This window comes from Rhinopithecus roxellana, chromosome 17, assembly GCF_007565055.1.
Source record: "Rhinopithecus roxellana isolate Shanxi Qingling chromosome 17, ASM756505v1, whole genome shotgun sequence".
Lineage (NCBI taxonomy): Eukaryota > Metazoa > Chordata > Mammalia > Primates > Cercopithecidae > Rhinopithecus > Rhinopithecus roxellana.
In genome coordinates, this window is record NC_044565.1 from 56,077,048 (window position 1) to 56,221,226 (window position 144,179).

General features: G+C 45.1%; 1 protein-coding gene and 1 long non-coding RNA gene across 9 annotated transcripts; one reads left to right on the forward strand and one right to left on the reverse strand.

Annotated features, from left to right (window-relative positions):
• Positions 1 to 30,744: 30,744 nt before the first annotated feature.
• On the reverse strand, positions 30,745 to 98,440 carry LOC104680240. Of its 7 annotated transcripts, XR_004054369.1 has the most exons (11): positions 98,049 to 98,179; positions 95,307 to 95,414; positions 93,045 to 93,199; positions 84,354 to 84,522; positions 80,703 to 80,825; positions 62,773 to 64,982; positions 59,905 to 60,311; positions 59,334 to 59,687; positions 58,188 to 58,773; positions 37,514 to 37,603; positions 30,745 to 31,950 (listed from the first exon to the last, which is right to left on the reverse strand). It is a non-coding gene; the product is annotated as an uncharacterized LOC104680240 (long non-coding RNA). The 7 variants fall into 7 exon arrangements; XR_004054367.1 differs by lacking the exons at positions 30,745 to 31,950; positions 37,514 to 37,603; positions 58,188 to 58,773; ... (2 more) ...; positions 62,773 to 64,982; positions 98,049 to 98,179 and adding an exon at positions 98,312 to 98,423 and having other exon boundaries at positions 79,102 to 80,825; XR_004054366.1 differs by lacking the exons at positions 30,745 to 31,950; positions 37,514 to 37,603; positions 58,188 to 58,773; ... (1 more) ...; positions 59,905 to 60,311; positions 62,773 to 64,982 and having other exon boundaries at positions 79,102 to 80,825.
• TMEM18 (transmembrane protein 18) lies at positions 98,055 to 106,843 on the forward strand. 2 transcript variants are annotated; one of them, XM_010386092.2, is made up of 5 exons: positions 98,055 to 98,233; positions 99,798 to 99,918; positions 102,536 to 102,590; positions 104,976 to 105,069; positions 105,152 to 106,843. In XM_010386092.2, exons 1-5 carry the CDS (start codon positions 98,177 to 98,179, stop codon positions 105,245 to 105,247), a joined length of 423 nt encoding a protein of 140 aa, XP_010384394.1. In that variant the 5' UTR covers positions 98,055 to 98,176; the 3' UTR covers positions 105,248 to 106,843. The 2 variants fall into 2 exon arrangements, with proteins under 2 accessions (XP_010384394.1, XP_030777114.1); XM_030921254.1 differs by lacking the exon at positions 98,055 to 98,233 and adding an exon at positions 98,596 to 98,903.
• The last annotated feature ends 37,336 nt before the right edge of the window (positions 106,844 to 144,179 follow it).

Consider the following 144,179-nt stretch of genomic DNA (forward strand, 5'->3'; position numbering starts at 1 on the left):
TTTCAGTGGAGCAGAAAATGGTTGCCCAAGAACACCTTTAGACCATGGCAGTGCCACCAGTGGAAGGAAAGGGCCTCGGCCCCTGGAGAGGGATGAACACTGTGCACGTCCCAGGAAAGAAAGGACACTCTCCAGGGCCCAGGATCCCACACTGCTCTGCTTCTAGGTCTCTGACCACTCAGGGAAGCTGGTCACTCCCCTGCCAGGAACCTCAGGCAATAAGCAGTGCTTGTTCCCATGGGGAGGAGGAGCAAGGCACTGACCCCAGGCACCGTGGCCCAAGCGAGGCTGGACTGGACGGCAGAGAAGCAGGCATGTGCCAAGCACCACACAGCACTCCCCCACTGAACCTCAGCCCACTCTGGAGGGTTGCTGAGGCTGCGGTGAGCTTGCAGGTAACCACAGCAACCGGACCACCCAGCCACACTCCCGACAGGTTGACCAAGCCTGCACAGTAACAGCCGGACCAAAGAGGCACATGCCTGTTTCCAGACACCAGTCCAAAGTTCATCTTAGTGGTGCATACACACCTCCTCTTTCCTATTGTGGTAAAAAATGATTCACAGTTACAATCTTAGCTGTTTTAAGTGTGCAGTTCAGTAGTGTTAAATATATTCATATTGTTGTAAAACAGATCTCTAGAATGTAGTTTTTTCTTGCAAAACTGAAACTCTGTACCCTTTAAACAGTAACTCCCCACCTCCTGCTCCCCAGTAACCTCTACTCTGCTTTTGGTCGCTGTGATTGCTTGTTCTAGAGATTTCCTATAAGTGGAACCACACAGCATTCGTCCTGTTGTGACTGGCTTGTTTCACTTAGTAGATGCCCTCCAGGTTCATTCATGTGCAGCGGCCAGAGTCAGAACTCCCTTCCTTTGTGAGGCTAGAAATGATCCACTTGCAGACACAGCACATTTTTGTCCACTCACCAATTCCTAGACACTTGGTGGCTTCCGCTGTTGGCTGCTATGAATCACACTGCTGTGCACGTGTTGTACAAATACCTCGGAGTCGCTGCTTTCGATTCTCTTGGATGCGCCCGCCAAGGTGAATTGCTGGGTCATATGGAAGCCCCACTTCTATATTTTTAGGAAACTCCACATTATTTTCCATCACAAAGTGGGGGTTCTGCCAGGTGCTGAGTATTTCTCTTCCAACTGCGTCTTCGTGAACTGCAGGAGAAAAACAAGCAAGAGATGGACTCAGGGACCTGCTTGACCCACTTTCTGTTCCATATAATTTCTGCTTATCCTGAAGAACTGTCATGTTTATCTTTATTGAAAGAACTGCTGTTAATAAATTCTGTCAGATTTTTGCTTTATAAAATATCTTTATTTTACATTTAATTTTGAGAGATATCGTTACTCTATGGAGAATTCTGGATTGGCAGTACTTTTTTTTTCTTGCAGCAGCTGAAAGATCTCATTCCATTGTCATCCTCTTGCATTGTTTCTCATGAGAAGTCAGCAGTTAATCTTATCTTTTCTTGGCTCTAGAGCTTTTTTTTAGTATTTAGTTTTCAGAAATGTATCCATACATTTATCTGATGCATTGTAGAGTCATTTTATTTGTGCTTATACTGCTAAGGTATTGTTGGACTTACTTTTCAATTTGTCAATTTGTATTTTAATGTTTTTCACCAAATTTGGGGAATTTTGACCATTATTTTTCAAAGTTTATCCTCCTTCAGTTCTACTGTTCTTTATTTTTGGTACTTGGTATTACAGTCACAGCACCTGTGATTGTTTATTTTTCTCTCTTTATTCTCTCTGTGTCCTCATTTTAAAAACCCTTATATTAACTTCCTCTCTGCCTGGTTGAAATATAAAGATCTCCTGGCACTTTGAGATCCCAGAAATCTATATTCACTTTCCATTTCCCAGGAGGGTCTCTGCTAGTGAAGTGGCACCATTGTCTGGGGTAATATCTGAGGTTCCTTGCTCCACGGCCACAGAAAACTAGGATGTGGACACACCAGAGTGAGGTTAAGAGAGGAAGTTTAATATACAAAGAAAGAGAAAAGCTCTCTCTGCTGCAGAGAGAGGGGTCCTGGAGAAATGGGTTTCCAGTTCCAGGTGAAATGCAGGATGTTTTACAGACAAGCTTGAGGAGGCAGGGCCTGATTTACATAGGGCACAAAAGATTGGTTGGACCAGGTGTGCCATTTGCATGGCATGCGAAGAAGCAGGCCACCTGACCCTGATCTTTTATTATGCAGACAAGTTCTCTCCCTGGGTGGTACCATGTTGCCTGCTTTTTAACTGTACACGTGATGACAAAGAAAAGGGAAGAGGGAACCTTCATGTTGAACTTACCTGGCTTCCAGGTAGCCCTTTTCTATTGGCACAGCTGCTAACATTCCCCCATACAGCTTCCAGCTGGTTTATCAATGTCTGCAGCTCAATTTTACAGGCTGTTCTTTGTTAGAAAAGAAATGATTTGGAGGCTGCTTTTTATTAAAAGGGAAGCCTTGCCGAGGACTCCTTTACCCTCATTATCTACCCGAAGAATTTCTTTTTAGCTCCTGTATCACTGGGTTATACAAAGTCTTACCTTTGGCATGTTCAGCTTAGCATTCAGCCAAACATTCAAAAAATCAATTCAGATTCTCACTCCCTCTCCAGAGCCACCTCCTCCAGGGAGCCCCACAAACTCAAGACACCCCAGGATCGTTTGGTTTGTGAGTTTTAAGTTTGTTACAATGGACTAACCCCTGAAGTTTATACTCAAATAGCCAATTTTCTTATCCATATTTCTACTTGAATAGCTACTACATATCCCAATCAAAATACCTTTGATGCAGAAACACTGGGCACACACGGCCAGTTGCTGAGTATGTCTCCTACCATCAGCTCTTCATGACCTGTGGGGAAAGACACACATGAGTGGGGCTCCGGGGCCCCGGGTGAGGCAGACCCGGGCTGCACTCCACCGCCTGACCTCAGCAGGCCCCTGCCCTGCCTGGTGGGCACAGTGGCATTCCAGATTTCCCTCAGTTAGTGCCAGTTCAGGACCAGGGTGCGGGAATTCCTGAGATGTCTAATTATTTCTTTTTCCCAAAGCCCTGTTAAAGGTTATACGCCCATTTGGGGAAGGCTGAGAGGCAGACTAACAATACGAATCCTTAGCAGCACGGGAGAGTCCGTCCTCAAGGAGACTCTGCTCTTAAAATTCTCATTTACAATGTTCCCATCTCAGTTTTCCCATCTAGAGACTGAGAGATTCTAGCAAGATCCAGATCCTCTCTCTTTCTTTGGAACAAAGCTAAACTCTGTATTCTCACCTCCATTTTATCTGGATGGGTCCATGAGTTGATGTCTGGCCTATAAACGTAGGTACAAGCTTCAGGCCGACACATGACCCATCCTGCCCAGTCACGGTACTCTTGGTCTCCCTCCTCAGCCTCACTGAGGAGCTTCACAAACACACTGAGGAGCTTCCTCCCCACACACTACAGGGCTTCCCACACGCACGGAGGAGCTTCCCCCCCACACTGAGGACTGACACACACACACTGAGAAGCTTTCCCTCAAAACTGAGGGGCTTCCCCCCACACTGAGGAGCTTCCCACCCACACTGAGGAGCATCACACACATCGAGAAGCTTCACACACACACTGAGGAACCTCACACACACTGAGGCGATTCACACACACACACTGAGGCGATTCACACACACACACTGAGGCGATTCACACACACACACTGAGGAGCTTCCCGCCCACACTGAGGAGCTGCCGTGCCACACTGAGGAACCTCACACTGAGGCGATTCACACACACACACTGAGGAGCTTTTCCCCCACACTGAGGAGCGTTCCCCCCACAATGAGGAGCTTTACTCACACACTGAGGAGCTTCCTGCCCACACTGAGAAGTTTCAGAGAAACACTGAGGAGCTTCCCACCCACACTGGGGAGCTTCACCCCCACCCTAAGGAGCTTCCCCCCGACACTGAAGAGCGTCACACACACACTGAGGAACTTCCCACACACACTGAGGCGCTTCCCCTCACACTGAGGAGCTTTCCTGCCCACACTGAGGAGTTTCACACACACACAACCCACCGTGCACGATCACTGTGCTCCGCATCCCCCTCGGCCTCACTGAGGACTCTCCACAGTTGTCCGGGATCTGTTTTGTGAAATGATTTCAGATACCTGAGCCACAGTCAGGTGAGACACTTGGCTAGAATCTTTCACGCTTTGCTTTGTGTGAGTTATGGTTACAATTTCCTTATTTTAAGCAACTGGGATTTAGTGGCTTGTGTATTACCATAGCCTTGCGGCTGCATCCTGACTAATAAGCTCATGAATCCCCCTTTCCTGTCACTCAGTCGGAAGTGCCGGCACCACGGTGACACCTCTCTCATGCCTCCACCTCAAGTCTCTCAGTGATTCGAGGTCCTAACCTCATTCCCTATATGGATGCTTGCCCTTCTCCACGTCTGCACGTCCAGCACTCATGTCCCAGCAGGGTCGCTCCGTCTAGGCTGTGCCTGGGCTGCGTCTGAGATACTGCAGGAACCTCCTACGTGGACTTTCTCTTTCCTCCTTGCCCCGTGCCATGTTTTCCCCCAGATTAGTCCTTTGAAAGCATAAGTCAGAACATAAGCCTCCACTTAGTTCCAGCCCTCCAGTGGCTCCTTGTCTTCTCAGGATGGAAGCAGAACACCCCACAGGGTCTGCAGCCCAGCAGTCCTGCCCCCACACTCCCCGCCTGCCCTCTGTCTCTGGCCCCATCTGGGGGTCTCTGTTCCTCATCCCACACCAGCTCCAAGCTTTTGTACATGCCTTGCCTCTGCCTGAAGCACTCTTCTTCCAGGCAGATGAGTGCCCGATTTCCTCGTCTCCTTCAAGACGTCCCCAGGTCACTTGTCACCCTCTCAATGGGACCATCCCTGACACCTCTTCACAGTCTCAGCCCTGAACTGCCCAGGCCTCTGCATTTCCTCTCCTGGCTTTAGGTCTGTGCAGAGCACGTTCTTCTGGTGCCTGGCTCTGTCTCACTCCTCCCACTCAGCGTTTAGGACCCATCAGGACAGAGTTTTGCTCCTTCTGTCTCTGATTCATTTGTGGCACGTAGAGAGTCTGCTTTTCTTAATTTAGTTGTTTTATGTTCCGAAAAAGCATTCTTTTTTTATATGTTTTTAAAAACTTAGTATTTAGAACCAGAAAAAGGCATGCATTCGAATCTTGCTTAAACTTAGTCAATCATTATATTGTATATCATATGCTACTCAATTTCTGTTGAATGAATAATAGTGTATTAACATTACTATATCTTATATACCTTAAAAAGTTTTAAGTATTAAATAGGATAATGTCTATGAAAATGTGTAACACAGGGCCGGGCGCGGTGGCTCAAGCCTGTAATCCCAGCACTTTGGGAGGCCGAGACGGGCGGATCACGAGGTCAGGAGATCGAGACCATCCTGGCTAACACCGTGAAACCCCGTCTCTACTAAAAAATACAAAAACCTAGCCGGGCGAGGTGGCGGGCGCCTGTAGTCCCAGCTACTCGGGAGGCTGAGGCAGGAGAATGGCGTAAACCCAGGAGGCGGAGCTTGCAGTGAGCTGAGATCCGGCCACTGCACTCTAGCCTGGGTGACAGAGCAAGACTCCGTCTCAAAAAAAAAAAAAAAAAAAAAAAAAGAAAATGTGTAACACAAAGTCAACATAAAATAAGTGCTAGTTTCCTCAGTTGTTTTTGTTAGAAATTAATTTTTCATTTATCCACAATCCTTTTCTAGTTCCTGACACAGACCTAAATACTACAGATATTTTCTTTAATAAGGTATATCCAGGTAGATGGTCAATATAGAATAGAAAAAATTTGAGACTGTTAATTTTAACATCTTGTTGAAATTTATATTAGTAAAACAAAATGTTTTCATGATTAGAGCTCATGCAAAATTCTCTGCCACTGTAGTCAAAAGCATACTGTGGACAGCAGAGCCAAAAGTCAACAGCAGAGCCAGCCCACACATTCTTGCCACTTGTGGAGGGAAATGTATACAAAATACGAGTTTAGGGGTTTAAATTTAAACACACACGACTGTGAAAGAAGCAAAATTGAAGGGTTTATTTTTAGATTTTGGCATTAAAAACTTGTCATTTCCAGCTAGATTACAGATCGCATTGTTGACTCAGGTTGGCATAGGTCAGTGATGACCGTGGAAGTTTTAGGGGAAGTCAGCTGTGCATGCAGACATCCTGATGAGAAGCCAGACCCCTGAGAAATCGCCGTGGGGCCTGCGACCAGGTCATGCCTGGAGAGAATCTTGGATTAATGATCTGTCACTTTCTGTAAACACCCATCTCAAACGCCATGAACCCACAAGTACTGCATCAGAATTATGTTAAGCAGGGAATGCATTTAATGTTTGTGGATATGATATCTGAAAATAGTAAGAAGCCAGTTCAAAAAACACCACCACCCCACTCTCCCCCTCAGTGTTCTGACCTCATTGAAAGAATATTTTCCCTATTAGATTCCTGTCACTTCACATAAGACCGGAAAATTCACAGGGATGGAACATAAGCTGAAAACACTGAATTTCCTGGGTCTGTGTAGCCAGGCTCTCCTGCCTGAGGGGCGGCCAGAAGCCTAAGGGGGACTCTTGGGGGCGCTTTTCTGGGTGGGCTAAGCATCTCAGTGCCTCAGTCTTCCTTCTGGGGTCTGAGGGCTCACAGGAGGCCGAGCTCATCTGCTCACTGATACACCATGGCTTCAGAGCATGGATAGTGTGGCACTGGATCCCAGATTCCTCTGGAAAACAGCCAGAATTGGGATGATTTTCTGCAGGGAGACACACAAAGCCATGTACTAAGAGGGAGAGCCAGTCACACTTGGGTGCCCAGGACAGTGCTGAATGGAAGGTGAACGGGGCGACAGCTTTACCATCCCTGCACGTCCTGAGCCTGAGCACATTCTGAGTCTGGGTTCACGAGCACGTTGTGAGCCTGAGCACATTCCAAGCCTGTTCTGAGTCCGGCGAGGGTTCCTGGACATGGAGGGTGAGCAGGCCACATCTCAAGCTGACAGAGGCTGGCACCCCCTAGCCTCCTGTGCTGCCCTCTTGACCCCAGGGTGGGGCTGAGGATCTCCTCTCTGACCCTCACACCTCACCCTGGCCCAGGGAGAGGAACTGAGGAAGAGGAGGCGCTCTCCAGACACAACTGCAGGTGAACTCTCTCCCGGAACAGCCCTGGCCACTGTGTCGGGCACCATGGGGACCACCAGCTTGGCAAATTGATCAGACAGTTTCACAGCAGACAGCACTAAAAATCCACCAAATAGGGGCTTTGAGCCAGTGAGGGCAAGACTTTCACTGAATCCAGCGACGCACAGACCTGCTTCAGGGGCCTTGCGTTCTGTATTTAATAAACAGCCGTGGGAGCTCCCAGCTGCTATCTGCAGAGGTGAAGGCAGACACAGCCTGCAGGCTCCTGCTCTGAGAGGCCAGGGAGATCCCAGCAGTGTCTCCAAGCATGGCAGAGTGGGCACAGGAAAAATCGCCTCCCAGGGCACCACGTCCTGGTCCCATGGACCGGGCCAGTTTCTCTGGAGGGTGAATGACAAACCTGTTATTCACAAAGGCTCAGACTGAGTTTATTAAGGAAAGGAATGGAGAAACCTCACAGAAGACAGAGCCTGTTAAAATCCGGTAAGAATCACTTTTATAACTTTTCAGATTATTTATTTTATTTTATTTTTTTTTTTGAGACCGAGTCTCGCTGTCGCCCGGGCTGGAGTGCAGTGGCCGGATCTCAGCTCACTGCAAGCTCCGCCTCCCGGGTTTACGCCATTCTCCTGCCTCAGCCTCCCGAGTAGCTGGGACTACAGGCGCCGCCACCTCGCCTGGCTAGTTTTTTGTATTTTTTAGTAGAGACGGGGTTTCACGGTGTTAGCCAGGATGGTCTCGAACTCCTGACCTCGTGATCCGCCCACCTCGGCCTCCCAAAGTGCTGGGATTACAGGCTTGAGCCACCGCGCCCGGCCCAACTTTTCAGATTATTATTGAAATAAAGGTATCAAGAAAATATCAAAGCAAAATATGTGGCCCCCTAAGAAAATATGCTTAGTTTCTCAAGTGTCCACAGACCTCATTTGAAAAGTAAGTTTCCACGCTCTGAATGTCTCGCATCACAAAAACCCTCCCAGCTCCAATGACTACACTTGCTCAAAGGAATCTTCCAAAAGCATGTGTGTGCCCAGTGGGCAGGTGGACCCCACACTATGCCAGGCGCAGGCAGGCAGCGGAGGCCAGGGTGTGGTCTCACTTCACAGATGAACCTGGCTCGCGCAGGGTCTGTGAAGCTCTGTGGTGGGGATGCCCCCAGCGTCCTGCCTTCCTTTACGATGTACTGAGCAGAGATCAGCTGGTGACCAAGATTTCAGCTTGTCTTTGAGAGATCTTAATTTCCCTTCATTCTGGAAAGACATTTTTCTTGAGCAGATGTGCAGGTTGGCAGGCTTTGTTTTTTCCTGAGGGTATTTCAAAGATGCTGCTGCACCGTACTTGGCTCCCATAATGCCCAGGGACCCTATAGTTCTTGTTTCTGGGGGTGCAATGTACCCCCTCCAACTGACTGCTGTTATGATTTTCTCTTTATAACTGGACTCAGGCAATTTTATTTATGATGATCTAACTGTGTATACCTTTTTTCCTTGAGCTTGGGTTTCATTAACCCATATGCATTTGTGAGTTTTCTTTTTAATCCTATTTGGAAATCTTTGCTGCTTACTTTTTGCATGTTTTCATCCCTGCCCCTCCACTTCCTCCCTGGGGGACTCATCTCACACCTAGCAGGAGCCTGTGCTTCTCTCAGAGCTCACCAGGGCCCTGTTCACTGCCTTTCATTTTTCGTTTTTTTTTTTCAGTATTTTTCTCTTTCTGTTTTCTTTAGACTGGTTTAGTTTGCCACGTCTTTAAATTTACTAAGCTTTTCTTCTACAGTATCTAATCTTGTATTCATCACATGCAGGAGATTTTTAACCTCAGACATTTCAGTTTTCATGTCTACAAGTTCGATTTGGGTTTCGAAAAATAGACTCTATGTCCCTTCCTAATACATCCGTGCTTTTCCCAACTTCCTGAACAAACGTAACAGTTTTCGCAGCTGCTTTTATTGTCCTGATCTAGTCCTTCTGCCGCGTGTGGCGTTTCTGCACCTGTTGCTGTTCACTGATGTCACTGTCATTTTAAGCTGTGTTTTTCTGTGTCTTTGAAGCATTGCTGAAAACTTTTTATGAGGCGCCGAATTGTAAATTTCACTTTGGTTGTGTCTTGAATTACATTTTAATTCCTATATATTTCGGCTTTTTACTGAGACACAGATACTTGGACACACTTTGCGTTCCTGATGCTGAATTCCGTGTTCTATAAAGAGGGAGCAGAGTAACTTCTTCTGCCCCGTTTTGAAGCAATGCTGCTTTCATGACTTGAGTAAATTCCTGTGAATCACAAAGGCTTTCTCCCCACCCGGCTGGTGACATTAGAGACTGTTTTCCACGCGTGACCTGCAAATACTGTCCCCCTCACCAAATTTGGAGGACACGTTCCCTAACCAGGCACATATATGATGGTTAAACCCCACATTTAGCCTCAGGAGGCCCTCAGCAGCCCCCACTCTCTCCTCCACGCAGTTCCCTCTCGGGGACCCCCAGCAGCGCCTAGGTTGTGTCCTGTGCAGACCTCCTGCCTGGGCTCCATGTCCTGTCACTCTGGGCATCTGCTTTCTGCAGCACCAGCTCCCTTCCTGTTCCTGACCTAGAATCTCCTCCCAGCCCCTGACCCCCGACAGACCTGGGAAATTTGTTATTCACTTGTATCTTCACTTCCCTCCGGCACTTCTCTTCTTCACTTCCTGATATCCAATACTGAAATTCTTTCTTTCTTTCTTTTTCTGTCTGGTGGTTCTATGCTTCCAAGAAGGGTATGTGTTTGATCTCTTGCCCCATCTCATTGTGCAGCAGAAAATACTAATTATTCATGGATGTCTGGAGAGAACAGAAAAGGGACAGAGGCTCCCAGCAGGGAAAATATAACACTGGAAATATGCAGGGTAAGTGGGGCTAGATGGATCAATCCAGATCGAGAACCCTTGGGGACGAAGGGTGGAGTCTCAGGTCAGTGATGTGTGAGTTCCACACACCTAGGACCCACCTCAGCAAAATTCCGGCCGAATCCTTGGGCACTGGGGCCTGTGTGGCCTCCCTGTTGACTGCACGGCAGGCACGTGGTCCCAGGGCTGTTGGCAGGATCAGGCGCAGTCCTGCTGGCCCACTGGAGACGACACAGGAAGCCTGTGCCTGGCCTCTCCTGAACTTTGTGCCCTGCACCCTCCCCTGTGCTGATCTTAATCTGTAGCTTTTCACTGCGATAACCACATCCCTGACTGTGAGAGCTGCTGAGTCCTGGGGCGGGGACCCTAACTCTCTTCATATCCTTGAAATGAGAATGCATTTCATAATAAACATGAGTTCTCCAGGGCATCATCCTGGGGTTGTCCTGGGGACCCTGATATACAGATTGGCATGCAATTCTTTCAGTTACATTATTCGATAAGTCAACATTGCTTAACTGATTGAAATGATTTTTAAAATATATTTTAAATTAATATCAGATTTTTTAAACTGTAAAATACATTTTTACTTAACTAAAGATTTTTAAAATTACCAAAATGAACAAAATGATCTGAAAATACAGAAATAAGAACTGCCTAATACCAAAGCTAGAGTACTATACTACAAAGATAGAGAATAAAACACAACATACACTTAGGGTGTGGGCGCTGCGGTCTTCAGGTCACTGAAGGAGTCGGCCTGAGTTCAGGAAGTTCTGCCCCACGCAGGCCCCCGAGGAAAAGGCACAGTCTCTAAGGGAATGGCAGTGAGTCCACAAATCATTGTAGGAGACACGTGCCTTAGCAGTGTGGCACCATCCATTCATAAACAAGTCACATCCCTGTGCACAGTCAGCATGCTCTCAAGTCTTCAGGGAAGGAGGCTGCCATAGTTTTCATCTGGATTTGTTCTTAGTCACCTGAGGCAAATCACATCTGATCTGTTTCTGTTGTTTGTTGCTAGCGTGAAGATACAGTGATCAAGACTCTAGCAGCAATGCTGTATTCACAGGCTAACTCTCATCCGCTAGAGGAGTTTGTATGGGATTAGCATTATTTCTCCTTTAAATTTCGAATTATTTACCCCTAAATGATTTGGTCTAGGAAACGTGTGTGTGTGTGTGTGTGTGTGTGTGTGTGTGTTACCCTACATTATTTGGTAGATATTGTACTCTACGATTTTTTATTTCTTATTGTTATAGTTTCTATCAGTTGCGTTTTCAGTGAGTTTAACCATTTCATCTAACCTTCCACGTTCACTGTCGTAGAGTGTCCCCGGTATCCTCTTGTTACCTTTTCATCCACATGCAGCCTGTGGTGACGTCTCCCATCTCACAACGGCTTATTTCATTGTGTATGTGTGTGAGTGTGCATTGTGTGTATGTATTTGTGTGAGTGTGAATTGTATGTGTTTGTATGTGTGTGCATTGTGTATATATGTATTTGTATGAGTGAGCATTGTGTGTGCACGTATATATGTGTGTATTGTGTGTATATATTTTTATGAGTGTGCATTGTGTGTGTATGTATTTGTGTGAGTGTGCATTGCGTGTGCATGTATTTGTGTGAGTGTGCATTGTGAATGTATTTTTATGTGTGCATTGTGTGTGCATGTATATATTTGTATGTGTATGCATTGTGTATTTGAGTATGCAATGTGTGCGCATGTATGTATTTATATAACTGTATTGTGTATTTGTATGAGTGTGTATTGTGTGTGAATGTATGTATTTGTATGAGTTTGCATAGTGTGTGCATATATTTGTGCATTCTGTGTGTATTTGTATAAGTGTGCATAGTGTATGTGCATGTTTGTATTTGTATCAGTGTGCATTGTGTGTGCATGTACGTATTGTGTCAGTGTGCATTGTGTGTGTATGTATTTGTATAAGTGTGCATTGTGTGTATGTGTTTGTATGAGTGTTCATTGTGTATTTGTATAAGTGTGCATTGTGTGTATGTATTTGTATGAGTGTGCCTTGTTTGTGTTCATGCATGTATTTGTATGATGTGCATTCTTGTGTATATGTATTTCTATGAGTGTGCATTGTGTGTGTGCATGTATTTGTATGAGTGTACATTGTGTTTGTGTATTTGCATGAGTGTACATTGTGTGTATGTATTTTTATGAGTGTGCATTGTATGTATGTATTTGAGCTTTTATTCTGTGTGTGCATGCATTTGTATGAGTGTGCATTGTGTGTGTTTTTGTATGAGTGTGCATTGTGTATGTATTTGGAGGAGTGTGCATTGTGTGTGCATGTATTTGTATGAGCGTGCATTGTGCATGTATGTATTTGTATGAGTGTGCATTGTGTGTATTTTTGTATGAGAATGCATTGTGTGTGTGTATTTGTATGAGTGTGCATGCATATGTCTGTGTGTGTGTGTAGGTGTATATATGCAGAAGTGTCCATGTGCATGAGTGTGAGTGTGCATGAGTTTCTGTGGATGTGCCTATGCATTAGTGAGTGTGTGTGCACATGTGTTGCATGTGTGCACTGGCCATCACTCTGGAGGGTCTAGTTTCAATACCGCCTGCTTATTTAACACTGGTCAGGATGGAGACTCTTCAATGGAAAATGCAGGTGGTGAAGACAAGTTTGTTCTTTCAGCAAGTTCAGCCCTGAGCTGACCCTGTCCTACTTCTGCATGCTGCACTCCGCTGTTGGTGCCTGGACTGGATAGTGAGCAAAGCAGACCATAAACAGTGGCTTAGGAAACACGGCAAAGCGAGAAGACCGTGAATCCCACGGAAAAGACAGGGTGGGGCAAGGGAGCCAGGGAGCATCCGTGGACGGGTCAGTTGCTATTTCAAACAGGTCTGTCCTAGCAGGACTCAGGGGAAGGTGGGGTTTGAGTGGTTTTGGAAGTGGTGGCACATTCCGCCATGGAGACGCCTGGGAGAAGGGTGTGTCAGAGAGAGACAGCAGCTTGTGTGAAGCCCGCAGACAACGCCTTAGGAATCCGGCCAGAGTTAGGAATAGCCAGGGCAGCAGCATGGCCAGGAGTAGGAAGAAGACAGGGTGACTTCTGGGATCAACGGGACATGGGGCACAAGAGCGTGATGTGATGACAAGGCAGCCATAGACTCTGACGCCAGTTCAAAGGCGGAAACGTGTATCGAGTTTAAGAATGCCCACATAAATAGCAACTCTTCCCATGAAAAATGTTATTTGCAATGGACCTTTGCAGATGGATAGAATTTCCGGTGATTGACTGAGACTTTCAGAAGGTTAGGAAACAGCACGAGGAGATGGCGAACTGGGTAAATTTATATGTTTCTATTTCTAAGGTTCTCTTCTTGATGTTTAAGGTTGAAGAAGAATAAATACAAACGCTAGGTCCGGGACAATTGTGTTCAGATTGTGACCACACAAGTCTCCAGTTGTCTGACCTCCGCAGGTTTTGTTTCTGAGCCAAAGCCACAGACCCAGGCACATTCCCCCAACTGTCCCAGCAGTGGCACTTTTTCTGTGATACTCCAAGATCCATCCTAGGCTCACACATGGCACGTCGCTGACCCGTCTCTTCTGTCTCTGTGGCCCTAGGTCCTCTCTGCCTCACCTTGTTTTTCCTGCCCTCAAGAGTGTCAGACAGAACAGGCCTTTCTTATGCAGGTCTCCTCAGAGCTAGAGCCAGGAGCACCTGCAGTTGGGGAGGCCATGGCAGGAGTGTGTGATGCCCTCTGGGTGCATCTGTAGGATGCCCAGGCCACGGAGAAGCTGGGAAACCCAGTCTGGGTTGGGGCCTGCCAGGGGCCCCCACTTGAAGTCTGTTTCTCCTCTGAACCTGATGGCATTTGTGGGAGGACTCTTCCCCAGGACTCTGCCAATTCCCAGTTTCTCATCCGACCTCCACCTCCAGCCCAGACACACTGAAGACATCTCAGCCTAGGTCCCCCTGTTCTGTGCAGCCTCCAGAAGCTGGGATCATGAACCTCTCTAGAAAAAGACCCTTTGCAGGTAGAATTCAGTGGAGGATTTTGAGATGACTGTGTCCTGGATTATCCGAGTGTGCCCTAAATCCAATGACAAGCGTCACAACATCAGGGTGGTCTGACTCCGAGACACACAGAGAGGAGAAGTCCACACGGAGACAGAGGCAGAGGAGGGAGCGATGCAAGCCCAGGGACACCGGGGCCACAGAAGCTGGAAGAGGCAGGAAAGGTCCTCCCCGTGTCCTCCAGAGGCAGCACGGCCTGAGACACCTTGACCTCTAGGACTACGAGGGACACACTTCTGCTGTTGGGAGCCTCCCAATGTGAGGTCCTTCCTTACGGCAGCCGCAGGTAGCTCCCTCGGCCCCTGCACTCTGTGGCCATTTCTGTCTCCTTCGGAACGCTCCTGACATTCTGTCTGTAATGCACATTCCAGCGCTGTCTTCCTCCTCTCATGCTGGGGACCTGGCATTTGTGTCAAAATTGCCCTGCTCCTTCCATAGAGCTGGAGGTGGTAGCTGAGCTCCAGCACCCCTGGGCTCCCTGTGGCTCAGCTGTGATCGTCTCCAGGCTGAGAGAGAGAGAGAGAAGAGGAAGAGGAAGAGGAATAAGAGGAAGAAGAAGGAGGAGGAGGAGGAGGGAAGGAGGAGGAGGAGGGGGAGGAGGAGAGAAGCGAGGAGAGAGTGTCTATGAACACCTGCACATACACAGACACACACAGAGAAACACATGCATTTTATATACCACCTATGTTATTTATATAAACGGGAGTTCATTCTAACTCCAGTTTCAATCCCAAGCCTTCCTTCTGGCCTTCCCCCGTTCCCTATGTGTGAACTCCACTTCCAATCCGAGAAGCCGGCCCCTGTTATCCTCAGCATATCTGCTACGGGTGCTGGCCTCCTGTGTTTCCAGAACCCCAAATATGCCTGCCACCACCTGGGCCCCCTCGGCCCCTGGCCCAGGACGGCCTGTGCTGGAAGAGGAAGGCGAGGAGGCGTTTCTGCAGGGCAGGGCCTTAGCTGTCAGTCACCGGACCCTGTCCCAAGGTTCCAGGAAGAGGTGACTTCTGAGAGTCACCCCTTTCCCTTCTAGGTGAAAATGTGGTGTTAGAAGCACGGGGTCGGTGCTACCTGAGATTAATTTATGCCACGGAAGTGACAAGCTGCACTAGGCTGTGATTTGAGAAGAGGAATTCAGCAGAAGCCCGACTTCAGAGCTGGGACAAAGAACTGCACTGGGACTGCAGATTCCGGCGACTCATCGGATCCTGGAGATGACTCTGCATTTTCCCAAGACTGTGGGAAGGTGGTTAGAGCCTTCGTCATCCAGCTGACAATGGTGGGTGTTATAACACGGAACTGGCAACAGAGATATTTTGTTCAATGCGGGTAAAACTGTTTTCAAAGATGAAACAGAATGTACTTGAGAAGTGAGGGTTTCTGTTGTTGTGTGTAATTGTGGTGTCCTAGAAGGCCCGCAGGAGCGCCGGGGAGACTGAATTCTCTGGTGCTCACCATGTTGTGATCAGAAAGCTCCTCAGAGGGAGCCCTGTGCGTTTCCCGGGACGGAGACACTTGCACCAGCACCTGGAAAATGGTGTCGTCCCGCGGGCAGACTGGCTGGCTCTGAGAACGTCTGTTTCTCTGGGATATTGGTTCTCTCAGAGAATGCCCAGGGGGAGGCAGGAGCTGGGGCCCTGGACCTAACACACACTGAGGCCACTCACTCCTGGGGCCTCAGGGGCGGCACAGCAGCCCGGCCCGCTCCGGGCGTCCACACCCCTTTGCTGGAATTTCACAGCCGGCCCCCTCTGTCCCCACACCCAAAGCGAACATTTTTCTCTGTGTTGGGCGGATATTCACAGCCTGCGTCCTGACCTCATTCCGAGTACAGTTCATCTTTATTCATATATTTCAAAAATGTGCTCCATAATGAATCATCTAGAGAACGTTAGAAGAGGACACATGGGATCTCATCACATGGACATTTTAGTTGTTAAAGATTTTAGCAAATGCGTTTCAAGTTCTGTTTTTTAGAATGATGTCTAGTCCGGGATTTCCTTACTTTGTTCAGAGCAAAGGTGTGCAATTTTGCAAAGATATGTCCCCCGCTTTAAAGATGCTCAGTTTACTAGGGGGAGGGTGGGGCTCAGGGTTTGAAGGATGCATGTTCTCCTGGCACTCCCATCGTGGTGGGAATTTCCTTCAGACACGGAACACTCACCTCTATGCAGCCCTGTCGCCATTGGCCTCTGTATGGAATGGTGCTTACAGCACCCGGTCTGACATCAGAGGTACCATGTCCTCTGTACAGGCCACGGTGAGAACCTGAGTTCTGTACAGGGGACAGAGGAGAGGCCAGCAGGCCCTGGACACAGCCTGCAGGGAGGGCATCTGAGGTCATCGCACAGAGCACCCCAGGAATCAGACCCTGAACCTTGCCCGTTGAGAATCTCACACTGCCTGGACATCGGAGTGGACATCTGTGTTGGTTCCTCTTTGCTGCAACTTGAGTTCCTTGGCCTGAAGGGGCCGCGTCACACTTAGTCTCGGGTTAGGGACACGGTGCTGTTCTGGGTTTTCATCCATTATTGATGGCACTACTGTACACGTGTGGGCACAGATTTTTCTGTACTTGATTCGCTTCCCTTCTGGGATACAGACCCAGGAGTGGGATCGATGATTCCAGTGGTAACATTTATCATACCACAAACCGGGAGATGTGTGTGATTTCTCTTCTCATTCAAAGTATTCCTTTTTGTACCTAAGCATTCTTAACACTGCAGTGTTTTTCCTAAAGAAAACCCTAGAATTGTCCCAGCTTCGGGTCCCACGGAGCCTAGATTTGCCCCTGGAGAGCTCCAGGTGACCACTTGACTGTAGGGAGAGCACACTCCCTTGCCAGGGCCTCTCTGGCCAGAAGCCAAGACAGAGAGGCAAGTGTGAGCCGCGTCCAGTTGCAAGGGTGCCGGGGCATACAGCCCACTCACAGCCAGTTATACAGGGAAGAGGCCCTGTGCAAATGAAAGAGCCTCTTCTTCAAAACTATTACAGATTTTACAATCATAATAGCATTACAGCAACTGCAATAATTACAACAAGTGTGTATCCTTCTGAGCACAGATGCTGTGTGACTATAGGGATCACACATCCAGGCAGTTGGCCCCAAACCAACCACGAGTTCACAGAAAGGAGATGAAAATCTCACAGGAACAAGTTAGAACTTTTTAAACATCCCATCAACTCATAAGGCAAACCTCACTCAAAAAATAGAACTTTAAATCTTGAAAAACATTGTGAATTGCTTGTCAAAATGAATGCAGCTGTCAGCACGTGTGAGGGTGTGGAGTTGACTCCACTGGGCACAGTTTTGGTGTTGCTGTTGTGAAATGTCTGCTGATGGGGCGAAGAAAATTCAGTGGCTGCTGCTTCACTGTCACCAGAAATTGCTTGACAGCAGTCAGGTGTGGCCTGGAGAGAACTCTCCTCTCTCCCAAGGTTTTCTCCTTGAGAAATTCCTAAAAGGACTGGAAGAGATGAGATCTTCCCTTCAAATCATGACGTGCTCTGTGACCAAAATCTTTAACATGATTGCCATTGAACAGCAGATCCATTAAACAGGAGGAATTATGGAGGAAACGGAGTCGGAGAGCAGCCCCCACCCTCTGCGGTGCCTTCGTGTCATATTCGGGGCAGTGCCTCTGCATTGAAGCACCTACAGTTCTTACTCAATCCAACACAGTCGTGTCTCCAGTTTTCCAACTCATTTCTGGAAGAATGCTTATGCTTATTTTTTCTTTTCTTTTCTTTTTATTTTTGATACAGAATCTTGCTCAGTCACCCAAGCTGGAGTGCAGTGGTGCGATCTTGGCTCATCGTGACCTCTGCCTCCCGGGTTCAAGTGATTCCCCTGCTTTAGCCTCCCGAGTAGCTGGGACTGCAGGTGCATGCCACCATGCCCCGCTAGTTTTCATATTTTATGTAGAGACAGGGTTTTACCATATTGGTCAGGCTGGTCTCAAATTCCTGACCTTAGGTGATCCACCTGTTTCGGCCTCCCAAAGTGCTGGGATTACAGGCATGAGCCATGGTGCCCAGCCGAAAGATGCTTATTTACAAAATCTCCAAGAAGATAATGCCTGTCTTTGGACTGCAATTTTAGTCAGAGGCTTGCAAATCAGCTTCTAACAATGTCAGTCAAACTTCAGAGCTATGCACTAGAGTATTCCGTTAGTTTGTCACAAGGAATAACGAAAGATGTTTTGCAGGGTGAAAATTACAGTGCAGCTTAAAGACATGAGATTTTCATAGCTTTGCCTTATGTAGTCAAATCAAAACTTCCTGTGAAACCTTTTCAGACAGAAATATATGCTGTGTATAAACCAGAACTCGTCAGTAAATGATCAATACACATTGGCTGAATAGATGGAGACTGTCCTGATCACATCTTCATTTGCACACGTGATTTTCAGGTATTTGGGACTAGTACCCACACCACAGGAACATGTGCATATGTGACACATATGTCTACATGTATGTAAATTTATAGGCGTATCACATGCATGTGTGTACACATGGACATTTTACATAATAGTGCATATAAGTATATACATGCATCTATCTATAAGCCTTATAAGTATACATATGCAAACACACACCATCGTATATAATGTGCATGTGTGTGTCGAGTATATATAACAATATATCCACCAATAGATATGCCAATATATAGCCAGATGAAATATACTGAACAAACCTATATTTTACAGAGCTTTTGAGTGCATGTAAAAAAGTGTAAGGAACTGATTCGTGCTCATCCAGAGCCTGATGGCAGCACATGGGTGCCAGCGTTGACGAGGAGGCATTTTTTATTTTTATTTTTATTTATTTGTTTTTTTGAGATGGTGTTTTGCACTGTCGCCCAGGCTGGAGTGCAGTGGCATGATCTCGGCTCACTGCAACCTCCGCCTCCCAGCTTCACACGATTCTCCTGCCTCAACCTCCCGAGTAGCTGCAATTACAGGCGCCCGCCACCACGCCCAGCTAATTTTTTTTATTTTTTAGTAGAGACAGGGTTTCACTATGTTGGCCAGGCTGGTCTCAAACTTCTGATCTCATGATCCACCCACCTCGGCCTCCCAAAGTGCTGAGATGACAGGCTTGAGCCACCGCACCCAGCGGCATTTTTTAGAATGGGCCATCACAGTTATTTTGATTATTTTGAGAGGCCATAGTATTAACTGTTTAAACTATTACCACATTATCTTCTTATTACTGTTAAGAAAGGTCCCTTCACTATTGTATATGTTCTTCTTGATACCTCACCTTGGTGTGCATATGTGTGCAAGTGTGTGTGTGTGTGCCTGCATGTGTGCTGTGAGGTGTATTCATGTGTACATGCATGTGAGTGCAGGTGTGTCTATGTGTGTGTAAGGGGGTGGCTGGGAAGCTGACACCCTAAGGGACGCCTCATTCCAAGGCTGTTATCCTGTAAATGTTCTTACTTCATTTTACATTTTTTGCCATTTTAAGTTGTTTTTCCTGTTTATTATCCAAGAATTGGTCATTATAGGCAAAAGAATGGCCTGAGAGTATAAGTTTGAGGAAGATAGATAGATAGATAGATAGATAGATAGATAGATAGATAGACAGACAGACAGATGATAGATAGATACACAATTTGAAAGTTTTTCAACTTTCTATGCCGTTCAGATTACTAATTAATCCTGTGGGAAATGATCTTTTGCTCAATATTTAAAGAGTTTCTATCAATTCAACCATGTTTTACAACTGCCGCTGCAGTTTTACTTCTTACTTAGGATAGGGAAACAGGTTTTAGATTGCGCTTTTGTGCAGCTTTCTTCTAATCATTTTTCGTTAATTATATGGGGAGAGCTAATGTTTAGATTTGTCATTTGTATACATGGTGGTTTCTTGTACATGTTATTTTTGTTGTTTTTTAGAAATGCCACTGTTTCAGAGTTGAGAGTTTCATCCGCTAACTTTTGCTTTGGGAGAACTCGACCAGAATAAATTGCTCTGCCCTTTTGCTGTCAGCCTGGCAGCTTCACCTGTGATTTGGAAGGAACGCTCCTTACACTTTCATAAAATGGCCAGTTGGGGTGCAGATATCTTTGTAAGTAATTGCTTACAAAGAGAGCTGACACGTTCCATGAGAGCTGACATGTTCTTTCACTATTGCTCTTAATATTCTCCAGAACAAACTCTTTTATTTGGAAAGAAATCTCAACACCTACATTCCTTAAAGAATTACTAATTAATCTGGGACATGAAAGAAGAGAAGAGGAGGAGAGGATGTTTCCAGCATGTGAGATGCGTATTTTCCATGAGCTTTGTTTTCATCTGTGCTGTTAGAAGGTTATAATACAAGTATTGCTACTTGACAGCCAGATGGATTTCATAAGATAAAAGTTATTATATGGCATAACCCTACCCTAAAACATACAATGAATAGAGTTCTTACGATCGTTAATATACTACAAGTCTGCACAATGCACAGGGCTTGACCTACGTATTTTATGTAATTAGTTTAGAAGTACATCTCAAGCCCCAAGTAATTCCTCAAAACAACAGCTTAAACAGAAATCTTCATACACTTTATAAAGTTTCACAAAATGGAGTGAGTGCTAATCCTGGGCTGTGTGTGTGCCTGGGGCCCTGGAAGCACACACACCCTTTCCTCTGCCCACCTCGCTCATGCCAGCGGGGCATGAGGCTGGCCACTCAGTTACCCATCAGGTCAGGGAATGGCCCCGAAAGTCAGTTCACCTTGAGGACGGGTGTTTGTCACAGAGAGGCCTGGAGTGTGTTATCGCATCTTTACCTTCCCTCCCACCAATGGAAGCAGAACGAGATTTTTAACAGTCTTCACTTGAGAGCACGAAGGGGCTCCTGGAAGGAAAACCCAAGGAAGCGTGTCCCCTGCCCAGAGTTTTCAACTCTCAAGCTTGTCCTCAACAAGCCCCAGCAACGTGCCAATTAGCTGCTGTGTCTCCTGTCCAGGGGTCCAGCTGTGACTTCTCATCCCAGCCACTCTGACTGTTTCTCTAGTGAAGGGGATCCTGTGACCTCAATTCTGTGATGATCTAAAACACAGTCCTCAGCTTCCAGCCTTTCAATCTTTCTGTGGTGAGCATGGAAGCAGTGACTTTGAAGCTTTTTATCCACTGGAGATAAAACTGGAAGAGAGTTGCCGGGAAGATATTTCATTTTTAGATTAAGATGAACAAATGTATGAACAACGTAATACAAGTAGAAATGCAACGTAACTCACCCAGAGTCACAGTACTCAGTGCTGGTTGGAGTGACTTGACCTCAGCTCCCCAGCTGCCCTAACTCAACCTGTCTTCCCTAGAGTGCTGCAGCATGCCCCATGGATTCTAGGGAGAAGCAGCCGTCAAAGGGAAAACGCAGTTCCGGCGTCGAAGAGGGTTAGTGATCCTTACGCTTGGGCCCGAGAGGAACCAAGTCGTCTTCCTGGAATCCATCTCACAAAACACAGCATGGGAACGTGGCCATAAAAGATGCCCACACGCTTAGCATGCCGCTTTGCACTCAGCCGGTGATCGTCACCAAGGCCATGTTCAGTGGCCGTGATGCATCCGGGGCGGGGTGGGGGCTTTGTACAGAGTGAGTTTATTCACCTAAGAATGCAAGCCTTGACGCTGTTGTTGAGTACCAAAGGCTGTGCCACAGCCAGGCTTGCTGAACGCCAGGTAGGCTCTGGATGCCTCTCGTGGCCTGGCAGGAAAGAGAAGGAGAAGGTCTTAGGGTGACGTGTTCGCAGAGTCTGGGAGGAGAATGGGGTCTCTCCTGCGGGTAGCCAGGGAAGCTGATAAAAGACACAGAATCTTCATGGCTGTCCACAATCTGTCAGGCCTGCCCAGAGTTTATTGATTCTCACAAAGGCTGTTTTGAAACCCAGGGAGCAAAGAGCATGTGACTATGATCTATACGTAAAAGAAAGGTCACGGGACGTGTCTCAGCTTCCCTGTTTCAGAAGCGATGACATGAAAGGAATCCTAACGAAAGGAGAGGCAGCAGCGTGTGGGCTGGAAACCTGGGGTCATTTTCACAGCAATCCATCTGCGGCACGTGTCCAGTGTGATGTCAGGAGAAAAGCAGTTCCTCATGTCTTTGTGGATGGGTCCTCCATGAGTCAGCCTGTTTCTTCCAGTGACTCGGACTCACTGTGCTCAGCCTGTGCAGCGAGACCTGATCGGCGCCCACAGCTTCCTGCGAGCCACACGCCTCGTCCAGGCTGAGAGCCAGCATTTCCGTCCTCGCCCACACTCAGGAGACCAGGTTGGTTGTCGCACTGCCAAAGTGACATCAGCTAGTGTCTGGGCGGCCGATTCACCTCCCGGTTCTGCTTCTCGTGTCTGTCTCCCTCTCCCTCCTCACCCTCCCTTTATTACAATCCTGTGCCCAGGCAGTTACTTTTGCAGTAGCTGAGTGGTGGATGATGGTAATCACTCAAAGATGACGTATTTTCCATTTCACAAATTTCTGTTTTTGTCTTCGTTATTCACGTTTTTATTCTTTCATGCTGATTTTAAATATGAGGGAGTTGAAGGCCTAGTCCAATCATTTCCAAGCATTTAATCAAATAATGTGCTATAGACATCTGTTATTTACATTAAAATTAAAATTACAAATGCTTTTAGTTTGGCTCCTCAGTCATGCCAGCCAGACGTCAGCCACTCAAAAGCCACATGTGGTGAGTGGCCACCATGTTACTTAATGTAGGATGGATTGTTTCCGTCAGTGTACAGGTGCTACTGGACACTTGTAAACTATACTATTTAAAACCATATTCTTTAAAATTGTGTTGCCTGCATCCAACAAATTTTCATGTGTCCATAGATGTCCACTTCATCATCATATTTTCAAGTATTAGATTGGCAACACATGTTTTGCCAAATGGCAAAAACCTTAATTACTTTTGCATCAACTTAATATTATATATTTTAAGTCATGATTATTTCTTTAACCTATAAGCTGTTTTAAAACAGCTGTAATGGGATATAATTCACCGACATAAAATTCCCTTGATCAGTGTTGTTTTAGTGTATTCAGAGTTGTGCGATTACCACCACAATCTAGTTTTAGAAGATTCTCATCACTCAAAAAAGAAACCCTTAACTCATTAGCTGTCATTTTCCATTTCCACCTGTCTCTGCCCCAGTCCCAGACAACAACTAATCCACCTTCTGTCCCTACGGATTTGTCTATTGCAGACATTTCCCAGGAACAGAACCACACGACATGTGGCTTTTATGACTGACATCTCCCATACGGCACAGCAGCTTCAGGCTTCATTCACACTGCAGCGTGGGCCAGAGTCCATTCCTGTTTACTGTCCCGTGTGGCTCTGCCACGCCTGTCTGTCCTTTCACCAGACACTGGATTTCCACTTTTTGGCTATCGTCAATAATATGCAAGTTTTGCGTGAATAGATGTTCTGGCTCCTCCTGGGTTATAAGCTAGTTGAAGAATCGCTGGACACAGGATAAGCATTTTGAGGAACAGTTGTGCAAAGTGGCTGCACCATTACACCCACCAGCGTGGCCTGAGCCCACGCAAGTCCACATCCCCTCCCAGCAATGCTGACCAGCTTTTAAGTCTTGGCCTTCCTGATTGGTGTCAACTGGCATCCCATCACTTTTATTTTATTTTATTGTTATTATTTTGGTTATGTTTAATGGCCAGATACAGTTGTATATATTTATCTTGTACAAGACATTGTTTGAAATGTTTACATTATGGAATGATTAAATCAAGCTAATTAACATTTAACTTTTTGCAGTCCAATGTATAAACATTTTACTTTACAGTAACAAAGGATTGTATGTCGCATAAAAATAAAACTTTCCCAAACATAGATTTAAAATACACACACCAGTGATTAAGTATTTTCCTTTTTTTTTCCAGTTTTTGAATTTTCTGGAATTGGTTGGTCCTGAGCAGTCAGGTGGAGATCTAGCTGCACACACACACTCATATACACCCTCACACACCCTCACACACACACACATTTAACTGACAGAAACAGCGGCCAAGTGTCCCAGGGTTGTTTTGTGGACAAATCCGTTATTTTCCAACTTACTTGAAATGCCAGCGTCATCATCTAATTAATGTTTATTTGCAGTTTGTTTTACCTCTTGACTCTTTCGCATGTCTCTTCTGGCAGAACAACATCAACATAAAACCATCTCAGCTACTGCACTTTAAACTTGTTATAATTTGTGATGGTCCCACTCCTTTCAGAATTTCTTTGGAACTGTGAGCTTAGGATCATCCTTTCAGCACCGCAGTTTTGCTCAGTACTAGTTTCCAACACTTTATCGTGACACACTTTTCAGGAAACAGCCCGACCTCAGTTCTAAGTGGTAGGGATGGTGGTGGGAAGGAGTGAAAGGTTCTATCAGTGAACATCCCAGCGTTAGCAGTTACCCTATGGCAGGTGCTGAATTATCTCAGAATGGAGTCCTGTATTTGTTCCTTATTTGCCTGGGCCTATTTGTCTTGCTTGAGACTGGTTGAGTAAAGAAATCTAAATCAAAATTAGCCAATTTGAAGAGTATTAAATCAAGTAGTTGTATAATTATAAAGTAACTATGAGTCCAGTCATTCCTTACGGTGTGGTGATTAAAACGTAAAATGGAAATATGGTCATAAAATGTCCAAACCATAATGAAATCAAAGCTGATTTAAAATTAGCCTTTCTGGTTTTTATAAAAGGAATGAAATTTTGACAGTGACTAGGTGTTGCTATGGTGACAATTTTCTAAAGGGAAAGTCTCCAAAATACAGACCTGTATTCTTGGGGGTGGAGGGACAGACGGCCCTTTGGGGTGGGAGCTACAGTTAGAACGTTGGTGGAGGGACAGACGGCCCTTTGGGGTGGGAGCTACAATTAGAATGTTGGTGCATAATGGCTTTAAAGAAACGTGTCATCCATGAACACGGATCAGCTGCATCACCCTCTTCCTGCCTACATGTCCCACATCACATGGGAAGATGCTGGACCCCCCACACCCACCTACATGCCCCACGTTAAATGGGAAGATGCCGGGACCCCCATACTCACCACCTACCTGACCCCCATCACATATAGAAGATGCCATCACCCCCACACTCACCACCTACGTGACCCCATCACATATGGAGGCTGCAGGGCATGTTCCACATCACATGGGAATATGCCTACATGCCCACACCCACTACCTACATGTCCTGTATCACATGGGAAAATGCTGGGCACCCCGACACCCACCACTTGTCCCCCATCACACACAGAAGATGCCGTCACCCCCACACCCATCACCTATGTGTTCCCATCACATACGGAAGATGCCGTCACTCCCATGCCCACCACCCACGTGTCCCCATCACATACGGAAGACGCCGGGACCCCCACACCCACCACCTATGTGACCCCATCACATATGGAAGATGCCGTCACCCCCACACCCATCACCCACGTGTCCCCATCACACACAGATGGTGCCATCACCCCCACACCCATCACCTATGTGTTCCCATCACATACGGAAGATACCAGGACCCCCACACCATCCACCCACGAGTCCTGCATCACATACGGAAGGTGCTGTCACTCCCATGCCCACCACCCACGTGTCCCCATCACATATGGAAGACGCCAGGACCCCCACACCCACCACCTATGTGACCCCATCACATACAGAGGATATGGGGCATGTCCCACACTGTCCACCTACCAGTCCCCCATCACATACAGAAGACGCCATCACTCCCATGCCCACCACCCATGTGTCCCCATCACATATGGAAGATGCCGTCGTCCCCACATCCAGGCACTTGCGTCTGGGCTCCCACTCATCCAAGTGTGACTGCCAATCAAGTGGATGTACAGAAAGTGCAAACCTGATTTAAATAAACTGAGCCCTGCAATATAAATATGTCTTTAAAAGAGTTTGTAAGGAAGCTGTCGGTTAGGAAGATGCGGTGAAGCTCATGAGCACAACAAAACATACTAAAAGAGCAAATTCTCCCAGGTCTTGCTTTTCCGAGTATTTGGCACCTATATTTGCAGATTAAAAACAATGATAAACTCATCAGATCTGACAAGATGTCAGCCAAGAAATTGGCAGTTTTCAAGATGACTAGTCAATTCAAATTCAAAATTGATGCTTATTATTTTAACCACAAAGTTCATCTCACGTGAATATTGTACTTAGCATTCTTTTCTTATGAGATTATGAACCCAATTATTAAGACGTTTAAAAGATTTTTAAAAAGTAATTTTAGAGGGTACAAGTGCCATTTTGTTACATGTCTGTGTTGCTTAGTGGTGAAGTCCAGGCTTTCAGTGTGGCCATCATCCAAATTGTGTACATTGCACCCATTAAGTAATTTCTCATCCCACTCCCCCTACCAGCCTCCCGAGTCTCCAGTGTGGATTATTCCACACTGTATGTCCATGCGTACGTATTATTTAGCTTTCACTTGTATGTGAGAACATGCAGTATTTGACTTTCTGTTTCTTAGTTGTTTTACTTAAAATAATGGCCTCCTGTTCTATCCATGTTGCTGTAAAAGGCATGATTTTATTTTTTTATGGTCTAGTAACATTCCACTGTGTGCACATGCCACATTTTCTTTAACCATTCATCTGCTGATGGACACTTGGGTTGATTCTATATCTTTGCTATTATGAGTAGTGCTGTGATAAACACATGTGTGAGGTATCTTTTTAAGACCTTCTTTGATAATTTATTTTGCCTTAGGGAGGTACCCAGTAGTGGGATTGCTGGATCAAATGGCAGATCTATTTGCAGGTCTTTGAGAAACCTCTATACTGTTTTCCATAGAGGTTATATTAATTTATATTCCCACTAACAGTGCATAAACATTCCCTTTTCTCTACATCCTAACAAACATCTATTATTTTCTGACTTTATTATCATTAAGCCATTCAGACCAGTGAAAGATAGCATCTCATTGTGGTTTTATATTGCGTTTCTTTGATGATTAGTGATGTTGAGCATTTTTTCATATACATATTAATTGCTTGTATGTCTTCTTTTGCAAAATATCTGTTTATGTCTTTTGCCCATTTTTCAATGGGATTATTTAGATTTTGCTGTAGTTGTTGTTAAATTGTTTGAGTTGCTTGTAGATTCTGGGTATTAATCTTTTGTTGAATGCATAGTCTGCAAATATCTTCTCCCATTCTGCAGGCTGTCCTTTCACTCTGTTGTTTATATCTTTTGCTGTGAAAAACTTTTTAGTTTAATTAAATCACATTTGTCTAGGGTTTTTTTGTTGTTGCACTTTTCTTGAGGTCTTAGTCATAAATTCTTTGCCTAGGCCAATGTCCAGAAGAGTTTCCTAGGTTTTCCTCTAGGATATGTGTAATTTCTGGTCTTATGTGTAAGTCTTTAATCAATCTTGACTTAATTTTTCTATACAGTGAGAGCTATGGGTCCAGTTTCATTCTTCTGTATGTGTCTATCCAATTTTCCCAACAATAGTTATTTAGTCCTTTCCACAAAGTATGTTTTTGTCAACTTTGTCAAAGATCAGTGGGCTGTAGGTATATGGCTTTATTTCTTGGTTCTCTATTCTTCTCTATTCATCTATGTGTTTAGTTTTATACTAGTATCATGCTCTTTTGCTCACTGTCACCTTGTAGTATAATTTGAAGTCAGGTAATGTGATGTTTACACCTTTGTTCTCTTGCCCTAAGATTGCTTTGGCTCTTCTGGCTCTTTTTAATTTGAGAGGAGGCATCACTGTCCTTCTCACATTGCCTCTTTCATCCCCACAATTCTGCCATTGCTCCAGTGCTCAGGATGGTGTGAGCTCCAGAGCCCACCCTTCCACTGATGGCTCTCAGCCCCGTTGGGAACACTGGTGATCGTAGGCGCAGGGACTGGCCAGCAGGCACTGTGGTTGTCCTCCCCGACTTAGCAAGTCACGTCCTCCTCCTCCTCTCCAGGCTTCCCTCCAGAGGGGGCTGCCTGAGCAGAAGGCTCCAGGGAGAGCTGTAAAGGCTTAGCCCAGCCCTGGTCTTAGGAGCCACATGGTAGCGACAGCTGCTCTCACATGTGCCATGCTTGACTCTCCATTCCCAGGAACCACTTCTGCTGGGCTTCTCTGAGCTCCGACATGAATCTGGAGCTCAATAGGACCGTGTATTTTTGCTTCTTTCCCGTGATCTTGTTCTGCTATATTTTATAGTTTTATTATTTCATGTTTTTGTTGTTTTTTTCATTCCAGTTACATCATCTTAAAATGTGCTTTTTGCATGGCATTAAAATTATGTCATTGGAAAAGAGATGGCTCCTACACATCAGTATAATAGAGGTGTTTGTACTGAAACTCACAGTTTTATTTTCATGAGTAGAGAACACATCGAGAGTTCTCCCCCACTCTCTGCTAGGGTAAAATTCTGACCTACTTGAAAAAATTAGGAGCTATATAGAAAATTTGAGAGGAAATTGCATCTCTTAGCTCACGGGAGCCAAGAGATTATAAATCTGGAAAGCTCTGGCAGGTTCCTCATCCTCTGACCCCAACTTCTGATATGGTCTTTACTCATCTGGTTATTTCTTGTTGCTCTCAGTAAAATGTTGGGGGCACGAAGGGCAGAATTTGGGTCACTACGTCAAGGATATTGTAATTGCTTTTCAAATGCAAATAGAAAAGACAGTAGAGAACATTTTTTTCTCCACATTTGTTCAGTCATACCATTGAGTGTCTCCCACGCACTATTCCGGGCATTTCAAATAGAACGGAGAGCACAGAAACAAAGTCACGGCCTAAGATCGTGCCTTCCACTTGGAAGAAATAATTCACCTACAAAGAAGCAAAAGGAAAAATCCTAACACCACATTCTGCAGGCACTGGAAGGTAAGTTGAATGTGAATCCTAAATTAATGCTGGCTGTAGGAAGACAAAACCTTCAACTACGTAAGACCCTTTTCAACACTAAGATTAGAAACTTCATGCTTCTTTTCATGCTTGAAGCGTCCTTCCTGCCTCAATGCAAGGTAAGTAATAGTGCTGTTATGCACTCTTCTGTAAAATAAAGATTCCTCTATTATTACACCACTTTGATCACTGGCTGGATAATTAGAGAAAGCCTGGCTTTGTTGGAAACATATTTAATACTTAACAGAATTAAGAACAGTTTAGCCAGCTGACTTCAGGATATTTCCAGGTAAACTCACGTGATTAAGATAACACGGTTAATTGAGATGACAAGAGGTTCGTGACGGGCTCACGCTTGGCTCCATTCTCGGTTAATCCCAACTTGCCCTATTCGGCAAGAATTTAAATTCAAGGGGAGAGATTGATTGGTTTACTTTGCTTGCATGCCCCAGGATAGAGGGGGGCTCTGACTGCATATCTCACCTAAATGGCATGTTTTGAGAGAGATTTTTCCAATGGGAAAATGAGGGTGTATATTACTCAGAGTCTGACAAAAACAATTTGACTTTAATCGTTCAAATACAGGCCAGGCATGGTGGCTTACACCTGTAATCCTAGCACTTTGGGAGGCCGAAGAGGGAAGATTGCTTTAGCCTAGGAGTTCAAGACCATTCTGGGCAGCAAAGTGAGATCCCATCTCTACAAAATAGAATTTAAAAATTAGCCAAGCATGGTGGTGCCGGCCTGTACTCTCAGCTACTCGGGAGTACTGAGGCAAACTTGAACCTAGGAGTTGGAGGCTGTAGTGAGCTGTGATTTTATCACCGCACTCCAGCCTGAGTGACAGACTCAGACCCTGTCTCAAGAAAAAGCCCCACCCCTCTGCAGGTAGACATCCTCATTTAATTTGTAGTTAACTCTGTGAGAACTGTCAGATACCAGACACATCCTCTTTCTCTCTGCACAAATATCACCTTCACATCTGGAATGAGGCCAGCCACCAAAGACAAAAGTTCCAAACGACAAAGCTAAAGATGTCAGATCACTCATAATCATTGATTAGGAATCATTTGCCATGTGAAATACTTTTACTTTATTTTTAAAAATAATCGATGCATTAGAAAAACAGTTTTCTTTTCTCTCATTTAGAATTACAGCGCTTCAGGAACAATGTACTGAACCCCATAACGAACACCTCTGTTGGCTCAGGCTTAAAAACCAGTGATAAACTTGTCAGGACGAAGCCAGGCCTGTCCTGATAAAAGGTCTCCAAAGCACATCCCTGTGTGTGACAGGACACCCTAGGGGCAAACACGCGGCAAGGCTGGCTTCTGGCCAGTTCCCGACCGGCCTGTGTCTAGGACACCTGCCCAGATGCCCCCTGCAGATGCCAAATGTTAGCTCAGGAGGCCTGGCTGGAGAACGACCCAGCAGGGCAAGCCGACAGATGCTGGCCCTTTTGGTAGGTTTTTCAATAAATACGAAGGTGCAGCTAACTTAATGACACTATTGACTTTCAGCTACCATGGGAGAAAGGACTGACTGAAGTTTTGAAAGTACATTTTTTTAATATTCAGAAGAAAATGGTCTGCACCTTAATTTCCTGGCATAATTAATTCCCTTTATGGTCTATATGGCAGTTCCCTTTCCCAACTTGGATTGTATATATTTTATTAAGATAAGATCACAATTTGCACCAATGTGTGCAATAAAAATAGTAAGAAAAGCACCGAAGAGCACATGTGAGGAGTGTGACTAAGGATGAAGGAGCCCCAGGCCGGTGGCCTACATGAGGAAGTGTGGCGGACCCCCGACTCATCAGGGGCCACAGAGGTTTCCTCTGAAAGGAGTCAGAGGACTCCCGGGAGGCCTGAGACAACCATTTGGGGCAAACACTCTCTAAATCCAAAGGTCTTGTCTGTGCCTGTTGAAGAAGTTGATCCTTCTTTAAGATGTTTCTTACCAGCTTCAGAAGCTTAGCAGCTGCACCTTCTCATCCAAACAGACGGCGACTGCCTGGGGTGATCGGGCTGCCTGGACTTGATCTGACATCCCCAAGATAAGAAGAGGGCCTGAGGGACAGCAAAGGCAAGGACCGTCCAGATGCCGTGTGTGAATCCTGCGTGCTGTTCAAGAGTAGGGTGCACAGGGGACTCAGGAGTGGGCTGTAGGATCGGGGCGGGGGGAGACAGACAGCCTGGCTGGGCCTGGGCCCCTTCCCCATCCAGCCTCCTGTTCTCCCCTCCCCATTCCTTCTCACATGAGAGGGCCGGCCAGAGAGCTCCACCTTCACCTCTCACTACCTCTCACTTTACATGCTCTCAGCTGTTTATTGTCCTAACGGTGTTCAGCAAATGGCATCTTTTGCTCAGTCTAGTAGGAACATGTACCTAGTTCACAAAGGATACTTAACTCATTTGCTTCCTCTGCTGCTGAAGTCAGCGTCCGACAAAGCTAGGTTGGCCACGGCTCCTGCGTTTACGTGGAACTGAAGTCCAAGGCTTGTTACCCGGGAGAAGACTTCTGCTTAATTCCTGTGCAAAAGAGGGGAGGGTTCCAAGCACCCACGCCCACCAAGCAAAGGAGGTTCCCTTGGCCAGGTGGAGCGGGGGCTCCCGCCAGAGGCGGGGAAGGAGGCCCTGCTGTGGAACCTGCGCCTGGGGGTCCCTGTGTCAGTGGCAGGTGAGGAGGCTGATACCAGAAGGTTGCTGGTCAGCCGCACGGTGAAGGATGCATATTTCTGAGCGCTCACCATGCGCTCTGCCAGGTACACACCCCGGTGTCTGGCTGTCCGAGCCTACGAGGTTACATGTGCTTTCCGGAGCCCACGGTGCAGGGCACACCCTGATGAGCCCGAGGCCTCACCCGGCTACCGTCCCTGCTGTTACTGCTGACGACGCTGCACTGCGACGGCCTGTAAGTTCCTGTCTAGGAAACGCTGAAATTCACACAGAAAAAGATTCGTCAGATTGTGACTCCTCTTAAAGGTGACCCCTGCCTTCCGGCAACTCGGCTCTGCCATTAAAGTCGAAGTCTCACCATGGTGACAGTAACCTCACTCACTTTAAATCTCACTATTTCATCATTTATTCGGACGCAGTAAAAGATTAACAGTTGTTCTTTTCCTTAATTTCAAAATAGACAGCAAGATAGTTAAAAACTCCCCTTTTTAGACTTATCACTTCAAGTCCCTCCCAACTTCCAGACTGATGCCCGCAGATGTGCCTGGAGGAGGACGGTGGGGGCTGGACCCACCTTCCCCGGCTCTCACTGAGGCTCTGGGGAGATAGGAGGAGTGTTGTAAAATGTCTACAGTCATGAGGCCAGAGCACCACGAGTCAGGCCATTCTCACCCAAAATTTTGAAAATAAATGTAGCGACAAAATGATTTCGAATGAGAAAGAATCTATAAATTCAGATTGTGACCTCAGTTTTATTTTCAGTAAAACAGACATATAATGGCTGATTGTCCCATTTCAAAAGACATATAATGATATATAATGACTGCTTGCATCATTTCAAAAGGTCTTTGAAAGATCTGAAACTGTGTGGCCTGTGTTGTAGGGTTCTGCACCCTGTGGGGAATGACTGCAATGGTTACACAGGACGCCCTTGGCATTACCAGGCATCCAGAGCCAGGAGGGTGGCTATTTGCCCAATTTTCCAGTGAAATGAAAACAGCAACAACAACAAGAACAACAACTGTAATAGGGAAAAATTCCACATCATGGATAAAAGCCCTGTACCCCCTTATCTAATAATTGGAAACATTTAGTGAAAAATGGCACGGAAGGTAAGAATCAGGTATGAAGGTGGAGCTCCACAGAGAATGGCGGAAAGAGGCTGCCTTTCCCCATTGGGTGGTCTTGGGACCTTTGTCAAACTGCTTTGTCTGTGATTGTGTGAATTAATTTCTGGGATTTCTATTCTGTTTCATTGATCTATGTATCTGTGTTTATGCCAGCACCATGCTGTTTTGCTCATTACAGCTTTGTAGTATGTTTTGACGTCAGGTAGTGTGAGGCCTGCACTGTGTTCTTTTTGCTCAAGATTGCTTTGACATTTAGGATCTTTTGTGGTTCCATGTGAATTTCATGATTATTTCTCTATTTCAGTCAAGAATGTCATGAGATTTTAATATAGATTTTATTGAATCTGTAGATCTCTTTGAGTAGTATGGACATTTAACAATATTAATTCTTCCAATCTGTGAACATGGACTATATTTTCTTTTCTTGTGTCTTCTTCAATACCTTTCATCAGTGTTTTATAGTTTTTATTTCAAAGATATTCCACTTCCTTGGTTAAATTTATTCCTAGGTATTTTATTTTTTGTAGCTATTGTAAATGGAATTGCTTTGTTTACTTATTTATTCAGATAGTTTGCTAGTGGCATATAGGCATACTACTAGTTTCTGTGTGTTAACTTTGTATCCCCCAACTTTACCACATTTGTTTATTAGTTTAAACAGACTTTTGGTGGAGTCCTTAGGGCTTTCTATATGTAAGATCATGTTGTCTGCAAACAGGGACAATTTGACTTCCTCGTTTCCAATTTGGATGCCTTTTATTTCTTTGTCTTGCCTGATTGCTTTGTCTAGGACTTCCAGTACTATGCTGAGTGAAAATGGGGAAAAGAGAATTACCATATGATCCACCAGTCCTACTGCTGGATATTTATCCAAAGGAAATAAAATCAGTATGTCAAAGAGATAGCTGCACTTCTATGTTTACTGCAGCACAGTTCACAATAGCCAGCATACAAAATCAACCTCAGCGTCTATCAACAGATGAACAGATACAGAAAATGTGGTGTATACACACACATACACACACACAATGGAATATTATTCAGCCCTAAAAGAGAAAGAGATCCTGTTATATGCAACAACATAGATGAACCTGCAGGACATTGTGTTAAGTGAAATAAATCAGGCACAGAAAGACAAACATCATGTGATCTTGCTCACACTTGGAATCTAACAGTTTGCTCTTATAGAGGTAGACATTAGAACAGTGGTTACCAGAGACTGAGGGCAAGTAGGGGGTTGGGGAGAGACTGGGCCACAGGTGCAGAGCTACCGTGAGACAAGAGGAATGCATTCTGCTGTTCTATCGCAGGGTAGGGTAGCTAGAGTTAACAATAATGAATATTGTATTTCAAAATAGCTAGAAGAGAGGTTTCTGAATACTCCTACCAAAAGGAAATAATGAATATTTAAGATGATGGATATACTATTTAATTACTCTTATCTGATCACTACACAATGTTTGCATATATGGAAATATCAGGTAGCACTCCAAAGATATGTAAAATCGTTTCGTGCAAAAGTTGTCAGAATTAAAATGGCATCGCTTGCGTTAAAAAAAAAAAAAAAAAGTCTAGGAAGACCATGGAGAAAGGGTTCTCATGCATGAATGCCTGATAACAAGAACTATCACAAAAGACTCTGCAGAAACTACAGCCTCACACAAAGGCCATAAAATCCTTACATGAAAAATACTTCTGGCCGGGCACAGTGGCTCAAGCCTGTAATCCCAGCACTTTGGGAGGCCGAGACGGGTGGATCACGAGGTCAGGAGATCGAGACCATCCTGGTCTACACGGTGAAACCCCGTCTCTACTAAAAAATACAAAAAACTAGCCGGGCGAGATGGCGGGCGCCTGTAGTCCCAGCTACTCGGGAGGCTGAGGCAGGAGAATGGCGTAAACCCGGGAGGCGGAGCTTGCAGTGAGCCGAGATCGCGCCCCTGCACTTCAGCCTGGGCGACAGAGCGAGACTCCGTCTCAAAAAAAAAAAAAAAAAGAAAGAAAAATACTTCTGCAAGGACAAAGATGTTGGCAGAGCAACTTCTGTCCAATGTGGGTGACAATGTCATTGTTACTGATCTTTGTAGCCAAGGATCATTATCTCAAAACAATTATATAGTCCTCCTCAGTTTTCCTTTAAAAGTCATTGTATTCCTTTACCCTCCAAATATGCAGAGTTTGCTATGGCACCTGCGTTACCATTGTAATGCCCATTCCCAAAATATTTCATTTTCTTTTAGAGAACCTCCCTCTCTGTCTGCTATTTAGGATAACATATGTGTCAATCATAAATGAAAAAATAAAAAAAGGCTGGCCTGTTGAGCTGTTATCCCACCTGTGGTGTCAGGACTACAGGGCAAGTGTATCTGCTAACACACTGGCTAAGCTCACTACAGACTGTGAGTATTGGCTTACATAATCTAATACAATATTTCTCAATTTCTAGCACTAGGTGAAGTACACCTGTCTCTGAATTGACATCAGTAGATGACGGGATATAAAATAATTTAACGACTCCAAAGATTAGCATCTGTAAAGCCAAAAGGTCTCGATCAATTTAGAAAGTATATACCAAGTTTAAGGCTTACAGCCTCAGGAGGTCCTAACGACATGTGCCCTGGGTGGTTGGGGTGCAGCTTGGTTTTACGCATTTTAGGGGGATTGGAGACATTAAACAATACCTGTAAGACATACATTAGTTTGATCTGCAAAGGCAGGACTACGCAAAGTGGGAGCTTCCGGTTATAGGTAGATTTTAAAATTTCCTGATTGGCAATTGGTTCAAAGAGTTATTATCTAAAGACCTGGCATCAATAGAAAGGAACAGCTGGGTTGCAATTATAAGGGTTGTGGAGATCACAGTTTTTTCATGCAGATGGAGACCTCAGGTAGCAGGTTTCCGGGAGAATAGGTTGTAAATGTTTCTTATCAGACTTAAGATCTGTTCTGATGTTAATGCCAGAGGGTGTAATGAATCATGTGTGACCCTCTTTCCCATCACAGCCAGAACTAGTCTTTTATGTTAACTTTGGAATGCCTTTGGCTGAGAGAAGGGGTCCATTCAGACGGTTGAGGAACCTTAGAAATTTATATTTGGTTTACACATTTATCTCTGTAAAAATCTTTATTCTATGAAATTAAAGACATTATTTAAAATGTTGTTTGTTGTACTCTTGGAGAAATGAAAATAGGTCAGGTTTTAGGAAAAGGCGGTAACGTGAGGCCATAATTCTTAGATTTGAAAAGCATGACAGTACAATCGAATGTCCCGTGATTGCAGGGGCTTTGGTCCTGAAAAACCATATTAAGATATAAGAGATCAACTCACGGAATGGCCAAAGAGGTAAATTAGGCAGAGGCACTGTTAGAGCTGATATAGGGAAGAAGAGTCCAAATACTCAAAATACAGTTTCCGAAGTAAAGACTGAAGCAGACGGAGAATAACTAATAATCAAATAAGTAGCAAAGAAAAGTCCTCTAATCCAAAGAAATACTCCAATTTTCAAAATAAAAGTTTATAAATCAAGAGCAGAATTTAATGTTAAAAAGGACCAATACTAATAAATGTTATTATGTATTTAATCTCCAAAGATAAAAGTATATTACAAGTGTCTACATTTTAAAAAAGACAAAAACTAATAATGGATTAGTGTGGATACAGAGTTAACATTAAAATAATGAAAATAGAATATTACATGCAACCATATTGTAGTATGTTTAAATTTTCATAGATTTTTATCAAAATGCATATTACTAAAATTGACCAAGAAAAATGGAAAACTTGAAAATATGGGTTTGATAAAGCAGTTGAACTTTTTGGGGCTCACAGCTAAATTTTAACTCAATTTAAAGAACAAATAATTCCAGTGTTACTTAAACTCTTACAGGAAAAATAAAATACGTCCACATCTCATTTTATAGAATCATCATAATTTAAACCCACAAACTGTAAGGAGCATATATAGGAATATGAATATACATTTCTAATAAATCATTAGGAATTAGAATCCAGCACTATGTAAAATGATGCATTACCAAGAGGGTTTATTTTAGAAATGGAATATTGAAATTTTAAATTTCAATTAGAAATTTTAAAAAACATTCTTTTACTAAATCACCTCAACACACTTAATAGAAAAATTATATGTCAGTATTGATAGATGTTAGAAAGACATTTTAAAAAATTAAGTAGCTATTCATAAAATAAACTCAGAGTAAATTATTAATAGAAATATAAAAAGACTGCAGAGGAGAGAGAAACCTGGAAGACCCCAGAGGTCCATTTCCATTATTTTTGGGCAGCAGAGAGCACTGGCCCCGCGGTGTGTGAGCGACATAACTTCACTCCCGTAGAGTCACAGCTGCAGGTCCCCCTTTCTCCCAAAGCCACTTCCCAGCTGCAAGTGGCCACCATTCCAGGGTAAGCTCCTCCCACCCTCGAAGACATGGAAGCACCATGGGACATGGTCCTCTCAAGTAGGAGCTTGGCACAGTTTATCCGCCTCCCTGCAATACGGGATCATGAGAACACCTTGGTTTGTGCTCTAAAGTGTTTGTGTGTCTGTAAACCTGGGCATGTCCAGCAAGCCAGTTCCACATCTACACCACAGGGTCCTCTCACCTGTACCTGTAACCCTCTGCAAGATGACCATGTATAGAGAAGCCATAGCAAATAATACTTCAACAATACCTTTAAGACTATTTCCAGTTAAATATGGATACACACAAGAACACTGCTACTTTCATCATCATTTACATCTTCTTGAAGATTCAGCCAAATCTGTGAAGGAAAAAAATATAAGAAAAATTAATAATCAGCATAAACATAGGGAAGGAACTCAAGTGCATTGGGCTATGTGTAAAATATGTCATATGATGTTCATGGCATTTATTAAAAACCATGAGAAATTACTCCAGAAATAATAACTAGTGTTTAAATTATAAAAATGTAATTCTACTATGCTATATGTTTAATTTTGAATTCTAAAGGATGAGGAAGCAAAATAATGAGGCTGGAGTCAGTGTACATTCATATAGAACATAGAGACACTGCAGATACCTTTAGAGTTTAAATAAAGCACATTAGAATAAAGTGAAATAAAAAGACAAAGAGTAAGGATCAATGACTTCAATCTCCTAAGTCTTAATGTGTCAAAGAAATCTCAACTAATGCCAATAAAGCAAAGAATATAACACAGCTAACCAAACTTAAATCTTAGAAAGTTGCAAAGAGAGCCTTTGCTGAGCTAATTGACACACAGGATCCATTCTCCCTTTAAAGTTTAGCAATAGAATCTCTAGAGTGTTAGCTGGTCAGACACCAGGAATTTGAAAGTTGGGGTAAAGGGTTTACTTTATTTCATTTTTTAAATTTTAAGTAATATTTTATTTTTTATTTTTACATTCAAGGGGTACATGTGCTTACATGTTACATGGGGTGACATGGGTATTACATGCATAATGCATGGGGTTAAGCTTCTAGTGGAACCATCACTCAAATATTGGACACTGCATCCAGTGGGTAATTTTTCAACCCTTATTCCCCTTCCTTCCTTCTCACCTTTTGGGGTCCCCAGAGTCTAGTCTCTCCATCTTTATGCCCATGTGTACCCTTTGTTTAACTCCCACTTATATGTGAGAACATGGATTATTTGATTTTCTGTTTCTATTTAGTTCACTTAGGATGATCGCCTCCAGTTCCATCCATGTTACTACAAAGGACCTGATTTCACTCTTTTTATGCCTGTGTAATATTCCATGATGTATATGTTCCACATTTTCTGTATCCAATAAACCACTCGTAGATAGTTGGGTTGGTTTCCTGACCTTGCTTTTGTAAATAGTGTTGCAATAAGCATACAAGGGCAAGTGTCTTTTTTTACAAAATTATTTCTTTTTCTTCGGCTAGATGCCCAGTAGTGGGATTGCTGGGTTGAATGGTAGTTCCATTTTTTGTTCTTTGAGATATCTCCATACTGTTTTCCATAGAGGATGAACTAATTTGCATTCTTATCAACAGTGTATGAGTATTCCATTTTCTCTGCACCCATGCCAACATCTGTTGTTGATGTTTTTGACTTTTTAGTAAAAACCATTCTGACTGGTTTAAGATTATATCTCATTGTAATTTTGATTTGCATTTCTTTGATGATTAGTGATGTTGAAAATTTGTTCATGTGTTTGTTGGCTTCTTATATTTCTTCTTTTGAGAAATGTCTGTTCATGTTTTTTGCTCAGTTATTAATACGTTGTTTGTTTTCTTGTTCAATTGTTTGAGTTCCTTATAGACTCTGGATATTAGTCCTTTATCAGAGGCATAATTTGTAAATATCCTCTCACATTTTGTAGATTATGTATTTATTATGTTGGTGATCTCTTTTGCTGTGCAGGAGCTTTGTAATTTACTTAAGTCCCATTTGTCTATTTGTTATTTTATTCCACTTACTTTTGGAATCTTTGTCATAAATTCTTTACCAAGGCCAATGTCCAGAAGAGTGTTTACTAGATTTTCTTCTGGAATTTTAACATTTTTCAAGACCTACATTTAAGTCTTTAATGCATCTTGGGTTAGTTTTTGTAAATGGTGAGAGTTAAGCGTTCAGTTTCATTATTCTGCATATAGTTAGCCAATTTTCCCAACACTGCTTATTCAATAGGATGTCTTTCCCCATTGTCTATTTTTGTCGGCTTTATTAAAGAGCAGTTAATTGTTGATATATGGCTTTATTTCTTGGTTGTCTGTTCTGTTCTATTCATCTACAGGTCTATTTTTATTCCAGTGCTGTGCTCTGTTAGTTACTATAGCCTTGTAGTATAATTTGAAGTTGGCTGATTTGATGCCTCTGGATCTGTTATTTTTGCTTAGAATTACTTAGTTAACTGGGTTTTTAATTGGTTTTATAGGAACTTTAGGATGTGCTTTTCTAATTCTGTGAAAATGACACTGGTAATTTGATGGGAATTACATTGAATCTGTGGATCGATTTGGGAATACAGTCATTTTGGGACAATATCGATTCTTCCAATTCATGAGCATGGAATGTTTTTCCATTTATTGTATTGTCTACAATTTCTGTCATCAGTGTTTTGTAGTTCTCCTTGTAGAACCTTTAACCTTCTTGGTTAGATGTATTCCTAAGTATTTTATCTTTTTGTGGTTATTGTAAATAGGATTGGGTTATTGACTTTGTTCTCAGCTTGAATGTTATTGGTGTATAGAAAAGTGACTGATGCTCTGTATGTTGATTTTGTATACTGAGCTTTACTGAGGTCACTAATGAGGTCTGAGTCTTGTAGAGAAGTCTTCAGGGTGTTCTAGGTATATGATCATGTTGCCAGCAAACAGAGAGGATGTGAGTTTCTCTTTTCCAATTTGGATGCCTTTTATTTATTTATCCTGCATTGCCACTACAGTGTCAGAGTTCAGTAGTCTTGACAGAGATTATAAGGCCAGCAAAACTGAAAATATTTAATATCTGGTCCGTTCCAGAAAAAGTTTACCAATCCTATTTTTAAAATATTCAAAGTCAGCTGGGCAGTGTCTCACGCCTGCAATCCCAACATATTGGGAGGCCGAGGCTGGCAGATCACAAGGTCAGGAGTTTGAGACCAGCCTGGCCAATATTGTGAAACTGTGTCTCTACTATAAATACAAAAATTAGCCAGGCGTGGTGGCACACACCTGTAGTCCCAGCTACTCGGGGGGCTGAGGCAGGAGACTCGCTTGAACCTGGAAGGTGGAGGTTGCAGTGAGCCGAGATCATGCCACTGCACGCCAGCCTGGGCAACAGAGCGAGACTCTGTCTCAAAAAAAAAAAAAAAAAAAAGGATTCAAAGTCAAAGTCAAGCCAAGAGCACATAATGATGGACTGGATGTAAAGAGAAAAGCAGGGTAAGAGAAAGACTGGAAGGTTTTATACCTGAGCTACCAGAAGGGTGATGTTGCATTGACTGAGATGGAAAATGCATCTTTTTTTTTTTTTTTTTTTTTTGAGACGGAGTCTCGCTCTGCCGCCCAGGCTGGAGTGCAGTGGCCAGATCTCAGCTCACTGCAAGCTCTGCCTCCCGGGTTTACGCCATTCTCCTGCCTCAGCCTCCCGAGTAGCAGCCTCCCGAGTAGCTGGGACTCCAGGCGCCGGCCACTTCGCCCGGCTAGTTTTTTTGTATTTTTTAGTAGAGACGGGGTTTCACCGTGTTAGCCAGGATGGTCTCGATCTGCTGACCTCATGATCCGCCCATCTCGGCCTCCCAAAGTGCTGGGATTACAGGCTTGAGCCACCGCGCCCGGCGGAAAATGCATCTTATTTGCACCTAATTTCTTTACTCCAGTTAAAAAAAAGAAACCCAGGCTCTGAAATTTTTGAAGCTGAGGCCCTGAGTCACAGCTTCAATGGGATAAAAATTCCCTGAGAGAAGATGTTGAAGAGTTTTGTTTCTGTTTTGTTTGCTTGGTAGCTAATGCACAACCCAGCATTTTACATCAGTTCACATCAACATGGTCACCAAGTATTTTCTCTAAGACCCTGGCTCATACATATTAAAGTTTTTTTTATGTATTTAATATATTATTATTATAAAATTCAAGCCAGACATGGTGGAATGAACCTGTGGTCCCACCTATTTGGGAAGCTGAGGTGGGAAGATTGTTTGAGCCTGGGGAGGTCAAGGCTGCAGTATGCCATCATCGCACCACTGCACTCCAGCCTGGGTGACACAGTGAGACTGTCGTTTATAAAAGAGAAAAAATAAAACCATTGGCAGAATGATCTGGGAACTCAGGCTCTGACACTGGCAGTTTTCACTGGACACAGTGCTCCCATTTTTCATGCAAGTGCCTTTTCCAGGGCTTGTGCTCAGGAATTATTAGCTGAATTGCAGAAAGGAAGGAGGGATGAGTGAATTCAGAGATGCAGAGAGCCAAGCACCATTTGTTGACACCCCTGATGTTGAATTGTGCAGGCCCTGGATTCAGAGGAGGGGTGAAGGTATGGAAATGGTCATGAAGGAGATACTTACCCAAGGTGCCTGCTCACATCTCTACTGATGCATTATCACATTTCTTTGTGTCACTTTTGTTTAACCATCCTTAACTTTGGAGAAACTCTGATGTGCCCTGGTGCCAACTATGTTCACTTTAAGACTAATAGAAATATTTTACTGGGCATGGTATTAGTTAATAGCTCAGAATATAAATTAGGTCCATGATGTTACTGAGTTTCCTTCCAAGAATATGTATCTCCCTAGAGTCCCTTGCATAATCACTATCTACACAATGTGTCAGACACTACCTAGTAATTTAATCTGCATTTAATTTGCCCATGATTAGGCACTTTCCCCTGCAAACAATGTGTGTGTAGAAAAGTTATTAACTTTTTATGTGATATCTGTGTTCAGTGTTGAAATTTCTTCTACCTCTTAATTATCTTGCCTCAGAAAGCTGATGGTTGTAATGGCAATGGAATACCAAGTATCCCCACTGCTGATTCTCCTTCTCCTTCCAGTCATTTTAAATAAGCCCTTTTTGCCCACATTCTTTCTGATTAACAAGGAAATTAATGAAAGGAAGCAATAAGAAGAAAATTGATATGATCAGTAATTGCTCTGCTGGCCAGCGATGTCCACATTAGATTGCTCTGTGGAAAACAGTTCTCATTAGCATAATGGGGGTCCAAAAGAGTAGAGTGATCCTTTCCCACCATGCTCTCTCACTCTCTCTTATGCATTTATAAAATTTTCAATGCAAATCACTGAATACAGAATCATCTAACTAGTCCTAGTTTACTGAAGTTCTTGCTGAGTTTTCTTTCTGATCATGAAAGGGTCTTGAATGGTGTCTAATTATTTCTCTGCATTTATTGGAGCAATCATATGGGTTTGTCTTTTATGCTATTAATATGGTACATCACTGTATTAGTCTGTTCCCATGATGAAATGAATAAATACCCCAAACTGGGTAATTTATAAAGGAAAGAGGTTTAATTGACTCACAGTTCTGCATGGCTTGGGAGGCCTCAGGAGACTTATAATCATGGCTGAAGGGGAAGAAAACATGACCTTCTTCACATGGCGGCAGGAGAGAGAAGTGCAGTTCAAAGTGGGGAAAAGCCCTTTATAAAACCATCAGATCTCATGAGAACTCACTCACTATCATGAGAACAGCATGGGGGAACCATTCCCATAATCTAATCACCTCCCACAAGATCCCTCCCCCCAACACGTGGGGATTACAACTCAAGATGAGATTTATGTGGAGACACGGAGCCAAACCATATCAATGACATGACTGACTTTATGATATTCAATCAACTCACATACTTGACATAAATACCACCCGGTCATGGTGCTTAATCCTTTTTACATGTTTCTATATTTTGTTTGATAGTATTTTTTTGAAGATTTATACACCTATATTTCTTAGAGATATTTGTCTGTAGCTTTCTTTGCTTCTGATAACATTATCCAGTTTTAATATTAGAATAATACTGCCCTCGGCCGGGTGCAGTGGCTCATGCCTGTAATCCCAGCACTTTGGGAGGCGGAGGTGGGTGGATCACGAGGTCAGGAGATCGAGACCATCCTGGCTAACACGGTGAAACCCTGTCTGTACTAAAAATACAAAAAATTAGTCTGGTGTGGTGGTTGGCACCTGTAGTCCCAGCTACTCAGGAGGCTGAGGCAGGAGAATGGCGTGAACCTGGGAGGTGGAGCTTCCAGTGAGCTGAGATCGCGCCACTGCACTCCAGCCTGGGCAAGAGAGCAAGACTCCGTCTCAAAAAAAAAAAAAAAAAAAAAAAGGAAAAGAATAATACTGCCCTCATACAGTGAACTGGGACGTGTTTTTTCATTTTCTTTTTTGGAAAAGTTTATAAACTATTGGTAATAACTCCTTAAATGTTTGCTAGAACTTACCAGTGAGGTCATGTGGCACTTTGTTTTTCTTTGTAAGGAGCTTTTAAAGTTTCGATGCAACGTCATCAGTCTCAGTAGGTCTGTTCAGATTTCTATTTATTTGTGAGTTTGTTTCACTTTTTTGCTTTTCTAGAAATGTGTCTATTTAATCGAAGTTACCCAGCTTGGCATTTGATCATTTTTAGTATTCACTTATTTCCCTTCTATTTCTATAAGGTTGAGAGTGATATCTCTTCTTTAACCCTTCATTTTCGTAATTGGAATCTTCTCTCTGTTTTTCTTAGTCAGTGTTATGGGATGAAATGTGTCCTCCAAAATTCATAGATCGACACCCCAAGCCCCATGGTGACTGTATCTGGAGACAGGCCCTTTAAAGAGGCTACTAAAGTTCAATGAGGTCAGAAGTGTGAGTCCCTAATCCAACAGGACTGGTGTCCTTCTAAGAAGCAGCAGTCCCCATCAACAGAGGAAAGGCCGTGTGAGGGCACAGTGAGAATGTGGCCATCTACAAGCCAAGGAGAAAGATGTCAGGAGAAGCCAAACGTGTAGATACCTTGATATTGGGTGTTTAGGCTCCAGAACTGTGACAGAAGGAATTTCTGTTGATTAAGCTGCCCAGCATGTGGTGTTTTGTTCTGGCAGTCCTAGCAGACTAAATCAAACTTTTGTGTTGATTTTTCAAAGAACTGACTTTTGGTTTTGTAGATTTTGTTACTATTGATTTTCTATTGTCTGTTTCATTTATTTCTGCTGTAATTATTATTCCTTCTTCCTGCTTGCTTAAGGCTTAGTTTATTACTTTTCCTTAAGATTTTTTTTTAAACTAGAAGCTTAATCAGTTTGAGATTTCTTATTTGTTGGTTTGTTTATTTATTTATTTAGAGACAGTCTCACTCTTGTCATCCAGGCTGGAGTGCAGTGGTGTGATTTCGGCTCACTGCAACATCCACCTCCCAGGTTCAAGTGATTCTCCTTTCTCAGCCTCACGAGTAGCTGGGATTACAGGCACCTGCCACCATGCCTGTCTAACTTTTGTATTTTTAGTAGAGATGGAGTTTTGCCATGTTGGCCAGGCTGGTCTCAAACTCCTGACCGCAGGTGGTCTACCTGCATCGGCCTCCCAAAGTGCTGGGATTACAGGAATGAGGCACCGTGCCCAGCCTGGTGCCTGGTGGAAAAAAATTTTCTCTTTTTTTTTTAATATGGATATTTTCAACTATCAATTTTATACTTCAAGTTTACTGCTCTGGTATTCCATAGTTTTGGTACTTTTTGTTTTTGTATTTATTCATGTTATTTTCTAATTTCTGTTATAATTTCTTCTTTTTGACCCATTGGTTATTTAAGAGTGTGTTGCTTTGTTCCCACATATTTGTAAATTTGTCAATTTTCTTTCTATAATTGATTTATAATTTCATTCTACTGTGGTCAGAGGACAGCCTTTATCTGATGTGGATCCTGCTAAATTTGCTGACTCATGTAAATTGTCCTAACCCCTGGGAAGGGTCTCTGTCCTCATGAGAAGGATGAGTATTCTGCAACTGTCGGGTGAGTGTCCTTCAGATGTCGGTTAGATATAATTGGTCCATAGTGTTATTCAAGACTTTCTCCTCTCTTTTGTTTTTCTGTTCTTTATTGATAGTGAATTTTGACATCTCCAACTATTTTTGAATTGTCTGTTTCTCTCTTCAATTTTGTTAGTTTTTGTTTTATTTGTTTTGGGGCTTTTTGTTTTCATTTCACATATTCCCCTTCACTTTTGAAAGACAGTTACACCGAATACAAGATTTTTGGTTGACATTATTTTTTCTTTCAGTGCAATGAATTATTCAATTCAATGCCTCTTGTCTATATTGTTTCTGATGAGAATTTATCTGTAACTGTATTTATATTCCCTTGTACATAATGTGTTGCTTTTCTCTTGCAGCTTTCAAGGTTCTTTCTTTGTCTCTTGTTTGTTTGTTTTGACCATATGTCTGAGTGTTAATATCCTTGTGTTTATACTACATGGAGTTCATTGGACTTCTTGGATGTGTTTGTTATTTTTTAAAACTATGTTGTAAAGCATTCAGTTATTATTTCTTTAAATATTTTAGCCCCTTTCTATGTCTCTTCTTGTTTTGGGACTGCTATGTGCATAGTTGGTGCACTTTATAGTGTCCCACAGTTCTCTAAAGTTTTATTCATTTTTTCTTATTATTATTCCAAATAAATAATTTCTACTAATTTATCTTCGCCTTTGCTCATCATGCTGTTCAAATATGGTTCAACAGCTCAAAAATGCTGTTAAGCCCCTCTTATGAATTCTTCATTTGGGTTAAGAAAATTTTCAACTCCACTATTTTAATTTTGTTCTTTTAGTAGTTTATGTAATTTTATTGATGTTCTGTATTTGATGATGCATTGGCACTGTCCTTTGAATTATTTTAAAAAACCACTTTATAGCGGTATTAGTGGCATGTTAAAAGCTGTATATACACACACACACAGACACACACACACACACACACACACACATATATATAATGTATAAAATGGAATTAATTTGGGAATAAGTATATACCTGTGAAATCATCACCCGAATTGAGGTCATAATTATTTTCATAACTTCCTGGTTTTCTCCAAACCCCTGTCTTCTTGTTTTCCTTCTTATTCTTGTTCTTCTTTTTCTCTTTTGAGACAGGGTCTTGCTGTGTCATCCAGGCTGGAGTGCAGTGGTGCGATCTCAGCTCACTGCAATCTCTGCCTCCCTAGGTTCAAGCGATTCTCCTGTCTCAGTCTCCTGAGTAGCTGGGATTACAGGCACATGCCGCCATGCCTGGCTAATTTTTTGTATTTTAGTAATGATGGGTTTTCACCGTGTTGCCTAAGCTGGTCTCAAACTCCTGAGCTCAGGCAATCCACCCGCCTTGGCCTCCCAAAGTGCTGGGATTACAGGCATGAGCCACCACACCTGGCCTTTTTCTTCTTATTATTAGTAATAACCCTTAATATAAGATCTACTGTACAGCAAATTTTAAGTATACAATATAATATTGTTAACCATATATGCTGCACTGTTGTAGCTCTCCAGAAATTATTTATCTTGCATAAAAGAAACTTTGTACTTTTGGCTATCACATCTCCATTGCTCTTTTACCTTAGCCCCTGGAAACCACCATTCAGGTGAGGCCTGAACACCCGGCCCGTGAACATTGATTCGGTCCTGACAACTCCACCTGGGGAGGGGGAGATTCCACAAGGGATTTCCTAGTGGGCCAATTGTGAGAGGTATGTAGGGTTTTAAAAAATCTTTGTAGCTATTGTATTTAGAAATAAAATGGGAGGCAGGTTGGCCTGACGCATTTTCCAGCTTGACTTACCTTTGCTGAGTGATTTTGGGGTCCCAAAATGTATGTTCTGTCCATCATGAAGGGCCCCAGCCTATCCCATCTCGGTGGGGGGTGGGGCCTGACCTGGAGCTACAGCTGGCAACGGGAGTGGCTTCAGCCCCTCGACCACCCTAACATCTGGCACTGTCTGGGGGCTCCCCGGGCTCAGGAACGCCCACCTCTGTGGTCGGGAGCCGGGCTCAGCCACATCCCTGCAACTTCTCTGGGACACCATCCAGCTATGCCAAGGCCTGACGGTGGCTCCATATTTCCTGCCAATGGCCATGCTATTAACTTGTGAGTAAATGTGCGTCATTCGTACATGTCTAAAACTTGATGGGGAGATGCTAGTCGCATAAATTCTATTATTTGGAAGAAATATTTTATAAAGATGGACTATTCACATTTAAAGCTTCCTCAGAGAAATCCACGATCAGAATTCTACAGTTGAGCAATTAAAGCTGAAGTCTAATATTGGAATGGTGGATTTGTACGGAGACATAAAACCAACAGGTTCAAATACCCGAAAAGAATACACTTAAGAACTGTTTTACAGTTGATAGATCCATATGTTTTGCAAATTGAATGGCTGTAGAAATTTTTATGCAAATATAAATGGCAAAGTTGAAGAAGTTCATTTCTAGGGAAAGTCAGGAACTTTCTGAGGAAACTGCTTTTAAACACCTTCCAAGCCTTCTATAATGTGAAAATAATGGCTGTTGATGGAAAATCCGAGCCTTTAATGACAGGCAATTTTATGTCTGTGCTGCCTTTTGCGAAGGTGGTCCTTCTCTCTTTAGGTTCTTTAGATTTCTTTATGTTCTTACAGAGTAAGCAGAATTGCATACCAAATCCAATAACAGATACAGTTTTTTTAATGCCTTCAAATTAGGTTTTATAGCAGATTGAGGAAAAAATAATTTCTCTTTAAAACTGAACAGACATAGAAAAAAGAAAATTAAGCCTCTTGTTTTCCTGCCTGAAAGTGTGGGTCAAATTCTTCTGTTTATCTGTCCAAGCGCCCCACAGAGTTCAGTTAATGGACATTTTAAGTATACACTTGTGAAGTAGGGCGTAATGTTTGTGAGGAGCAGGCTTTTACATCCTCAGTGGTTCCTCCTGCTGTGGACGGTGAAGAGCCCCCTGCACACCTCAGTGGACCTGAGTCAATGCAAAGACCCGCCCTCGCTTCCTTTCTCCAGGAAAGAGAAAACCACTGCTTTGCGAAAGACAGCAGAGATGGTCAATTGCCTGTCATTAAATCCACGGTTTTCCCAGGGACAGCAGTTATTTTCACATTATGTCATCACAGGCTTGGAAGGGATCTGAAGTCCCCTCAGAAGGTCCGTGACTGTCCACAGAAACGAACTTCAATTTAACAAGCCTCTGACCCTTCTATTGTCCTTATAAAAAGGTATTTACGTCCCAGGCATATTCACATGCAAATTTAACAATCCAATCACATCCTTTTCTTTCTTTTTTTTTTTTTTTTTGTCTTTTTTTTTTTTTTTCCTTTTTGTGGAGAACGGGGTCTCGCTGTATTACCCAGGCAGGTCTCGAACTCCTGGGCTCAAGCTATCCTCCCGCCTCTGCCTCCCTGAGAGCTGGGATTATAGGCGTGAGCCACCGCGCCCGGCCCACATCCTTTTCTTACAGACAAAGAAAGCTCACACTGGCCATTGCTGTTTCCCTCTCCTTTACGAATCACTTCACCCTCTGACCAAATCCCCTCACAGTCACTTTCTAGAACTCAGTCTGGTGCCAGCTATCTTGATGGACAGAAAACTACATTTACAAATCAAATCAAGTGTGTTCTGTTTTCCATCCAAATAAATCTGGAGCACTTTCTGTTTCTCTGGATGCTCTTAAAACTACCTTTTAGCTATGCCATAGCACACAAATTCAAAATGCCCTCAAATGTTTAATCATCTTTTATTGTCTTTTTTTTGTTGTTAAGTTCATGAATCCCTACAAATGTAAAATAAAAAGGCAATGGATATAGTTGAAGGAGGGTTTGGGTTCTTTATGAGGAATGAAGGTTCTGAGTTATCTGACATCTCCCTTTGACACTCTGCCTGAGTACATTCCTATGTGCAATAAATATAGACGAACCCTCAGGAAACTTTGCCAGACTATCCCATCCTGAATACGTATTCCCAAAGAGAGGAAACCTCATTTCCTCTCAGGCTTTCACCCAGGCTTGGCCCACAAACCTTACAGATGGTCGTAAAAAATACACACATATGCACACACATATACAGACATACACACATGTACAACTTCCTTGCACACACGCACACACAGGTACATACACATACGCACAGATATATGCACACATGCATATGCAGAGATACACACACGTACACACAGGTATACACACACACACACACAGGTATACACACACGCACACAGGTATATACAAACATGCCCACACAGGTATATACACACACGCACACACAGGTATATACACACACACACACAGGTATATACACACACCCCCACACAGGAATATACACACATGTACACACAGGTATATACACACATGCACACACAGGTATACACACACACAGGTATGTACACACACATGCACACACGTACAGACATACACAAGTACTCCTGCACACATGTACACAGATACACACATGCACTACACCCCTGCACACACAGGTATATACACACAGGTACAGACATGCACAAGTATTCCCCCACATAGGTACACATATACATATATGCACTGCACCCTTGCACACATGCACACACAGGCATATACACAACGCACACACATGTACACACATGCATACACAGGTACAGACATGCATAAACACTCCCACACACATACACACAGGCATGCACATAAACATGTGCACTACACCCACACACACATGCACACACCTGTATAGACATGCACACAAGCACACACAGGTATATACACACAGGCACAAGCACTCCCACACACATGTACGCACATGCACACACATACATACACACACTACACCCCTGCACACATGCACACATAGATATATACACCTGGGGAGGGGCTGGGGGACAGACTGTCCAGCAGGGGTGTGTGGGCTCCTGGAGTGAGCCCTGGAATTGGACCCAGGCGGTCTGAGCTCACACTTTAATGAGTTGACCCCGTGGGACTGAGAGCAGCCTGGACCCTGCCTTCTCTGGCCCTAAAGACAAGTGTTTCTACCATGAGATCATTGTGAGATACAAATAAAATGGTGAGTGTTCCTTAACTTGCATAGAGCATTTTGGTTCCTAAGAACAAGAGCTAGCTGTCGCCGGCGGTCACTGTGCTGCTTGTGGGGTCTCGCTTTTCACCCCAGCATCCTCAGGAGATGGGTATGATGTCTCCCCACTTACTGGACAGAAAACTGAGGCATGCGGAAGGAACGTCACTGCTCAAAGGTCTATGATTAATAAAGTGGCAAATCAATCCTTAAATCCACGTGGATGTGCCATCCCAATGCCCATGTTCTTATTCTTAGCATAACCTAAAAAATGAGGGCTTATAATAAAGCACATACAATTTTAAACTTAGATGGCAGCTGAGCGTCTTTGGAAAACATACAAGTAATTACTGGAAGCGATCACATCATAGAAATTATGGTGTTAAAATTCTCCAGAGAATCCCCTTGACACCAAGGCTGGCACCTGTCCTGTTGAGGCTCTTGGCTCTTGGAACACATCAATGCTTATATTTTTGTTACAACTCTCACTTTATGGTTACAGATGTACACGAAAGAACAGTTTTCGTTCCTTGAGACAATGAGATTAGCCTTGTTATTCTAACATTATATCCCCATTATGACGCCATTCTAAACTAGATCTGGAAATTGTTTCTTCATTATTTACAGAGACAAATTTCCCCAACTACTTGAAACTGTAACCGAAACTTCTCAGTGCCTTCAACAATTTCTGTCTCGGTACTTGGTGAGGACGGGGAGGTTAAGACACCTTTTCTGTTCCTACTCATTTACTCAAAAGCCAATATTCACAATTTCTTTACCGGATCACGGGCAGTTCTTGGTCAACATAACAGGGAACAGACAGAAGGTGAACTGAACTCATGAAATCTGAAAGCTCATCAGAAAAGACTCACTGGACAAATAAGTAAGTAAAACAAAAAAAATACTGCAAACCTCAGCTCAACATGATGAAAGGCAGGAGATGCTTAACCCCGGGAGCTGCTACCCACAAGGAAGCGTCTCCTTCTCCGTCAACTCCCAACCGTCCTGCATCAGCCACAATCATACTTACAAACTCACACGACCTGAGATCTGCCGCTAAATGGTTCGTCAGCATCAAATAGTTATTCTTGAGGGATCCATTCAAAGTCCTGGGCCTCCCTGACACCCACGCCCCAAGCCGGTTCTCATCAGAGGTAGAACCACACCCAGGTGAGGCCTGAACACCCGGCCCGTGATACGTTGCACCTTCCAGGCCAGCAAAATCCCACCCAAGGTGCAAATGCCCTTCTTTCCTCTGTGAACCATTCTGAACTCCAGATTGAGTCACGTGTCTCCTCCCTGTGGGCTCTTATTTAAGCATGCATTGTTGTTTATTATACTGTTTTTGGGATTTTACAGAATTTAAAAAGAAAACAAAACATGGACTTAAGTAGAACCGGTGCGGATGAAACAACTTTAACACCAATCACGCAAGTGACTGTGAATCGAGCCTCTGGCGTTTCAGGGCTCACAGAAGTTTCAACCTGAATAAATTCAGACCAAGCCACACCCTCCACCACGCCTGTGCCCCAGGCCAGAGCTCACATCCCAGTGACCCGCCGGTCCATCGGCTGTAATCTAAAAGTGCCCATAGCTCCCTTTTACTTTGTTTTAAAGCATTCTCATCCACTCCAGCAGAAAACCTTCCCAACTCTTCTTCCCAGATGCTTCACAAATACATCCTTACTGGCCCACTGCCCTAATCCAAGCTCGGGAGACCCATTTCCTCCCTGGACTGCCACACTCTCTTTCTCTCTGTCCTCCCTATTTCCACGATTGGCAGCCCCTGCAACCCAAAGCAACAGCAATGATTTTCAAGCATAGACCAATTCATGATTCATCCACGCAATCTCCAGACAAAGCTCCATTTTCCTGTTATCTGTGGCTGGTTTGTGGTCAAGCCTGACTCCTGCCTCCACTTCCCTATCTCAGCCCCTCCCTGGCCTCACTGCCTCCTCCAGCGCCCACGTGCTCTGAGCTTGTCCATGCTTCCAGCTCATTGTTCACCTGTGTTTTGGCGTGTCTGTGGCTTCTCAGCTTTTCTCAGTTAAACATGTGGCTTTGCAGAGACCTGACTGCCCTATCCAAAAGGACCCACGTTCTCACCCACTCCAGCTCTCTTCTTCTGCATAAGATTTATTCCGATTTTAAACACCTTTATCTTCATTGTTAGTTTCTGTTTTGATCTATCTCTTCTGACAGCCTGCATACTCAATGAGAATACAGTGTTTACTTTTGTAAACAGAGTTCCTGGCCCAGAACAGGCTAACAGATATTCATTAAATGAAAACAAGAGTCAGGCCTCATTCACTAAGCTAAAAGGAAATGTATAAAACAAACCAGAATAAAGTGGAAGGAATCACTCTATCCAATTTCAAAATTTATTATATTGTTGCAGAAATAAAAAATTGTGCAGCACTGTGGTAGGATAGACACATAGGCCAATTGGACATCTATAGGCCAAAAAAAAAAAAAAAAGAAAAGAAAACGGAGAGAAAGAAAATCAACCTAAATCCCACACCTAATATATTGATTCTAAATGGATCAAGACTTAAATTTAAACCTGAAAATCATACAGCCTTTTAAAAACAACACAGGAGAGAATCTCTGGGATGTGGCTCCTGGCAGAGTCCTTAGACTTGACACCAGAAGCAAGATTCCTAAGACAAGAAATTGATGAACTGCATCGCCTCAAAATTAAACATTTTGCTCTGTAAAAGCCCATATGAAGAGGATTAAAAGACAGGATACAGACTGGGAGAAAATATATTTGCAAAGAACAAAAAAAGGAGCAGAACTTTGACACAGAAAGAATTCTCACAACTCAGCAGTTTAGAAAAATTCAATCAGAAACTGGGAAAAAAGCATCAACAGACATTTCACTGAGGAGGATACTCAGATGCCAAGCAGGGCGTGGGAAGATGCCCCAATCCTCAGCCTTTAGGAGAACAGATCAAACGCGCAACAAGCTGTGGCCACACACCTATCAGAGTGGCTAAAATTAAAAACATAAGATAGTGACAACATAGAATGCTGGGGAGGATGCAGAGACACTGGAGAACTCAGACCAGGTCGGGGGAGGCGAAGTTGCGGAACCAAGCTGGAAAGCACGCAGTAATGATTCAGCCCAGCTAGTGCATCTGGGAGCATTTGTCCTGAAGAAATGAAGACTCAAGTTTCCAAAAAGCCTGTAGAATCTCTGGGAAATGTCCTCACGGGCGGAAAATGTCCTCACGGGCAGAAAATGTACAATGTCTTTATCTTTGTGTCATCAATACAGAGACCAATGCCTTGAAGTGGCGTCTGTGTAAATGCTGGCTACATGAAAGACTCGTTTACGAGTAACAAGGAACACGGGTGAAAGCCCTGAGGACCTGGAGGTGCCGAGCGCTTCTGGTTTAATTCTCACAGCACCCTGGAAAGCTACTTACAGTCAAGTTTATGATAAAAATGAGGTCATTTGGGGTAAAATAAAGCACCTTGCCTAATGCGACATAGTGACCATCTGCTCTGGAGTGAGCGGCGGGTCAGTGCAGCACTGACGCACCATCTCTTCCCAGCCCAGCACTCAGCCTCCGCACCAGGAGGTCCTCAGAAATGAGGAAGGCAAATAGAAAGCAAGTGGTTCACTGGAAGGAAAGTAAGTTATAAACAAGGGCAAACAAAGTGCTGAGACATGCGTAATTCCGGCACAAGGCTTAGGGTAAGGCATGATGTTTCCCCACTGGGTTCAAAGAAACAGCACTCCCTGGTTCCTCACTGACATCCTTCATTCTGATAAGACAGAGTCCCTTCCCTGTGCTGCCAACTGCTCAATTTAGGAAGATCTCTTCCTTGACTTAGGAAGCTGTCAGTGCACACAAAGCAATCTTGTCTACTCCTGTGAATATGCCCAAAAGAACAGTGTGAGAAATAATAGGATCCTGATTATATGCTCTTTGGTAGATGGTGGCACATAAATACAAAATCAGTTCCCATTTGCACCTGCCTGTAGAATATATCCCTTCAGTGGGATCTGTTCTTAATCAGTACCTAAGTTATTTAAGTAGGAATATACTGCTACATATTGTTGATAATTTCTTCTTATTGTTAAAGCTTAAATAGATATTTTTCTTAGTATAATAGTAATACCTGTGTCGTGGAAAATGTACAAGCACTAAGCAGCAGAAAGGAATATGGCAGTTATCTTAACAATCTTCAGAAACATACCTTGTCTGCATTTTGGTATAAGTTTGTCCAGCAATTTCTTTTTTCTTTTTTTGAGACAGAGTCTTGCTCTGTCTCCCAGGCTGGAGTGCAGTGGCGTGATCTCGGCTCACTGCAAGCTCCGCCTCCCAGCTTCATGCCATTCTCCTGCCTCAGCCTCCCGAGTAGCTGGGACTACAGGTGCTCACAACCACGCCCAGTGAATTTTTTGTATTTTTAGTAGAGACAGGGTTTCACCATGTTTGTCAGGATGGTCTCGATCTCCTGACCTAGTGATCCATCCACTTCGGCCTCCCAAAGTGCTGGGATTACAGGCGTGAGCCACCGCGCCTGTCCTGTCCAGGAATTTCAAATGCTGCACAGGGTCGTTTAGGCTGACTGAGCTGTAGTCGAGATGCCTTTTGCATACAACACCTCTAAGCACCTTCTCCCAGGCTCCATTTACATTTGCTAATATTCATGGGCACCTTCCTTGTCCATGAGGAGGAGAAAAGAGTGTGTATATGTGTGCACAAGCACAATGTGGGAGAGGTTTATGTCTAAAGCTTTGAAGAAAAGTGGATAATTTGGTGTTTTTTATGGAAGTTCAAGTCTGAGAGTCTGCAGTTAAAGAAAGAGCTGGAAACCTAGGTGAGTTTACCAGAAAAGCCCTATGCAAAATGTAATAGAAGAAAGCTCACAGAACTATTAAAGAAAGGCTTTAAGAGACAAGCAGAGAGATCTCAAAGGAGATGATACAGTAGAACATGCCAGGAATTGACCCCTCCACAAAAACACAACAAACAGCAGCGCCCCAACATACAGGAAGCATTTGGCAGAATTGCAAGAGGAAACAGAGAGTTCTGTCAAAGCAGTTGAAGACTCCAGTACCTCACTTTCAATTATAAACAAGACATTTAGGCAGAAGATTAATAAGGAAATAGGAGAGCTAAACAACAGTATAAACCAAATGGACCCAGCAAACACTGACAGAGCACTCCACCACCACCAGCAACTTATATATTCTTCTCAAGGACACATGAGACATTCTCCAGGAAAGACCATATCAGAAAATACTTTGAGACTAACAAAAATGAAAACATGACATACGAAAGCTTAGATGATGTAGCCAAAGCAGCACTCAGAGGAAAATTTATAGCTGTCCATACCTGCACCATAAAAGAGGACCTCAAATTCATAATCTACCTTTACACTGTGAATAACTAAAAAACTAAGAGAAAAATAAATGCAAAGCTAGCATATAGAAGAAAATAATGTTTAGAGCATAAATGAAATAATAACAACAAAAATAATAGAATCAACGAAAACATAAGTTTATTATTTGAAAAGATCAATGAAATTGGCAATCTTTAGCAGGATTATGGCAAATGAAAGAACAATTACAACTTAGAAAACAAAAGTGGGGGTATTTCTGCTGACTTTTTACAAATAAGAAAGATTATAGGAGAAAACTGTAAAGAAATACATGCAAACAAATTAGATAATATTGGTAGAATGGGCAATTCATAGAAGCACATAAATTACAAAAACTGACTCAATAAGAAACACATCTGAAGAGCCTTATAACAAACAAAGTGACCGAATCAACAATCAAAACCTCCTACAAAGTAAAAGTCTCAGACCAGCTGCCTTCACTGCTGAATTCCACCAAACACTCAGAAGAGAGTTAACACCAATCCTACTCAAACTCTTCCAAAGAGTTGAGGAGAAGAGAACACCTCCTGAGACACTCCACAAGACCAGCACGGCCCTGGCAGTGAACAGTCTCTTCAACAGATACTGCTGGAACACCCAGATATCCACACGCAGAAGAATGACAGCAGACCCGTATCTCATACCTTCTACCAAAACAACTCAAAATGGATCAAAGACATGAAATAAGAGATAAAAAACATAAAAGGCTTAGAAAAAAACACAGAGATATTGGATAAGATCTTACTGTCTTAGACGTGATGCCCAAAGCACAAGCAACAGAAACAAACAATCAAATATAAATTGATCAAAACTAAAACCTTTTTGGTTTTTGCGTCAAAGGACACCATTAGTAAAGTGGAAAGACAACCCACAGAATGGGAGAAAATGTTTGCAGATTATGTATTTGAAGAGGGTCTAGTGTTCAAAATATCTAAAAACACTCCTGCAACTAAAAAATAAAAAGGCAAGCAACCCAATTAACAAATGGGCCAAGGACTTGAACAGACTTTTCTCTGAAGAAGATGTACAAACAGCCAACAAGAACATGAAAATATGTTCAATGTTATGGTCATTAAGGAAATGCCAGTCAAAACCACAATGAGACACCATTTTACATCCACCAGGGTGGCAGTAATAGTAATTATAATTATAGTAATAAAAGTGAGGCCAGCCACAGTGACTTACGGCCCAGCTGCAGTGGCTCATACCTGTAATCCCAGCATTTTGGGAGGCTGAGGCAGGCAGATCACTTGAGGTCAGATACAACACTAGCCTGGCCAACATGGCAAAACTCTGCCTCTACTAAAAATACAAAAAAGAAAAAAGAAAAAATCTAGCTGGGCACGGTGCACTGAGATCGCACCACTGCACTCCAACCTGGATGACAGAGACTCCACCTTAAAAAACTAATAAATAAGGCCGGGTGCAGTGGCTCATGTCTGTAATCCCAGCACTTTGGGAGGCCAAGGTGGGTGGATCACGAGGTCAGGAGATCAAGACCATCCTGGCTAACACGCTAAAGCCCTGTCTCTACTAAAAATACAAAACAATTACCCAGGCGTGGTGGCAGGCGCCTGTAGTCCCAGCTACTCGGAAGGCTGAGGCAGGAGAACGGCATGAACCTGGGAGGCAGAGCTTGTGGCGAGCCAAGATTGCACCACTGCACTCCAGCCTGGGTGACATCTCAAAAACAATAATAATAATAATAAATATAATAATAATAATAATAATAATAATAATAAAAGTGTTGATGAGAAATAGGAGCCCTCATATCTCACTGGTTGGAATGAAAAGTGACTCAGAGACTGGTAAATAGTGAGGTAGTTCCTCAAAAAGTTAAACACAGAATTCCCGTGTGACACAGCAATCCCACTTCTAGGTATACATCTAAGAGAAATGAAAACATATCTGCACAGAAAAATGTATCCAAATTATAGCCACGTTATTTATAATATCCAAACGGTAAAAGAACCCACACATTCGTTAGTGGATGTATGAATGAATAATTAAGATACATATGTATTAGGCCGGGCGCGGTGGCTCAAGCCTGTAATCCCAGCACTTTGGGAGGCCGAGACAGGCGCATCACGAGGTCAGGAGATCGAGACCATCCTGGCTAACACGGTGAAACCCCGTCTCTACTAAAAAATACAAAAAAACTAGCCGGGCCAGGTGGCGGGCGCCTGTAGTCCCAGCTACTCGGGAGGCTGAGGCAGGAGAATGGCGTAAGCCCGGGAGGTGGAGCTTGCAGTGAGCTGAGATCCGGCCACTGCACTCCAGCCTGGGTGACAGAGCGAGACTCCGTCTCAAAAAATAAAATAAAATAAAATAAAAAGATACATATGTACAAAGGAATATTGTTCAGTTATAAAAAAGATTTAAATAGTATACCTGCCACAGAGTAAATGAACATCAGAAACATGGCAAATGAAAGAGATCAGACACATACCATTTGACGCTTTGCATATCTGCAGAGATGGAAAGCAGATTAGTGCTGAATCTGGAGGAGGTGAATGGAGTCACGGGTCCAGGGTGTGCTGGGGTGATGAAAAATCGTGAACCGAGAGAGAGATGGTGGCTGTAGGACACTGTGAATGTACTAGATGCCACCGCAATGGACACTGTAAAGTGGATAATTTTGTCTCCTATGAATTCAATTTCAATTAAAAAAAGTGGCAAATGGTGAAAATAATTTTCTGAGAAAAAGAAATTGATGAATGTCACAAAGGCTCTGGCCTTTTCAAAAATAAGAATTGTAGAATGAATCAGTGTTTTCAGTTATGTAAATGTATACATGATTTAAAAGTAAACATTTCAAGATTAACCATCTAAAACAGAGAGACGTGGATGGAGACGCAGGACACAGGTTTGGGGAGAAGACCCTTCTTCCTGCGTGGTGGGCTGGGCAAGGCTCTGATGTGTGGACCCCGGAAGCTCCCGTGGCGGCTTCTCGCCCTCCGTATTCTCTTGTAGAGCAGCAGCATCTGTGAATTTTCACAAAGTGGAGCTCCGGAAAGAGACCAGGCAAATGGGAACTGGGGAGGAAAAACCGAAAGGCGGAGACGCTCAGTGACCTCTGGAGCAGGTGGGCAGTGGCCTCATCTGACACCTGCCCCCAGGGATGCACCCAACAGGACATGGGGAGCTCGGCCTCGGTAAACTCTGGCTGTCAGATCAGTGGCCACTAGAACTACAAACACTTGTTCATTAGGAATAAAAGTGTCCCAAGTGGGACTTTCTCAGGTGAGAGAAATGCTCTGTGTCTTGATGGGAATGTGGGTTCCTCGGTGGCCACATTGCCAAAGTCACTGAGTCACACACAGAAGCACTGAGCATCTCACTGTGTGTAAATTCTGTCTCCACAAAGGAACAAGGGCTGAACACCAGTCACCTGCTTTGTGCAGGGGAGTGAGTTAGCAATTCTGAAGCCATCTTGCTTAACACATGGGAAGTATCTTGAGGAGAGTGGTCTGTCTATGATTGCCGGGGAGGGCATGGACATGCATGGACTACGTCACTTCGGAGAAGTTTCAGCCTCCTAAACACGTATCATCTGGCTCTGCCCGCTGAGAGGGCCCAGGAGCAACGAGCTTACCCAGGGTCCAGAGCTTGGTTTCCAAATCTCATTCTCCACTGACGAGAACCAGCGTCCCCGGAGAAAGAGCTGAGCCCAAGACCACGGCCGGGGAGCCCCAATGCCTTAGAGAGTGAGGAAGTCTTCAGAGAACGCTGGTGAATGTTCAGAGACACTTAAGCAGCTCAAAGAGGCTCCCACCAGCCAGAGCTGGGAGCGTTTTACAGCCAAACTGAGTGACCGTAGTAAAGTATTGTGATAATTAACATGATAAAAATCCATGAGTTTAGCCTGGTGTGGTAGCAATGCAGAGGCCAGAGGATCCCCTGAGCCCAGGAGTTTGAGGCCAGCCTGGGCACCCAGCCAGACCTGTCGCTGCAAAAAGGAAAAACAAAAAAGACTCTATAAGTCTATACTGATATGATTGAAACAAATAAATAAATGGTGTTAATGAGTGACTGATTAAATAAATGAAAAGTTTTCACTCACAGCAGAATGATAGCAAATAAATATAGAAGGAATGGGTGGTGAGCTTAGAAAATCGTGAATGAAGAGAAACAGGACAAAAAGTGTCTTCCCACGAGTTACTTACTTATTAGTTACAAAAGGAAAGGTTCTAACTTCGGTGGAGAAAACTGGCCAACAGCCCCTTGACCACGTGATCAAAGTCAGCCTCAGCATGGAGGCAGGACGGCCTCGTCTGCACGGGGTATTAACAGGAAGCCTGGAAAGGCCACTGGAGCTTCGGCGGTGCTGCTGCTGCACAGACCACACCTGGATGGGACGTCGAGGAGGTGTCAGACAAACCCAGACTGAGGGGCTGGAAGAAATCACTGGGCTGAACTCGGAGGGTGTCGAGGTAAGAGAGATAAAGACCTCCCGAGGAGCTGCTCCATGTGAGAGAGGACGGCAGGTGCGACCACACGGCGGACGGCAGGTGCAACCACACATGCAGCAGGTCATGCCCCAGGTCTTGTTCCAGGACTCTGAAAAGAGAAGCTGTCAAGGATATTGTTGTGTATTAATAAATTGTGCACTAGATAATATAGTACTTAATTTAGTATACAGATAGTGGATTAGATCATAGTATTGCATTACAATTATATTTCCAATAGTGATAGCTGTGCTTAGGCTGTCAGAAAATACACAATGAAGTATGTAAAAATTAAAGAACCACTATGTCCACAACTTAGTCTCAAATGGATCAGAAAAAGATAGATAGATAGATGATAGATAGATGATTAGGTTGATAGATCATTAGATAGATGATAGATAGATGGTAAGAGAGATGATTAGGTAGGTAGATAGATGATAGATAGACGATAGACAGATAGATGATAGATAGATGATCAATAGATGATAGATAGATATTAGATAGATGATAGACAGATAATGTGATGGGGCAAAATGTACCAGTTGGTGTGTCTGGGTAACACATTATCGACAGTTTTAAAAATTATTCTTACAACATTTCCATAAGTTTGATATATCGAAATTTCAAAAATACAAATAATTGCATCCTCCAAAAATGGCGGCAATAAATGAAGGAATGAATAAGTCGAACTTGATTAAAAGCTTACTTTTATTTATGAAAAGACATACGAGAGTGAGAAAGCAAGGTGATGTCTGTGCGCATGTGTGTTATGAAAGAGATGTCCACGTAGCTCATAAATACATAAGCAGCTTTGCACCATCCATGGGCATAGAAAGTGGTGCAACCACTTTGGGAAAGTGTTTGGTGATATCTACAACAGAGAAACACATACACACACACACACACACACAGTTGTGAGTTAGCAATTCCACTACTACCAGTATAAATGACTGCTATGCCCACCAAAATACAGACACAAAAATGTTTATAGCAATTTTATTGATAAGAGCTAAAAAACTAGAAAGAATCTAAATGTTCAGCTGTAGTTAAATGGATAAATATGTTGCACAGTGGAATACCGTGTTGCAACAGAAAATATAATAAACTATGCTGCAAAAATATGAATCTCACAGCTATAATGTTCCTTGACAGAAGCCAGAAGCAAGATAATACATATGATAACAAAGATACATATTCATATGAAATTCAAAATAGAAGTGAAATGAATCTTCAGAACAGGTTGTGGTGATGTTTGCTCCCAGGGCTGCTGGCCAGGAGGGAGCAGGGATCAGCCTTTGTGGTATGTGTGTTCAATGCCTATACCTGGGTAGTGTGCACACAGCTGTACACGTGGGCAAAGTCCACTGAGCTTCATGTTTGAGATTTGTGGTCATTGCTTTGTGTAGATCATACTTCAATATATGGAAAAATATAAATAAAAAATAAGACATCCTTCATGTATTGCCATAGAATGGTGACATATACAACAATTAGGGCACAAGAACTATATTTCATTAAGTTTTCATATTTCTCCCATCATAATACATAATGACTTCAAAGTATTCCATTTTATGCATATGCCATAACACTTTTGATAATTGCCTGTTCTTGAATATTTAGGTTATTTCTAATATTTCATTCCAATATTTTTCTCTAAACACTCGATCAATTGTCACCTCTGTTACAAAATCTCACCATGCATGCTTTTTTCTTTTTCTTTTCTTTTTTTTTTTTTTTTTTTTGAGGCAAGATCTCACTCTGTCAGCCAGGCTGGAGTGCAGCGGTGTGATCACAACTCACTGCAGCCTTGACCTCCTGGGTTCAAGCGATCCTCCCGCCTCAGCCTCCTGAGAAGCTGGGATGAGAGGTGCACGCCACCATGCCTGCCTAATTTTTTCTTAGTTTTTGTAAAACAGGGTCTCGTTATGTTGCTTAGTTGGCATGCTTATTCTTTTGGTAGAGTGCCTGGTTGTTAAATTGCTGGGTACATGGTGGGAACCATGCTGAAGCTTTTCTAATGCATTCAAAATGTCTTCTATCAAAATCGTGTGCTAATTTACGTTCCAGCATGACAGCCCCTGAAGCATTCTGATTATGGAGACACTGTTCCTCTCTCCCCAGCACAAGCTCTTTTCATCTTCCACTTTCCAGTTTCCAGTATCACATGTGGGTCACTTACTTGGCCCACCCACATGGGTATTAATAATGGAATTATGTCTCCCACGTTTCCTAATGGGCTCATATTTAATGTCCAACCATGCGATGACGTTCACCAGCTGACACCCGGGGGGTTGATGTTGACGCCTCTTCTTTCTCTTCCTCCTCCTCTTCCTTGTCTTGCCCCTTCGTATTGTTATGGCAAAATAATATTCAAGGCAGTATGACCTTGTGACATAACCAATATAATAAATGATGCTGAAAAATCCAATCTAATCTATAGATGACCAATCAATGCACACATGCTTTTCAAGCAAACATCTATAACTCTTTTCAAGGAGAAAAGCTTTTTTCGGCAAAAGACCTTTGGCAAAAATTTAATGAAGTTCATATTCACTTCATTTTCCTGAAGAAATAAAGGTAACTTACATAAAGGCACAAGCATTCCCACGATATATCCCTGAGTCTACTGCTGGTAATGAATCAGTATTCTGGCAAGTCTCCAAACTTCGAAACCAAAGAATAGACCAAGATTTAGGATTGCAAATAAGTTTTTCCACTGCATTTTGAAAAAAAGAAATCACACTTGCAAGGATTGCCTAGAAGGCCTTTGTGACAGAGCCACTGTTTAATCCCCAGCCTCATCTCGATGACCAGCGCCTGCTGCCCCTCCGCCACCCAACGCACCCACCCCAGCAGCTGCCTCAGTGTCCTGGCATGTGTCTTCTTGGGATGGTCTGCCCCTTCCATCCTCTGTCCCACACCTGTCACCTCTTCGTCTGTAGAAGGAGTTATTTCAGGCCCCACCTAGAACAATGTTCTGCAGGAACCCCTTCCACCCCCAAGGCCTCCCCTCCTCCTCCCCTCATCCCCGGGGCTTGCTGACCTCTGTGTAGCTGTCCCATCCCTGTGACTGTGGCTATTCTGTGGGGGTCCAGTCACGAAGTCAGCCTCGCTGGCCCCGCACACCATGGCCCTTCAGAGAGCCTCCCACGGAGGAGATTTGTCTCTAAAACGATGCGGAGAGCTCCTCCTGAAACTGCTTCTGAGCTGCCTCTAAGGAACCATGTGACCTTGATCAAAGGGCTGCCTTGGTCTCTAGAAAGGAGGGGTGTGGAACGAGGAGGCCTAAATCCCCTTCCCCATGTCATGGTTTCCAAGAAGGATGAACAAGCTCCCTCCACACCCCAACCCTGCCACGTGTCCCCCGCACTGTACCTTGGTGTCACCACATTTGAAACAGCGTAGATCTGCCTGCAAACGCACACACTTCTGCTGACGCTGCCCTAAAAGTGATCACAGCGACAGTCCCCACATGATCCGCCGGCCCCAGTTTTCACAGCTTCAGCACTTGACCACTTCACGGGGGATCCCATTAAGCTGTTGCTACATGATAGACACCCAATGTATTTTTACCAAATGAGTCAATTTGAATAATCTAGACTTGAGGTTAAATGAAAGCACAGAAAGGGTCAAGAATTACTAAAAGGACAGTAAACAAATGTTATAGAAATTCACCGTTCAAGGAAGGAGGGGTGGGAGAAAAGGTGCATAATCCTTGCAAGCCTTTTTAGTACTGAAAGACAAGAAAGCTAAAGTGAAGTGGTCCTCCACCACCTAGTGGCCGGGCTCAGTAACAGGGAAACTCCGCTCAGTCCCTACAGCAAGGTGATTCTCAGGGAACTCATCGGGTTCCTGAATCCCACGAGTAATCAGTGAGGGTTAGGTTATTTTTCTAATTATTGATGATTACAATAGTAACACAAACTAGTTAATAGAGAATAAATCTAAGTAAGTTGAAAAGATACAAACAAACAATTAAAGGAAAAGTATGTATTTCTTAATCGTGTTTTGAAATAAAAGTTAAAATAAAATCACCATGACCATGGTTCCCTGCGGATTAATAGTTTATAATATATTTTACTCGGCTCACAAATGTGCCAACCAAGACCCACGAAGGCCAGAAGCTTTGCCTGAAGCCACACAGGAGCTTAAGGAACTCACGTGGGGTCAAGTGAAAAAGCAGTGGTGCTGGGATTCAAAGCCAGTATTAGGCAACTCACACCACCAACTCAGGCGTTTGATGTAATAAGAGGCAAGGTTACGCTGAGTTTATTTATTATGCTTCATATACTTCCAGCTGCATCTGAAAGGTGAGGGTGTATGGGATGGAAGCACATCTGGTGGGTGGACATGAGGACCACAGCAGCTGCGTCTGGAAGATGAGGGTGCCTGAGATGGAAGATCTGGTGAGTGGACATGAGCATCCTGGGTATACTGAGTAAACTCAGCCAAGGATGCATTGCAGGAGGTGAGGAAGCTGACTGTGGTTTGGATGTCGTTTGCGTCTCCACCAAGTTCCATGTGAAACGTGATCCTCGGTGTCTTGGTGTTTGGAGGTGGGGCCTGGTGGGAGGTGTTCACGTCCTGGGGCTGAATCCCTCTTTGTGAGGTAGTGAGTGTGGTTTCACTCTCAGAGACTGGACTGGACTGGCTCCCGCTGGAGCTGTTGTTATAAGGTGCAGCTGCTGCTTCTGGTTGGTCCTCTCCGCATCTGTTCACTTCTCTGACCTTCTCCACCATGTTACCCAGCTCAGAAGCTCGCAGGGAGCAAAGACCAGGCCCTTGAACTTCTCAACCTACAGAACAGTGAGTTAAATAAATATTTTTTCTTATAAATTACCCAGTCTCAGGTAATTCTCTTAGCCACTCCACAGGGACAAGGCCGTGTGGGAGATGGAACACACCTGACGGGCCTGCCTCTGTGACAGAGTGAGGCTTGGGCAGCTCGGGCTACCTGCACAACCGTGCAACCAGGGTCCCTTAAGCATGCAGGCAGGCCCTGGGGATGAAGTGTTAAAAGAGACCAATGACCTGTCTTTGGCCTTGAACAATTTCACACCCTGGGTCCTCATTTCTTCTCTACAAATTCCCCTGGTACTGTGTTCACTTACTGCCTGCACCATGCTCCTCCAATCATTAAACCACTACCCAGCTGGTTTCCCCTAAGCAATCTGGGGTTTATTCTCAGCTTTGCAGAATCATTGATGTCCGGCAATGCTTCTGGTTCTCCTTCTGGGCACCTGTTAAAACTGCACTCTTCTGCCCCCTGGAGGTTGTACAAGGGCATGTGACTTGCCTTAGTGAAAAGTGAACTCTGTCGTGGCTGGGAAGAAACCAGCAAGAGCGGAGTTCTTTGTCTCATCAAGACACCAGACACGTTCTAGACCTTTGCAGTCCAGTATGGGAGAAACCAGCCACATTAAAATGAAATAGAATTAAACATTCTGTTTCTCGGTTGCATTTGTCACAGGTCAAACGCTCAGAGCCATATGTGGCTGGAGGCTGCCATGTTACACAGTGCAAATCCACAGAGCGTTTCATCCAATGGTATGTCATTCCACAGCCCGCTGCCCTGACGAGGGAAATGCACAGAGCCTCCTCCTGACCCACGGCGCACATGTAGTAAGAGACAGAGCAAATTTATTTTTAAAGACACTAACATTTTAGAGATTTTGTGTCAGTAACACAATCTATTTTATCCTGTGTGTTGCAAGTTTCTTCCAAATTGCTAAAAAATAAATGAGTAGCTCAAAGCCATACAAAAAAGATAACATTGGTAAAGTAATCATATTGGTAAATATAAAAGCCAGCATTGGCCGGGCACAGTGGCTCACGCCTGTAATCCCAGCACTTTGGGAGGCCAAGGCAGGTGGATCTTGAGGTCAGGAGTTCAAGACCAGCCTGGCCAAGATGGTGAAACCCCGTCTCTACTGAAAATACAAAAAAATAGCTGGAATTGGTGGCAGGCGCCTGGAATCCCAGCTACTTGGGAGGCTGAGGCAGGAGAATCACTTAAACTCAGAGGCTGTAGGTTGCAGTGAGCCGAGATTGCACCACTGCACTGCAGCCTGGGCAAGAGAGTAAGACTCAGGTCTCAAAAAAAAAAAAAAAAAAAAAAGGCCAGCATCATTGTATTTTTGTTTGTAACTCCCTCTTTTCTTTCCTACATAACTTGAAAAGCATAGGTGAGAGTTTTAGAGACTAGAGAAGCAGCTGTCCATTCTGGACCCCTGGTGATACAGGTGCCCAGAGTGTGGAGATGAACTAGACGTGGCTCCGTCGAAACCCAAAGCCATGTGATGCTTTGTAAAAATGTTTCTCTGGAATTAGGTTTCAGAATACAAAGCAAGAATTATCTGGAGCCGGCACCATTTACACATATACCTCTTTCCGCCATGATCTTGTCTGTCCAGCTATTACTAAAACCGGGGAGGGGATGCACCACACAAGGGCATCCTTTGTGACAGTAACATCAGGCTGTAGAGCTGTGTAGGAGCAGAGTCTATCTGCTCCTGAAGCTATGCTGGATCAATTCAAAATAGATTGCTGTAAGATTAGAATGTTAAGTGTAATGTCAAAGGTAAATATAAAGAAAATAACTAAAAAGTTTATACAGAGGGGAAATTAGTCAAGGATCAAAGGAGTAGAGTATGTCAATCAAATACAAAAATAAGGCTGTATAAGGGGAATCATGAACAACAAAGAAGACATGAAAACAAATAGAAAAATGGCAGAAGATCCTTCTTGTCATTAATTACTTTAAACATAGAAGCATCAAACTCACTGGCTAAGGTACAAACTTGGCAAAAATTTTTAAATGACCTAATAATCACAACATTTGCTTTAGAGCCAAAGGAATAGGTAGGGTGAGGGGGATGGCGGAGAAGCCATCCTGCAGGAAGATACCGGGAAAGAGCTGGGGAGCCACACCAGGACCTGAAAAACAGACTTTAAGTCAAAAAGGGTCACAAGAGATGAAGAATAATTGATAAAAGGGCTTATTGATCTCGAAGATAGAAAAATTAAAAGCAAATATACATCAAACAGAAAAACCCCACACTATATGAAGAGAACATTGACAGAATGGAAAGGAGAGCTCATAAAAATGTCAACGTTCACTTCAGTAATGACAAGAACAATATTCGGAGGAGTGATAATGACCTAGAAGCAGCCCACAGAAAACTCCACCAACCAGCAGCAGAACCGACATTCATCTCAAGTGCACACGGAACATTCTCCAGCATAGAACAGATGTTAGTCTGAGACAAGCCTCGACAAATGTGAAAAGATTGAATTCATACAGAGCCTTTTCTCTGATCACCAATAGAATGAAGAAATTTACAAACATATAAAAATTAAGCAACACACTCCTCAGCAACTAATTTGTAAAAGAAAAAAAATTGCAAGAGAAATTAGAAAATACTTTGAGATAAATGCAAACAAAACCAAAGTTTACTAAAACTTATGATCTGAAAAGAAAGCAACCTTCAAAGGGAGATTTATAGGTAAAAAGGCCTAAAGCAAAAAAAAAAAAAAAAAAAAAAAAAAAAAAAAAAAGATCTCAGTTGGTAGCCTAACCTTACTAGCAAAAGAAGAGCAAACTAAGCCCAAAGTTACCAGAGGTGTGGAGATGCTGAAGGTTACAATGGTGATCATCATAGTAGATGAGAGAAAAAAAAAAATAGAATCAACAAAACCAAACACTACATTTTTTTGAATAAACAAAACTGTCAAACCCTTAACTTGTTGACTAAAAAAGGAGAGATGGTGTAAATAGCCAAATTCAGAAATAAAAGTGGGTATATTACTACCACCCTTACAGATGTTGAAAGGATCATAAGAGAATGCTGGAAATAGTTGTATGCCAACAAATTAGGTGACCTTGGGAAATGGAAAGAGTCCTGGGGACAGAAATTACCAAGCCCCACTCAAGAAGAAATAAAAATCTGAACAGACCTGTAAAGAGTAAACAAATCGATTCAGTCTTCAAAAATTCCTCAATAAGCAAAAGGCCAGGACCAGATGGCTTTATTGGCTAGTTCTAGAAGTCACTGAAATAATACCAATCCTCAAAACAAAGTACTCTCCTTCCAAAACACACCCAAGGAGAGAACACTTCCTAACCCATCTTGTGAAGCCATCATTACACCAACACCAAAGCAAGACAAGATACAACAGGAAAATAAAACTGCCAACCAGTGTCTCTTAATGTAAATACTCGTAAACTCTACAACAACAAAGGCAGCAATCCAAGTTCAACATGTTAAAGGGATTATACACCCTGCACAAGTGTGATAGATGCCAGAAATGCAAGTGAGGTTCAGCCTCAGAAAATCGATGAATGTAACACATTACATTAAAAAAAGAAGAAAATAATAATCTTGATGTAGAAAAAACATTTGACGAAATTCAATATTATAAAAACACTCAGCTAACCAAGGAAGAAGGTCTCTCTTCCTTGGCCCAAAAATATCCTTTTGGGGCTGTGAAAATGTAGATACAACCACCCCGGACACAAGCTGATAGTTGCTGAAGCTGGAGTTAGACACAAAGGAGTTCACTATGCTACTGTCTACTCTCATGTTCTTGAAATTTTTTGTCATAAATGCTTACATCATCACGTGTAAAAGGTATATTACTTTGACTACTTTCATCAGAATAACAGGTCTTTATATTCTCAGTACACCTAAGTCATCACAGGATAAATTTGCCTTCCATTTTATGTCAGGTCATTTAGCAAAATGTACATTAAGTGCCGGTCCTTGGGCTAATGCATAAGCAATGTGTGAGAACACTGTCTTAGTGAATTTGAGCTTCTCTAAGAAAATTCCATAAACAAGGTGGCCTGTTCTTCCAGTTCTGGAGGCCGGAGGTTCGAGATCGAGGCGGTGGGGGATCTGCTGTCGGGTGAGGGCCGCTTTCTGGTTTCCGGACAGTGCCTTTTTTCCTGTGTCCTCACATAGCAGAAGAGACAGGGTACTCTCTGCGTCCCTTTCATAAGGGCACTAATCTTATCATGATGATTCATGAGGCTCCACCTGCAAAACCTAATCACCTCCCAAATGTCCCACCTCCCAATACCATCACTTTGACCATTAGGTTTCCAACTGTGGATTTGGGGGACACATTTGGTCTATGGCAGGTACACATGGAGATGATTCTTGAATTTGAGCTTCAATCTATTAGGGTAGGAAAAAAAGCAATGAAAATATGATATAAATATACTTTACACACACACACACACACACACACACAATTTTCATACCCAGTAAGACAGCTAATGTTTAAAAACATACAGAGAAAACATAAAATGACAAGCATTTGTTGGGTTGTGGAGGAATCAGGACAATTAAGCATTCATGGCAGAAACATAATACAGTGCAGTCACTAAGGGAACTGTGCGAAGAGGAATATAATATAGTGTAGTCACTGTAGAGAACTGTATGGAGAGGAATATAATATAGTTGGTCACTGTAGGGAACTGTATGGAGAGGAATATAATATAGTGTGTTCACTATGGAGAACTGTATGGAGAGGAATATAATATAGTTGGTCACTGTGGAGAACTGTATGGAGAGGAATATAGTGTGTTCACTATGGAGAACTGTATGGAGAGGAATATAATATAGCACGGTCACTGTAGGGAAATGTATGGAGAGGAATATAATATAGTGTGGTCACTGTGGAGAACTGTATGGAGAGGAATATAATACAGTGTGGTCACTGTAGAGAACTGTATGGAGAGGAATATAATATAGTTGGTCACTATGGAGAACTGTATGGAGAGGAATATAACATAGTGTGTTCACTATGGAGAACTGTATGGAGAGGAATATAATATAGTTGGTCACTGTGGAGAACTGTATGGAGAGGAATATAACATAGTGTGTTCACTATGGAGAACTGTATGGAGAGGAATATAATACAGTGTGGTCACTGTAGAGAACTGTATGGAGAGGAATATAATATAGTTGGTCACTGTGGAGAACTGTATAGAGAGGAATATAACATAGTGTGTTCACTATGGAGAACTGTATGGAGAGGAATATAATATAGTTGGTCACTATGGAGAACTGTATGGAGAGGAATATAATATAGTTGGTCACTATGGAGAACTGTATGGAGAGGAATATAATATAGTTGGTCACTGTGGAGAACTGTATGGAGAGGAATATAGTGTGTTCACTATGGAGAACTGTATGGAGAGGAATATAATATAGCATGGTCACTGTAGGGAAATGTATGGAGAGGAATATAATATAGTGTGGTCACTGTGGAGAACTGTATGGAGAGGAATATAATACAGTGTGGTCACTGTAGAGAACTGTATGGAGAGGAATATAATACAGTGTGATCACTGGAGAACTGTATGGAGAGGAATATAATATAGTTGGTCACTATGGAGAACTGTATGGAGAGGAATATAATACAGTGTGGTCACTATGGAGAACTGTACGGAGAGGAATATAATAGAGTGTGTTCGCTATGGAGAACTGTATGGAGAGGAATATAATATAGTTGGTCACTGTAGGGAACTGTATGGAGAGGAATATAATATAGTGTGGTCACTGTAGGGAACTGTACGGAGAGGATTATAATATAGTTGGTCACTGTAGGGAACTGTACGGAGAGGAATATAATATAGTGTGGTCACTATGGAGAACTGTATGGAGAGGAATATAATATAGTTGGTCACTGTGGAGAACTGTATGCAGAGGAATATAATACAGTGTGGTCACAGGGGAGAACTGTGTGAAGACTCCTCAAAGAACTAAATAGAATTACCATATGACCAGCGATTCCACTTCTCGCTATATTCCAACAAACAGAAAGGAAAACTGAAGACTGGGATTCAGATAGGAGGGATCTGTGCACCACTGCTCCTGGCAGCACCACGCAGAATAGTGGAAACGTGGAATCAGCCCAGAAGCCATCGCTGGATGAACGAGTAAACACGGTGTGGGGCACACAGATGGTGAAATGTTATCCAGCCTTAAAAAGCAGGGATGCTGGCACCTGCTTCCACATGGATTCAACCCAAAAACATGGAAAACATTATGCCAAGTCACAAAAAGGCAAACGCTGCAGGATTTCAGGTCTGCGAGGAATCGACAGCAGTGAAGTTTCCAGAGACGGAAGGTAAAGCGAGGGCTTCCGGGCTGCGGGGCGGCAGGGGGCGCTACCGTTTAACGGGTGCGGCGTTTCCGGGGGAGAAGGTGGAACGTTCTGAAGATGGAAGAGGTGTCCGCGGCACCACAGCGTGAATGTGCTTATTGTCACTGAACAGTGCACTTCAGAATTGTTAAAATGGGCGATGTGTGTATTTTACACGACTGTGTGTATAAAAATACAGCATGGAATCTGCGGATGGTAAAGGAATGCTCAGGGCTGACAGGAAGGAGGAACATGAAGACGCCTCCGAACAGACACTGCCACTCATGTGGGATGACACAGCAGCAGGCCCAGCGCCGTCTGGAAGAAAGACCGAGCCAGGAAGGGAGGAAAGAGGGATTTCCGTCCAGAGTCGCGACACACAGCCCCGTATCTCTCCAGCGGGGCTCGGCCACGGGCTGCGCCAGGCCAGAGCTGCTGTCTCCGTTCCAGGCTTTGCTCAGGGGACATGGCCCCGTCTGGTACTGTGGGTTCCCTGCACCGTCTCCCCTCAAACCCCCGCCCGAGGCTCATCACCTCGACTTGGCTTTCGGCACTGTGCTAGGCGCTGCTTGTGCTAAGAAAACCCCGTTCTGGGATCTGAAACTGTGGTGGTTCCCACCCGTGATTTGCAGTTAGCAGACGCTGACTGGCCTCTCCCCATCACCCAGGAGGAGGCTTGGAGATTCCTGCCTGGTCCGGGAGCCAGGAGCAGCTCCCAGGCAGGACTCGGAGCTCAGTCCAGGCTTTTCCTTCATGGACTCGATTGCATGTGAGACGCGTGTGTGCACCCACTCGGGGCTCACAGTGTGCACCCACCCACTCAGGGTCATACAGGCTCTGCGTAGGGGATCCAGACGAGGAAGATCTTCCCCGGAGGACTCTCATTGTTCCTACAAGATAACAGAAGCCCATAAGCTGCAAAAATGAGATTCAAAGCCAGGTCAGAATGAGTTTAACTGATGTCCTTTCCACCACTAGTTTTCAAGAACTGAGCATTCAGTGATCCATGAATGAACAGCTTGTAATACAGGCACGTAAATATTTGGGCCTGTTGAAGGGATGCACACCTTAAGCATATGTATCTATGCATACACATATCTTTAACTTGATGATTAATGCTCTAGTTATCTGGCATGAAATAGCCTTAGATTTTATGTTTTCATCAGCATTTTAGAAACTTTGTGTTGTATTTATCATTAGAAATCATGATGCCAAACTATCCTTATGAAATGAACATTGTAACTACTATTTGTCAAATTGCTTCAGCAGCACTGAAGATGTAATTATTGGAATCACATATTGGAAAAAAATATGTGATTGCAAAGAGACAGGACAAAGGGAGGTAGCTGAAGGCAGAAAGGTCACTGCGGTTTTCTCAAGTCTTGCCGATAGACTGAAAATGGAGGAAAAGAGTACATTTCATTCTGGCTAGTATCAGCCGACATCCTGATGTCAGGAGAAACACGCTTTTAAGTCTGATGCTATTTAGCTTTTCAGCAGGCAGACTCCTTCAAAAGCATTAGAAGGTTCAGCACACATATTGAATTTTAGATACCTCTCAAAACTGTCTGAAAAATAAATCTGTTTTTCTATGATAAGATTCAGCTGGTGATTTGTTAAACAATGTTTCAGGGGCTGAATTCCTGCCACATTAAACATGATGTTTCCCTTGTTATCTAGAATGTCTTTAAGAAATTCCACTATCAGTTTATAAATTTCTCAGCAAGCCCATTGAAAGAGCCAGAGAAATTAAATGATCCTTCACTCTGTCGAGAAAAGAAAACCTATGGGTACGATTAAGTTCAGAAAGTACCTATCTCCTCAAATTTTCTTCTAAATGTTTTGAAAAAGTAAAAATGTAGTAGCATGAAAGAGCTAATGTAAAAATAATGATAAATAAAATGTAAGAAAATTTATATTTTCTGCCTGGAAAAATAACTGATTTTAATTGTTGACAGTGATGATGGAAGAACAAGACGAAAATTATCCTGGTAGTGAATTAGAAATCAGTAGATAGGAGCTGTACATTCTAGAACACGGCCGAGTGATCAGGAGACCAGAGCTGGACAGGAGGCTTCCACAGCAATGGGAGTGACTTTCAGGGGTGCATTTCGGCGAGGCAGAGCAAGCAGAAGTCACCACAGTGACCCCAGGAGAAGGAGGGGAGATTACATCCATGGGATGAAGCCTGCAGAGCCCAACTTTCTGAACAAGGGGAAATACATTCTGCCATTGTCATGATGGGAAAAATCAATTAACTCATGATTTATTATCTACTTATTTATTTAGTTATTCAGCAACTCTGCTGAATGCCTGCTACATCCCAGGGATACAATATTGGCCAAGTCAGAATAAGTCCAACAATAACAGTACTTACAGTCCAGTAAAGACAGAATTAAACAAAAAAACAAATGAACAAGTTATAAATACAGTAACTGCATGCTGTGAAGTGCTAAGGTTTGCACAGTGTGGTGGACAGTGGCCTTGGCATTGAGAGGGGCTCACGGAGACTGACCCAAGTCTGTGGGTTGAGGGTGGGGACCAAGAGCTGAGTGGCTGTGAGACCACCAGGTGCATACGCCACCTCTGGGCTGCACAGCAGAGGTCTGATTGAAGATACAAATCTGTGCACCAAGGTGGTAACTGAAGAAAAGGGCCTGGATGAGGTCACCAGAGACGAAAGTCCCAGGAGGAAAAAGGTACTAGAGGGAGTGCTGAGAAGTTCCAGTTCTGACCAAGTAAGCCCTGTGTGCTGGGTAAGCAAACAGAGGGCCTGGAAGGTGGGAGAAGGCCTGGGAAGTAAATACCACAAAACCAGGAGTAGGGAAGGAGGAGGCTTCATCAGAAAGCTGAGTGCCCCTGCATGGTGGAGTCAGGTGAGTGTCGTAACTGCATGATGACCGTGGAGGTCTCAAGACCTTAGAGAAGATTTGGGAGTGAAGTGATAAAGGCAGAAGCAAGGAAGCCAGGAAATTGCCCAAACAGATTTACATTTCACTGCTCACCTCCTCCCATTGTCACCCGCAGATCTTCAGACAGGCCTCCTACATGCTCTCTGTGGTCACTGCACTCTCTTGGGTTGGTTCTCACTCTATATCAAGTCAGGTGGAATCCTTGCTTGGTTTCAGGGAAATACAGCTCTTTTCTGTAAGTGTTTATTCTCTCAACCTCAAACCACAGGGAATAATTACTGCAATTTCACTTTAATGCCACCTCATACCAAAAGCTTTCTCTGTGTGTATGACTATTGGTTGGGTATCCACCTAGTAGTAGAAACTCTAGGTGATACGTGTATGTTGGGATTCAAGAGAGAATGGCAGAGTTTCACAGAGAAGTGACCCAACTGACGCTCTCAGCAGCAGGCTTTGATAGTGCAAGCTGCTCACACCCTCACCTACACTTCATGTGGTCAACAATATTAATAGAGCATTTCTGGTGGAATGTAATTTTGTTTTATATTGTTTCAATTGTCATTCTCCTAACGGTCAATGGGATTGAACAACTTTTCATTTATTCATTGGTTATTTGGAGACATCCTTTGGTGAGTTGCCTGTTCATGATTTTTGCCCTTTTATTGACACTTTTCTTTATTAATTTATAAATATTATTATTACTATAATGATTCCCTTGATAGTCATGGGTATTGCAAATGTTTTCTTATCATCGGTGACTTTTTAAACAACCAAACTTAGCGAGGTCTTTGATCAATACAAGTTCCTTTTTCTTTATAGCCAAAGCCTTTTAATCCATTTAAGATTTTTCCCTCCTACTCTAATAACATAGGAGAGTATATTTCATTATCTTCTGGTAGTGCGATAGTTTTACATCTCACATTTAGATCTACAATCCATCTATATTTTATTTATTTCACTGTGTACTTCCATTTGATCCAGCACCACTCACCCAAAAGCCTTTCCTTTTTCGTTGCACAGTGCCAGCTTTATTTACTTAATTTATTTAATTTTATTTTTCCATAGATTCTTGGGGTACAGGTGGTATTTGGTTATGTAAGTAAGTTTTTTAGTGGTGGTTTGTGAGATTTTGGTGCACCCATAACCTGAGCAGTATGCACTGCACTCTATTTGTAGTCTTTTATCCCTCATCCCCTTCCCATTCTTTCCCCCCAGGTCTCCAAAGTTCACTGTATCATTCTTATGCCTTTGAGACCTCATAGCTCAGTTCCCAAATATCAATGAGAACATATGATGTTTAGTTTTCCATTCCTGTGTCACTTCACTTACAATAATAGTCTTTGATCTCATCCAGGTTGCTGCAGATCCCATTAAGTCTTTCCTTTTTATCGCTGAATAGTATTCCATCATATATATATATACACACACACACATATATATATATATACACACACACACATATATATACACACACACACACACACGCACACACACACACACACACACATATATATATATACTGCAGTTTCTTTATTCATGCATTGATTGATGGCCATTTGGGTTGGTTCCCAGATTTTCCAATTGCAAATTGTGCTGCTATAAAATGTGTATGCAAGTATATTTTTGATATAATGACTTCTTTTCGTCTGGGTAGATACCTAGTAATGGGATGCTGGATCAAATGGTAGTTCTACTTTTAGTTATTTAAGGAATCTCCACACTGTGTACCACAGTGGCTGTACTAGTTGACATTCCCACCAGCAGTGTAGAGGTGTTTCCTGATCACCACATCCATGCCAACGTCTACTGTGTTTTAATTTTTTGATTATGGCCGTTCTTGCAGGAGTGAGGTGGAATCGCATTGCGTTTTGACTTGCATTTCCTGATCATGAGTGATGCGGAGCATTTTTTCACATGTTTGTTGGCCACTTGTACATCTTCCTTTGAGAATTGTCTATTCATGTCCTGAGCCCACTTTTGTATTTTTCAGAATTTCAGAACTGACTCATTTATGTATTTATTTTTTATTTTACTTTAAGTTCTGGGATACATGTGCAGAATGTGCACATTTGTTAGATAGGTATACATGTGCCATGGTGGTTTGTTGCACCTATCAACCTGTCATCTAGGTTTTAAGCCCTGCATGCATTAGATATTTGTCCTAATGCTCTCCCTCCCCTTGCCTCCCACCTGCCGACAGACCCTGGTGTGTGATGTTCCTTCCCTGTGTCCATGTGTTCTCACTGTTCAACTCACACTTATGAGTGAGAACATGCAGTGTTTGATTTTCTGTTCCTGTGTTAGTTTGCTGATGATAATGGCTTCCAGATTTGTCTATGTCCCTGCAAAAGACATGAACTCATCCTTTTTTATGGCTGCATAGTATTCCATGGTGTATATGTATCACATTTTCTTTATCCAGTCTATCATTGATGGACATTTGGGTTGGTTCCAAGTCTTTGCTATTGTGGATAGTGCTGCGGTAAACATATGTGTGCATGTGTCTTTATATTAGAATGATTTATAATCCTTTGGGTATATACTCAGTAATGAGATTGCTGGGTCAAGTAGTATTTCTGGTTCTAGATCCTTGAGGAATCGCCACACTGTCTTTCACAATGGTTGAACTAATTTACACTCCCACCAACAGTGTAAAAGCATTTCTATTTCTCCACATTCTTGCCAGCATCTGTTGATTCCTATCTTTTTAATGATCGTAATGATCACCATTCTACCTGATGTGAGGTGGTATCTCATTGTGGTTTTGATTTGGATTTCTCTAATAGCCCACTTTTTTTTTTTTTTTTGAGACGGAATCTTGCTCTGTCGCCCAAGCTGCTGGAGTGCAGTGGTGCGATCTCAGCTCACTGCAACTTCCACCTCCTGGGTTCAAGTGATTCTCCTGTCTCAGCCTCCTGAGTACCTGGGGCTACAGGCACACACCACTGCACCTGGCTAATTTTTTTGTATTTTTAGTAGAGACGGGGTTTCACTATGTTGGCCAGGCTGGTCTCAAACTCCTGAACTCAAATGATCCACCTGCCTTGGCCTCCCAAAGTGCTAGGATTACAGGCATGAGCTACTGCGCCCAGCCAATAGCCCACTTTTTGATGGAATTGTTTGTTTTTTTTCTTACTGATTTCTTTGAGTTCGTTGTAGATTCTGGATATTAGTCCTTTGTCAGATGTACAGATTGTGAAGATTCCACTCTGTGGGCTGTCTGTTGACTCTGCTGACTGTTCCTTTTGCTGTGCAAGAGTTCTTTAGTTAAATCCCAACTATTTATCTTTGTTTTTATTGCATTTACTTTTGGGTTCTTGGTCATTAAATCCTTGCCTAAGCCAATGTCTAGAAGGGGTTTTCCAATGTTATCTTCTAGAATTTTTATAGTTTCAGGTCTTGTATTTAGTTTCAGGTCATTATATTTCCCCACTTTATGTTTTTGTTTTCTTTGTCAAAGATCAGTTGGCTGTAAGTATGTGGGTTTATTTCTGGGTTCTTTATTCTGTTCGATTGGTCTGTGTGCCTATTTTTATACCAGTACCATGTTGTTTTGGTGACTATGGCCTTATAGTATAGTTTGAAATCAGGTAGTGTGATGCCTCCAGATTTGTTCTTTTTGCTTAGTCTTGCTTTGGCTTTGTGGGCTCTTTTTCGTACCAAATGAATTTTAAAATTGTTTTTTCTAATTCTGTGAAGAATGATGTTGGTATTTTGATGGGGATTGCATTGAATCTGTAGATTGCTTTTGGCAGTATGGTCAAAGACCTCTACAAGGAAAACTACAAAACACTGCTGAAAGAAATCATAAATGACACAAATTGAAATACATCCCATTCTCATGGATGGAAAGAATAAATATTGTGAAATGGCCAGCTTTGTTTTAGATGAAGTTTCCCCGTGTGCTTTCTTTTCTCCTGACTCTTTATCAATCTGTTTTTAATCCCTTTCACTAGTGCCACACTGTCATATGAACTTACTTTTCCAATAAATCTTGATATTGGGCAATGTACGTTCTTATCTTTGCTCTTCCTCAAAATTTTTTGCTATTCTTGTTTCTTTCTGTTTCTACATAATCTTATATTAGCATGTCTGTCATCAACACACAAATAAAAATAGCCAACTGGAATATAAGGAGAATTTTTACTCTCACAATACTGCTTCCTCCAATTTGAGAAAATGGTATGTTCTTTCATTTGTTTAGGTCGTCACCCACTTCTCTCAATAATCTTTTTATAATTTTGGTATAGAGGTGCTACACATATTTAGACAGATTGTTTTCTAGATATTTGATAACTTTTGATACTATGGTAAATAGCATGATTAAAAATTTTTTATATTAAATGCTAGAAAATAAAATAATTTTTGTATAGTGACATTGTATTCAGCAAGCCTAACTCACCTAAATTATTAAATTTGATAATTTATAGAAAATTACTTTTATAACCATATGTTATCTGTAAATGAAGATACATGTATTTCTTTACTTAAAACATTTTACCATGTATTTACATGCCTTATTTCACTGACAAAAAACTCCTATAAAATGTTGACTAAAATTGTTAATAATAAATATCTTTTTATTATTCATGATCTGAAGATAGAAGTTTTTAATATATTAATATTGGATCTAAGATTTGTTTTGGGCTCCAGTGATACCATTTTTCAGAAAAAGAAGGTAATTTTTATAGCAAATTTTTATAAGGTATTTAAAAATAATTAATAAATATTGAATTTTATCAAAAATGTTTTTGTCATTTACCTAGATAATTTTTATTTTATTTTCTTAATATATAAAAATACATTAATATAAACTCAGTTTTTATATTTATCTATTTTATATATCAAGGAACCCATTTTACTTATATTTGTTTGTCATATTTGAATCCACATTTAAGACATAAATTGTCCAGTAATCCACATTGTCAGATTTGTGAATCAAGGTAATACTGGTATCATAAAACCCATTACAATGAATTCTATATTTTTCATTTTACCATGAAGAATTGATATAGTCTTTGTTTTGCTGAGAATTCTCAGTTTGCTGAGAATGATGGTTTCCAGCTTCATCCATGTCTCTGCAAAGGACATGAACTCATCCTTTTTTATGGTTGCATCGTATTCCATGGTCTATATGTGCCACTTTTTCTTTATCCAGAAATACCATTTGAGCCAGCAATCCCATTAATGAGTATATACTCAAAGGTTTATAAGTCATTCTACTATAAAGACACATGTAAAACACACCTAAAAATGTCAGAGAATACACAGCATATAAAGTATGTTCCCAGATCACACTGTTAATTGACTGCAAATCGGTAGCAGAACAATAGATGGAAAGAAAAAACCCAAATATTTAGAGATTAAACAGTACACACTTAAATACACATGAGTCAAAGAACTTTCAAGAGAAATTTTAAAATATTTTGAACTAGATAACATTGAAAATACAACTTACCAAATTTGAGGGATGTAGTGAAAGCAGTACTTAACAGGGAAATTTATGGCATTAAGTGCACATCATAAAAAAGGAAAGATATAAAATTAATAATCTAAGCTTCCACCTTAGGAAGAAGAAAAGAAGAAAGGCCAGAATGATCATCTGGACACGGATTAGGCGTGGAGAAACCAGTGTACACCCATGTGGACCTCAACATAGATTCCATAAAGAAATATTTATAGAAATACGTATGTACATGTGTAGATTCCTGCTCTGTCACTCACTAGAGCAATGACATCCCAATTTCAAAGATATTATGAAATACCCAGATCTTTGCTTCAATTGCTGATCTCCAGTAAAAGGAACCAGGGCTCACCAGAGAAATTGTGGATTCTAGGAGTAGAACAGGAAACAGACAAGGTAAGCTGGGGGCACTTTGTAGTGCTAGAAAATTAGTAACTGCTGAAAAAATAAAAATGAACAGCCACATTGCCGGGGCATGTCAGGGCCACAGGAGCCAAATGAAAGATCTGGCCTGCAACTGAAACTGGAATAATTAAACAATAATGACAACAAAAAGCAGCATTGGTTCATAATCCAATTTATAAAATAAATATCTATGAGTTTATAGTGATATGAACGAATGGGTAAATATGTAAATATTTAATAGACAAACCTCCCTTGCAGAGGAATTCCAAATAAGGTGGCAGGCTCCATGCTCTTAAAGGAGGAGAGCCTAACTCCTGCTGCATAAGTGAAGGCCATGCATAGTGAATTTGCTCCAGTGAGTCTGGAAAGTGGGACAAGGGAGTAACTTTCCTGTGGAGAAACCTGGCAGAGGCCACAACCGCCAGGTGAGGCGGGTGCTACAGTGATGAGTCATTGACTAAAGGTGCCTTGACAGAGTGTAATAAAAATAGCACTTTACTTCTATGGTCTTCTTCCCCAAATTCCATAATCCCAATCGGATCATCAGAAAAACCCCAACTGAGAGAAATTCTACGGCATACCTGACCATTACTCTTCAAAACTATCCCAATCATTGAAAACAAGGAAAATCTGAGAAACTGCCAGCAGATAGGGGTCTAGGGAGATGTGACAACTGCATACACAGTGGCATCCCGGATGGGGTCCTGGAACAGAAAAATAACATCAGGTTAGCAACTAAGGAATCCCAAATAGGCTATGGACATTATTAGTCAATGATTATTATGATGCAAACATATGATCATTATGTCAAGATAGGGGACACATCTCCCATCTTGTCAAATAATTTATTGAGCATATTTATCAACTGTTGTTAAGTCAAGTCTGTCTGATAGCCTTGTTTGATTTCTGATCTCCTGATGTTTGATTTTTATTGAAATTACATGTCCTGATTGTGCAGAGTCAGTGCAGTCTCTGTGTGTGCTTGGTGACATCTGAGTGAATGTCACATGCTTGTGTAAGTGATAGCAGAGATAATGGGGGCTCCAGATGATACCATCTTTCCCCAAAGTGGAGCCATTTGACACTGGCTGGTGGCCCAGCTAGAGGCAGATGACGCCTGCTCACCAAGGACCGAGGTCACCCAGCTGTGTCTCAGCCTCTCTTTGAGGGAACCCTTCTTCTCACTCACCCATGCTTCTAGGGGTCACATTTGGAGCTCCAGCTTCAGCCCCTTGAGATTTAAAATCAGTTTCTGTTCCTTAGACTCGTCCCCTCTTCCCTCCAGGGCCAGCCTTCACTACATCCCTGGCCACATCAGCCCTCAGGGATTTGGTCTTTATGGGGAAAGATAGGAAGAGTATTTTAAGACATTTAAAGTAGAAAATATTTTTGGCCTTGGGGGAAAAATGTTAAGGCTCTGAGAAAGAAAAATAGCCTTAGATTCCTGACGACACTGACTTCCCCAAAATGGCAAATGTTGCATGGAGAAGAAGAGAGATCTTCCCCATGAGCCGGCAGGACAGTCACGAGGGCAATGCCTTGGAGGCATGTGAGAATTGGGTAAATTCGGTGGCACACACTAGTGATTTGAACAACAGTTTATGGCTCTCTCCCCTCTCTCTTTATTTTTTCTTTACAGTTTTATTCCCTCTGGTTCATATTACCCTTTTTTCTAAAACTAATGTGATTTTTGAAACAACAGATGTGATAAACCAACATTAAATTACGTTCCCAAATTTAAAAAAAGGTTTAGGAGAAAGTAGTTTCATAATCAATGGTTGATAAGCACAATTATTTTTTAACATGTACGACTTTACCAACTTAAATCTAGACAGTACATTAAAGTTTAAAAGTCCAGTTTGTAGGGGTGTATCAATAGTGAAATAATTTAAAAGCTTCTTTATTTCTGGCATAATATTCTATTTCTATTTTCACTTATAAAACATACTATACGTTTGTATGCAAAATGTAAGGTGCCAATACCTTTGTTGAGTTTTGAAAATATTTATTAATTAAGGAACATCAACATATAAAATTATCTTCCAAATAAACTTTATGTTGACCAATAATTTCTGGATCAAATTAACTTTAAGCAAACAAGAGAAATATATACAGCTGTCACAGTGTAATAAAATGAAAAATGATCATTTCATCAATTTGAGTCAACTGGACATTTTCTGCATAGTTTATAATGTACAGAAGCTGGACGATGCATGTCTGATACATTTCCTAGGAATAAATGTATCATCTCTGAAACTCTTATGGCTCCAATAAGGAACTCCTCATGGTTGCTTTGGAAATTCCACTTAAGATGAAGATAGTGTTTTCTTTCCTCCAATGTGATCAGCAGGGCTGGTAATCAATATATAATTACCAGGCTTCTCATGCCTGTTTCTAACAGACTAACACTTTTCTAGGAAATGCTAAGCAACTTGAATCTCACTCCTGGAACACAAGCCCCAGCCATATGGGTAACAAACATTTATCCTGTTTATATGGGAAGTCATAGGAACACATGGTTTCCTAACCAGGACATCAAGGTCTTTGGAGGAATCTTGCAGCCTGTTCCTGGCAGCTTTCTCTCCCCTCCTTCCTAGGCCACCAGAGCTGGCATGGAGCCAGTGGGAAGGTGGCATTTCTGCTCAGCAAGCAACTAAGAGACGCCTGCCCTTGGCAACAGAAAGTTCTAACGAGGACCCAGGTTTTTAAACAGCTAGAGTCTCTGTGTTTCTTCTGATTATGGTAGAAAATAAAGCCAAAAAAAATAAGCCTTTATAAAAACAGCATGGGTGTTTTTGTGATAGATTGCTAAGGGGTAAAAAAGGCAACTACGTTAGAAATGTGAGCCTGGCAAGAGGGAAAAGCTAGCATTAAGGACCTGCCAAAATTCTAAATTCACTTTCTTTTCTATGCCAGAGTGAATTTAAAATAGATATATAAATGTCTGTTTCATTTATATTCTTTAGTGAAAGCCAAATACATAAGCAAAATAAAATTTAAAATACTACTATTGAATAAACAATCTGAATACCCCTATGAAGTAAGACATAATAGAAGCTTGGACCTTCCCTAAGTAAATGGAGGAGGCTGCAGAGAGAAGGCTGTCTCACCAAACTGCAGAAGAAAAGCATAGCCCTCCAGCAGGAAATGGAAGATGGTGATTTCAGGACATTTGTCAGCTAAAGTTTTCACAAAACAGCTTTATGTAGCCTTTTGAATAAATGCTGTGCACAGCTGTGTGGAGGAGATATTATTAGGAGGGGCTGAACTCTTAAAATGATGAAATTGAGTTTACTGTAAAGTTGTAGAGGTGAAGGAAATAAAAATAAGCTTCTGTAAGTTATATGGGAAACAGAACTTCAAAATCAAGAGAAAGAGAAGTTTTAACTTCCTTACGTCTATTTGTTTAGGCTCTCTAGTGGAGGTCGGTATTAGCACACACTACGTTAAACATCTTGCACAGAAAAAGTCAGCATATTCTCTGTCAGCCAATGGAAGAGAGTGGAGTAAACCAGTGATTACTTAACACACATGCTTTAAAACAGCAAACTATTAGACGCAATGTGGAGTATATTTATGGTCTGTTACATTTTACGAAATGGTTTTATTTGGTTTATTTTTAAAATACTTGTCATTTTAGCAATCTTCTGATAAGATGGAACATTGAAAAGCTCAGAACAAAACACATGCAATGATCAGCTTCCCTACGAGCAACGACACCCACTTTTCTGGTTTCTTTCTTTCTTTCCACTTATGAAATCATTAGAGTTTTGTTAGGTCTAATTAAAGACCAAGAAGGCATTTGGATGGAAAAAAAGTTTTGTGTATTTGTGATGTGTTTTCTACAGCCAGGACCAAGCCCTTGAAACCAAACTTCAACAAAGAAGCATAATTTCATAATGAAGAAAAGAAAGAACCCAGTAAATACCTAATTCCAGACTTTCCTTTGTCATAAAGTCAGTGATCTTCATGCACACAATTTCACATACAAATTCCTGTTTCTTATTTATAATCTCTTTCTATTTACTGAGGAGGTCATCTCTTGATGTGGTTGAAAATACGTTACTCTGTAACTATGATTTTTCTCATGATAAAAGTGAGATGCAGGACAAGTCAGCTATTATTATGGGATATATGCGGATGTGCTGGGATATATGTGGATGTGCTGGGATGGAGTCCTCCACAAAAAATCACGGGGGCAGAGCACGCTCTTAAGTCTCGGAGCTTCTTACCTGAGAATGTTGATTCTGAGTCACTCCAGTGGCTTCCAGGAGTTGCCAACTTTTAAAAACTTGTGTTCCACCATTCCAAATCTGGTCTCCTCCTTTGCTGAGAAAGATGGAAGGCAGATGGCAGGCATGACGTGGGGGCTTCTGTAGGGGCTCCTGCTGTGGGGTAATCCTTGATAAAAGAAAAACATCAGCCAAATTAAATTTAAAAGACTTTGAGCAATGAATGAATCGCGAACCAGACTGCCTTCTGAGCCAGAGTAGGTTCAGATGTTCCAGCACAACCATTCAGTGGAAGATGATTTATGGACATTGAAGGGAAAGCGACCTACAGAAAATGGAAGGGAGGGACAGAAACAGCTGGATTGGTTATAGCTCAGCATTTGCCTTACTTGCCTTATTTGAACACAGTTCGAACAGTTGACTACATTTGATTGGCCGAAACTCAGTGGCTGGCACAAGTGTAGGCTACGGTCTACGTACACCTCTCCTTGTTATGTTCATGATGTGCAGGAAAACCTTTAGGCTGACCTTAAAATCTGTAAGGAGGCAGCTTTAGGCTAAACTTGATTTAACACCCTCAAGATACCCGATTCTTTTGCAGATTTGAGTCAGGATGGCTTCAGCCTAAGGAAGAGCTTGCTGGGCTCCTCGTAAGTGTGGGAGGTTGGAGGAGCCGCCGCCTGGGGTGAGTGTGGGAGGTTGGAGGAGCCGCTGCCTGGGGTGCACAGTGTGTAGCTGCCCTGCTGAATCTTCTTGGATACTGTTATGGGATTTGGGGAGGTGTCGTTTTTCTGGCTGGATAATCCACTCTGTGGCTGGTGGGGCCTTTGCCTGAGTTTTGCTCTGGCCTGCTGAGCTCTTTTCGCCCACTTGGCCTGGCAGGCTGCACTTGGCTCACACTACCAGCCTCGGTAGTTGAGAGGGCAATATTGCCCACCTGTGACTCTGGGTGGCATTTTCCCGCCAGCCAGTGCTGCAGGCCCCAAAGCCTGTGGTATCAGGAGGGCCATGGCACAGGGGCTGTGTGGGGAGGTTCTGAACCATGGAACGTGGGCAGAAGTGGCGTAGCCAGTGCTAGGCCAGGACCTTTCCACTTTCTGCACCATCTCCCAGCCCTCTTCCTCCTATAGAGACAGCCGTGGAAACCTCGGGAGGCTTGGCAGACCCAGACTGGATATGTCCTGAGCCAGAAAAGGCATGACGCCACTGAGACCCTGGTCTGTCTCTATGTCCACAGCCAATATAAATTACCCTCAGCAAGACAACACCAGAGAGAAATGCTTCCACCACGCACAGAAATGGTTCCGGGGGCTAAAGATTGAGACAGTCCCCAGCCACTGTGCAGTTCTTCAGTACTTCAGGGCCCACAGAACAAAGGGGCTAATAGGAGGCCCGGGAGTTACTGCTGCCCCGAGGGAAGAGAGGATTGTCTCCTGTGCCCAGAGGCCCTGTGGGAATGGTCCTAACTTGCCCTGTCCAGGATAAAAGCCAGGAGAGGCCCACACAAGCCCCAGGCAGGAGGGACCCCCAATGGAGCAGCCACTGAGGATGGAGAGTCCAAGAGCTGCAGGGCTGATGGGGGCCCAGGGGCAGCGCAGAGCTGTATGTGGGTTCCAGCTGCGGCCACACGACCTGTGCCAGGCACAGAGGCAACAGAGGCTGAACACGTTCCCCTCCCACGCACCTGAGCACACGTTCATTGCATCCGCTGTCTCCTGTTTTCCTTCTAACATTACAGGTAAATGGATGCCTTTTCATAACTTATATATTTATATATTTCTGCTTATTATATTTCTGCTTATTATAACCCACCCAGTCTCAGGTATTCTAGTATATCAGCACAAAACAGATCATGACATCCTGTGTCTCAAAATGCAATTTAGGTTTTCCAAATTTCTGAAAATATTTAAATAGTTTTGCTTCATGTGCTCAGTTTTCCATATTTGCTGGTTTTTTATAGGAATATTTCTCCTGAATGTGGGCACTGCCATAAATCATTCTTTATCTAACTCACTGAATTAGTGGATCCCTCCCAAGACCTCTATTTTGATTTGCTGTGTCCTACAAAGTTAGATAGTCCCAAGGCCAGCATGTGTGTATTCCTAGCCAGGGATTCACCTATTTATGGAAAGTGAGCTGTATTTCTTCCCAAGCCAATTTATATAGTTTTGCTTATCATTATATCATTTAACTGAATTAAATACTAATATTCATAATTCCTGAGCAAGGACTAAATTGAATACTCTGGAAAGATTTGTAAATATTGGAGTACATTTTGATTAAAGGAAAAGCATAAATAAATATGTAACTTAGAAATAGCCTACACTAAGATAATTTTTCAAGTGTCTTTAAAGTTATGTTCACTTTGAATTGGAAATCTCTGAGAAACATTTTAGGTGAAGTTTAAGTAGCAAAGACTATTCCTACCTCTAGTCATCAACCCATATCAAAGAACAGGAACAGCACCTTTATTTAAATATTGGCCAGTGAATAATTATTTGTATGGTATATATTTCTAATGTTCATTATATTGATATATCATTATTATTATTCTTTTCTGTAAGTGACGTATTGAATTGTTTCTTTTTTTTTTTTTTTTTTTTTTTTTTGAGACGGAGTCTCGCTCTGTCGCCCAGGCTGGAGTGCAGTGGCCGGATCTCAGCTCACTGCAAGATCCGCCTCCCGGGTTTACGCCATTCTCCTGCCTCAGCCTCCCCAGTAGCTGGGACTACAGGCGCCCGCCACCTCGCCCGGCTAGTTTTTTTTTTTTGTATTTTTTTAGTAGAGACGGGGTTTCACCGTGTTAGCCAGGATGGTCTCGATCTCCTGACCTCGTGATCCGCCCGTCTCGGCCTCCCAAAGTGCTGGGATTACAGGCTTGAGCCACCGCGCCTGGCCGAATTCTGTTTCTAAACACTTTTTGGTATTTTGGAGAGAAGGGAGTATTAACAGGAAGGATTTGTTTAATCCCTTCATCTGTATAACAAACAAAAATGACACTGGACTATGACTTCTTCTGGCCTCTAACATGGGCATTTCATCAGCTGCCATGATTTTGCCAAGTGACTATTCGGAAATAATGCCATCTATATTAGTCTGTTTTCACACTGCCATAAAGAACTACCACTACCAGAGACTAGGTAATTTATAAAGAGGTTTAACTGACCCAAAGTTCCACATGGCTGGGGAGATCTCAGAAAACATAATCATGGCAAAAAGTGAAGGGAAGCAAGGCATGTCTTACATGATGGCAGGAGTGGCAGGGGAAGTGCCACACTCTTAAACCACTGGATCTCGTGAGAATTCTCTCACTATTATGAGAACAGCATGGGGAAAATCCACCCCCATGATCCAATTACTTCCCACCAGGTCCATCTCCTGACACATGAGGATTACAATTCGACATGAAATTTGGGTGGGGACACAGAGCCAAACTATATCATTCCAACCCTGCACCCTCCTCCCAAATCGCATGTCCTTCTCACACTGCAAAATCAACCATGCCTTCCCGACAGTCCCCCAAAGTCTTAACTAATTCCAGCATGAACTCAAAATTCCAAGTCCAAAATCTCATCTGAGACCAGGCAATTCCCTTCTGACTATTAACCTATAAAATCAAAAACAAGTTAGTTACTTTCAAGATACAATGGGGGTACACGCATTGAGTAAATGCTTCCATTCCAAATGGGATAAATTGGCCAGAATGAAGGGGCCACAGGCCCCCATGCCAAGTCCATAATCCAGCAGGGCAGTCATTAAATCTTAAAGCTCCAAAATAGTCTCCTTTGATTCCATGTCTCACATTGAGGGCATGCTGATGCAAGAGGTTGGCTTCCAAGGCCTTGAGTAGCTCCACCTTATGGCTTTGCAGGGTTCAGCCCCCACAGCTTCTCTCATGGGCTGGTATTGAGTGCCTCCAGTGTTTACAGGTGCACAGTGCAAGCTGTCAGTGGATCTACCATTCTGGGGTCTGGAGGATGGTGGCCCTCTTTTCACAGCTCCACTAGGCAGGGACTCTTTGTGGGGGCTCCAAACTCACATTTCCCTTCTGCACTGACCTAGCAGAGCTTCTCCATGAGGGCCCCACCCCTGCATAAAACCTTCTGCCTGGACATCCAGGTGTTTCCATTCATCCTCTCAAATCTAGGAGTAGGTTCCTAAACCTCAATTCTTGCTTTCTGCAAACCAGCAGGTCCTACACCATGTGGAAGATGCCAAGGCTTGGGCTTGCACCCTCTGAAGCCATGTCGCAAGTTGTACCTTGGCTCCTTTTAGTCATGGCTAGAGCTGGAGTGGCTGGGATGCAGGGCACCCTGTCCTGAGGCTGCAGAGAGCATCTGTGCCCTGGGCTTGGCCCACAAAAACACTTTTTCCTGCCAGGTCTCTGGGCTTGTGATGGAGGGACTGCTGTAAAGGTCTCCAACAGGTCCTGGAGACATTTTCCCCAATGTTTTGACTGTTAACTTTTGGTTTCTCATTACATATGCAAATTTCTGAAAGTGGCAGCTTGAAATTCACCCAGAAAATGGGTTTTTCTTTTCCTACCACATAGTGACAGGCTGCAAATTTTTCAAATGCTCTGCTTCCCTTTTAAACATAAGCTCCAATTTTAGATGATCTCTTTGTGATGCATATGACTATATGCATTAGAAACATCCAAGTCACATCTTGAACACTTTGCTGCTTAGAAATCTCTTCTGCCAGATACCCTAAATCATCTCCCTCAAATTCAAAGTTCCACAAATCTCTAGGGCAGGGGCAAAATGTCACCAGTCTCTTTGCTAAAGCATAGCAAGAGTGACCTTTATTCCAGTTCTGCGTAAGTTCCTTATCTCCATCTGAGATCACCTCAGCCTGGACTTCATTGTCCATATCACTATGAGCATTTTGGTCAAAACCATTCAACAAGTCTCTAGGAAGTTCCAAACTTTCCCACATCTACCTGCCTTTTTCTGAGCCCTCCAAACTGTTGCAACCTCTCCCTGTAACCCAGTTTCCAAAGCTGCTTCAACATATTCGGGTATCTTTATAACAGTACCCCACTTCTGGTACCAATTTTCTGTATTAGTTTGTTTTCACCCTTTTTATATAAAAAAACTACCTGAGACTGGATAATTTATAAAGAAAATAGGTTTAATTGATTCATAGTTCTGCATAGCTAGGGAGACCTCAGGAAACTTACAATCATGGTGGAAGGTAAAGGGGAAGCACGGTATGTCTTACATGGCAGCAGAGAGAGAGAGAGAGTGAGGTGGGAAGTGTCACACTTTTAAACCATCAGAACTCATGAGAGCTCACGAGACCAGCATGGAGGAAATCCTCCCCCATGATCCCATCACCTCCTACCAGGTTCCTTCCCTGACATGTGGGGATTACAATTTGACATGAGCTTTGGGTGAGAACACAAAGTCAAACCATATCACCATCCAAAAAATAAAGGAAGCAATACTGTGTTTTCCATTGTCATTACATCAACATGTGCAGAAAATATCTGTAAATAAACAGTGTTGGTCTCATGCACTAAAAAGAAGAGATAAAAAGAGGACCCCGAGAACAGCAGGATAAACACCTTTATCCTTAGAGGAGGCAACATTCCAGTCCTAATGGTTGGTCCTTATTAAGCATGTGCCATGTATCTGGCACAGAGCTGGACATTTAAGGCATTTCATACCAAATCCTTAAAACCACCCATTAGAAAAGTATTATTGTCCTCATTCTCACACAGGCAAGCTGAGGCTTTGATAATCAAAACTAGTATTCTAAGGTCATTTCAAGTGAGAGAACACATACACACATAAAATCTTCCCTGATCTAAGGTCCATTTTCTTCTTGATATTCCACATGCTTATAAAATTTGAGAGAAGAAAATGGAAAGAGAACCAAGTTCTGTCTGTGCCCAGTGGTACCCTTGGTGGTGTTGTGGGCCAACTTGTGTCCCCAAATTTATACGTCAGGGTCCAAACCCTGCATCTCAAAAGGCTACAGTGATTGGAGATGAGGCCTTTATAAGGAAAGTGAGTTAAATGAGTGTGTAAGGGTTGGCCTCGATCCTACGTGACTGGTGTCCTTATAAGAAGATCAGAACACAGACACACACAGGGGGCTAACCCTGTGAGGACATGGGGAGGAGACGTGTCTGCAAGCCGAGGAGAAAGGCCTCCGAAAGAACCAACGTGTCAATGTCTTAACAATATTAGACTCCTGGCCTCCAGAACTGCAAAGAAGTCAGTTTCTGCTGTTTAAGCTGCCCAGGCTGTAGTGTCTCATGATGGTGGCCCAGGAAGTCACACAGTAGTGCAGAATGTCAGTCGGAGAACCACAGCAATTCCTACGGAAGGACCACTTCACGTGAAGATTAGCATAAACTTCCCTGAATACCAACATCATTACAAGACACATCAGCCTAAACTCATCAACATATGTCAAGATGTGAATTTGAACTGAAGAGAAATGTACACTGGGCAGGTTAAATCCTGCCAGCTTCATTCTCTGTGTGTGTGCAAATTTCTGAACACTAATTTTTATGTCAGAGAAACTGCCCTAACAATCAATGAACTCCAAAGGCCCATCTGCATATTAAAGGCTCAGGAATAATCCCCTGCTGATTTTGGCTTCTCATCTCAAACAGGCATTTCATACTTATACCATCCATCCTGGGGACTTCTGTCTCTCTGTGATGCCAAGAGAACAGCAGGTACCCCTAAGTGAACACAGGGTAAACCACAGCCAGCAGGGTAGCCTGGGCCTATTAATTCAGTAAGAATGAGCTATAATTGCTTTAAGTGGAACTGGAAATGTCACTGCCATTTAACAACTGCATTTAAAATTACGCTTGAGTGAGCTATAGTGCATTACAAACAAGTAGGATGGTAAACCCAGTAATCATTGCCCAGAGCCTGGGACACCCACAAGTCTTCCCTACTTGCCCTGAATTGTCAGAGAAAATAAAAGTGGCTGCCTTGAAGGTAGCCAGAGGCCCCAAGGTCATAGGAGAGCAGAGATTTGCCCCTGCTGGCTCTCTGAGAGGGTTGCCATAGAAACAGGAGGAAAGATGAATCCAGCCTGTATAGGCTGGGCACAGCCAGATGGCCAGGCATAGAACAGACATGGGCAGGAAGTTGCAAACCTTTTGCCTTCGTGTCCCTAGTGTGAGCCATTTTCAGTGATCAGAAAAGTTGCTTTGGCGTCCTGGATGTTTCTAACCCATTGTATTAGTCCATTCTCATGCTGCTATAAAGAACTGTTCAAGACGGGGTTATTTATAAAGAAAAGAGCTTTAATTGACTCACAGTTCCTCAGGGATGGGGAGGCCACAGGAAACTTACAATCATGGCAGAAGGGGAAGCAAACACGTCCTTCTTTACATGGCGGCAGCAAGGAGAAGTGCCCAGCAAAAGTGGGAAAAGCCCCTTATAAAACCATCAGATCTCATGAGAACTCACTATCAGGAGAACAGCATGAGGGTAACTGGCCCCATGATTAAATTACCACCTACGGGGTCCCTCCCATGACACATGGGGATTATGGGAGCTACAATTCGAGATTTGGGTAGGGACACAGACAAACCATTTCACTGATTAAGGAGGTTAGAATAAAAATGCTATGAACAAACATCCTGGAATTTCTGGAGGCATTAATTCAGAGGTTGAAAGGCCGTATTTGGGCAAAACCCTCAGATACTGCCTCCTCAGTGTGTTACTTTTGGAGAGAAATGATTATTTCCTAATAATTTCCTAATATACAAAAGAATTTTTAGAGGAAAAGGGAGGGATAGCATTTTTCTTGGGTAGGGAGGGAGACGTCCTGAGTGCTGGTGAAAATCATACAAGCTTTGGAATTGGCCAGGTCAGACACCAAACCATGCTTCCAGCGCTCATGAGCTATGTCCTTTCAGGCAAAGGATGCTACTTCTGAGCCTCAGTTTCCTCAGGTGAGTAGAATAACCTCTCCCACAGGGCAGCATAGAAGCATTTAGGGAATGTGTCCATCTCTGGATATCTGTTTCCCATGGTGGCCAAGTCAGCCCGTCTAATGTCACTCTCCTGCAGGGAAAATCTATAGACAAAGAACAAATATAAAATTAACTCCCTAAAGGCAGTGAATGGGGATGAAAAGCATGGATTATGGAAGGGGAGTGTGATGTGTGGAAGAAACAAAGGGAAAGAGGGGAGAGAGGGTTTTTATGGTTTTTAGCTTAGGAGTGAGTCTGACACCATGCAATGCAGAGTTGCCAAAACACTAACAGAAAACAGTTGGTCTTTCCCTCCTGAAGAAATTGGGAACATGCCTGCTAAAAATTGAGAAGGAAGGAGAGAATCAGAGACAGAGAACCCCAAATTCTGTGTATAACTTCCGCCCAGAACTCAGCTGACATCTGAACCTTGAATGTGTGACTCAAACTCCACGAAACACAAGGATAAAAGAACCAAACTGAGAATTCAGCTGCGGTTCAACAGGCATAGTTTGCAGTTCGTCAAACCAACGTAATGGCCCAATCACACACACACACACACACACACACACACACACACACACACACACAACTGGAAAAACTAACAGAGCCTAGACTCTCCACGATATGACATTGGCAATGCCCAACGAGTCATGCTAAATGGTCCACAATTACAGAACCAGGGAAGTGTGGCCCACTCTAGCGAACAGACACACTTAGAATCAGAACAATCCCCTTACTGTGCTCAGAGGTGGAGCTTCCTGCCGTATCCCTGCTCAGTGATGGGAATTAGGGCCTGCACCCACCGCCAGGATGAATCCAGCCTTGCCGCGATTTTACAGCTGCAGCGAAGGACAGTTCTGCGATCGTGGGAAGTCTAATGTTCAGTCTTCATCTAATAAAGGAAGAAAAAGAATGAGAGAAAAAAAATGAAGAAATCATGCTAAAATTTAACAATATAAATTCACACAATCAAGAAATTTATCAAACACAAGCAACATGAATACAAAGAAAACTAACTCTAGGCACATCGTAGTCAAACTGCTGAAACCAAGCTAAAGACAATATTCTGAAAACAGAAAAATGACACAATATCCGTGGGAAAATGAGGATTAGAAACATCACTGCTTTTCTACAAGAAACGATGGCAGACAGAAGGCTGTGGAATATCTCTCATGTGCTGAAAGAACAGAAAGAAAAACAGTATTCAACGACAATTCACAGCACAACTATCTTTTTAAATGAAGACAAAACAAGACCATTTTTCCTATGAAGCCGATTCATCCCCCACAGAACTGAACTGCATGGGATGCTAACTTTAGTCTGAGAGGAAACGATACCACCTGAGAATGTTCAGAAAGGAATGAGAGCTTTGGAAATGATAAATTAAGCATTGCTGTCAAATGCTTTATTGTAAACTGCATTGTATAAACTGACAGAGCAACCAGATCACACGTTAAGGTCAAACTGGTGCAGCCCAGAGGCACAGAGGGAGGAACCAGGAACCCCCACAGAAGCCGCCGGGGGTCCTGGACCCAGAGGCACAAAGGGAGGAACCAGGAACCAGGAACCCGCATAGAAGCTCCCTGGGGTCCTGGACCCAATCCGTGAGGTTGGTGTCCTGCAGGCTGTTGCTGAGCTTGGCAAGTTCAATGGGGATAAATGGAGAACACAGTGTTGGAGATCAGGGCACTTCTATGGCCTGATTCGCATCCAAGACTATGAAACTGAAGGCACCCACAGTCCGGCTCTCAGGGATCTCAGGGATCTATATTATTGACCATGATGTCTTCAGGAATGAAACCTCCAGGCTCACATAATTATTTGGGTGTGCTACAGTGTTTAAACCTTTCCTGAGATGCACCCTGCCGTCCCCCAGGGTCCAACCCTCCTGGGCTTCCTGGCACTGTCTGAGCTGTCACCAGCCCAGGGGTCTGCACCTGGCACCTCGCTGGCATGGGGTTATGGAAGCCAGGTCCAGGGGATCCTGCCCATGTCGGCCTGGCTGTGGCTCCTCCCAATACCAGAGCAGACATTCCCGGTCACTTGCAGTGTCCCCTGGTCCTGGACCACTAACCCCCAAGCACTTGCTATTGCAGTAGAAGGACCAAATTAGTGACCCTGGAGCTAGGACCCTGACTACCATCACCAAAACACAGACCATGCAACACTTGACTTCCACAACGTGGAAAACACAAGCCATGGTGAACTCGTGGCGGCGCCCACCTGGCCCCGGTTCCAGGGGGACATCTGCACAGATACAGGTCCTCATGGCCCTGGGCACCTGGGACGGGGGCCCTGATTCCACAGCCTCACTGTGGAGGACAATAGCGACCCTGGCCTGCAGGGTCTCTGCATGGTGTTGGGTGCAGTCCCAGGTAGAGCCGGCGAAGCCTCTGGTGCTCCAGGCTCCTCTTCCTGGGGAAGCAGGTCCTGACTCACTCTGGGTAGTGACTGAGGGCTCAAGGGCCCAGGTAATGGCCTGGACACTTCCTGACCGACTATCAATGCTAGGGACTGGGCCTGTGTTGTGTGCCCACCTGGGCGCTGGCCTTCCTCCCAACTGCACCAGTGGACACATGCAGGTCACGCAGCTGGTTCGCAGGACAGGTGCAGGTGCCACACCTGGTGTGCAGGTGGGTGGAGGCCACACAGACCCTGGGCAGCTGACGGCACATGTCAGCTTGACCCTGAAGGTCGCGGAATGAGCATCACAATGTGAAGCAGAACTTTGAGGGCACCACCTGCTTCTGCACTGAATGCAGGAAGGGTCCCCTGGCAGAGATCCTGTGACCCTGACCCTGAAGGGCTGCTCAGGATCCAGCATGAAGATGGAAGAGTTGCTGATGGGAGGTGGTGGAGATACAGATGCTGGGGTCTCGAGGGAGCTGCTAGTGAGGGTGCCTGTGGGATATCCGTGCCCCTCAGAGCTTCCCTGAGGAGAGGGCTCTTCCTAGACAGACGCCCCTCCCAAGGCTGCCTCTGGGTCACAGGACACAGACCTGGTCTTGGTGCCTCTCCTTTCCGCCACAACTCCTCATTGCTCCCACAGCAATGGGCAGCTCTCCCCTGTGGTCTCTCCATCTAAACAATCAGCTGCCTGCTGGGACCTGAGCAACACAAAGAGCAAGAGAGCTATCAAGCACCGGCTTTAATTTGTAGAGTACATCACAGCTCACAAACGTATTTTACCCGTTAATAAAGCTCTTGAAAACCAATTGTGTGTGGATTAAATATAAGTGAATCAACTTGTGAAGCTATTTTAGAAATAAACAAAATTGGGCCAGGCGTGGTGGCTCACGCCTGTAATCCCAGCACTTTGGGAGGCCAAGACAGGCAGATCACCTGAGGTCAGGAGTTCGAGACCAGCCTGGCCAACATGGTAAAACCCCGTGTCGACTAAAAATACAAAATTAGCCCGGTGTGGTGGCACATGCTTGTGATCCCAGCTACTTGAGAGGCTGAGGCAGGGAGAATTGCTTGAATCCGGGAGGCAGAGGTTGCAGTGAGCCGAGACCCTGCTATTGCACTCCAGCCTAGGCAACAAGAGCAAAACGCAAAAAAAAGAAAAAAAAAAAAAAAGGAAAGGAAAGGGAAAGGAAAGCGAAGGAAGGGGAAGGGGAAGGGAAAAGGCAAGGCAAGGCAAGGAAATAAATAAAATTGAGTCTTCTTTATTCCGATCATGGATTCATTTAGTCCTTTCTGAAAGCACAAAATTCCAAGTAAATGGAATAGAGTCCACGTCAGCATTCACATACCAACATAGAGAGTAGGCCATGTTCTAGTGGCCACATTAAAATAGTAAAGAGAAAGAGATGAATTTTATTGATATATTTTATTTGGTCCAGTATGTCCAAAATATTAATTTCAACATGTAAGCAAAATAATACAATTGTTGATAATATATTTTACATTTTGGTACAAAGTCTTTGAAAGATGGTATATGTTTGAAATTAAAGCACATCTCAGATTGGCGACATTTCACGAGCTTCACGTCTAAATGTCCGGCAGCCTACCGTTGTTCAGAACAGTGGGGCAGGAGAAACGTGGAAGATGAATGTCCTGGGACAGAGAGTGAAGCCGCTGAGGGGCAGAGTTTTAACAATTTTGGAAGCGTGGGTGCCAGGGCGCACATGTGAAAGATGTGGGAGGGGAGGCTGAGGGGAAGATGAGGAGAAAAAATCCCAGTGACCATAGATAGGCTGTGGTTAATATTAATAGCTAGAAGAGTCTGACCCAAAATTACAGAAATTACAAGAAAACAGACCTCACAAAAGAAGGGCAGGCACCGGACAGGACTGACGATGAAACTAACCCATGGAAATTAATAGAGTGATGCTTCACATAGTAACGAAATATCATCAGGGAGATACACAGTAACAGGCTGAACTGAAGAGGACAGATCTACTCCCTGTAACCGAAAGCTCCTGTTGAAAACACCTGAACAAGCACAGGGGAGTGAAAATGGACACAGATGAAAACTATCACACTGGCTGGGCGCTGTGGCTCATGCCTGTAATCCCAGCACTTTGGGTGGCTGAGGCGGGTGAATTACTTGAGGTCAGGGGTTCAAAACTAGCCTGGCCAAAATAGTGAAACCCCCGTCTCTACTAAAAATACAAAAAAAAAAAAAAAAAAAAAAATTAGCCAGGCGAGGTGGCGAACGCCTGTAATCCCAGCTACTCGGGAGGCTGAGGCAGGAGAATCACTTGAATCCGGGACGCGGAGGTTGCAATGAGCCGAGATTGCACCATTGCACTCCAGCCTGGGCAACAGAGCTAGACATGGTCCAAAAAAAAAAAAAGCAGGAAGGCCAAGACCGAGATTTCCGAAACCCCGCAACAACAGACGTGATGTTTTGAGAGGAAGGTTGAGAAACACAAAAGAGAGGAAGATGCACTATCCACCTAACGGATGTTCCTGGAGTTGAATATAGGAAGAATGCCGAAAAATATCAATGAAAGAAATGTTTTCCCATAAGAAGAAACCATGACCTTCTACGCTGAAATGAGAGAATGCATGTTAAGCAGCATAAGCAGAAATGACCACACTGTGGAAAGATTTTAAGAAAGATCTGGGAGGGGTTAAAGCAAAAAAAAAAAAAAAAAGTCCACTACTAGAACTATTTTTACAAACATTGAACTAGTTCAAGAGCTAACATGCACTGAAAGCATATACACTTAATGATTCATGATGTTAAAATAATAAAATGTTTAATTTGAAAATCTCAAAGTTGGGGTATAAATGTTAAAATAAAGGGAAAAAAATTCGCTGTAAGAAACTTACCTTTATATTTTTATATCTGTCGTTAAACAAGGAAATGAAGCTAAAAACACCTGGTAAATCTCCAAAGTGAAGAGAAATAACCCTAAGCTGATCCAGACCAAGAGTGCACTGCCCTGAGCATCCCAACAGCAGACACCTTCCCAGGTCCTGCAGGCTCCGAGGAGTGGGCAATGTCCCCAGCTCCTGCAGGGTCTCGGAGCGGACACCGTCCTCACTGACCCTTCTAGGGAGTCCCGGGTGGGACAGACGCTGGCGTGGCGGCACAGCGCCCCGATCCTTTGAAACAAGCCTTCCAAGCCCCACCCGCCCCCGCCTGCTCCTGTGTTAGAGCACTAAAGACGCCCTCGGCCTCCCGGCGGAGCGAGCACAACTCCCACCGCACGACAGTAAGTTGTCCATATCACAGCGAACACCTGGAACAACCGCGATATCTGGACTAGCAAATGCCATGAAATTACCGCGAGAAGAGGGAAGCGCAGGTTTCGTGAGAACGGCAGATCTCACGAGAGAAGATTTGGCGCCCTCCTCCGTGGTTTGTGGCCAGGCCGGGTTCGGCGGTTGCTGTGAGGGCGGGCTTCTCGGCACCATGCCGTCCCCGTTCTCCGTCAGCTCTTTCCCCGTCAGCATCCCAGCCGTGCTCATGGTAACTCGCGGCCTGCGTAACCACCCGTTCGGGGGAGGACGGCGGAGAGGCGTTGGGTCGCCCCACAGAGAACCTAACCTGTGGCCAGGAAGGCGCCGATCGTGGGCGGGGCCTGGCGGCGGAGCGCGCGCGCTGGGCGGGGTCCTGGGACCTGTGGGAAGGGGCCGGGGCCGGGCGTCGGGGCGCGAGTGCTAGGCGGGGTCCTGGGCCGTTGGGCGGAACGGGGCGGGGCGGGGCATTGGGGTGAGGCGGGGCCTTGGGGCGGAGCGTGCGCAGTGAGCGGGGTCCTGGGCCGTGCGGGCGGGGCTTGGGCTGGGCGCTCGTCTCGCACCGTGAGGGCGTGGCTGAGTTGTGTGGGCGGGGCGAGAGGGGCAGGGCTTTGTTCATGTGGGAGGTGCATGCCAGCGAGTCCAGCGTCTTGCGGGCGGGGCTTGGTCCATGCGGGCGGATCCTGGCAGTGTGACTGGGCGTGCGTGGTGGAGCCTGATCGTGTGGGCGTGGCACAGAGGAACCCTGCCCCTGTGTGGGCGGGGCCTGCGCTTTGCCCGGTTGGTCTGGCAGGTCCCAGGGGAGCCCGCGCCCCGAGTGGCTGCCCAGGGGTGGCATGGGCACTCGATGGGGTCTGGGCAGAAAGCCGTGCTCCCCTCACCTGCCTGCCTCTGGTCATCTGGTTGGTGAATTGATGGGAGCAGATGCGCTTGTGTCCTTATCTCATGGCGCGGCTCTGGAGAGGCTGCTGCGGCCCCTGGCAGAGAGCAATGGCACTTACAGGAGTCCTGGAGGGCTGTGCGGGGCTGCAGCCTGGAGGGCAGGGCTTGTCTCATGCAGGAAGGCGCTCAAGGAGGGAATGGCAAGGGTTGAGGATTGCTGGGATTGGCATCTGAGCATCAGTTGGGGACTGGGCAGCAGTGGATCTGAGCTTGTCTACTTCAGGTCCCTGAGCCAGACACTGTCCCCAGGTACGGCAGGGTCCCGGGGAGTCCAGGAGGCGGCGGAGTGCAGCACTGTCTGGAGGGTTCAGTGTATTGCAGAGAGGTTGGAGAAAATCAAGTCGTGCATGTGGCGATGACTCAGATTCTCCGAGGCCTTCAGTGCTAAGGAGCCTGAAATGATGATTCGTGTTTTACCTTTGGGGTTGAGCCAAGTGCATCTCTTTGAGCAATCCACTTAATGTCCTTGTCGTCACCAATTATCATCACCAAGTATTGTTACAAAGGATGGTAATTCCTCTAATTATACCCAGCTTAAAAACATGATTCTTTTCCACCAACAAAAGGGGCACGTCAGAGATGCCTTCAGTTCTGTGTGCTTGAACTTTGAATTCCATGAATTATAGTTGCACTGAGGGGAGAATCCTGTTTGCATCCTCCTGGTTCCTTCTCCCTTTCCTGTCCCCATGTTTCTCTGAGGCCTGGCAGTGCTCTCCGGATACCTTGCTGAGTAGCCCCAGGAGGACTCAGGATTGAGAGGCCCCTGCCCCCCGCCCTGGGAGAAGGCTGTGGGTGGGCTGTGAGCCTGGCCTTGTGGGGCAGGACAGTGAGTGTCTGCTGGGGTGTTCCTACAGCAGACGGACTGGACTGAGCCCTGGCTCATGGGGCTGGCTGCCTTCCATGCGCTCTGCCTGCTCCTCACCTGCTTGTCCTCCCGGAGCTACAGACTACAGATTGGGCACTTTCTGTGTCTAGGTGAGTAAAACAACAAAAACTTCACAACTCAGATCTCTGTGTGAAATGAAACTATGTATCGTCTGTGTCTTCAAAATATATACATATTTTTATAAGACCTCCCAACCCTCTTGTCAGCTGCCTGCTCCTAGGGCACTCCCATTTTTCTCTCTTGGAAGCTATAAAGGAAAGTACTTTTTGGATGTTAGAGTTGAAAGGAATCTGTTTAGTTCCTGTTGCCTACCAGGGAGGTGCTGAGCACCAGCTGCACACGGGAGAGCTGGGTTTCCGGAAGTGCTGTTGTTTACACAAGATGTGTCCTTGGTGGCAGCTCTGCTCATGCACTGCTTTGAATGGGAGGAAGATTGCAAACCGGGAAATAAAAGTTCTGTGCATAAAATAAGGCATTGCCCAACTTGGTTTCAAGGATAAGGGCTACAGAACTTAGAGAAGTTAGGGAGTTGCACAGGATGACTGAGAAAGATTATTCAGAAAAGCTGAAATCATGGCACAGGGTGTGAAGAGTGAGTAAAATGTTAATAAGAAAAGAGAGGGAGCAGGTGTTGGCCCTGGGAGGGCAGCAGCCTGACATGCAGATGCTGAGATGGATGGAAGGTGTGGGTCAGAGGCAGAGAAACTGCCAGCTCTGCGGAACCTACGCACTTCTGGTGCTGAGTGTTACAAACACTTGTGGGTAGAAGAGGCGAGGAGGGCCTGGAGGTCTGGCTCAGGCTCCTCTTGACTCTGGACATTGGGGAGACACTGAAGATGTTCTCGGTAGCTAAAAATAACTAATTTTAGATAACTTTAGTTAGCTGGCTGTGTGCAAACAGGAAATCCGAAGAAGAGATGATCTTAGAAAGACTGGAGAAGTGATGAGTGTTTGCATCACAGCGGGGGCCTGTACAAGTGAGGTGCTCAGAGCAAGCTCTGTATTGAGGGTGCCCTGAGGAGTGCTGGACTGGACCAGGCAGACAGGGCTCCTTTGCCTCCCACAGATTCCTGGGGGACACCAGCACCAGTGCTTCATCACAGACCTGTGTTGTTATCAACAGTGACAAGTGTTGCAATGGAAAACCAAAAACACAGTGAAACAGGAGGAGCGGCCTGATTTAAATCACACAGTCCCCTGCGAACCCAGGGGCAAAAGGTGCATAGGCAGAAGCCAGGCAATGAGATGCTCACAGAGGGCGGGAGCGGGTGCCCCACGCAGAGGCCCTGAGGCAGGCACCTCAAAGAAAGGTGACAGCTTCTCCAGCTGAGCTCCTGGATCTGAACAGCTTTGTCAGCTAGAGAACTGCACAAGGGTTTGATGTTTTCTAGAATAAGGGGAAGGATGACTGCTTTCACACCGGGGTAATACTAGACACTGTGCTGCCTGCCGTTACATTTCCTGTGATTCATTTCTCAAACCAACCTAAGAGTTGGATTTTATTTGCCCATTTTTATAAATGAAGCACACAGGTTCTGACTGCCTCAGCTACACAGCTTGTAACTAGCACCGTCGAGATTCGAGATTCAGACGCTGCTGCAGGCTGCATTTCAGGAAAAGCTGGAGAGGAGCACCTGGTGGCACCCTCTCTGCCCGCCCTCCTGCTGTGCCTACCGCCCTCCCCACCCTCCCGCTGTAACCTCAGCCCTCCACACCCTCCTCCCCGCACCCATGCCCACCACCTCCTGTGTTAGCCTACCCGTCTGTCTGGCTGTCCTACTCCTCCTGCCCTCTCTGACCTTCCTCCTCCTCCTCCCCCCCTTCTCTTCCTCCCCCCCGCCACTCCCCTCTGGTTCTTTCCCTGTGCCTCCTTTTCCTCTGCTTTATTGAGTCCATTCCTGAAGGGAGAAGTGGAGGGACTGCTCACCCTAACCCCTAGTTTAATCTGCTTACTGATGTGAATCAAGAAGAATGAAAGGATTTTTACATTTTGATTTACCTTAGAAGTTAAAGCATCACATTTTTCTTAATCTGCTGAATTATGTTTTATTTAATTTTATGGTAGCATGGGTCACTCTCTCATGGGTTTGAGTCCCGGCATTACCCATAAATTAGCTGGAGACCCAGGGCCAGTCCCTAAAGTCTGTGCTCCTGGGAGCATGGAGGCCTCGCCTTGCCCCCACCGGCCCCTGCCCTCCCTCCTGTGCCTTTGCCTCCAGCACCCCAAAGCTGTTTGCTCCCCTCTTGTGGTCATCTCAGTCGCAGTGTCCCGAGGGCAGTCCGGGAAGTGTGAGCATGAAAAGCCCTTGGTTGTCAGCTCTGAGTCTCATGGCTGTCAGCTCCTGCTGCTGGGTCCTGTGAGGCTGATCTGTGGCTGCTGTCCCTGAGGAAATGTGTGAGACCCAGCCATGCCTGGGTGAAGCCTGGGGCCTCGGGCACCTCCTGCAGTGGCTCTGCAGGTGCTGATCTGAGCATGGGCTCTGACTGGAGCATAGAGCACTGGAGAACTGGAGCACTGTTGGCCTTGGTTTTCTTTATGCTAAATGGGTGAGTCCCACAAGTTGACAGTGTTAGGATGTTTACGGGACCTTATGTTTAAAATTAAAGTGACATTTCTATTCAGTGTTCTACTGTAAATAATGTATAACTTTATAACGAGTAATAACGGGTCATCTAAATTCTAACATGACTTGTACCTTTTTTCAGTAATCTTAGTCTACTGCGCTGAATACATCAATGAGGCAGCTGCAATGAACTGGAGGTGAGCCCATCCCTGGGCCTATGACCCAGTCCATGCAGGGGTGTCCCTGGGAACGCCTCCACAGCCGTTGGGTCTCGCGGAGGAGACAGTGAATCCTAACACTGCAGCCGCGCACACCCCGTGTCCATGCGTCCAGAGTTGTGGGCTCCAGGGCGACTCTGTAAATGCTTTACCAGCGCCAGAGCGGCCCTTTCTGAGTACAGCACTGTGGGACGGTGCTGGCTGAGGCCTCTGATGGCAGAGCCAGAGAAGTGACTGTGGGAATTTGAGCTGCAGAATAGAAACTACAGCGTTTTAGAGAACGTGGTCCGTGCTGGCCTCAGCCGTGCCCTCCCCCTTGGACTGCAGGGTGGGCTGCTCCATGGGGAGTCTGGACCTAAGTAGGGGGCTTCTGGGTGGTCTGAGGCACCTGCCTGCCTCACCCCCAACCCCGCATCCTGATGTCGGGGGCACCGCTGGCAGCCTTGGCCCTGCATCCTCTGCCCCCTCCTCTACCCCTGGTTTCCTCCCAGCGGGACTCGGAACCCAGCACCTGCCCGGGGTGAACCACACAGCCTCTGTCAGATGAGACCCACCTGGCCTCACTGACTGTTTTTGAGTGACCTGTGAGCTAAAAATGGTTTTTACATTTTAAAATATAAAACAGAAAAAAAGTAAAACTGCCAGACTCTGAGCAGGAAGTAGCTGAGACTGTGGCCTCGTGGCCCATAAGCCCTGAACGCTGATCCTGGGCCCTCACCGAAGGGTTGCTGAGCACTCCCTGCAATCTTTTGCTTAGACCCTGCCCGGGTTTCCGAGCTCTCCCGTGACTGGGCCTCCTCCTGCCCTGCTCCTGCCTGCCCAGCCTTTCCCTCCAGGACAGCATTCCTGCAGCCACATGTGCTGTCTCTCTCCTCCCTGCCCCCTCCTTAGCCATAAGCGGCTCCCTGGGGACCCTGCCTCTCCTCCTGGACGCAGGGCCTCCAGGTGGTTCAGTCCCAGGAGTGGTACTCAGTCCCTGGTTACCCCGACCTTGTCCAGAGGCCAGCACAGTGTCCTCGTCCTCCCTGAAGCCCTCCCACACCCAGCTGCAGCGTGCAGCACCTTCCTGGCCCCTCCCTTCCCTCTGGCTGCAGCCTCCTGTCTTTGTGCTTCTCCGCGATCTCCTGGTTTCAAAAGTGCTGGGTTTCCTGCCTGTTCCACCTGTTGGACTGGGCACCAGGACGTCTAACAAACGTCTCAAAATTCACACTTCAGGACAACTGCTCTGCTCCCCTCTGTTTATAGGGGCGGCTTCTCAGACCAGAGACATAATAGGGCATTTTTCAGGAAGCTCCGTCCCTCCACCTTTAAGGTCACTATGAGCCCAGTGTGTCCCACGCCCTTCACCCCACCCTCGCTGACCTGACCTGCTGCTGACATGCAGCAGTCCCTAAGCCATCCCCCTACTGCCCAGCCTCTTGGGTGTCTTGAGGAAGCGTGGGCCTCAGAGCCAAGCACTGCCCCTCAGAACATTCCAGAGTGTCCTCAGGTCACCTGGAGTAAACATGGAGTCCTGCAATGATGCCCTGCGGCCTCCTGCCAGCTCTGTCCCAGCCGCTCATGGCTGTGCCTATGAGTCCACGAGGCCCCCTCACCCCCGACAGGCTTCACGCTTCTCTAGAGCAGCACTCGCCGCATACTCAGACTGGCTGCCTCTTACTTTGGGGCCTCCCATGGTCTAGAGCATAAGCGCCAGCAAGGCAGGAGCCCTGTGATTACGAGGCGCTGACCCACTGCCCACCATCACTAGCTTTGTTCACGGCATTTCCGTGCTGGCTGCTGCGAGAATCATCCACACCCACGTGCAGATCCTCTGCCCTCCCTGGCGCTGTGCCTCGTGCAGGTGCCGATCTTCCGCCTTCCTCAGTCTCCTGCTAAAGAGGCACTGGCACTGACAGAGGAGGACTGCTGTGAGAACCAAAGGGATGGAAGGGCCCGGCACCACTCCTTCCCAGTGTAGCAGTGGAGCAGATGCAGCTGCTGTCTCTCATTTACGGGGAGTGTCGACGTTTACTCTGTCGGTTTTAAGGATTTCAAGTCATCAGTGTCTTCCAGCTGAGGTCAGATGTGCTGCTGACCCAGAGGGGCTACGGGCTGGTGTCTCCCTGCTGTGGGAGGCCTCGGGGTCTTCCCTGTGCTGCTGAGTGGTGTCTCCCTGTCCTGTGACCCAGTGTGTTTTCACATAATGAGCATTCGGGACAGTGCAGTGGAGATGACGGCTGCTCCCAAGGGTGGGCCCAGTGAGGGGGTTGCCCCCACCTCAGTCCACATCAGCTCTCTCCAGAGTCTTAGCTAAATAAACAGTGTCATTAGAACTTTTGGGTTGTATTGCCTAGTAATTTTTTGTTTTTGTTTTTTAAACAGATTATTTTCAAAATACCAGTATTTCGACTCCAGGGGGATGTTCATTTCTATAGTATTTTCAGCCCCGCTGCTGGTGAATGCCATGATCATTGTGGTATGTAGATGACACTTGCAGTTGTCGTTCTCCCTGTGTCTGCTTTTCAAATCTAAACAGTGTTTCAAACAATTGTGTTTAGATTATGTGGGTCTGGAAGACTCTGAATGTGATGACTGACCTGAAGAATGTACAAGAGAGAAGAAAGGAGAAGAAAAGGAGAAGGAAAGAAGACTGAGGGGCAGCAGCTGCTTGGAGTTTGCGTCCTTCCCATCCACCTGTGGCGGCTCCCAGTGCTACAGTGCACATGGCGTGGGCATCCTTCCAGCTGACTCCGTGGTCTGAAAAACTGTTGTTTTATTTAAATATCCACAGTGGTAGGCACACACTGAAGCTGGCTTTTCAGCCAGCACTGAATGTATCCATCAGGACGTGCGTCTTCAGGCGCCTGATGTTTGTAGTCAGGCTGTGGGAATGATCTCTGCAGAGCTTCATAACTGGGAGTTTGATTTGAAGAAGTCCATGTCATATGTGTAACTAGTACTAATTATAAATATAAAATACACAATATAAAATACAAAATTCAAAAATAAACAGTGCTACCCTGTGCATGGGCGCTGTGCCCGCCTCCTCGTGCTGTGTTTTCTAGCGCGTGCCATGGTTCGCAGTGAGGGTGTTTTCACCTTCCAGGAAATGGGGCAAAATTTGGAGACAATTGGTTGTCACTGGAGGGGGTGGTGGTGCTGGCTTCTCCTGTGGATCCCAGGGGTGATGCAGAGAATCCTGTGTGCCTGGGTCAGCCGCACCACAGACTGACTTGACATGAAATGTCAGCAGCGGTGGGGCAGAGAGACCTTGGAAGGAAGCTCTTGGAAAATACGTTGTATCTCAGTTTGATGAACCAATTCTCAAGAGGCTAGGCCCTAACAAAGTTATGGGCTGCTTTACTGAAAACAGAATGGAAGCCCTGAAGTCAGCACTCCATGGAGAAGCATGTCTTTCCTAATGTCCTGGTGTTCTGTTGATTTAGGTGCTTGAGAACACAATGCTCCCAGTTCTGTTAGGACAGACATACTGTCACTTTGCAATATGCACTTTGTAAAATAGCTTCTGCCCAGTGGCTCTTGGTTCCTGACAAATCTGGACCTGTGGTTTAAGAATGAAAGGTAGTTGGAGACCCAGATATTTAAAAATAGGTGTTCAATAAGGGAATACTCACTGTGCATTGTATCTGATAGCATGCCTAATTGTGCATTTCTGAAAGTTACTGATTCAAAATGTAATTGGCACAGTTATCTTTGAGTAGACAAGCCTGGGAAGAGAATGTTGAGGTGTGGAGGTGACCAGCCAAGTTCGTGCCCCTCTCGGGCCTTTGTGGCTGAGAGGTGGGACAGAAAGATGATTAAGGTGATGTGTCCTCCTTCCCCGGCATTGTCCAGGGCCACTGTGTAGATATTTGACTTCACTGACAGAAAAGAAACCAGGGAGTTTCTGGAGACTATGCATTTTTAGTATAACATTTTCACCCTCTGATACGGTTTGGCTCTTGTATCCCCATCCAAATCTCACCTCAAATTATAATCCCCATGTGTCAAGGGAGGGACCTGATGGGAGGTGATTGGATCATGGGAGTGGTTTCCCCCATGCTGTTCTCGTGATAGAGAGGGAGTTCTCACACGGTCTGATGGTTTTGAAGATGGCAGGTTCCCCTGCTGTCACTGTCTCTCCTGCCGCCTTGTGAAGAAGGTGCTTGCTTCTCCCTCTGCCATGACTAAGTTTCCTGAGGCCTCCCCAGCCATGTGGAACTGAGTCAGTTAAACCTCTTCTTTATAAATTACCAGGTCTCAGGTAGTATCTTTATAGCAGTGTGAGAACAGACTAATACACCACCTGTATGTTATTTGGACTTCATAGGGGGCCATGTGACTGAATCCCAGTTTGCCTGCGATAAAGTAGTATAACAGTATTGCTCGCTTTGCATGAATTTGATGCTGATGACATGTCAGTGTGAAACTATGACGTGTGTTCTTTGGTTTTCACTCTATGTGTGTGTGTGTGTCTGTGTTTTGGAACAGTTATATTTTGTTTTTATAAAAACAACCTTCACTTTATTTTTAACTGTGTAGTAAGTTTCTATTCAGTGCCTTAAAGTGCATTGTTAACAATTGTCTTGATATGTTGTCCTCATGTTAGGGAAAGTCATAGAAGCCAAAATGATCAGCAGTTGAGTAATTTATGAAAGCACAGGTGCAATCCCACTTTAAAGCCTTGGGGGTTGCACAGAGCACACTGAGTTCAGGCTCCATAAACGTGGATGACTCACTGGAGGGCTTCATCTGTTTAAGTAGAACAAATGTTTTTACTGATAAAGTACAGGAAAGGAGGTTTGTGATAAAAATATATTTTTCACATTCCAAACCTGTGACACCTTACGTTTATCGATTGCTATGCAATAAAATATATCTTTAATAATATGTAGTATGCTTTCTTCCCCCCCCCCAAAAAAATGGTATTTATTTTGCTTCTTACTGTAACTGGAAACAGGAGCACCTGGAACTTAGCTCCACCTTTGTCTGGCAGGTCCCTTTACTGCAGCATCTGCTGCTGAGTTTCAACAAACAAATGCAATTGTGTCATTGCCAGTAGAAGAAAGTCTCCTTGTACAGATACTGCATATCTAATCAGAAAGCAATATGCAGCCTGAATGGCTAGCTTCTGTGAGAAATAAAGTACAAGGAAATGTTAACATGTTCTCTCCCTTTACAAAATAATAAATGTTAAAAAATGGGGGTGGGGGCCAGGGGTGGAATGCAGCGTAAGGAGGTACAGTGGTGCTGAGTGGGATGCTTAAAAGACAGACGAGAATTGCCATCAGAGATGTACCGATCAGGTCCAAGCATCTTTTCTCTGGAAAAGAACTTCAGGCTTCCTTGTCTGGAGTTCGGTGGAGCACCCTTCTTCTTTGGCCACGTTAACCAGAACACGTTTTCAGTGCAGCCTTCCCCTCTGTACTGAAGCCATGAGAACCAGTGACTAGCCATGCTAATAGACGTCCTCATCTAAAGAGTAAAGAGAAGTTACCTGCGTCATAGGTTTTATCTACACCCTCTCATACTGAAAGATGGTTATTATAAAATGCATTCTGATTTCAAGAACGTGAAAAGTCAGGGGTCCCCAGGACCACCCCGTGCCCTGGAGGGACTCCCAGACTCAGAGCAGCTGTCACAGTCAGGGCTATGGTTACCCCTGTGAAAAGCTACAGATTAAGATCAGCACAGGGAATGGAGCCCAGGAGAGACCAGGCACAGGTTCCCTGGCATCCTCTCCAGTGGCCCCCACGGCTGCACACAATCCTCCCAGCAGCTGTGGGTCCACACACAGGACCTGGGTCCAACAGGAAAGCCTCCTGGACCTGCGTGCTGCGTTTGTGGGTGTGTAGGCGTGGAGCCCTGGGTTCGTGTCCCATCAAGGAGCCACATAGGGACAGGAAGTTACTGAGCATCTAAGTCATCTGAGTGGTACCAGGGCAGTACTTGCTGGAATATCATGGCACAGCAGCGGGGACCCTTTCACAGCTGACGGGCACTTGCGTTTGAGGCAAATGAGAGGAAGAAGGAACCCTGCAGGGATCGGGGTCTGCCAGGCAGGGAAACAGCCACTGGACAGGCCCTGAGCTGGGGCCCTGTGGCCTGTTCAGGACAGAAGGACACCCAGCAAGCCCAGCAGGACATGAGTGCAGAGAGGTGGTGGCAGGGCACCGCACAGGCCCCAGCCCTGCAGAGGCTCCAGCTCCTGAGCAGCATGGACATCGTCCAGGGTCTGCCCAGGAGACAGGCCAGGAATGCCTGTGCTTTCAGCTCGTGGCTCCGGCTGCCACGTGGAGAATGACCACGGAAGGTGGGAGGCACCGACAGCCTGGGCCAGAGGGAGGTGGAGGGGGTGGTCAGGGCTCTGTGTTTACGATCTTGCCCGTGGTGAGGAGACAAGGCATGGAGCTTCCCTGAGCCCCTCGTCTGCGGACGGAAGAGGATTGCTGTTTGTTTCCCTTTGGGGATCAGGGAAGGGAGGGCTGGCAGGGAGGGAATCGTGTGCTTGATAGGAGGCAGGTGAACCTGAGAGGTTGTCCACACCAGCAAGTCATGACCTGGGGAGGATGGGGCTGGACTCCACATGCAGGGTTCTCGGAGGCAGGAAGGGAGCGAGCCAGGGCAGAGAAGAGGACCCAGGGGGTGGCGCTGCCCAGTCCCGGGATGGTGCAAAGATGTCTCCAAGCCCTGGTCACTGCATGGGGACAGCAGGATGGGGCGACAAGACCCAGGCAGGCTGTGGGTGCCACACCTTGGTGGCAGCTTGTTCTGAGTGGGGCTGGAACAATTGACAGCAAGCATCCTCATCGGCCCGGTCAGCTTTCTAGCTCCTCTTCCTCTCATGTTCCAGTTTCACAGCAGCCTGTACAGTTAGATTTTTCCTCACTTTGGGGGAAGCTGCAGCTATTATAGTCTCCGAATCATGCTGTCATTAAAAACTGCACAAGACCTATGCCAGGGGAGACACTGACTAGCACAGACCCTGGCACAGGCCCTGAAAGGAACTCGAGGACAGAGAAGGACCTCCCTGCAGCCTTCAGGCAGCCAAGCAGAGGCCTAAGTCCAAGCATGTGGCCATAGGGTCTGCTCTGTAAGCCTCAGGACCACCGCCTTTTGCTCCAGTCCTGGGCCAAAACAGCCTTCAACAGCTCCTGCTCCATCTGAGTGAGCTGGATGTCAGCCTCCGTGGGTCCTGTTGTGTGTAGGGTTGATGCTCCGTCTGAGTGAGCTGGATGTCAGCCTCCGTGGGTCCTGCTGTGTGTAGGGTTGATGCTCCGTCTGAGTGAGCTGGATGTCAGCCTCCGTGGGTCCTGTTGTGTGTAGGGTTGATGCTCCATCTCAGTGAGCTGAGCTTCTGCATCTCTGGGTTCTGTTGTACGTGGGGTTAATACTTCATCTGACTGAGCTGGGCATCTGCATATCTGGGTTCTGTTGTGGGTGGGGTTAATAATCCATCTGAGTGAGTAGGGCATCTGCCTCCATGAGTCCTGTTGTGTGTGGGGTTGTTGCTCCATCTGACTGAGTGGGGCATCTGCATCTCTGGGTTCTGTTGTATGTGGGCGTGATGCTCCATCTGACTGAGCTGGGCATCTGCATCTCTGGGTTTATGGATCCCTAAGCCTGGCTCACTCACAGCCTGGCCCTCAATGTGCTACTCATTCCTCTGCCTCACCCATGTTTGGTTATATCTTATATAACATTGGATGCCTTTGTAACAGGAGAAAATTGTTAAATGTCAATTCATTGCCCCTTTTTTTTCTGTAAGTCTATCTTCTATAAAGTAATGTAGTCCCTTTTATCATGATGCTATTTCACTATATAACATTATTTTCAGTGCCTGCATAGTAAACAAATTGTAGGGGTATAGGCTAAATTTACTTAACCAGTTACTGATATTAAAGATGCAGCATTTTTCTAATTGTTTTCCTGACATCAGCAACACAGAAATCCCCAACCTTACATGCCTACATTTCCACTATTGACTTGTAATAAATTCTTACAAGTGAAGTTTAATCAACATATATGACTTCTACGTGACAGTTGGTAAATGTTGCTAAATCAATTTTCAGAAAGCATATGCCAATACTGGTCGTATATATTTCCTGAAATCCTTGTCTGCACTAAGTAACAACATAAAAAAGAAACTTTTCTGAGTAATAGCTGAAAGTTTTATCTGTTTTAACTTGCACTTCTGTGGTTACCTGTGAGGTTTAACACTTTTCAAATGATTTTTTAGTAAATAATCTGTTCATATACTTCTTCTTCTTCTTTTTTTTTTTTTTTTGCAATAAGGGCTTTAAAAAACCTATTTCTAATTTTATGTGTTAAAATTGGTAACATATATGGAAGAAATATGTTACAAGTCTGTAGTTTGGCTTTGGCTTGTGTTGAAAAGGTTTTAGAAAGTCGAAAAGTTTTTTGCTTTATGTATCATCAGGAACTGTGGAGAGCTGAGGTTCCACCTCTTCCCAAGCTGACAAGTGACTCTCAGAGAAGAACCATGAAGACCCAGCAACAGTGAAGTCAGTTTAAACGAGTTAGAACGACAAACACACCGCACCATCCTTATGATTTTACCTGTTACTTAGCTCACACTGATGGGTGGCTGGTGTTTAAATGCTTTCCAAGTTCATTTCATTTATTACACAAATGCCTGTGAAATACCCAGACAGCATCACTGCCTCTTCTCTAGCCTCCAAACCGAATATCCTTTTGCTGAAGCATCCAGGTAAAAAAGGGGGACCTTAGAAACGGTGAATTTGAAGCCAGAAGCCATGGTTTTCCTAGGAATGGATTTACTTGCTAAGAAATGTGACACCTTTATAAATAAAGTTACTCGTGTTGGCTTTTTTGCTCTTTAAATTCTTCTCTGTAAGTTACTGATGTGACAAAGCAAATAATAAATTTCAGACAGCTTATATATTGACAACACAAGAAAGTCCATCCAAGAATCTCTCAAAGCATACCTGGCACATATTAGAAGCATGTAAGTCCTGAAAAGTACTGAGTGGATATTTGTGGGGCCTTGTCTCCCCTGCCACTGCCCTTTGTAACGGATGACCTTGGGTTGGGCTGGGATGGGTTTGCGTCTCCCACCAACCCTAGGCCGCACACGGCGCTCGTGGGTGAGTCAGAGGCTTCCCCACTGGAATCCCGGTCCTGAGCAGAACGAGAAACCGGAAGCAGTGCAGCCTGGGAGTGCAGGCGCGGCCGGAAGCAGTGAAGCCTAGGAGTGCAGGCGCGGCCGGAAGCAGTGGAGCCTGGGAGTGCAGGCGCGGCCGGAAGCAGTGGTGCCTAAGAGTGCAGGCGCGGCCAGAAGCAGTGCAGCCTGGGAGTGCAGGCGCGGCCGGAAGCAGTGGAGCCTGGGAGTGCAGGTGCCGCCTGGGTGGATGCCGGTTTCCTGGCTGCTTCAAAGGCACCCAGCACTTTCTCATTTATTACCCTCCCGAGTCTTCACCATCGTCCTGCAGGTTTACAACCCCCTCCTACAGGGCTTCACCTTTATGTCGACAGCACGTTGAAATATGTATGCAATTAGTGGGTCTTCCAGGATAAGAGCTGCAAGCTGGTGTGGAATTCTGCACATTAATACATGGTCATTGTAAAAAATATGTTCACGAGAACTCTTGAGAGGCACTGACATGTCTGACGATAGATTCTGCGTGAAGACACTTCTTGTGATGACCTCGGAACATGATCAATTTTTTAAGAGCCTCGGTTCTAACTGGACGTGGTGATGATGGCCTTGAATTTCAGTTTCCCTTCAGGAAAGGTATATAGGCATACTCGACATAGTTATTTATAAGATCACTGTAAGGAACAAAAGATATGCATTAGATTCCCTAAACTGCACGTCTGTTAACGGCTTTGGTGGGGCTGGCGATGCGGGGCTGCTGACCTGATCCCCAGAATGGCGTGGAGCATAGAGAATGCGTCCTTGCTGCTCACTCCGGGACCCGAATAGAGAAAAGGAAATGTGACACGTAGCTGCCGCGTGAAAGAGAAGCCCGGCCCGACGTGGGGCCAGAGCCGTGGATCCTGCGCAGGTCGGTCTCGTGAGCTATGACAGGAACGTCAGGGCCTGGGGCAGCTCACCTCCTTTGCTTTTCCAGTTCATTCCACGTTCTGTCTGAGGAAGGCGTCTTTTCCCACTAACCCTCCAGAGGGCACCACAGCACCATGCCAGAGGCCCCTGTTTGGCTGCTTGGGGAAAATTTCTGTCACTTAGTCAGAAAGAGAAGTCTAATATTTTTTATTGAGAACGTCGCCCGGAGCTAAAGGGAATGAGCCGGGAAGCACAGTGCTTCGGTTTCCTGTGTTCATTTCAACGAGGTTAACCACATCCCACACCAGTTGTAAAGTCTGTTTTTACTGTCCAGAAACAAACCTAAACACATACACATGTGAACACACAGACACACGTGCACACATGTGAACACACAGAGACATGCTCACATGTCACACCGCAACGTACACAGGGAAGGTTTACATGTGCACTGTCACGTGGGCACGTATGCTCACACTCATGCACATGCCCACACGATACATGCAGCAGTGTACTCATGTGTGCACACACGTGCACACATGTAGGTGCCTGGAGACATCGCTGATTTCATTTTTCCGTTACATTAGAAAACACCCATGCTGCACCTCCACCCACAGAAATGATGTGAGTTAAGAAGTGCATTCCATGTTTAAGTGGTTCTAGTTTCAGGAAAGCTTCTTTTTTTTTCTTTGAGACGGAGTCTTACTCTGTTGCCCTGGCTGCAGTGCAGTGGCATGATCTCGGTTCACTACAACCTCCACCTCCTGGGTTTCAGCGATTCTACTGATTCAGTCTCCCGAGTAACTGGGATTATAGGCACCTGCCATCACGCCCGACTAAATTTTTAGTCTTTTTAGTAGAGTCTGGGTTCCACCATGTGGGCCAGGCTGGTCTCGAACTCCTGACCTCAGGTGATCCACCCGTCTTGGCCTCCCAAAGTGCTGGGATTACAAGCATAAGCCCCCATGCCCAGCCCATGAATGATTTTTAAAGAAGACCTATCCAGTGAAGTAACAGGATGAGAATGGAAGAACTGAGAGGCTGCTCTGTGGGGGCTGCGCTATGATCAGGATGAGCCTCACAAAATGCTGCAGGCCCGAGGAGTTCACAGCCTCTGGCTGCTGGACACTGGGAGGCTCAGACACACGAGGAGAAAGGATGAAGGGCCCCACGCTGGCCCTTGACGCACTGCCAACCTCAGGAATTACTTTAAAGTAGAGAGTAGAAGTCGGAAGCTGAAGGGACAGGCCGTCCTTCGCTTGACCTTATCTGTGGACTCAGAAGACTCGGGCGGCTGGAAATGTCCACGGGAAACGGGGGCGAGGCTGCACTCTACACCCAAGGCTGACCTGCACTATCCTAGGCCCAGCCTTGGCAGCTCCGGGTGCGCAGCAGGGAGCGGGAGCACTGCAGGGAGCGGGTGCACAGCAGGGAACGGGAGCACTTCAGGGAGTGGGAGCACTGCAGGGAGTAGGAGCACTTCAGGGAGCAGGTGCACAGCAGGGAGCCAGTGCACAGCAGGGAGCGGGAGCACTGCAGGGAGCAGGAGCACTTCAGGGAGTGGGAGCACAGCAGGGAGTGGGAGCACAGCAGGGAGCGGGAGCACTGCAGGGAGCGGCAGCACTGCAGGGAGTGGGTGCACAGCAGGGAGTAGGAGCACTTCAGGGAGCCGGTGCACAGCAGCTCCGTCCTTAGGTAGGAGCCCCGACTCGGCCGGGGTCTCAGGGGCCAGGGAGACCGGCTCCTCGTTCCCTGGCTCTCAATGGAGGCCCAGCCGGTGTTCCTGCAGCTTCTGCCTTACATCCCGGGCCACTTCCCGCTCAGCGACTTCCACCGCTGCCTGCCTGCTGCCTCCCATCGCCAGCATTTCCTCCCTCCAGCACGAAGACCAAGACTTGTCTCTGAAAAGCATCACTGTCTACACTGTAAAAATGCACAAGAATCGTGCCAGTTACAACAAAATCTACATCTTCAAGGCGTTTAAAAAGATAGAAACTGGTAGAAGGTTGGCAGCACACAGATTAATAATTAGCAAAGACACTTATGTCCAGAGTATATGGAAAATTTCTAAGAATCCACAAATAACTGAAAAACCAGGTAACAGGGAACTGGGCAGAACCATGCAGAGCCCATGCATGAGGAAGATGGAATAAGACTCTGGATGAAAATGGACTCCTACGCTCTAATCAGCAGCCCCTTGCTTGTTATTTAGTTCAACTCCTTATTTTCTGTAAATGCCAAAGGCAGGGTCCTTTGCTGGGACCAGGTATGAAGGGAGAGGGACAGAAATGATGATGGCTCCGAGATGCACTAGAGCCATCTCCATGGGGCCAAACAGGACCGTCTGCTTCACATCAGCCATTGTAAGATTACATCTGCTGCAGCCACAAGGAATAAGAGAACCCAGGTCTCGATCTTTCTACCTCATTCACCTCTAAATGCAGGGACGTGTGGGGGTCCCGTCGCAGCCTCTGAAGAGCAATCTCCTGTGCAGTTCCTCACTCAAAAACAAAACTGAGCCGAGCTGCAAGTTCACTCTGCCAGGCCCTCTTAGACACAGATCCGTGCAGAGTGGCCTGAGTCATCATGTGGTACTAATTTAGGTTATTGCGGCTCCATAATTGACCCTCACTTTACCAACAGTCAGTCTGACAACACCCCACCCCACTGAGTTGCTAAAATATTTTAGAATCCATTCCAGAAAATTGCTTTTCCAGATTTCTGAGTAGCAACTGCTATTGATTTGATTGCACTCACTGCATACACACAATGTTTAGAATTCTTCATATGTTTCCCATTATTTAGTGTCACCCAAACCAGATAACAGAGGCTTCAAGCAGAAGAGATTTGGTACTAAGTGGTGTCTGCAGATGGTCCTCAGTCCATTCCACGACCAGTCTCAGGAGACACAGATCTGTGGGACTTGCCGTCCAGGAGCCGTCATCATCCTAAGCTCAGCGAGGTCTTGGTCACCCTCCTCGCCAGCCCCTCGCAGTGCCATGTGTGTGGCCAAACCCAAGCTGCTGGGTCAGGCCTTTGGCCGCAGCCCTGGCCTTACCCGGCTGGTTGTTTGCATGGCTGGCTTGTAGACAGTCATAAATAAAGTTCTGAGCTTTCCCCTCAGGGGACAGAGAGCAAAGCCCAGGGCCTGGGGCTGCAACAGGGATGCAGAGACACACGTCCTCCCTTCCCGCGAGGCTAGCACCACCTGAACTTCCAGCACCACCAGGTGCCCAGGCCACAGTGGGACAGAACTGGTCCCTGTCATGGGACGTCAAGGCTGCAGTGGGACAGAGCTGGTCCCCATCGGGAGACATCAAGGCCACAGAGGGACAGAGCTGGTCCCTGTCTTGGGACATCGAGATCATAGTGGATCAGAGCTGGTCCCTGTCATGGGACGTCAAGGCTGCAGCGGGACAGAGCTGGTCCCCATCGGGAGACATCGAGGCCACAGTGGGACAAAGCTGGTCCCTGTCATGGGACGTTGAAGCTGCAGCGGAAAAGAGGTGGTCTTCATCTTGGGACATCAAGGCCACAGTGGGACAGAGCTGGTCTCTGTTGTGGGACGTTGAGGCTGCAGCGGGAAAGAGCTGGTCCTCATCTTGGGACATTGAGATCACAGTGGGACAGAGCTGGTCCCCATCGGGAGACATCCCTGGGGCAAGCTCTGTCTCCTTTCGAGTACTGTGGGGGACAAGCAAGGAATGATGCCGTCAAGATGCAGAGGCCAGCGAAGGCAGAGCATATCCTGAGCACACAGGGGTTCCAGGGCAGCTCCACCGTCCCACGACCTGGGCCACCTGTGGACGCCTTCAACGGGCAAACGCAGCATCACTCAACTCCTAATCTGCTTCTGTCCCTGGGTTTTAAATCTTAAAGCCTGGCACCAAATGCCAGCCGACCACTCAAATTAAACCATGAGACCTTTCTCAACTGCCCCGACACAAGGGCCTTCCCAGCTGAGTCCATCTCCAGACCCCAAGTGTATGTGGCCACCATTCTGTCTGTCCCCGCATCACCCCCACCTCTCCCATCCCTGCTGCACTCGGAAGCCAAAGACTGAAAACGCAGGGAGATGCTGCCTCCTCCTCGCTGCACTCTGCTTTAATTCTGAGAGCAAATGCAGAGTGCAGAGGGCTGGGCATCCCACCCCAGGCCCCTGATGGCGTCCCTGCCCCCACTAGCAGGCCTGGTCGAGGGCTGGGATCTCCGTGTCATGCTTGTGTCTCTCCTACAGGACGCCACATCCTCCCGCAATTCCATTCCCCTGACAGCCCAGGCACCCTGCAGATGTCTGGCTTGAGTGAACAAATGACTCCCACGTGGCTGTTGGGAGGGGCAGGCCAGGCAGCAGAGAGGGACTTACACCGGAGTGTGTGGGAGAGAACTTTTCACCTTCAGATCCTGGCACCACCACAGGGGAGCAGAGCCTTGGGTCAGGATGGGAGTGTCAGGACTCAGCCTCCAGGCCAGACATCTGCAGCCATCCACGCCCATGCTCCGGCTAATAGGGCCAGGGTGAATCCAGCACTGGGGGCCAGGCCCACCAGGCGCTCAGCCACCTCCTGCTCACCCCTGGCTGCTGACTTGTCCTGAGGTCAGGGCTGCACTGACACCCTAGCCCTTGTGTTTGGATTTTTGGAGGATTTGCCTCTGAGAGAGCTGCATTTCAGCCCCATGCAGATACCTGCTGCCTGCAGGGACCTGGACACGCGTGCGTTGCCACTCTCAGAGCATCTACAGTGTGGATACAAGAGTCCCCTGGTCCGTGCTGACCCCATGTCTATGGGTCCTTTGATCCCGTGTCTGTGAGTCCCCTGGATGCATTGACCCTGTGGCTGTGGGTCAGCTCTTGCCTTTCTCCACTTTCTTCCTTCACCCTAAGGGTCAGAGCCTCAGGACACTCACTATCCAATTGGTCTGTGATTATTATTTTTAAAAAACGTCTTGCGCTTTGATTAGAGTTTAATTTCATTTACTATTAACCCAATTATTTCTCACTCAGCCTCAGCTGATTCCTGTGTGGGCAGCATTCACGGGCTGCCCCAGGAGGCCCTCCCTGGAGTGAGAGCTGGCCCTGGTGCCCTGATGCATAGAATGGTGCCAGGGTCCACAGTTAGACTCAGAAGAGCTGGCTCCACTGGCTGGAATTGCAGTGGGTTTCTCAGCCTGCCAGCTTTGGTGAAGGATGTGGCCTGGTTGGGGGGCCTCCTGGTTGCCTCCACCACAGTCAGGAAGGACCGAGCCCTCCAGTGACTTGTCAGTGACCTCCGTCCACTGCCCCCGCCTGAGAACTGGGCTGAGCTGGGCCTGGACCCACCCTCAGGGGCTGTGGCGTGGTGAGCAAATGTGCTGCTTTGCACTGGGACATCTCAGGACATCTTACACAGATGCCATTACCAATCATGGCCCTAATGAGACTGAGCTCTTGTCTAAGATCCGTATAGAAACCTCGGTGCCAGCGACTGACCCCGACCCAGATCGGGAGAGGCTGACAATGCAGCCGTGCAGTGAGGCCAGGCGTGCTGCAGAGCCTGGGAACCTAGAAGGGCTGGCGGCTGCATGGCTGCCACGGATGGCACCAACCTTCTGTGAGTTTTGATGGTGAGTTTTGATAGGCGCCTTCTTATCTCTAGAAAGGGTCAAAAGTCTACCAACTGCGAGTCATCTTGTTTTTAAAAAAGATTTTTTTGGAAGAACTCAGTTTATGAAGACACATGCATTCCACTTGCCTCAATCTGACTTCTGCTTCAAAACTATTAAAATTTCGTTCTCAAAGTCACTTTCAGCAGACACCTCATTGGCCCCCTGCACACCCCACATCCTAAAACCCTTGTTCCTGGCCTGTACCCTTGTTCCTGGCCTGCACCCTTGTTCCTGGCCTGCTCTCTTCCCCTCCTCCCCATAGGGTGCTCCACACTCCTTTGGTGACTGTCCAAACAGACCTGATTATTCTGTAATAACAAATGGCCCCAGCTCTCAGTGGCATAAAACACAAAACGGTTGTTTCGCTCATGCCAGGTGTGCCTGCAGGTTCCCAAGTTCCTCCAGCATCAGCCATCCCAGCCCCATCCCAGACCTGCAGGGGGACTCCCCGCAGGCATGCCCTATCCCAGGGGAGACAGGAGGGCAGGGCCTTCGCTCCCCCCCCCCCCCCCCCCCCCATGTGCTGGGGCTCATGGTCAACAGCACTGGCTGGGCTGGAGTATGTGGCTCACTCAGCCTGCTTCAGAGCCTTCACCTGGCCACCAAGAGCAGAAAGAGGTATTTGGAATTTGACAATCTCCTCTCCCCTCCCCTCCCCTCCCCTCCGCTCCCCTCCCCTCCCCTCCCCTCCCCTCCCCTCTCCTCTCTTCTCTCCTCTCCTTTTCTTCTTTCCTTTTCTCTTTTCTCTTTTCTCTTTTCTTTTCTTTTCTTTTCTTTCTTTTCTTTTCTTTTCTTTCTTCTTTTCTTTTCTTGGACAGGGTTTCACTTCCACCACCCAGGCTGGAGTGCAGCAGTACGATCTCGGCTCACTGCAATCTCTGCCTCCTGGACTGAAGCAATCCTCCCACTGCAGCCTCCCGAGTAGCTGGGACCACAGGCGTGCCCCACCACACCTGGCTATTTTTCTTTTTCTGTACTTTTTATAGAGACAAAGGTTTCACCACGTTGCCCAGGCTGCTCTCAAACTCCTGAGCCCAGGCCTTAACAATCTACGTCTTTATCTTGTCTCTGCACTTTCTTTTATGAATTTTGCAAAGTATTTCACCTCTGTGAGTCTCTCAGTTTCTCAGTTGAATATAGGGGTGTCCAATCCCCACTCACAATGCTCTTGTGATAACGGCGCAGAATCATGGAAAACATACATGTATTTGGGGTTTGGCATGTTGGCATCACTTAACAAATAGTAGCCCGTGTTAGCAGGATCTTAACTATCCGTTTAATGTATCTAGCCAGATGGTAATTTCCATCAAGGTAGGAACCAGATCATACAAAAAGTAATAAAAGAAGGATTGATATAATCGCTATTTCAAGATCTAGGGCTGCATCATGATTTCTGTGTCCTCCCAGGGCATGTAGAATAGTGTCCAGTAAATAGTTATTAGAGAATTAAAGAAACCTCTGGTTTTTATCTCAGGTAGTTCTGTTGAAACAGCATCTGCAGGGTGATCTGCTGCAAACAATGAGAGCTTTTCACTGAACCACAGCCTCAGAAGGGTCTTCTACCAAACAAAGTGACACGAACTTTGGAAAAAACCATTTTCTTTCTTCCAAGACAGATGTGGCTGGCACAAAGCCCATGTTTGGGGAATACAAAATGACAACGGTATTGATTGCCGTAACAAGCGTGTGGTTTCTGAGAGCTGAAGATGGAAACTGAAGGGATGTGTGACTTCAATTGCCTGCAGGTGTGCTGTGCTTAATTCATTAAAGATGCATTTCAGAGTCGTTTTGAAAAGATTACCTCATTGATGTGGGCCAGGGTTGCCAGGAATCATGAGCTGCACTGGACTAAACCCACTTCTCAGTGAAACTCCAAACACCGCCGTCGAGGTTGTGCAGGTTTCCCCCAAAACACTTGGGTGACTGGAATTTTGAGTGAAGACATCTATTAGCTAATCAGTGACCAACTATTTTGCTAAAACACCTTTGCCCTCAACTGTGTTCAGATTCCCTCTTGTTTTTTCCTTGTTGTCAAATTCTTATTAGGAAAAAAATACCACCATTATAGTTAGCAAAGTTGCATGTATAAATATGTAAGCATTTTATTCTATTTGGCTCTACATTTCATATACAAAGCCTAGTCTAAATACTTAAATTTGAAATATCGTTTGGGATTTATAAGGGAGAAGCATACAGACAACCTGGAGAACTTCCCTTTCTCCAAACTTACCTCTTCAAAAGACAAATGTGAGCATCTCCAGGCTGCAGAGAGAAAGTAACTGTTCTATGGGATGAGAGAGCTGCCTCCTTGAAACATTTTAGACGGGATTACCTCCCACGCGTATGGGCTATGCTCAAATCTGTTCTACAAATAGAAGTATCTTAAAGTCAGGTTGAAACACAAATGCAGTTGGGATTGGAAGCTCTTCAGATTGTCACCACTGTTGATGTCACGGCATGAACGTGCTTCCATGATGTTCACAGCCTCCCTACCTGGAAGCCTCCTTAGCTTCCTGAGACACGATTTTCTCATTGTAAAAACTCCTGATTCCACCCCCTTCTCTGTCTCATAAGGAGTCTCTGACAGGATGATCCTCATGCCTTAGCAGGTGAGTGAGGCCGGCTGCTGCAGGACACCAGCCCCAGGTGTCACCACTGTAACACAGCCAGTGATTCCCTCTGGGTGGGTGGCTGTGGGACCCTGCCCCAGCCTCCATCTGTCCAGACTGTACATCTTCCAGGGTTCATTCACACTTATCCTGGAGGTGAAAACAGAGCGAGAAAGGGGAGGATCTTTGGGAACTTTTAATCAGGTGACAGGAAGTGTCACCTGTCATCTCTGCCTCCATCTCCTGAGCCAGTGCTAGCAGGAGACCTCACCTCTGGGAAGGGGCTGGGAAGTGTCCCCAGTGAGTAAGTGTGGGCGACAGAGAGAATGTGGGTGTGGGGGAGCCCTAAGCCTTCTCTGTCCAAACACACCACGATAATAATCACGACTTCATAAAAGTGACCCTGCTTTAGACATTCACGGTGAAATACGCACCACATGTGCAAACACTTGTCGGGTGAGCAAGTTGTTTTTTCTCTTAGAAAAATCATATTTGTAAAAAACATACATTACTATGTTCCAAAAACTCCCAGTTGTAATTATCTTTAAAACTACAAGGATTCTGATGTGATGCAAATTCAGTTTGTTTGGATGCATTTAATTGTGCATCCATTTAACCTCTATCCATTCATTCACACTGCAGTCACATACTGCACCCTCCATCCCTTCATTCACTCTACAGTCGCATACTATACCCTGCATTTCATTCACTCCACAATTGCCTACTATAACCTCCATACCTTCATTCACACTATGATTGCATATTGTATCCTCCATGCCTTCATTCACTCTACCATTGCCTACTGTAACCTCCATCCCTTCATTCACACTATGATTGCATACTCTATCCTCCATCCCTTCATTCACTCTACGAGTGCATATTGCAGAGCTGCACAGCTCTATGCAGATATGAGCCTAAGAGGCAGACAGAGCCTGTGTCGTGTGAGCTAGGTATCTGAAGTTGCAGTCTAACAGAGAGAAAGAAAATAAAACAACCAGAATTGTATTTTCTGGGAAAGAAAGAGCTGGTATGATAAACTCAGAGGAAAGACGCCTGCTGGGTAAAAATCCCTCTGAGTCGTTCCACCAATTTCATCATTGAAACTGCAGCGATGCTATCAGCACATTTTTGGTAAATTACCTAAAATAACACAAATGCCAATCATGTTTTAATTGTTGATAACAAGAGAACCAAGATGTGGTGACCCAAACTCCCCAGATGAAACCCAACCAGTTCAAACTAGTTCAAACCCACTGAGTTCAAACTAGTCCCACTTCTAGGTATCCACTCCTGTTCTCTGAAATCAGATTTGAAAGTGACATGTACAAACTCACTTTATAGAAACCACACATAGAAGTAAACTCCACCGTCATGCTATGATGAAAGGTGACATGTGGGCTTCAATGTCTCCCAGGGGTGCTGCATAAATCCGGTTACTCAGCGCCCTCTGGCCTTGCTATCAGGGCATGCCTCAGAGCCGGGGGCTCAAGCAAACTTGATGGGGCAGCTTACGTCAGCCTAAGTGTGTGATCCCCACCTCCAGGCAGAGCTGACACAGAGGACTCAGATGCGGGAGGAACACCCTGCAGGCAGCGGCCCACAGGTGAGGCCCCACAGCCCAGGGAAGCCTGGAGCCCTCCCCACCCCATGGTAGCCCCCTTTGGCCACCTCTGTGTTTACCTCCCACCTGTCCTCAACATTCCTGGCAATGCTGAGACCTTTTCCCATCGTCTCTCCTCTTCTGGGTCCTTTCCTTCTCAGGTCAGTCCCCTTCGTGTTCATTTTTACCTGGATACAAAGTGGAAGGTCGAGGGAAACTGGATTCTTGAATGGTGGGCCTGAGTGGGGCGGCTCCACCTCACCCTTTTTAAGGCTATCTCTGCTCTACTGATTCCTGTTCCTTAAAACCTTCGATGACACATGCCTTGTTTTAAAGCATCATCTGTGATTCCCAAATCTTCACCATGGGCCTTGCAGAAAGGGAGGAACAGACTTAATCCAGATAAAGGGAAGAGAGCAAGCTGGCAGGATCATTCCTGCGGATGAAATGCGGAATCTGCTGGCCCCAGAGCTCAGGGGCTCAGGGCTGCCTCTGCATCTCAGGGCCTGTCCACAGTGCCCTCTGCGCTCTTTTTCTCTAAGAGGGTTCTGCAAACTGTGTGAGTTCTAGCTCCCAAAATTCTGTATCTGCCTCTGCAAAGTGGAATCTAAGAATCATAGAAGTTGAGCTCCGGAATTTGACATTTCAAGTTCTATGATTTCGTTGTTATGATAACCTCTACATTATTAGTTTGAAAGGCTCGTCTTTTGCAGTGAGAATTAGTAGCAATGAGAACTAGTAGTTGATAGAATTTATGAAAGACACTGTTAGTCTTGTGGACGCCAGTTCTCAAGGTGAATACCCTGGGCACCATCGCGGAAGTGGGGGCTCTGGGGACCCAGGCGTCACTCACTGCTGACTTCACCCTGTGCTGCCCCAAGGACATGGTCAGGCTGAGGAACCAGGCAGATCTCAGAGTTCTGAACCATGTCTGGGGTCAGAAGACCCAGGCGCCAGCCCCAGCTCCACCAGCCAGGTGCACATTGCTCATCCCACTTCCTCAGGAAGAATGAACAGCCAGACCCACTGAGCTGGGGCAGAAACGGATCACAGAGCACGGCAGCCACGGACGGCCTCACACACCCCGGCTCTCACTTTCTATGCTCTTTCTTACGCCTCAGAAAGCGATTTTCCATTTCAGGGTCGACCCCTTCCTGGTTAGGGGAAAACTTTGAAAAAGTCGAGGAGGCCCAATGCGGTGGCTCACGCCTGTAATCCCAGCACTTTGGGAGGCCGAGACGGGCAGATCACGAGGTCAGGAGATCAAGACCATCCTGGCTAACACGGTGAAACTCCATCTCTACTAAAAATACACACACACACACACACAAAATTAGCTGGGCATGGTGGCAGCGCCTGTAGTCCCAGTTACTCTAGAGGCTGAGGCAGGAGAGTGGCGTAAACCCGGGAGGCAGAGCTTGCAGTGAGTTGAGATTGCGCCACTGCCCTCCAGCCTGGGCGACAGAGCGAGACTCCATCTCAAAAAAAAAAAAAACGAAAAAGAAAAAGTAGAGGAGACCAGACCCTGAGACAAGGACTGTTTATGATGTGCGGCCCACAGTGGAACCTGCTCATGATGTCCATTTACAGGTATTCATGTGGTGTGTAACACTGGAGCTGAATTGCCATCACTGGGATGCAGCGCAGAACGTCAAACTGGAGACTTCTGAGTTTATCACACGTGCAGCACAGTAAAGGCAGGTGGGAACTGGGGTTCTAACACGGCACAATCTCTTCAAATTCCTCACGTTAGAATTCATTTCTGGCAAGTCCTGGTGAATTAGTCATCGTATCTGTATGAAGAGGTGCCTGTTTACATTGAGAGGAGGGTGGCTGTCCTCTTAGCTCAGGGTGCGCTGTGGGGCCCCGTGGGGATGCTGCTTGGCAATGGTGTCTCCCCTGCACCTTCCGGCCAAGTTCCAGTGTCTCCTTCAAACCCAACCAGAGCCCCCAACTTCCCCAACTGGCCTTTAAGGTCTTCCCAGTGAGATTTCCTTCTTTCTTTTCTTCATGTTCCTCACCGGCACTCTTAAACCTCCTTCCATTTCTTGTCACAGCCTTCATCAGGTGGGAGGTAGTGTTTCACATCCAGCCTTCACAGACAGTCATGTGCTCAAAAGCGATAACAAAACCTGTTTCTTTCCTTGCAGTGCTTTGCAGTAACAGGCCTTCCATCCAAATGCATTGCACTGAACTAAATTTGCAACGATGGTTTACAGCTCCCTAGGAACTCTGAAAAGCATGCATGCAGTTTTCAGAATTCCTGAGGCTCAACTCTTTCCTGAATTTTTCCTGTTCCTACTACCTGCCTGTGGTCCCTGATACCACCGTGCAAACCCTTGTAATGCAGTAGTGGAGAAGGCTCACCAGCCAACTTGATGCTGTTTTCAGTGCAGACGCTGCCCTGGGAGAAGTCACAGCAACCGTCTCCCTGTTGAGTCTCCAGTGCTTGGTGCAGATCCAGATTCAATGAAAGGGAGTGTCAGGGAACAAAAGATCCATGCTCTAGTCTGGCTGTGTGTGTATGTGTATGTGTGTGTGTGTGTGTGTGTGTGTGTGAATGTGTATGTACATGGGTGTGTGCACATGTGCATGCATGTATAAATGTATACGTGTGTGTGTATATATATGTGCGTTCATGTGGGTGTGTGTATGGGTGTATGTGCACACATGCATTTATGTATAAATGTGTACGAGTATATGTGTGTGCATGTGTGTATATATGTGTTTGTGTGGGTGCATATGTGTTTATATGGGTGTGTGTGCACATGTGTATGCATAATGTGTACAAGTGTGTATGTGTGTGCATGTGTGGGTATACATGCGTGTTTATATGGTGTGTGCACACATGCATGCATGTATAAAAGTGTACAAGTGTGTATGTGTGTGCGTGTATACACACATGTTCATGCAGGTGTGTATGTGTGAATATGGGTGTGTGTGCACATGTGCATGTGTGTATAAATGTGTATAAGCATGTATGTACATGTGTGTATATATCTGTGTATATGGGTGTGTGTGTACATGTGCATGCCTGTATACATATGTACAAGTGTGTACATGTGTGCATGCCTGTATATATGTGTTCGTGTATGTATTGGTGTCTGTGAGCCTGTGTGCATATGTGTATATATGTGGTGTGTGGGTGTGCCTATGTCTATGTATATGTGAAATTTTCTTTGGGTAATTTTTGGAAGCACAACTTTAAGCTACCAATCTCTAAAATGTGCATAGACTCAGCCATAGAAACATAGCACATTAATATAGCAGCAGGCATTAAAACTTAATTTTAAAAGCTATTTGATTAGCTTAAGCTCTTTAAGCTAATTGCAATCTGAGATTTTTTGGAGACTTAGCTTGGGTGTTAAGATAAAACCATGTATTGAAAGTTTGTTTTACATGCTGACTAAATTAAAGACACCTGGAATTCTAGGAAATTGGTGACATTAATGTTCAGATGCATTTTCTTTGTCAAAATTAACTTGCCTCTCTCATCCTGTGAGGTCTGGGGTTCACTGTTGTGATGAGGCCCAGCGACCAGCACCTCTAAATGTAGAGTAATTTATTAGAATTTAAGAACCTCATCCAAAAATGTCTTTGAACCACCTAGTTCCAGTCATGCGATCTGGGGTTTGGTCATTTACCCTCATTTACATCTCCTCTGGGGCATTTAACACAAAGAACTGAGATGCCCTCACGGTGCAGGTTAATGTGACTATGCCTCACAGTTCTGTTTGTTTTCTAGGAGTTACCATATTTTGTGAGCAGATCCTGAAAGGCTCCGCTCCACTGTTTTTCTGTGGCTTGGTGGCCGCCAGCTTCCCTGGCAGTCACAAGCACGGCTGTGGGTGCAGACGTGCAATTCTCAACAGCGCCTAGGTGGCTCACTCCTTTGATCTTCTACAGGTGAGACTGCCAATATGCTACAGTTTGTATTCTACAAAATCAGCAACTTTGGAATGATTCTATCTGATACAGCAGACATTAAAGATACAAGCCCGGTGTCTCCACGGGTGAGACAGTCACAGGGGATGCTGGAGAGAGGGCAGAGCTCTTGGATTCTGCCTGGCATCCATTTGAGGACTGTGCACTCTCAAGGTTAACTCACACACTTGATGTTCTCGTTAATTCAAGACCCAAGAACTGCCAGTCTGAGAGGAACCACCAGGGTTTCCCCATCAAGTTAATGTCTTAATTAACCTGTGCTTCTTTATTTTGAGCAAAAGCAGGAGTCGTTTTCTCTGGAGATTAGAGGTTCCTAATTTTGTGCACACCTACTGACAGTTTGTCATATATATACATATGCATACATGTTCATGGGCCACATAACATTTTGGTAAAGAATGTGCTGCATATACTAAAAATCCCTGCTGCCCAGGGCAGTTGCAGCCATTGTAACCATGCTAAGGTCTCAATGCAATGCTTTCCTTATGTGTGTGTGCTGACGTTGGTGTAAACAAACCTGCCACACTGCTAGTTGTATAAAAGTGTAGCACACACAACTATGTACAGTATGCTTAATAATAAATGACTGTGTCACTCTTTTATGTATTTACTATACTACAGGGGTTCCCAATCCCCAGGCTGTGAACCAGTAGCAGCCTGCGGCCTGTTAGAAACTGTGGCACAGCAGGAGGTGAATGGCAGAACAGGAGAATCCAGTGAGAGTCCTGTTGTGAACTGTGCATGAGAGGGATCTAGGTTGTGCACTCCTTATGAGAATATAATGCCTGATGATCTGAGCTGGAACCGTTTCATCCAGAAACCATTCCCCCTGACTCTGGTCCATGGAAAAACTGTCTTCCACAAAACCAGTCCCTGGTGCCAAGAAAGTTGGGGACTGCTGCTACACTATATTTTTAGCATTATTTTAGAATGTACCCCTTCTACTTATAAAAACAAAATGGTTAACAGTGAAACAGCCTTCAGCAGGCCGTTCGAGGAGGATTCCAGAAGAAGGTATTATCAGAGGAGATGACAGCGCCACGTGTGTTACTGCCCCTGAACCTTCCAGGGAACAAGATGTGGAGGGTTAGGGTTAGGACAGTGATGTTGATGATCCTGAGCCTGTGTAGGCCTAGGTTAATGTGTGTGTTTGTGTCTTATATTTTAATAAAAAAATTTTAAAAAGGAAAAATTAAAAAGCTTATCGAATAAGGATATAAAGAAAATATTTTTGTACATCTGTACAACGTGTTTGTGTTTTAAGCTAAGTGTTATTACAAAGAGTCAAAAAGATTAAAAACTTAAAAGTTTATAAAGTTAAAAAGTTATTTCATAAGGTTAAGCGAAGCTTAATTTATTATCAAGAAAAGAGAAATATTTGCAATGAACTGAGTGTTGCCTAAGTGTACAGTGTATATAAAGTTGACAGTAGTGGACAGAAATGTCTGAGAGTCTAGGCCCTCACAGGCACTCACCACTCACTCACCAACACCCAGAGCAACAACTTCTATCCTGCAAGCTCCTTTCGTGGTAAATGCCCTATACAGGTGCACCATGTTTATCTTTTATACCATATTTTTACTGCACCTCTTCTACATGTCGCTATGTTTAGATACACACTCTCCACTGTGTTACAGCTCCCTGCAGTTCTGGCACAGCCATCTGCTGTACAGGTTCCTAGCCTAGGAGCATGAGGCCACACCTTATGGCTGAGGTGCGTCATAGGCTGTAACTTCTAGGCTCTGTTCACATACACCCTATGATGTTTCGATGTTTGCACAGTGACGAAATTGACTAACAATGCATTTCTCAGAATGTATCCCCAGCGTTAAGCAATGCATGACTACACAGTAAAACCTATACAACCAGGAATCAACTGGCCAAGGCTAGAAGCACGTGTCCAGCCATGTGTGGAAGCAACACGGAGTTTCTACTGACACCAAACTTCACCTGAGTTTCGAGCCCCTGCAAAAGGATGGTCAAGAAACTCCAGCCTCCACGTTCCAGAAATGGTTCCCTGCGAAGATCACCTTCCTCGCAGGATGTAGAGGAGACCCAGGGGTCCTCTTTCTACCCAGGCATGGCCAGGTTCAGACCCTCCAAATTCCCTGTTCTTGTCTCACAAGTACTGACCACGGTGGACAAGACGCCCACAATGACAGAGCCACCCAGTGCCCCGTACAGGGAGTAGCAAGCCCTGGCCTGCTTCTCCAGGCGTCTGCTAACCCCAGCCTAAGATCCCTCCCCGCTGACTATCCTGCCCATGCTCCCCCGTAGGACGTCTCTCTGGCTGTGGTCATTTCTTCTCATATCAGAGAAGCACGTGTCTTCCTGAGTGGGAGACGCTTGGGGGGTCTTCTGGCGGGAACCACTCCCTGTTGAGAGAACCCTTCCTTACCTGAGTTCAGATGTGTTTTTTTATTGGACACAGCACCACCTATATATGTCCTATTTATCTGCCAGGCAAGTGCAAAAAAAAAAAAACCCGGCTAAGATAATATGCGTAATGCAATCTGCATATTGCAATGTTTTAGTTTTTTCCCGTTTTATAGTAAATAACTTGGGCTGGCTTCGTTTTCCGATCACCAAAATGAGGGCTGGGAGGAGTTAGGCAGCATGTCAGCGCTAGGTGGCGCCCGAGGATTTTCTTTTAACAAATGATCCCAAATGTTCTGGAATCCGTGGCTCTTCCCGCCCAAAGCGCCGCCGCTTCTCAGGGCGGTTCCCACACCGCGTGCCGGGCGCGTCTTCCCTCCCGCGGGCCTCGCAGCGGTCCGAGCAGGTGGCTGCGGGTGGCCTGTGTTCGTCTTTCCCAGCTTTGTGGAGGTGTGGCTGGGCCTGTGGGAACACGGACACCCTCCCTATCGCGCTGAGGGGCCCGGGGACGGTCCCTGTGTCCCTGGAGCTGACGGAGCCGCCATGCGCGGCCGAGGGCCCTGCGGATTCACCCTGTTCCAGGCGGCGCCGACTCCCCTCGCTTCGCGTGTGCGGTTTCCTCACAAGTCGGGCCGGGCGCGGAAACACCCGCCTCCCTAGGCCTGAGTGAGCCTGAGCCTCCGGGTCCGCCAAGGAAATGTCCCATATGGAGACACGAGGCTGCTGTGGACGCGCCTCCTCCCGCCTCCCCGGCGCGGCGCTGTGGACTCGGTCCGGCTCCTCCGCAGCAACAAAATGGAGTCATCAGGCCACGCTGCTGCGATGGAACCCAAGGCCCTGGCAGAGCCCGGGACCGGCGGAGCCCGCGCCGTGTGGGCCCCGCTCCTCAGAGGGGCCGGTGAGGGGCCGAACTCCCCGGGGTGGGCCGGGGCCGGGGGAACCGAGCATGGCAGCCGCGTGGACGGATCCAGGGTCAGGGCCTCGGCTGGACGGTGAATCCGGGCTACCGGAGTAGCGCAGACACCGCGGGCCTGTGGGGTCGCTAGACCTTTAACCGCGTCCCGGGCCGGGGATCCACACCTCACCTCCGGCTGCAGCGCCACCTGCGTCCCGGCCTCGGGGGCCACCATTTCCCTCCTGGGACGGCGCCATTCCTCAGCCTCGGCTGCAGCAGCCGGGGACGACCCGGAAAGTGGCAGCCAGTGGCCTCTGTCCTGGGCCACCTGGGGCCGGGCTTGTCACCTCGCATTCCGGAAAACACAGAGCCCTGTGCCCCGGGGCACTTTCTCTAAAAACGCAGTGGGCCACGCCTCACTGAGTAATCCGTGCTTCTTCATTTTAACAAGACGGATCATCCGTACACCATCCAGACCTCACTCCACCCCTAAAAGTAACCGTAACTGTAAAAAATATCCCACAAAGCTAGATGTGAAAACTGGTATGAGCTGTTAAAACAAGCATAATTTTATTTGGCTTATTTGCTAAATACATTTATATGTATTGCATAATATGCTCGATGTTATACAAATACGCTTACTGAGTAGATAGCAAATGTCATATGCGAAGGCCAAATCAATGGGGGACATGAGGTATTATTGCCTATGTTAATTTTTTAAGCAAAATATATTCACCTCCAGCTAAAATTTTCATTTTAAAAAAGTAGATACCATCAATAAGAGGATTATAAAGCTCTTTTGACTCATTAGTAATGAAAAGCAACCTCGCCATGTAAAAGGAATTTTCGCCAGTTGTGAAATAACGTAATATATATGTAAAGTTGTGATTTTTAATCAACTTCCCTACAATAGCATATTTGATGTGTCAATGATAGATATTTAAGGTAGCAGAATTAAAATATTAGTAATATGGACAAAATCATACTTAAAATCTTAATGTTTTAAGACATTTTTCATCAAAATAGGTAACCCCAGTACTTCACAATTGTAAACAATGAGGTGTATAGTATGTACTTTATTATTATTGTAATAAACATTAGCTAAAAGATAAACCTTACTTATCTTCCCACCTAAATATATTACTCATGAATTGAACTTTCAAGCAAGGCTGGCAGAAAATAAAACAGGAGAGGCGAATGTTAGCTTCCTGCAATCCCCGTGTGTGGGAAATGTGCGTCTAGCGGCAGGCTGTCATTACTGCTTAATGAAGGCTGATATAAACCTCACCCCCATGCCTGCCGGAAACAGATTCATTCACACTACGCTCCAGCCTGGGACCAAGGCGTGCAGTGCACAGGCAGCAAGGTTGGGAAATGTTCCTGGAAGCAAAAGTCTGAAAACCTGGGCACAAAATGGATGGGATATTCAGGTTTGTCACACGCAACTCGATGGAATTAAAATAAGCAACATGAATTGACTTACTGAAAAATTCAGCGTGATGTGTAATGAGGAAGATGATGTCAGTAGGAAAACACAGAGACTTAAGCAGTTGTAGGGATGAACAAGAAATAGACCCCAACGTAAGTCGCCCGAGTCCCTGTGCTCCTAGCTGTGGACTTCTGCCCTTCCCCTCCCTTCTCCTGTCTCTCAGTCTGGGCCTTGGTCTCTCACCTGTAACAAGAACTTTCAGTCAACTTCCAATCAAAGGCACCTAAATCACAGTCACTGAAGCAAGGACAAAGTGCCTGAGTCATACATTAAAGGAGTGGCAGGAATCTTGACTAAGGAAGAGTCACTTCGAATTAATACAGAAATGCACATAAATGTAAACACATAGGTGGGCACAGTGGCTCACACCTGTAATCCCAGTACTTTGGGAGGCCAAGGTGGGCAGATCAGTTGAAGTCAGGCATTCGAGACCAGCCTGGTCAATGTGATAAAACCCTGTCTCTACTAAAAATATACACGAAAAATTAGCTGGGCATGGTGGCACTTGCCTGTAATACCAGCTACTCGGGAGGCTGAGGCAGGAGAATCGCTTGAACCCAGGAAGCAGAGGTTGCACCGAGCCAAGATGGCGCCACTGTACTCCAGTCTTGGTGACAGAGTGAGATTCTGTCTCAAAATAAATAAATACACGTAGATATCCATGCAGATGGTCAGAGTGCCTGCTACTATCCCTGAGGGCCAAGAGACTCAAGTCTCCCTGTGATATCTGCCGAGTCTCCCAGGCGCATGCCTGTGTCTGCTGCTTCCCCGCCCAGCTGCCGACCCTCAGGTGCTTTTCTACACCATGTGCTGTGAGAAGCTGGGGTACTGGGGGTCAGGACCAGACCCATCCATGTTCCTAGGCCTCCCCGGAGCACCCAGCACCCTGCGTTGATGATAAGGAATACCTGCATCTGCACATTTCTATAACTTGATGATGTTCTTCTGTATCTGACAATGTCATTAGCAGCTATCCCTTCAAAGGTGAACTCACTCGATTCAGTAATTACAGAGGAAGGAAACTGAGTCGAGACCGTGATGGGACTGGCGGGTGAAGAGCCAACTGACAGCACTGTCTGTGGGCACCAGACCCTTAGGCCCCTCAGACACTCCGCTTGGATTCACTCATTTATCCCATCAGTAAATACTGACTGACATTTTATTTTTCTTACCTCTGTTTCTCTTACCACTTCTTATGTGGTAAGAGAAACAGAGGTAAGAAAAATAAAAACGTTTTCCTCCCTTGGGAGCAGAGCTTCTTTAAGAAGGAATTAAATGATAAAAACACACAAACACAATGAAGCAGGGTAGCTACAGATTGTGACAGCTGTCTAAGAAATAAACCAGGACCATGATGGAGCAGGGTGGGGATCCTTGAGATGGGATCAAGGACAAAAAGGAAGCCGTGGGACAACTAAGTGGAAAACGGTCCAGCCAAAGGAAGCCAAGGGAGAGCAACATCCCCACCACAGCGGGGCGGTATCAGGGATGCTGGAGAGGGAGCATCACATGATCATGTAGGTTTCTTAGGAAACGGAAGGACATTGGATTATATAGCTCAAGAGAATTGGAGAAAACTTGGAGGGTTTCAGTAGGGACAGGACACGATTACATTTAATTCAAAAATGCCACTCTGTCTTGTATCAGGCACAGATTGCAGAGACCTAGTGAAGGACCAGAGGTGACAGATGGGGTGAGGTGCACCCGGTTATGTGGATGGTTATTAAAGGGCTCCTATTGAAGTCATAATGCATGCTATAAACCAAAAAGATGAAAGCTGTAAGAATTCAAAAAATAATCCCTGTTACTATTGACAGATGATATGTTTGCCCACTCAGTTTAACTGAGAGAATATAATAAAGAAAATTATCACTTTGTATTGAACAAAAGTAAATAAGGACTCATATACAATATCCATGAATAGAAACGTGTATTATCATAAAGATGTCATCTGTCCTCTAAAAAATTCTTATATTCTGTGTAATTCCAGTAAAAATCTCGACAGGGTTTTATGTAAACTTTGAAAGTAGTATTCCAAAATTCATGTAAACAAGGCAATTTTGAAAAAAAAATCACATGATGGTGACTTTTCTTACTAGGTGTCATGATATATTACAAAACTTGAGTGATTCCATATTCTCTAAAAGTAAGTAGCTTCTGGAATGTATAAGGAAAGGCTAGAAGAAAATACAAAAAAGTAGAAAAAAATTGAATGTGTTCATAACTGGAGACATTTGGAAGCATCTAGAATCAATCCCAAAGGAACAGCAACATGGGCAGTATTGCAATTCCTGGAATTTATTGTGAAATGAAATATTTATGAAGTTTGACCAAAATTGTCTCAATACTTAAGACTTTTCTATGTGCTGGTATATCTTTTGTTTCATGTAAATAATTAAAATTAAATTAATGAAATGTCTGTTAGATTCCTGGTGGAGGACTGACAGATCTGGGAGCACCTTTCAGCAAACGTGACTGTGCAAAGATCATCAGTGAATTTGCAGAAAGCATTGAGTACTCTGTGAAAGTTAGTGCTTAACAATAGAAACTGTGAAGCAGCTACCCATTACTGTGATGGACTGATATTTAGTATCCATGTAACCTTTTTTCAAAAATTATGTCAATATAATAAAAAGTATTAATCTACTACTTTGCCCTTTTTGTTCTATAGTGCTTATTAATTAAACAAGCAATTTAAAGACATAATTATACAAAGTCCAATGAAAGAAAATCTTCGTGGGTGCATTTCTTTTCTGACCGTTATTATTTGTTATATTTCCTAACTACTATGGAAAGTAACTTTTTGTATGAAGGAGGAGTATGTTAAAAATCATCTACTCTTAGTACCAAATAAATATCCTAAGCCACTAGTCCGAAGGCCTTACAGTGTTATTTGATAGAAATTTCAAATGACATAATAGTTTGTAAAAACTTTTTTAAAGCATAAATGGAAGGTAAACAACTTTTAAGGGAAGTTTACCTTTAAGGGGAGCAGAGAAGCAGGTTATTAGGTCTACAGAAAAATGATCAACATAGATAGATAGATAGATAGATAGATAGATAGATAGATAGATAGATAGAGATGATAGATGGTAGCTAGTAGATATAGAGATAGATTATAGATACATGATAGATAGATAATATACAGATGGAAAAATGATAGATGACAGATGAATAGATAGGTTGATCAATTGCAGATGGTAGATAGATAATATATGATAAAGATAATAAATGGTGAATAGATTATAGAATAGATAGATGACAGATAGAATAGAATAGATAGATGACAGATGACAGATAGAGAGATGATATAGATCATAAGTATATGATAGAATAGATGAGTCAGATAGATGATACATAGGTGATAGATGTTAGATGGCAGTTGATAAATACATAATAGATGATTGATAGATGACAGGTGATAGATGATAGAATTGGTATAATAGATAAATATATAGATGATAGACAATGATAGATAGCTGGATCATAGATAGATAGATCAAAGGCAAAATATATATTGCCTAGTTCCTGGAAGTTTAAAGTTTGTTACAAATTAAAGCATGAACAATTAATTACATTTAAAATATTTTTACTTTAAGGTATAAGATAATTAGTAAATATTTCATTTTATAAATCTCTATATGTAAGTTCATATTCACGTTTTCTTCCTGAAAGTCCTCTTGGGAATGTTATGCTATAAATAATGGTACACTCCTATTGTAGACTATTTTGCAGTAAGTAAAAAAGGATACTATAGATCTTTATTTTCTGATATGTGAAAGTGTTCACACTACACAAATTACAACAGCTTTGAAAGTATGTGATTTTTATAGCTTGGGAGATTTGAATTATTTTAAATTCTGCATATAAATTAGGACTTTTAAAATATATTTTTATCTTACTATTTCACATTTGGTTAATTCAAATTCATGTATTATAATTGCGCTGTGGTTTCAAATCCTTTTGAGTCATCTATTTTTATGCCCCCCTAACTTGGGCGGCTTGATGGCTTGTTCTGGTGAGGTGAAGAATCGGAATGGCCCCAGCAGAGGAGCTGTGGCTGTCCCATGCGCCTGTGTCAGCGTTCTATGTGTTTAATACATGAACGTCATCCCACTTCTTCCATTGTGAACTTCGGTGTCCCCGCGCCGTCTAGTTCCTGTAAACTTCCAATTTGGGGGTCTGTAACCTTAGGGCAACGTGGGCTTCAGGGTCTCTGTGGGATCTTTAGATGCTGGTGTTTTCCAAGAGCTGCCCGGGGCCGTTCTGACTGAACCCGCTGTGCCCTGCTCCAGTGACGCTGCCTGCTACGTTTCCTTCAGTGATGGAAAAGCTACCTCGCTGGAGTCCCAACAAGCCTGCTTGGGGATTTATGTTCTGATTTCAAAAAGGAACAAACCTACGCTGCCAAACACAGTCAAGGCTAGGCTTCTTCCTGCCCAACAACAACAAATCCCTGGGGACACAGAGGAGGCACACAGCAAGGAGGCTGAGTCACTCGTTCGGCACCGAGCAACCTGATTTAAACAACACCCTTTACTCATCTTTTAATTGTTCATTTATTTAGGAAATAGTTATTGCATGTCTCCTATATGGAAAAAATGAAAGATAGTTACATAAAAAATTTAATCTCATGTTTAATTGGATTCATTGGAACCTCCAGAATCATGTTTTAAAAATAGTTGTGGCTGTAGGAATTACTTGCTTATGGCACTGACCCCTGTGAGTGGACTATTTCAGAAAGTATTTATTTGTGGGTCGAGATGCCCATCAAGAAGGGTCCTGGCAGGTAATGGGCAGTAAGAGGCACTCAAGCATGACCGGCCCAGCTGTGTGCCCTGGCCCAGCATTTTGTAATTCGGTTTCTGTTTTGTATATTTGGACTTCATTCTTGTTGGTTGCGCCACACATCATTTTCTCTAAAATTACTTGTTAGGGAAAAACTATGCAAATGATCCAGCCATCATTAATTACCAGGGCAACACCTGGTCTCACCACATCAAATCAGCTGAGACTCCATTGGAAATAAATGGAATAACTTACACAGCCCTGCTTTGAGCGGGAGGGTACCCAGCATTCCACACATGGTGCTCAGCTAGCCTGTGAGTGGCAGGTGACACTCCAGCACCTGTTCCTTGATGCCTACACACGTCACTTTCTCAGTCAGTCCTGTGTTTTCTTAAGCCTTCACAGGAAGTGTCAAATATAACAAGGTTTGTTCAACCAGGAATTTAAAACTCAAGAATAAAGCCTTCATTGTCTTAGTTAATAATTTGAGTAATGATAATAATAGCATTTACATACTCCGTGCTTACCTAGAAAATACAATAGTAATTTGCTTTATTTGGTAATCATTAATAACTTTTTTTTTTTTGAGACGGAGTCTCGCTCTGTCACCCAGGCTGGAGTGCAGTGGCCGGATCTCAGCTCACTGCAAGATCCGCCTCCCGGGTTCACGCCATTCTCCTGCCTCAGCCTCCAGAGTAGCTGGGACTACAGGCGCCGCCACCTTGCCCAGCTAGTTTTTTTTTTTTTGTATTTTTTAGTAGAGACGGGGTTTCACCGGGTGAGCCAGGATGGTCTCGATCTCCTGACCTCGTGATCCGCCCGTCTCGGCCTCCCAAAGTGCTGGGACTACAGGCTTGAGCCACCGCGCCCGGCCTAATAACTTATTTCTGAGCATGATATAAACTTTTTATATTAGAAAGTTGGTCAAGTATAGTTAATACAAACAGGAGAATTTAAAACAAGGGAATCACAAAAAGAAATTCCATCAGGAAGTTCTATTCTGTTTACTGTTGGTGTTGTGAATTTTCCTAGTACGCGCTGGAGGACCTGGCCTCCTGGTGGAGTTGGAAGGAACATGACCACCGCCTGCGGCTGTTCTCTTCTCTTATTTTGGGTTGATGACAAAAGGAGTTGGGTTCTTTCATTCCAGCAAGATCGGGAGGGGCGTCTTCTGAGCAGCATATGCCGCCACGCACAGAGGATGGGGAGAAAGTGATGGAGATCACAGCTTCGCCCGTGGAGAGTGAGTTCCCACTGTAAAAAGCTTTCGTGCTGGATTCCACACCCTCACCACAGGATCAGAGCCCATCAGGGACTGTGTCCAGCGTTTCCTGAAAGGCTGTCTGTCTTCCAGCGTGTTCTGAGACTCTCTCCTTGGTGGGTTGCTTTTCCTGGTGAGCCTCAGTTTTTTCATCTGCAGAATTAGAATTGTAATTAGAATTGTATTGAGGCGACATTGAGGGACGATCCCACTTCTTATTTTACTGAAGTCCTTTGTTCATGCCTTTGCTGCAGGCCACACAAAGACAGACGGGATCAAGGAAACGAAGGCTGCAGACTCCCTTCCGTGAGCAGCTTGGGCTTTCCTCATGCACCTGCATCCAGCACCTCACTTCGTGTTTCACCAACAACTGCATTAGTCCCACCTCTGAGTCAGAAGGTTTAAACCAGTGTAGAATCAGCAAGGAGGAGACCTGGCTCGTGGACATGCTGCAGTTCTGTAGAAATGTGGACAGGCACGCAGGCGGCAGGAGGTCTATATCTTTATTCAATTTAGTCAGTGCTAACTGACTCCGTGCAGGACAGTGTCCCACTTAATCTTAAGATAATTATATCTGAAAAGCAACAAAATTTTGGTGTGACATAATCAAATTTAAAACCGTCAAATCTTGGAATCACTGGTGAGCATTCACTGTGCACCCCCAAGATGGGGCTACAGGGCTGAGCATCCCCGAGGTCCCTATGGAGACGACTGTGATGGCAGCCCCTGGCCCAGGTGACACCGCTGGCCGGGCTGCCTCCGTCCTGAGGCTCAGGGCAGTGGAGGGACAGAGGCACAAAGATGCTGACCCAGCCTTGATGGGACCACTCGGAAGGCCCCAACACCCAGACGCCCTGGTGCAGGTCTCCAGCAAAACCCCTGGGACTCCATCTCAGCCTCTTTCCAGGGGAAGCTGGTCTTCAACAAGTGGCATTTGTTTCATTCTGGGAGACAGTAGACACATATTTACAGAAATTCACAAACCTCTCTCAGCTTACTCATAGAGACCCATATGGGCTGCCCAGAAAGGCAACATACACATGTTTATGTGCACACACACACAAATACACACACACAAGCGTGTCTTAGTGCCTTGGCGCTGGGGAGTATTAACAAAAAGTATAAGATACATACACACATACTTGCATGCACACACGTATATATTTATATACATTAGCCAATTCTCATTGCTATGAACTCACAGCTGCTGGTGGCTACCTCACCCTTGAATTCCAACAGGTGTTTCCAGAGCAGAAAAGTCCCATGAAGCCAGGCGAGGCCCCTCCATAGAAGGCTGCCTGCTTGGCGTCTCTGGATCGCACTCCCGCAGTGCAAGTCAATGCAAGCTTTAGGGTCAGCTGAATCTCTCGATGAGAATGCCGTTTCTGTGGTGCATTTGCTTGCTGATGCATTTGAAGAAAACGGAGCTTTTTACCAAGTCTTTTCTATGAACTGGAAAGTCTTCTTGGTGGTAGGGCCACATTTACAACCAAACCCAGGGAAGGCTCCACTGCATGGACCTCACTTCTAGTGGGAGAAGGAGAGACAGACAGTGAGAGCAAATTTAGTAATAATGAGAAATAATCTGTCAGGTGGTGTAAGGGTTGTGCAGAAAAATAAAGCAGTTTCTATCCCATTTCTCTTCAGCTCTCTGCGGAGAGGCACACGCCCCTGGGCAGACACCGTGCCAATCTCAGCTTTTGTTTTCAATTCTCGTCTTTGCATCCATCCTCTTCCTTCGGTGATTTTTCGTTCTGCAGCTTCTAAGGGCTCGTTTTGCTCACTGAGAACTCGGCGGTTATCAGTTCAGCATGTTTTTCTCTGAGCAGCCTGTGTTGTGCAGTGGAAACTGACCGTGAGTGAGCTCCTGAGGAGAGGCCACTGCTGACCCCAGCAAGGGCTGCATGGGACATGGAAGGGGCAGTGGTTACAGAACCTGTCGGAGGAGGACCTCCTGTCAGCGAGGCCAGCCACAGAAGCCCCTCTGAGTGAAGTTACTCCTGGAATGAAAACTCTGAAGTGGGGAAAAGCACACCGAGCAGAAGAAATAGGAACAGAAAAACCTTGAGGAGCAAAGGGCTGTGTCAGGGAGCAGATGGGCCGATGAGGCTGTGGTGACCAGGGGAGGCAATGCCTGGGGCTGGGGTGGGCAGGACCAGGTCGCACAGGGCCTGAGGCTCAGACAGAGAAGAAAAAGCCCTCGGTTTCCTTCCATGTTATATGGAGAATTCTGAGTGGGGAAGTGATCAAATCTCAATGACACTTTGAAGGATTATTCAGGCTTTTAGGTGAGGAGCTTGGTCCAGGCTGGGGAAGTGAGCAGGGGGCATCGAGGGGCTCTGGCTGCCTCTAGGGTCTGCGATCTGGCTGGGAGGCGTGGCACAGAGGAAGGTGGATGGCGTGGGACGAATAATGATGCCTCTCCCCAGCTGATGCCAAAATTAATAAATGAAATCATCAGTAAAGACCCTCACACAGGGTCTTGCACAGAAAAGTTGGTCAACAACAGCAGTGACTTTCCTTTCCTTTCTGGCTTTAAAATTTTTTAATATGTGCTTTCTCTGTCCAAGGGGATGTCCATGCTACCAGGAACTGGACATCTGGTATTAGGCCTGGACAAAATGTGACTTCTGACTTGAAATCACGACTTAACACAAATCTGAAAATAAGTTATTTTATCGGCATATGCCTGCCTGGTATTTCACAATGCCTCTATAATAGAGTTAATGTCGTCTGACCTTTACAGATGAGCCCACTCATTTTTTGTTTCTGCATAAATGGCTCAAATACAACCCAAGATTTATTTCATTATGAAATACTGTCGAAATATCATAATGCATTTTCCTTCCGACATACTTCTAGTTTGTTTTTATCTGGAGCATTGAAAATAAGCAACAGTGAAGGTCAGGACTAGAAAATGACCTTTTATAGTGCCATAAATGCAACTCCCAGAACTAATAAAGAAAACATTCAGGAGGGAAGAGCACAAAAAGAAATACATATTTTATTTCCATGTTAGTCTCAAATATAACAGGCCTCAAAAATCCCTAACGGTTGATGCATACAGCTCTGGGTGAGTGACTGCAAAGTAAGATAATGAGTTGAGCTTGGCTGCTGCTCCATTAGGGAGCTGATGAGATGCAAGCTGCAGCTCCTCTTTCTCCCATGAAGTTTGAAGCATCATCCGAAACCATCCGGTGAAACTGCCTGGAAGATGAACCAATTCATCAAAGGCCAAGCTGTGGCCATGTACCTTACGTAATGCTAATCAAAATAAATCAGAATTGGAAACAGCGTTTCCAGTAACCCTGCAGAATGGTGGAGGTGGTTTGCTCCCAGCTATTTAGTGACTGTATGAACATCTACCTAACCTTGCTGACTTACTGTGAGAGTCATTCTCCTGAAAAGAGGCAAATCAGCTTTGTGAGATTCGCTAGAGCCGAGACAAACTGAGATTTGTTTGTATATAATACTGTTCTTCATGTTGACACCATGCTTTGATGGCAAATAAGAGGCTTCGTCTTTCAGGAATCTATGCCATCTTTCCATGGCACGGGAAGGGCTACTTCCTGCATTGTGTCTGTTTAAGCTGTGGGAATCGAAACGTGTGTACACAGAGGGACCTGAGAAGGTGGCCATGCTCACCTGGGAACATGCCAGGGTGAGTTCACATCAATTGCCCTAATGTACAATAAAACACAGGGATGGGCTCCAAGCAGGCCAAGAGGGGCGCGGCCTCCCGGGGAGACACCTGTTCGGGTCTGCGGTCCCAGCGCTGGATCCCAGCGGGCCTGGGCTCTTCCTGGACACGACTCTCTCGGAGCTCTGGCCACGTGGGGTGGGGCTGCCTGTTCTCAGGACCGGCTCTCCCTGCCTGGGCCTCTGCTTAGGGTGCACCCCTGTCTCCACTCTCCAGGACGTGACCTCAGGACCCGGGCGAAGGCACACTCCACTCTCACTGGTCCCCAGGACCAACCCTCATGACGGTCTTTTGTTCTTAGCGCTCAGGACGTTTTTCTACAGTCCTCCTTGAGAGCGCAGAAGACATCTCATGCCCCCAGTACCTCCACGTGACCTGGGGACCAATGTTAGGAGACCTGTCACCCTGGAAGTCAGACTCTGCCCCGGGGAGCGGCCCCATCTGGTGGAAAACCAGGGTTTCTTCGGTTCTCAGGGCCAGGATGACCGGTTGCCTCAGGCAAAAGCGGGGTTTACTCGCTGGAAAGGAGAGTTGGACTCAGGGCCTTGGATGACGCAGCCGGGTCCTCTCCCCTCTCCGCGGCCCTGTGGGGAAAAGAGAGATCAGCCTGTTACTGTGTCTATATAGAAGGAAGTAGACATAAGAGACTCCATTTTGTTCTGTATTTGAGATGCTGTTAATCTGTGACCCTACCCCCAGCCTTGTTCTTGCAAGAGACATGTGCTGTGGTGACTCAAGTTTCAATGGATATTGGGCTGTGCAGGATGTGTCTTTGTTAAACAAGTGCCTGAAGGAAGCTTGCTGGTTAAAAATCCTGCCCATCCCTGGGCAATGGAACATCTCCGTGTAAAACCCGATTGTATGCTTTGTTTACTGAGCAAAGAGAAAACCGCCTTTAGGAATAAGGTGGGACTTGCTGGAGCAATGCTGCTAAAAGGTTTATGGAGAGTTTGCATATGCATCTCAAAGCACAGCATTTTCCTTTAAACTTATTCATGTCACAGGGATTTTTGTTCATACGTCTTACTGCTGATTTCCTCCCTACAATGATCCTATTGTCCAGCCACTCCCTTATCTTTTTGATGGTAAAGATAATTATCAATAAATACTAAGGGAACTCAGAGACGGGGCGGTGTGGGTCCTCCGTAAACTGAGCGCCGGTCCCCTGGGCCCACTTTTCTTTCTCTATACTTTGTCTCTGTGTCTCATTTCTTTTCTCAAGTCTCTGGTTCCACCTAAGGAGAAACGCCCACAGGCCTGGAGGGCTCAGGCCACCCCTTCAGGGCCCCAGCGCTGGGTCTCCTCCCCTGAGGCGAGCTTTCTCCAGGGACACTCTGCCTTTGAGTCGCCAAACCAGGGCTCCCGGGAGAGAGGGAGGCTCCCGACCGCGCGCGCCCCGGGGCCGAGAAGGCTCAGACTCGCCTGGGCGCCCCCTGACCTCGGAGCGCCTCTAGGACCTGCCCCGGAGCGCGCGGGCATCTGCGGCCCCCAAGCGGCCTCGGAGACCCACCGCGGAGAGGGGCGCGCCCAGCCGGAGGCCGGGAAGGAAGCGGAGCGGGCTGACCTAGGGGCGCGGCTCCCTGTGCTCCGGGGACTGAAGCGTTTATGTTGCACCGACTGTATGCACGGTGGGCACTGAATCCCGGGGCAGCCTGCGGGGAGGCGTCGTCCCTGCCGCGAGAAGGTGGAAACGGCCGCGGGAGGCGCAGGACCGGGCCCAGCTCGGGCGGTTGGCTCCGGAGCGCGCGTTCTCACCGCTGAGTTTAGGGTCAACATATCATCTCTCATCCAAATCAGGAAACTCTGAGAGCACAATGGACCCTAATTGTAATGACAGTGGAGCCGCAGGCCTGGACTGGGCAGCTGCGGCCTGGCTCAGCCGCAGTCCCGCCTTCCCGCGTGGATCCGGGCAGCCTGGCGTGGCCTCCGCAACGCGCAGCGGGGACACGGTGACCCCTGAGCTCCGCTGCTCGCAGGGTCCGCACGTGAAGAACTCGGGGCTCCACCGAGCTGCAACCCCAGATGTCTAGCGATGACGTCAGCCGCCCAGCCACATGCCACTAATTTAGAAAAGACATTCAGCCACAGTTTTGATTTTCTCTGAGTCAGGATGGAAAATGAAATGAACTACTAATTTTTTGTTGTTATTCTTCTCTTATAAATATGAATGCTGGAATCTGGTGATGATCAAGGATTTCAAGATAAATGAGCAATTCATTTTTAAGCTGAACGGAGCTATTTATTCTAAAATAAGTTTCTGTTTCTTCGCCCCCCCCCCCCCCCGATTCTTTGTAATTTCACAGTTGAATGATTACCTTTTTCCTGAACCATTTATACCCTGGCTGGTCTCGCTATGGCCAGTAACTCCGGCTACAATGTCACCGGTGGGGTGCCTCTGCCCACCCTCCTCATAATCAGGGAGGAGAGACGACTGTGCTGACTCCCCAAAGCCAACTCCTGGGCACTTCTGGGCGATCGCCCTCCCCGCAGAGCGCCTCCTTACGCAGGCTGCAGACACCGCCTTTCCCTGACAGGTTGTGCCTGTCCAAGCAGGAGCTGAAGGGCTGTGGTGAGAGACTCACACTCCTGCAACTTTCCCACTTTGGAACACCTTTCTGAAATTCTGCAGTACCCTGAGCATGCTAATTTTTCATGGTTTTGTCCTTGTTTTCCTAGTTTTCAGGGAGGGGGAAGTTTGCTGAAGCCATAGGCACATCCTGCTGCAGACCCCTCTTCCTGCATTCCCACAGTCACCCTACCAGGTGGCTTTGCACTCAGACCCCACCCTTCCCAGAGAGGCCTCTCAGGCACAGGGCCTGGCAGGGGGAGGTCCGCATCGCCTGACTCTGCTGCCAGTCATTAAAGTGTGTCCAGAAAAGGTAGGATGTTTAACTGGAGTGCAGGTTCCCAGGGCTAGCAAGTTACTGGAATTTCACAGGTGCATCTAGCCTTGAACTTTGAGGGAGGGTTCCTAAGCAAAACAAAATAGAAGCAAAACTCTTCCCTGCATGAAAAAGGGGACTGTGGGAAATAGCAGGACATGTAAAACACAAAACACTTAAATGTAAACCTTTATAATACTTAAAAATACTTTTAATTTGTGCCATTTTACACACATAATGTATAAGTTCTCTCTTATTGGATACGTATTGTTTAGTAATGTAGTGTGGTACTAAATAGTGTTGGTTTAAGATCAAAACTAAGATTATATTAGTTAATGAAAGCAAGA

Excerpts from the sequence above, each read along its gene's own strand:
- TMEM18 (XM_030921254.1), top strand. The coding sequence starts at position 98,838 with ATGGGCACTCGATGGGGTCTGGGCAGAAAGCCGTGCTCCCCTCACCTG. Across the intron at positions 98,904-99,797 it reads TGCCTGCCTCTGGTCATCTG|CAGACGGACTGGACTGAGCC; the intron begins GTTGGTGAATTG and ends GTGTTCCTACAG. Across the intron at positions 99,919-102,535 it reads TGGGCACTTTCTGTGTCTAG|TAATCTTAGTCTACTGCGCT; the intron begins GTGAGTAAAACA and ends ACCTTTTTTCAG.